At 41.3% G+C, this 127,848-nt stretch overlaps 2 protein-coding genes across 6 annotated transcripts; one reads left to right on the plus strand and one right to left on the minus strand.

Moving 5' to 3' along the window:
* Window positions 1–12,102: 12,102 nt before the first annotated feature.
* Peg10 (paternally expressed 10) lies at window positions 12,103–24,984 on the minus strand. The gene is given in 3 exon segments (XM_021165033.3): window positions 12,103–17,341; window positions 17,344–18,543; window positions 24,793–24,984. Coding segments are annotated over 2 exon segments (3,081 nt in total). The 5' UTR covers window positions 18,446–18,543; window positions 24,793–24,984; the 3' UTR covers window positions 12,103–15,362.
* Window positions 24,985–25,174: 190 nt separating this feature from the next.
* Window positions 25,175–98,094, plus strand: Sgce (sarcoglycan epsilon). 5 transcript variants are annotated; one of them, XM_029478941.2, is made up of 13 exons: window positions 25,208–25,391; window positions 42,015–42,122; window positions 52,941–53,063; window positions 54,348–54,505; window positions 60,657–60,729; window positions 64,840–65,038; window positions 77,821–77,983; window positions 80,355–80,566; window positions 81,501–81,527; window positions 82,225–82,413; window positions 94,074–94,117; window positions 94,985–95,019; window positions 97,822–98,094. In XM_029478941.2, exons 1-13 carry the CDS (start codon window positions 25,283–25,285, stop codon window positions 97,870–97,872), a joined length of 1,491 nt encoding a protein of 496 aa, XP_029334801.1. In that variant the 5' UTR covers window positions 25,208–25,282; the 3' UTR covers window positions 97,873–98,094. The 5 variants fall into 5 exon arrangements, with proteins under 5 accessions (XP_029334803.1, XP_021020082.1, XP_029334801.1 ...); XM_029478943.2 differs by lacking the exon at window positions 42,015–42,122 and having other exon boundaries at window positions 25,175–25,391; XM_021164421.2 differs by lacking the exon at window positions 94,985–95,019.
* Window positions 98,095–127,848: the final 29,754 nt, after the last annotated feature.

The raw sequence follows: 127,848 nt of genomic DNA on the forward strand, positions 1-127,848 counted from the left end.
TGTTATGAATCATATTGTAAATACCTGATACACAGGATCAGATCTGAGAGGTAACCCCAGAGAGGTTGTGACCCACAGGTTGAGAACCATTGCTCTTAATCCAGACCCACATGGACAATGTACCAAGTTTCCCTGGCTGCTTGAGGTGGGGTCTGCCCTGCTCCTTGAATCACATTTGCATAAGCTTTCCTTCCTTGTGGCTCTTTGGTAGCATACAATCTCTTAGGCATTTCCTTTTTACTAGTTAGAAGCTGTGCTGATTTGGGGTCTTGCCTTGGGGCCACCCTTCTAAGTCCATTTCACAGCAGGTATCTCTTTATCTCTTTCAGCTCAAGCCTGAGCTTCAACAGTAAATTTCCATTCCATGTCTAACTGTAAATTCTTTTCCATGTCTAACTGTAAATATTCTTTTCCATGTCTAACTGTAAATTTTGTGTTTCTTTTTGTCCCACTCGACCCTTTTTCTTTGTAGACCTGCATGATAACTAATATTACTAATAACTGTGGGACACACTCAGCGTGTGATTATATTAAAATCTCCTTTAACCAATAAAATAAGTCTAAAACTTTCAATTTGACTTCAGTCAGATTCATATCATGAGGGCAAAAAGCAGCCATACACTAACCAAAGTACCACCAGAATGCTCTCCAGCCCATTTACTAATATCATTCTCAGTGAAACTTCTGAAGTTGGGTTTGGTAGTTTGAAGGAGAATGGCTCCCATATATATGCTCAGTACAGAAATGCTTGGCTTGCAGATGGTGGAACTGTTTGGGAAGGATTAGAAGGTGTGGTCTTGTGGAGGGAGATGTCACTGAGGATGAGCTTTGAGCTTTCCAAAGGCCATGCCAGACCCAGTCTTGCTCTCTGCCTCCTGCTTATGGATCTGATGTAAGGTCTTCTCAACTACTAGTGCAGTGTCATGCCTACCTGCCAGCTGCCATGCTCCCCATCATGAGCAAAAATCATGATGTGAATGACAGTGAAAAGTTGTTTTAAAAGAAAACTCTTAAAGTTATTGACTGGCATAAATTAGTTTCCTTGTCACTCTGCCATACCTCCACTGCATTAGTGTACTGGACCTCACTAAATTTTTTTTTGTAACTTTTGTTAATAAATTACAAATTTCCAGGTAAAATTGATACCAAAGACAAAAGTTGTAACAGAGAAGTGACTATTAGTTGGTGGCTACTTTCTGTGTTTAAGTGTTGCAGCTGCAACTATGTTCATAGCAGTGTTATTCATAATAGCCAGAAATTAGAAACAAACCATATGTCCCTCAATGGAAGAAGGAATAAAGACAATGTAGCTTATTCACCCAATGCAATATACTATTCAGCTGGTAAAAACAAGAATATCTTGACTTTTTCAGGCAAATGAATGGAACTAGAAAACATCATCCTGAGTGAGGTAACCTAGATTCAAAAGAACAGGCATGGAATATACTCCCTCATAAGTGGATATTAGCCATAAAGTACAGGATATGCACATTAAATGCTACAGACCCAAAGAAGCTAAATAACAAGGAGGGCTCAAGGGAAGATGCTTGAATCTTTCTCAGAAGGGAATATAGAGTAAATATTGGAGATGGAGGGAGGGAGGAAACTGGGTTGAAGAGGGGATGGGGGAGGGGATCAGGGCAGGGGTATCAGGTGTGGGAAGATCAGGGGTAGGCAGGGGAAGCATCTCTAGGAAGTGCTAGACACCTGGAACAGAAGGAGGCCCCAGGGTGTCTATGGGGATGACTCTAGCTGAGACTTCTATCAGTGGGGGATATGGTGCCTGAAGTGGCCACTTCCTGTACCCAGACAGGACTCCCAGTGGAGAGATAAGGACAGCAACCCACTCACAAAACTTTCCACCTAAAATGTGTCCTACCTACAAGATGTGCAAGGACAAAGATGAATCAGAAACAGGGAATAGCCCAAATTGAGACCCATCCCATGGGCAAGAACCAATCCCTGACACTATTATAATATGTCACTATATGATAATCTGTTATGCTTGCAGACAAGAACCTGGCATAACTATCCTCTAAGAGGTTCCACCCAGGAGCCAATAGAAAGGGATGCAGAGACCCACAGCTACACTTTAAATGGAGTTCAGGGGGTCTTGTGGAAGAGTTGGGGGAAAGATTGAGGGACCCAAAGAGGATTGGGACTCCAGAGGAAGACCAACAGAATCACTTAACCCTGGATCCTTGGGGGCTCCCAGAGACTGAACCACCAACCAAAGAACAAACATTAACTGGATTTAGGCCCCCTGCACATACATTGCAGATGTGCAGCTTGGTCTTCATATGGGTCTCCCAACAACTGGAGTGGGGATGACCCTATGCATGTTGCTGGCCTGTGGATTCTATACCCCTAACTGAGCCACCTTGTCTGGCCTCAGTGGTAGAGAATGTGCCTAATTTTGCAGTGTCTTGATGTGAGAGAGAATGTACCAGTTCCTCAGTGACCTGATGTGCTAGGATGGGGTGATACCCCAGGAGCAGGGCTCCCTCTTTTCAAAGGAGATGGAGATAGGAAATGGGGGGAAGAGGTGTGTGCATGGGGGATTGGGAGGAGAAGGAGGGCTGATATTGGGCAGTAAAGTGAATAAGTAGATAAACAAACAAACTGCTGCAGATGATTTTTTGGGGGGATGTTTTGGGAGCCCACCTCTGGTATAGTGATGGGTATTTGTGGTGGTTTGAATGAAAATAGCCCCATAGGCCCATAAGGAGTGGAACTATTAGGAGGTGTGGCTTTGTTGAACTAGGTGTGGTCATGTTGGAGGAACTGTGTCACTGGGGACAGGCTTTGAGGTTTCAGGCCTAGTGGCTCAGTGCTTCTTCCTGTTGCCTGCAGATCCAGATGTAGAACTCTCAGCATCCTCTCCATCACCATGTCTGCCTGCATGCCACCAGGCATTCCACCATGATAATGAACTAAACCACTGAACTATAAGCCAGTGCCAATTAAATGTTATCCTTTATAAGAGTTGCCATGGTCATGGTGTCTCTTCATGGCAATAGAGACCCTAAGACAGGAGTCCTCATTAAAATACCCCATCTATCTTCTTACCCACTGATTCACCCGACATGGAGTGCTACTATCTCCCTGTCTCTCACTTTCTCTTCATTGCCTCACTGTGTTGATTGTAGTTCACAAATTTGAAGTATTCTAAGTAAAATTCATATTAAAAACAAAGCCCGGTATATGGCTAGACTCACTACTCCTTGATGACTTACTTTAAATGAGGACATTCTGAAGCTTGGATAAATCCGTGTGGGGATGGTATCTATATTGGGTTGTACCTGACCCAGTCCAAGGTCACCTCAATCCCGGACCCTGCTCGCTCTGCCTGTCTCTGTACATCCTTTTTTGCCTATGTTTCCTACAGTCCATGAACCTTGTACTTATTGTACCATCTTCTAGTAATTAAATCTTAAAAATTTCATCCAAAATTGGCATTGTGAAACGAATTTTGTTTAATTATGTCATTAGAGTCACATGGGACCTTAACTTTTGCATTAAAATTCTGACTGCTAGAATAGGCTGTATGATTGGCGTATTTATAAATCAACCCCATTTCAAATTCTCCCCACCCACCCACTATCTTTAACCATTCCTTCTTCCCCAAGTTCTTGCCCCTCACCTTCTACACTTCCCACTGCCCTTCCTTCTCAACTTGTTACTAAACCTCCAAGAAATAGTTATATATTAAATATTTATATTAAAAATTTTATGTCACTTCCTGAAGTCAGTGTTAATAAATTTTATGTTAAATTTATTTTTAAAACTCTAGGGTGTGTCTCTGAGAGAAGTGTTTGTGTGTGAGTTTTGGCACAGACATTCTGGGGATCAGAACTTAGGGTCTCACGCTTGCAGCACAAGATCTTTACCCTCTACACCATCTCCCTAGTCGCTGTGTTTATTAGCTTTGGAATATATTAGCTATCATGTGGTATCCTGAGTGTTTTGCTCTGTATCGCTGATGTGCCCTTTGTACATTACCCTACCCCAAATTTACCCCACTACCACTCTCGTGTTTTGTATTGCCCACCACTTCTTGTCTCTCTAGTGAAAAGAAGGTGAATAATTCTATGTAATACTTATATTAATTGTTCCCTTTACTTACATCACTGATGTTTATTGTTAGCTTAATTATTCTGTGTTTATGTTTTGCAGTTGGACTATGTTAATTGATTTCTGGTGCATTCTGTGTACATAATTGATACTGACTTGTGTGTGTGATATCTTCTTTATATGCAGCCCTTCATCTCAGAGTCATCTGCTACAATTCTCAACCCCCTACTGTGTGTCTTGACCCTGCCCACCACATTCTCCAATCTCTTGCTTTCCTTTACTCCTATTGAGAAATCTGAAGGATTAAAAAAAAATGGATATTAAAAGTAATTTAATATTTTATTATTTCCTATTAATGATAGATTTATTTATTTTTATTGGATATTTTATTTATTACATTTCAAATGTTATTCCCTTTCCCAGTTTCCCCTCTGCAATCCCTTATCCCATTTTCCCCTCCCCCTGCTTCTATGAGGTTGTTCCCCCCACCCACTCCTGCCTCCCCACCCTGGCACTGGGACATTAAGCCTTCAGAGAACGAAGAGCCTCCCCTCTCACTGATGCCCTACAAGGCCATCGTCTGCTACTTATACAGCTGTAGCCATGGGTCCCTCCATGTTACTCTTTGGTTGGTGGTTTAGTCCTTGTGATTTCTGGGGACGTCCGGTTGGTTGATATTGTTGTTCTTCCTATGGGGTTGCAAACCCCTTCAGCTCCTACAGACCTTTCCCTAACTCCTCCATTGGGGTCCCATGCTCAGTCCAATTGTTGGCTGCGAGCATCTGTAGATAAATAGATTTATTATTGTGTGTTGTTTTTCAGATGTAGTATATTGATCCTAGGGGGTTTCTTTGTATGTCACTGGTCCTTGGTTGTATGAATGACATATTCTTTTATGCATCTCCATCCCCTTGCCATAGCCCACCTTTCTAATTCTCTTTCTTCCTAACCTACACTCCCTCCTCTCTTTCACTCTTCCACTTACTAATAATTTAAAAGTGTCTTAGTAATATAAAATATAGTAATGAAGTTATCAGTGATGGCTTTACCATTAAATAAGTTAATATTTTGCTAGTGCGAAATACTTATTTTCTTGGAGGTTGTGAATATATAACTGAGCCTAGACTGTGATTGCTGTGTTCTTTCTATCCACTCCCATCACTTCCAACCAGTCGCCTCCCTTAGTTTCTCCATTCTCTTCTTTCTTCCCCTCCCCCTTCTCTCCTCCCTTCTCCCAATTATATTGCCTTCTTCACTCTAATCAATAAGCCTTAGTGATTCCAAAAAAATACTTCTAGTAAAAATAAGCCTTTATTATCTCACAGGAGACACTGAGTCTTTGCTATTCATGGCATTGATTGATGTTTGATGTGTGTAATTCTAATCAGTTAATACCTTAGTATGTATATGTGTATATGTGTGTGTGAGTGTGTGTGTATGGAGAGGGGTGGAATAGAAAGGAAGGGGTGGTGTATAAGGAGAGGGGTGGTGTATAAAGGGGAGGGGTGGTGTATAATAATGTACAGTGTAGGGGAATGCCTGGGTGGGGAGACAGGAGTGGGTGGGGGACACCCTCATAGAAACAGGGGGAGGGGGAATGGGATAGGGGGTTACAGAGGGGAAACTGACAAAGGGAATAACATTTAAAATGTTTTATAATCTCATCACTCTCCCCGATTCTCCTTAGTTCCCTCCATCTGCAATCTAATTAGTCTTGAATACTCCATGTAGTAGTGTATTATGGCTATTGAAGTCACTATTGATTGCTGCGTTTATTTTATTTGCAAGTATTTTGCATCTGGAATACAGTTGATCCCCATGGGTGTTCTGGGCATACGGCTGATAGTTGATATGTGATTGAAATCCTTTACGGACCATCCCATTCAAAGCCACACCTAACTACCACCTCTCCTCTTGCCCTTCAATCTCCCTATTCGCTCTGCTTCCTGCCCCTCAAAATGTTCCCTTACTCCCCGCTCCCCCTTATTTTGTGTGTGGGGAGAGGAACACACTGTGGTACCATTGTGGGTTTATGGCGGTCAAAGGTCAACTTGTAGGCAGGGGACTTCACCTCCCACCAGGTGGGTTCCAGAGATGAACTCACTTTGTCAGCAAACACTTTATCTGCTGAGTCATCTTGCTGGCCCCCAACTCCATGTAAATTAGTAATCCTAATTATCTCAAGTAGTGTTGGTGTTGGGATTTATGATTTCTGTGGGGTTCCTATTTTTTGGTAACCTTATTACTATAGATAGTAAAGTTTTCCATCTGGAATGTATTAGAAGATTTCCTGGGATAGTCTGAGCATATTATTGCTACAAGAGTGTATGATTAATTTGTTCCATATACACCACCCCTCCCCTTATACACCACCCCTCTCCTTATACACCACCCCTCTCTATACACCACCCCTCCCCTGATATACCACCCCTCTTCTTATATAGCACCCCTCTCCTTATACACCACCCCTCTTCTTATATACCAACCCTCCCCTTATAAACCACCCCTCTTCTTATACACCACCCCTCCCGTTATACACCACCTCTCCCCTTATACACCACCCCTCCCCTTATACACCACCCCTCCCCTGACAAACCAGCCCTCCCCTTATACACCACCCCTCTTCTTACACACCACCCCCTTCTTATACACCACCCCTCTTCTTATACACCACTACTCTTCTTATACACCACCCCTACCCTTATAGACCACCCCTCCCCTGATACACCACCTCCTCCCCTTATACACGCCCCTCTTCTTATACATGTCTCTCCTTATACACCACCCCTCCCCTGACACACCACCCCTCCCCTTATACACCACCCCTCTCCTTATACACCACCCCTCTTCTTATACACCACCCCTCCCCTTATACACCACCCCTCTTCTTATACACCACCCCTCCCCTTATACACAAGCCCTCTTCTTATACACCACCCTTCTCCTTATACACCACACTTCTCCTTATAAAACACCCCTCTTCTTATACACCACCCCTCTCCTTATACACCACCCCTCTTCTTATACACCACCCCTCTTCTTATACACTACCCCTCCCCTTATACACCAACCCTCCCCTTATACACCACCTCTCCCCTGATACACCACCCCTCTTCTTATACACCACACCTCCCCTTATACATCACCCCTTTCTTATACACCACTCCTCTCCTTATACACCACCCTTCTCTATACACCACCGCTCCCCTGATACACCACCCCTCTCCTTATACACCACCCCTCTCTATACACCACCCCTCCCCTGATACACCACCCCCTCTCCTTATACACCACCCCTCATCTTATACACCACCCCTCCCCTTATACACCACCCCTCTTCTTATAAACCACCTCTCGCCTTATACACCACACTGCCCCTTATACACCACCCCTCCCCTGATACACCACCTCCTCCCCTTATACACACCCCTCTTCTTATACACGTCTCTCCTTATACACCACCCCTCCCCTTATACAACACCCCACCCCTTATACACCACCCCTCCCCTTATACACCACCCCTCTTCTTACACACCACCCCTCTTCTTATACACCACCCCCTTTCCTTATACATAACCCCTCCCCTGATACACCACCCCTCCCCTGATACACCACCCCTCCCCTGACACACCACCCCTCCCCTTATACACCACCCCTCTCCTTATACACCACCCCTCTTCTTATACACCACCCCTCCCCTTATACACCACCCCTCTTCTTATACACCACCCCTCCCCTTATACACCACCCCTCTTCTTATACACCACCCCTCTCCTTATACACACCTCTCCTTATACACCACCCCTCTTCTTATACACCACGTCTCCCCTGATACACCACCCCTCTTCTTATACACCACGTCTACCCTGATACACCACCCCTCTTCTTATACACAACGTCTCCGCTGATACACCTCCCCTCTTCTTATACACCACCCCTCTTCATATACACCACCCCTCTTCTTATACACCACCCGTCTTCTTGTACACCACCCCTCCCCTTATACAACAACCCTCCCCTTATACACCACCTCTCCCCTGATACACCACCCCCTCTCTTTATACACCACCCCTCTCTATACACCACCCCTCCCCTGATACACCACCCCCTCTCCTTATACACGACCCCTCTTCTTATACACCACCCCCTTTTCTTATACACCACCCCTCCCCTGATACACCACACCTCCCCTTATACACCACCCCTCTTCTTATACACCACCCCTTCCCTTATACACCACCCCTCTTCTTATACAACACCCACTCTTCTTATACACCACCCCTCTTATTATACACCACCCCTCTTCTTATACACCACCCCTCTTCTTATACACCACCCCTCGCCTTATACACCACCCCTCTTCTTATATACCACCCCTCCCCTTATACACCACCCCCTCTTCTTATACACCACCCCTCCCCTTATACACCAACCCTCCCCTTATACACCAAATCTCCCCTGATACACGACCCCCTCTCTTTGTACAGCACCCCTCTCTATACACAACCCCTCCTCTGATACACCACCCCCTCCCCTTATACACCACACCTCTCCTTATACACCACCCCTCTTCTTATACACCACCCCTCCCCTTATACACCACACCTTTCCTTATACACCACGCCTCTCCTTATACACCATGCCTCTCCTTATACACCATCCCTCTCTATACACCACACCTCCCCTGATACACTACCCCTCCCCTGATACACCACCCCCTCTTCTTATACACCACTCCTCCCCTTGTACACCACCCCTCTTCTTTTACACCACCCCTCTTCTTATACACCACCCCCTCTCTATATATACCAACCCTCCCCTGATACAACAACTCTCCCCTGATACACCAACCCCTCTCTTTGTACAGCACCCCTCTCTATACACAACCCCTCCTCTGATACACCACCACCTCCCCTTATACACCACCCCTCTCCTTATACACCACCCCTCTTCTTATACACCACCCCTCCCCTTATACACCACACCTCTCCTTATACACCACCCCTCTCCTTATACACCATGCCTCTCCTTATACACCATCCCTCTCTATACACCACCCCTCCCCTGATACACTACCCCTCCCCTGATACACCACCCCCTCTTCTTATATACCACCCCTCCCCTGATACACCACCTCCTCCCCTTATACACACCCCTCTTCTTATACACGTCTCTCCTTATACAACACCCCTCCCCTGACACACCACCCCTCCCCTGAAACACCACCCCTCTCCTTATACACCACCCCTCTTCTTATACACCACCCCTCCCCTTATACACCACCCCTCCCCTTATACACCACCCCTCCCCTTATACACCACCCCTCCCCTTATATAACACCCCTCCCCTGATACACCACCTCCTTCCCTTATACACACCCCTCTTCTTATACACGTCTCTCCTTATACACCACCCCTCCCCTTATACACCACCCCTCCCCTTATACACCACCCCTCCCCTTATATAACACCCCTCCCCTGATACACCACCCCTCCCCTTATACATCACCCCTCTTCTTATACACCACCCCTCCCCTTATACACCACCCCCTCTTCTTATATACCACCCCTCCCTTTATACACCAACCCTCCCCTTATACACCAACTCTCCCCTGATACACCACCCCCTTTCTTTGTACAGCACCCCTCTCTATACACAACCCCTCCTCTGATACACCACCCCCTCCCCTTATACACCACCCCCTTCTTATACACCACCCCTCCCCTTATACACCACACCTCTCCTTATACACCACCCCTCTCCTTATACACCATGCCTCTCCTTATACACCATCCCTCTCTATACACCACCCCTCCCCTGATACACTACCCCTCCCCTGATACACCACCCCCTCTTCTTATACACCACCCCTCTTCTTATACACCACCCCTCTTCTTATACACCACCCCTCGCCTGATACACCACCCCTCTTCTTATACACCACCCCTCGCCTGATACACCACCCCTCTTCTTATACACCACCCCTCTTCTTATACACCACCCCCTCTCTTTATACACCACCCCTCCCCTTATACACCAACTCTCCCCTGATACACCACCCCTCTCCTTATACACCACCCCTCTTCGTATACACCACCCCTCCCCTTATACACCACCCCCTCTTCTTATACACCACCCCTCCCTTTATACACCACCCCTCCCCTTATACCCCACTTCTCCCTTATATCCCACCCCTCCTTATACACCACCCTTCCACTTATACCTTACCCCTCCTCTTATACCTCACCTCTCCCTTTAAACACTTTCCCTCACTTTCTATACCACCCTCTCCTTGTACACCACCCCTCCTCTTATACTCCACCTCTCCCTTTATACACCACCCCTCTCCTTATATACCCCCTTCTTCTTATACACCACCCTTCCCTTTAAACCCCTCCCTTCCACTTATACCTTACCCCTCCCCTTATACACCACCCCTCCTTTTCTACACCACCCCTCTCATTTTATAGCACCTCTCACCTTACATTTTACCCCTCTCCTTATACACCACCCCTCTCTTTCTATACTACCCCTCTTATACACCACCCTTTCCTTTATACCTTACCACTCCCCTTATACACCACCCCTCTCCATATACTCCACCTCTCCCTTTCTGCACTACCCCTCTCCTTATAGAGTACCCCTCCTCTTATACCCCACCCCTCTCCTTGTACAGCACCCCTCCCCTTAAACCCCACCTTTCCGTTTATACACCACCTCTTTCTTATACACTACCTTTCCCTTTATACACCACCCTGCCACTTATACCTTACCCCTCCCCTTATACATCATCCTCCTTTTCTACCCCACCCTCTTCTTATAAAGCACCCCTCCCCTTACATTCCACCCCTCCCCTTATACACCACCTCTCCCTTTATACACAACCCCTCTCCTTAGACACTACCCTTCCCTTTATGCTCCCCCCTCCCCTTATACACCACCCCTCCTTTTCTACACCACCCCTCCTGTTCTATACATCCCTCCCTTTCTTTACCACCCCTCCCTTCATATACTCTTCCTTCCTTTTTTACCAGTCCTCCCTTTATATACCACTCTCCCCTTATACACCACCCCTTCATTTATATACCACCCCTTCCCACTGGACTCCTAACCCCACAACGTTACTGTCTCTGTCTTCTTCCCCCATCTCAACTCATATCAAGAATTCCAATTGTATTGAATTATACCCAGTGTGATGTCAATGTTTTTGCCATTAGTTGGTGGATTTGAATGTTAGTCTTCTGTGGCTACAATATACTTATTTTCTTGGGTATTGTGTATTGTTATTTGATTATATGATATAAAACTCCATTCCAAACTTACTCAACTCATACCTTTCTTGCCACTACTTCCCATCTCCCACTCTGCCCTATTGCCAGCCTTCCCCATCGCCCATTTGTCTCAGCATTTCCAAGAAATCCTGATATTAAGACCGTTGTGTCACTAATCACTATTAATTGGTGGCTTTCTTACACATGAGTTTTATAAATTGGTGTCATGGGTTATTCTAGTCTGGGATGTCATTGATATAAGAATCTATGTGAGTGGTATGTTTCATACCACTATGCCGACCACACTCCTGATCTCATCTCAGCCTCCGGCCCCATCTCCCAGGCTTCTACCGTTGCTCTTCCTTTTCATTCTCTTATGCCCCTCTCCAATATATTAATGAATTTCAAGTGTTCCAAATAATAATGGGATTAATAATCTTTGTCATTGGATTTGTTGTGAGGTGATGACTTTTGTTAACTTCAAAACTTCAACGAGTTAGTCCATTTCCTGGGGGATTATCATTGATGATGTACTGTGGGACTGATGTGTTGTTTATATACCACCCCCAGGCCAAACTTGTTCCCATACCTACCCTTCCCCACCATCTTTTTTTCCATTTGGCCCCTCCCCAACCCCTTATCTTCCTAGCTCCCACCCCTTGTCACTCCAGACCCATCCCACCTCTCCTCCCTCCATTCTTGATGCCAGTGGGCGCTGAAATGATCAGGACACAATTTGCCTTAACCACTAAGTCTTTATTTATTGAATTTTTATTGTAACATCAATACAGTTTTAGTAATACAAAGAAATATAATAAAGAGAATACAGTAATATAGTTTGAAGGGTGGGGTTGGAGGGGGGAAGGAAGAAGGGGTGTGTTAGGGAGGGGGAAGAAAGGGGTGGGTTCTGGAGGGGGGGAGGGAAGAAGGGGTGGGTTAGGGAGTGGAAGGGGAGAAGTGGTGAGTTAGGAAAGGGAGAAGTGTGTTTGGGAGAAGGGAAGAAGGGGTAGGTTATGGAGGGGGGGAGGAAAGAAAGACTGGGTTAAGGGAGGGAGGGGTATGGAAAGAACTTTTATTCATTTTCGTACAATTTCCATTAACATTTACCATTCAACATTCTAAACTTTATTCCAGCAACAGTTTTATCAAATGATGACTGTCATCTGGCATTCCTAAAATCCCTTGAGTTAATTCCCAGAGCCTGTATTAGATTACTCTAATCGTCCTAACCTTCACTAGAATGCCATCCATGTCCAATTCACTCCTAACACTGATTTCCCTGTAGTTCCCTCTGAGCTCGGCCTTAAAGGTAAAGTTGGTAGGGTAGGGGACAAATAAGTACACTCGTCCACTTGTTGAGGTATTTGATCTAACTTATCCTATGTAATCTAACTTATCCTATGTGATCTAACTTATCCTATGTGAACTAACTTATCCTATCTTATGGAACTTATCCTAACTTATCTAACTTATCCTAACTTATCTAACTTATCCTAACTTATCTAACTTATCCTAGCTTATCTTATCTTATCCTAACTTAATTTCCTAAATTACCCACCCACCTAAGATTACTTAACTATCCCTCCCAGCCCACAATACTTATGATTATCTATCCCTTATTCTTAATTGACTATAGGAAAAAAAAAAAGAAAGAAAAACAATGCAATGTTTAACAACAACTCAACAGCAAAATTCTGAAACAAGCAAAAACAATCCATTCCCATCAGATGCGTGTTCCCTCTCCAGCTGAATATGTAGCATGGTCCCTGCAGAAGAGTCTGCAGGCGGTCCTTCGTGACTGGTCAGGTCTCTCCAACAGGATGCTCTCTGTCGCCAATCTTGGAACTGTGTGGGATGCGGGATGTCGATGATGTGTGACATCAAGATCAATTCAGGAGTCCAAGAGGTACCTGTAAACTTAAACACAAGTCTGGACTGCATCGTAAAGATGCCCAACTCAAATCACTCTCAGCTAAATGCCTCCTGGTACAAACTAAACTGACTCTTCGTGGTGAACTTCATGACCAGCGATAGAAACTCTCACACCTCCTTCACTTTGAATTAATAAGGAATTCAAATTTGAGCCCACAGCCAATTAGTTAATTTTGTTAGTTTGTGTTCACCACTCCAATTTCTTCCTAATAAATGAATAAAGGCATTTTTGTTGGAAGTGCCAAAATAACAAAATAAAAGAAAAAACACAATATAAACAATTAATGTAAAATTGATCAACTTAACAAAATTTCAGTAAATTTAAGATCACTTATCCTTAATGCCTAACATCTATAGAGTATATATAGGGGTAGAGCATAGTACACACTGCCAAAGTCAATGTCAAGCTTTACTGTCCCTTGTGAGCTGTGAACTCACACCAGCACCATCTCCTTGACTCAGGTGGCCAACTTCTCCAACTATTTGCTTTCAGTGGTGGCAAATGTCCGTGTGTACATGCCAGGGCTGCAGGTGATGACCCATTGCTAGGCCCTCTGCAGCTTGAAGATCAAATGAGTTAAAAAAAAAAAAGCATGAAGGATGGAATTGAGATCTGAGGTAAACTGATGTGGTGCTTCATAAAAAAAAAAAATCAGAAGCAAATGCACCATTTAAAAGTAATTACTGTAAAACACTAAAACACGCAGTGATCCAAAATCAAAATGATTACCACAAAAAAAACAAAAAAACAACAACAACAAAAAAACAACCAAAAAGAAACCCACCACCAATAGAAAAAAAAACCCACTAAACTAATTAAAACATGTCAGGATAACAAAGAGATAAATGCTGACGAAAAAGGAAACTTCACCATTAAGATTCATGACAGGTAGAAATAAAAACCATGTTATGTCCTACTGCTCCTTTAGGTCTGCCTCTTTCATCTCCTTGCATAGCAACAAAATGGAGTCTCAGCAGTCAGGCAGAATGGTGACAAATCCTGCAGCAGGGTTAATGGTAGTTGTAGAGAATCAAACAGAAAGAGAGGTTAGACAAATGTTTCAAGGTAGTAGCAAGAGACTCCATTCTTAGAAGTCTGTATCTTCAAGACGATGCCCGGTGCTCTCATTCCAAATATCTGACATGAGAGGAGTGTGGATCTGGGTGCAAAATCATTTCCCCGCTCTAAACATCCAGATGTCCAGATGCATAACGGCAGACAAATGGGTGGATGATTGCAAAACTTTGCTGGTGTTTCTCCAGCCAATTAACAACATTCATGGAAATTCTTGCTGAAGTCCCTGACAAGTTGGTTACAATGAACTAACTCACAGGCTCCTGTCAAAGTTTGGGCACCAAATTTAGAAGTCCTTTTGATGTGCCCTCTTGCATGACTAAGAGGTGATTACAACTTTTTACAAACCCCTAACGCACCTGAAGCCACCAGAAGCTTCTGCTTGCCAAGTGTCACATTTTAGGGGAACCAATTTCTGGCATGATGATGGTAGGATGTTATGTCAGAGTTCTTGGGTCCACGTGATTTGCACCAGAACGTGAAGGCACACTCACAAGTCAGTCTGAGAGAGCACTTCCTTTTCAAGCTGGGGCGTTTCATGTTGCAGAGAACCAGTCGAGTTGCTGCTCCTTGAAAATTAACGGAACCGTGAAAATGGAGTTTGAAGGTGGTGAAGTTTCATGGGGTGCAGCAAGAGAATCACGGAAGCCTTTCCATACTGCACCGAAAAGTCTGGCTTCCTTTATAAGGTGCCCAGCATACGGGCAAGTCATGTCTTCCTGCTCCTCTTTCTTCTTCTCTTCCTCTTCTCTCCCTCTGTAAGAAGTCAGCATGGCCTGTGTTTGTATCAGCTTCTTTATAAAGTCATTTGGCAGCCTGTGATTGAGATGGTGAAAGGTTTTAACAAGTAAAACCCAGGCCTGTCAACTTATAAACTGGCAGTCAAGATGAAAACTGACTTTAGCCCTGCATGCCTCCATGCCTCAGAAGGTCCAGTAGCACACAGTCATTGATTGAGAAGCTGCACAGGATCAAGTTGAGGGCAGAGACTACAAAGGACATGACAGGTTCTATGCGGCACTGCAGGATGATGCTGGTGGAGGTGGCGGTGGCGGTGGAGGTGGTGGTGGTGGTGGAGGTGGCTGCGGAGGAGGATACTGGGGCACCGGAGGCTGGCGGTGCGTATTTTGAGACCAGGTGATTACAACAGGCACAACGATTATTCTTCCATGTACATCTCGTCCTACTGGGTACCACGCAGTCATCATTTGCGGACCTGTATAGTAAACATAGGCTGGATATGGGTAGCCAGGAACTTGGACAAATTCACCATAGCTTGCCAGGTGTGCAGGGTCTCCCATATTTGGAAGAGACATGCGAAGGTACTGATTTTGGATGGTGCCACTCTGTGGAGCTCGGCAATTGTAAGTAACTTGGAGTTTCCACCCTCTTTTCACTTGCAGGACTTGGGCTCCATTGGGCGCCACAGTGGGAGTCATGAGCCCATCTTTCACATTCCTGTCCACGAAATTTCGCAGAGCATTCATTTCAGACTCAGACATTGAGTACAAATGTCCACTTGGAAGGCTATGAGCTCCAGGAATCATCTCAATGTTAGGGTCAACCACCCGGTGACCCGGATAGACATGCTCATCAACAGGTGTATACACATTCTGAATATAGTAATACCTTACAGGGTGGTAAATTCTGAATCCAGCCATGTGGTAGAAGAATGGTGGCTGCTGAGGAGCGTTAGGATGCCCGTGAGGATGCATCTGCGGATGCTGGTGTGGATGCTGGTGCTGATGCAGGTGTGGATCCTGATGGGGATCCTGATGGGCATCCTGATGGGGATCCTGATGGGGATCCTGATGCTGAGGTGGATCCTGATGTGGAGGATCCTGATGCTGAGGTGGATCCTGATGCTGAGGTGGATCCTGATGTGGAGGATCCTGATGCTGAGGTGGATCCTGATGTGGAGGATCCTGATGTGGAGGATCCTGATGTGGAGGATCCTGATGTGGAGGATCCTGATGTGGAGGATCCTGAGGTGGAGGATCCTGATGTGGAGGATCCTGAGGGGGAGGATCCTGAGGGGGATCCTGATTAGGATGGTGATGTGGATCCTGATGGGGATCTGGATGAGGATGGTGATGCGGATCCGGATTCATATGGTTATGCATATACTGATACAGATACTGATGCAGATCCGGATGCAGATGGTGATGCAGAAACTGATGCAGATACTGATGCAGATATTGATGCAGATACTCATGCAGATGCTCATGCTGATCTGGAGGCAGATGGTGGTGCATAACCGGATACAGATGGTAATACAAATACTGATATAGATACTGCTGCAGTTGGTGCTGCATATCCACCTGCTGATGATGATGATAATGCGGATCCGGATGCGGATACTGATGCGGATCTGGATGCAGAAACTGATGCAGATGCTGATGCAGATGCTGATGCAGATGCGGATGCACATGCGGATGCACATGATGAAGTAGATACGGATGCAAATTCACTTGTGGCACTGTAAACAGTAAGTTAGAAGGTATCTGTGCAAACATCCGGCAGCGAAGTCGGCAGTAATCAGAGTTGAAGACAATGGAGCGGGTACTCCAGGTAATGTGAGGGTCATGTGTGCTCAGCCAACGAATTCCTAGGACAATAGGAAAGAATGGAGACTGAGTCACATCAAATGACAGTATCTCACGGTGGTCTCCCAGATCAACTATCAGGTGGTGGGTTTCCAGAATGATTGGGCCCGAGGCAATTGGATGCCCATCAATAGCTTCCACCATCACTGGCCAGTCTTTGATTCTGAGAGGAATTGCATTTTGTATGACAAAGTCTTGATCAATGAAATTGCCAGATGCACCAGAATCAATCATAGCTCGGACAAACAGGGTGGGTCTGCCCGGCATATGAATCTGGAGCATCACTTGTAGGTGCGGAGTCGAAGCCTCGGAGGGTGGGGACCTTATTCGTTCTGGCCCTGTCGCTGAAGGTCCCCCTACAGCGGGGCCGGGGAGTTTCCCGGCGGCGAATTTTTGGAGGCTTTCGCTGGACACGTGTCGGCGAAATGGCCTCCGTTGCCGCAGTAGAGACATAAGTTCATTTTGCGGCGTCTCTCTTTTTCTTCCTTGGACAGGCGCATGCGGGCACCTCCCACAGGCTCGGTGGGATCGGTCTGGCTGTTTGGAGGCATCACCAAGGCTCTGGGTGAAGGATCAGGCTTTGCAGCAGCATCACGGGCCAGCCTTCTCTCGATGTGAATACAGGCAGTAATCAGAGCAGCCAGGGTCTTGGGGGCCTCCTGGCGAGACAGCTCTGCGCGAATGTCTGGGTTGAGACCTTCCTGGAATTGATCCATCAGGGCAGGCTCAGTCCAATCCAGGTCCTGGGCAATCATCTGGAATGCATTGGAGTAGTCCACAACAGGTCCAGGGCCCTGGCGCAGACGTCTGATCTTGCGTTTGGCAGCTTCACGTCTCTGAGGGTCTTCAAAGACATGCTTCAGCTCCATCATAAAGGCAGTGTAGTTGTGCATCAGGTAAGTACATCTTTGCAGCTTGGCAGTAGCCCAGCGGGCGGCACGGCCGATCAGCATGCTTGTCACGAAGCATACACGGATGCGGTCAACTGAGAAATCTCTGGTGCTCTTTTCCATGAAGAGCTGGCACTGATACATGAAAGGACCCAGCATGTCAGGGTTGCCATCGAACTTCTCAGGAAGGTCTTCAAGGCAGTCATCATCGGAGAAAAAGTTTGGGATAGGGGCTGCTGCAGCACCCTGAAGCTCCAGGTCATCTTCGTCACTGTACTCAGGGAGCTCATCCTGGTCAGGCTCTGGATCAAAGTCATCGTCCTCATCATCATCATCAAAGTCATCTAAATGATCCAGCAAACTGTAGCTCTGTGCAAGTAACTCGACCTGATCCAGCAGGTTCATATTCTCAAACTGCCTGTTCATATCGTCAAAGTTGTTGATGTCTTCAGGGAGCTCTTCGTGTCTGCGTTCATCATCATCTTCGGCGTCAGGCACGCCCGGGCTCTTCGGGGTGTTGTTGTTGTTGTTGTTGTTGTTGGGAGGAGGGGGAGGGGGAGGGGGCGGGCAGTTGGAGGAACCACCCGCAGCAGCCATGGCTGCGGTGGGAGGGGCTTCACTCCCCTGGGGAGGGAGCCCTGGATCCTGGGACCCTCGTGGTTGGCAGTCTTTTGGTTCTTAAAACCCGCCTGTTCCTGTAAATGACAACAGAGGCATACATTCAACATACTCATTCAGAGCAGTCGCTATTAGCAGGGATTTAGGTGTTCAAATATGCCCTGATAATTAATTATCAGTTGATAATTAGTCAACAGAATACACACCCTCAATATGATGAGATAATCAGTCACAAAATAATGAGAAACATACTACTTCACTTGCTCTTTATAATTAGTAACATATACCCATCAGCAGCAGTACACCTTTATGCTGCCTTGAAGACCTTCCTGAGAAGTTCGATGGCAACCCTGACATGCTGGGTCCTTTCATGTATCAGTGCCAGCTCTTCATGGAAAAGAGCAGAGATTTCTCAGATTTCATACACCTTTAAAAACTGAAAGGTTTGGGTTTTATTTGTTTGTTTGGGTATAGAGGTCACACAGCAAGAAACTTCCAAGGCAGATAAATAGAAAACAAATTATGCAAAATAACTTCAAAATCATGCAAATTGATTCCAGCATCATACCTTTTACTAATAAGAACCACAGGAGAAAATAACACCCTAATCAATAAGAAGCCACACACATGAGAGGTAGGTATGAAAACCACAATGCCTGTACTCATCAGCTCTGAAAAATCCAAGTAGTTGGCCAAATGCCACATCAGAGGCACACCCTTAACAATGAAGCCTGAATATTAAGTCATGACAACCACTATCACAAAAACCACAAGATTATCTAATTGCTTTTATGACCACAAATTAACTTCCTCAGGAGAATTCTCTATGGGATAGAAAAGCATTGAACAGCTCATGGGGATGTCAGTTTACTTTATTAGGAAATTATTAAAACAAATATTAATTGATGCCTACTAGGAAGAAATGGGCTATACACTAGGACATCTTTTTTTTAAAAATGCCCGATAATAGCACAATTTAAATTCTTCATGTTTTAATTACATAACATAGGTAAGGGGGGTGGGAGGGTAGGGAATGAGAGAAAAGGGTAGGGGGTGGTGGGTGGGAGGGTGGGGGGAGCACCTTCTCAGAGGCAAAGGGGAAGGGGGATGGGGTGAAGAACTCTGGGGTTGGGGAACAGGAAGTGGGGGGAAACATTTGGAATGTAAACAAATAAAATAATTTAATAAAGAAAAAAAGAACCCTAAAAAAGATAACAGGTAGAAATTACTCAATAACAACTGTTAACTGACTAATAAGGTTACTACCTATGTACTTCCTGAGAAACAGGGCTAAGTGCAATTAGAGTGATTAATACTTATGTATTTGTAAGGATCGCAAAATGGCAAAATTTAAATAATTATAGTAAAGAACAAAAAGTTTAAAATCTTTGTAATTAGACAGCCCAAACTTTTTTAAAAGTTTAACAAAGTTTATTAAATTTTAAAAAGTAAGTTCGTACTTAAAGCTTAAAACTTGAAAGTTTTAAAAACTTTGTAATTGGTCAGTCTAGCAAACTTTTTAAAAAGTTTAACAAAGTTTATTGAAGGTTTTAAAAAACTTTTAAGAAGTTTGAACTTACAAACAACTTCTAAGTTTAAAGCTTAAATCTTTAGAAAGTATAGAAACTTTGTAATTGGACAGTCTAGAAACATTTTAAAGAATTTCAAAGTTTATTGAACTTACAACTTTTAAGTTTAAAGCTTAAAGTTTTAGAAACTTTTAAAAGTTGTTTTTGAAAGTTTTAAAACCTTCAAAAAGTTTATAACTTTTTAATAGTTACAAACTTTTAATTAAAAAAGCTCAATAAAAGTTTAAGGACATGAAGTTTTAAACTTTTGAACAAACATAAGTTTAAAAATAATTTTTTTTCTTTTACCAATCAAGGCAAAAATGGGCACTAGTTAAATTCCATGAAACAAAAAGATAAAAAATTGTTAATTAGCAAAGTTAGCTAATATTTTAACCTGTTGAATATTTTAAAAAAGAGGAAAACTGACATCCCACATGACACCTGTTCATCATCTTTGTCCCATCCCCCTGCTTTCTTAACAAGCACACGCCCCCTCCCACTACCCCCCCCCCCAGGGGAGGGGGTATATCTTTTAGGCCCCTCCCCTGTCATAACCATCTGCAGACATTTCCTTTTGTCCTAAGTTGTCCCTATGGCCTTTCCAATAAGCAGAACACACAGGTGACTAAAGTATGACTTCTGTAATCTAGAAAAGAAAGACAATTTCAAAATAAAAATTAAAACCTTCCTTAAGACGGTCTCAGCATGGCCTGGTACAGCCTGACTCAGGTCAGGAAGGTCTACGCCCTACTGGGGTGGGCTTTATTGAAGCCAGGTCTGGTGGACATTATCACCTATAAAAGACACCTAACTAACTATAGGTCCGAAACTGCAATAGGAGGAAAGCTATCACTCTGCTCAGTAAGATCATTTAAGGTGAGCTTGGAGTTAAGGTGATGTGGGGGGCTATACTCACATCACTCAGGCTGTGCCCCTCCCACCAAGCTATTCAAGGGGTTTGCTTTTGGTTTTTAATAATATAATGCTGGTTAAACAAATTAAGTGCCTTATTTATCTTGTGAGGTCACCAGTTGAATATCTGTGACCTTCACCACTCCTAGGCCTCAGGCTTAGGCCTGTGGGGGTGGGCTTGAAATTTTGGGGTAGGACTCTACTCCAAAGCTGAGTAGTTTAACCAGTGAGAAGTTATAAGGTATTGGGCAAACTGGTTAACAGTAACCATAAACAAGTAATGACAATGTTTACTGTAGGGCAGGACAGGTTGATGACAGGCAAGAAGCACTTTGCCTTCATTTTAATTTGACTTAAAAATTGTGGCTCCTCAAAAGGCCCTCTTAAAGGGCTGGACTGGGTGTGGGGATGAGGCTGCTGAGAGGACTCATTCCTGAGAACTGAAAGTTCACACTGTATAAGCCAGCTGCTTGAGAGAGGACCATCTTCATATATGATCATTAATCAATTAAGAATAATAAATAAATACATCTGATTAATTATTAACCCTTTACAATGTCTTCTTCAAAGTACTTTTACTTTGAAGAAACACAAAGAGCAACAACAGTAAATAAAAATATGTAAATGTCTCATTATGAAATGAAACACCGTTAAGGAACTTTTAGTTGCTTTAAAATTTTATATATCTCATTTTCTTAATGTTACGTGAATTATCTGTGAAATGTAATTTGCATATATTTTCCAATGTTTTGAATCTCTTTAATATGCAGATAAAATTCCCAAAGCAAAGCATGCATTTCAAGCTGTAATTATAAGCATATATTTCCCACAGATAGTTATACACTAGGGAGGGGCACTAGGAAGGCAGGAGATTGGGGGGAGCAAAAGCCCCCTATTTCTCTCTTTAACAAAATTCTGGCTCATAGTATATAATATGGAACCAGATTTTTAAAAAAATTTCTTCATTAATTTAGAAACATTTTTATTTGGCTTCTCTGTAAATTACACAGATGTTTAATTAAGCCAGTTGTAACCATTTCTGTCCTGCAATGTAACCACCCTGTTATATCACACAAATTTGAAATGTCAATATGTAGCATTAATAACCCACTTGCCCCAATTTAAATTAGCTTTTTATGAAAAAAGCTAATTACTTGGGACACCAAATAATTAGCTTTTTATGAAAAAAGCTAATTACTTGGAATAACAAATAATTAGCTTTTTATGAAAAAAGCTAGTTATTTGGAATATAATTTAGTTGGTTCACATTATAATTACAGCTTACAATACTGGAGTTCAAAACCATACTTTTTTAAAAAGAAACTTTTAAATGTGTTTTCAAAAGGGCCAGCAACTCAACTCAGGACAGCAAAGTGCCTTGAGAAAAAGGAACAAAATTTCAAAAAACTTGAAGTCCAGCAGCAAGACAATGAATAATTAATTTATTCTGGCCATTTAACACACATTTAATGAATCCTTATTATGTGCCAAGCACACTTTACTATAGCCAGGGCTAATCACCTAGAATGTTTAAGAAACAACAAAAACAAAAACAACAATGACAAACCTTTTCTATGCTAACAAACATCTCTCTCAGAAGCCAAGCCATAACACTAGAGCCCCTGAAAACGCCTAAGAAACACAGTGCTAGTCACCTCTGGCTTTGTATTTCCCAAAGCATTTAATTCCAGGAAGTCCAATGGTGTCTTGATCAAATAATTAAATATGAAAATATTTTTAAATTTAATTTTTAATTTAAAATAAGTAATTGCCTTCATTGCTTCAAGGCATCAGTTAGGCCTTTTTAAAAGTTCCCATATCCCACTATCAGGAGTTTTAATTGTGGGATCTTTATTTAATAATGCAATGCACTTATTAAAAGTGTTTATGCATGTTAGGTATACTTATTATTATTGTTGTTAATTATTCTTATTATTCTTTTATTTACTAGACACCTGTGGACAAAAAATAAAACCGCACAACAGAGAAACCGCAGGGAGGCGGGGCTGTGCAGCCAGGCTCAGACAGGCAGAGGCGCACATGCGCACTGGAGGCAAACCTGAAGGGAGGGGTTGCAGCCCGCATTGCGCAGGCGCAAGCAGGCTGGGGGAAGGCGGGGCTCTGGGCCACCTTGGAGGAGCTCTGGGAGGAGCTGAACAGTAAGGTAGGCGGGGCCTTGGGGGCGGGGGCTAGGCAGGCCACCTCAGAGGAGGCGGGCCTTGGGGGTGGGAACCAGGTAGGCTGGCTCTAAGGCATCAGCACTTGGGAGGTTGGGCCTGTGGAAGCATGTTCTGGAAAAGCGCGCGACAGGCGAGGCGCGCGGCCTCTCTGCAGATGAGGCAAGGCTAGGATGGGCGGGGCAGGTCTGAGCCTGGCTACAACAGGGCTGCAGAATGACTGCATGCCTCCCCCCGCCCCTACCTCCCCAGACCCCTCCCAGCAGCTCCCAACCACCAGATCCCTTCCATGCAGCAAGAGTGAACCCCCACCTCCCACCTCCCATCATCTCCCACCTCCCATCATCTCCCACCTCCCATCATCTCCCACCTCCCACCTCGGCCTCGTGCCCACCCAGCAAACCGGACAGTTTCCACAAACTGTTGCTGGACACCCATTCGTGTCCCTAAGTCCATTGCACCGTCACCTCAATCAATCACCACTAGACAAGGCAGGCCGTTCCGCCATCTCCAAAATCCAGCACCCCTCCACTCCACTGCCATAAGCAGGAGTTACGTGGACAGAATGTTAAAACCAATTTTGGCCTCCCAGGGCTCCATTTTGTCTACCACCAGCACCACCACCATCATGCAGATAGCCGTCCGACAGAAAAACGGAGCCAGTTTTGACCCGAACGGGGAACCTGTGTTGTCCTCTCACCAACGAGAGATACGTTCTCTCGTCTTCCCAACACTACTTTCTGTGTCACTTAAGAGGCTGCAGGTCTTATGCCTGTGCCGCAGTTTGTAGCGCATCTTCTAAATTCACTCTTGTTGCGCTTTTGCGTTTGGTTATTCTCCTGCAGCTTTCCGAATTGAATGCGTGAAGCACAAATCGGTTTTGGGTATCGCCGTAGTTCGGGCTGGTTTGTGGCGCATGAAGCGCCCCGTTCGCCCGGTTCACAGGTTCGCCTGTTCGCCCGTTTTATTTGCTCGTTCGTACACTGAAGCGCATGAAGCACCCATTAGTACAGTGAAGCGCATGACGCGCCCATTAGTACAGCGAAGCGCATTAAGCGCTCATTAGTACATCGTAGCGCATGAAGCGCCCATTAGTACAGCGAAGCGCATGAAGCGCCTTGTTAGGTGACCGAAGCGCATGAAGCACCCATCAGTTCGTAGCGTGTGAAGCGCCTATGAATATTTTGTAGCGCATGAAGCGCCTATGAGTATTTTGTAGCGCATGAAGCGCCTATTAGGATTTTGTAGCGCACGAAGCGCCCGTTAGTTCATCACAGCACAAGACGCGGCCGTCTGCAGTGCAATCCGTTTGTAGCGCGGCATTTAAGAGTAGCAGAGCCGGTCACTTTGCAGCGTATTTGGGGAGCTCATCACAATTCGGTCAGTAGCTCATGTGCGTCTGCAGCTCATCGCTGTCCGCAGCTCATGTGTCTACTGACCAATTCTGGACGCGAGTCGTGGAAACTGAATTCGCGGACCCGAAGCCGTGAAGACTTGCTTTCCACGCTCTCGTCTCAGGATCCGGCCACTGAAGGCTTGACAAAATTTGCGAGGAGATATTCTGGGGGGCGCTACTTTTATCTCCCGCAGCTCCCGGTGTAAAACGGGGATTGCGTGTGACCGTTTTCTGGGAGTAAAAAAAAAAAAATCCTAACCACATACTCACCTCACGAGGATTCCTCTGCGATGACACGAAGGATGAGGGGTCCCGCGACGACCCGGTCCACTGGGTGACCGCGGTCCGGAGAAGGCTCCGGACCGCAGCCCGCGCAGCAGACCTAGGCGAGGCTCGGTGGACCTTCTCGGTTGGCTGCTCTCCCCAGGTCGTAGTTGGTCAGGATTCTTCGACACACACCAACTCAAGTTGGAAACGCGTGTATCGGGAGCCCGGACTGCTCGCCTTATATAGAGAGATCCTAGGAGGGGGGGCGCCAAATCCCAGCGTGCTTCGCGAGCAGCGGGGGCGGAGGGGGGCGCGTGGGCGGGCGCCTTGGGGGATGGGGTGGGGGCGCGGCATGCACTGCTTTGGCCCGCCGCTAGGGGCAGCATGGGCTCAGGAAGGGGGGGTGCGCGATGCTGAACTGGCCAAGCTGGGAGGAAAAAAAGAAAGGGAGGGGAGGGGAGGATCGAGGACGGTTGGCTTAGGCAGGCCAAGAATGCTATTATTCTGGTGGTGGGAGCTGGGAGACCCTTGTGCTTGGACGGGAAAGGGTCGGGGGACACTCAAGATGAGCCCCGCGACCACTGGCACATTCTTACTGACAGGTTAGTGGCCTGCGCGCGACATGGAGGTTCAGGGGCCCACAGGCCGCCGCCTCACACTCCCCCACTCGGGTTCCGGGGTACCAGGGCGTGCCCAAAGGGTGCTAGTCCCGCTCTATGCCTAATGCCTCCCCCCACAGCACCCCTCTTTCAGGACACCCTGCAGCCCACCTCTTGGGCCAAGTGGGTCCCTCCCCAGGCTTGACCCCTGGCCTTCTCTTTCTCTCTGCACCCCCACTGCCCCTCCCTGTCCAGTAGGGCAGGAATTCGGCTCCAGTTTCCATTAAGAAGGGCACCCCTCCTCGCCCCCCAGCCTAGTGGTGGACATCTTCTGCTCCCTGAAACAGACTTGGGGGTTGTTGCCCCTCGGGGTGGGGATGGGGGTTTTACCCCACAATTGAGACTCCCTGGCCTAGATGTGAACCAAAGGACTAGGCTGGCCAGTTGCTTTCTCTCTCTTACACAAAGATGTACATCTTTTCTCATTTTCTGGGATCTGGTTGAGAGAAAAAGACCACCAAAATGTGACATTTAAAAGACCGAATCCCCCCCCCACCCCCGCCGCGCTTTTTTTTTTTTTTTAAGCATATTTCCTGGTGGCGCGAACCTGATTTTTTCTTAGGTTTTACCGAACACGGAAGCAGGATCATGAAATTCTGGGAGCCAAACAGCGGTGTGCAGGTCAGGGTCAACCATGGCTGGGGGCCAGAGATGCTGCAAACAGCACCCATTGCCCTACTAAATACGTTACGAAGGGAAAGCAAGAACAATTGAAAACAGCTGTGGATGCTTCCAATGTTCTTGGCGGGCTTTGGAAGCCTTCAGCTACGGACTTTGTGAGGTTTACACGGAGACCTCAGCTTTCCCCCCACCCCGCGACGTTTTGTGTTTCTAAATCTTGTGGGTGAATGAATGTTTTGGGGAGCAGTAACTGTAGGTTCAAACCTTTGAAACAGGTCACCGAGACTCAGCTCCAAGCGTTTCCTTGGCTTGAAACATAAGCCTGTAAAAAAATTTTTTTTTTATTGTTAGAGAAATTTGCAAAGGAACAAGGCATTCAAATACTGACTGGGAAAGGATGTTAAATAAAACCTTAATGCGGATTCCCACCTAAGCTGCTCAAAGTCTTAGGTGCTGAGAAAATTAACAATCTGTTGCTAATCTTTGTCAAAAAAGTTAAGGTTAAAAGGAAAATCAAATTGTCTACAACTGAGTTAGATTTATAAATCACAGATGAAACATATTTGTTTTTTAAAGACTAAAACTGAGCATATTTCAGCAATATTTCTGCAGCAGCTTTTTTTTCCTTCAAGGAAAAACAAGACTTTGACCCATTGTGTACAACAAGGTAGAAGGGACCCTGCGCTGTACAAAGCATTAAGCTTTTTAGCACTAAGCAAAACTCATTCATTTCCTGGGAATCTACTTATTAGAAATTAAATGTTGACCTCCAGAAATAAATAAGTGCAGATTTCCAAGAGCAAAGGATATTTATCTAGGAAATTGGGCGAACATAATCATTACTTTTAATTTAAAAGTGTTTATCCTTTTCTGCAAGACAGACTGATTCCAGGATTTTAAATGTTTATTTAACAGTCCCTGTTCCGGTGACTGCGGGACTCTCATATGCTTACGAGCAATTTCTTTCACCCTCAAAGTTAATTCACCAAGCTGTTCACTGAGAGCATTTTAAGAGTTCACTTTTTAAAAACTGACACTTACAGAAAACATGGATCTAAAAAGTAAGGAAAATTCAAGTTTTAAAAACCACCCATCTTTCAGAGTTTAAACTTATTTGACTTTTTCATTTCAAAATGTTAGCCAGTATTTTTATTTTTTGATTGATTGACGGCCTAAAAAATAGATATGGCTTTGTTGGTACTTGTGTAATAATAGCAATTCTCTCTCATGGTCCGAATTCCAGAAGGTGGCTTACTAAGGCAACCAAGATCACCTGTGACATCCTTGGCTTACTCTGGTGCCGGCAAAGTGCGGTTTGCCCTTTCAGACTTCCCTCTATGCTTACAGAGGTATCTAAAGAATATGTTTTTTTCATAGGGTTGTATATACTTTTTAATCTCAAAATTAAATATTGAATCAAATTAATTTCTTCCCGTTTTCTTTCCAAGTAGTAGATTTTGAGCATCAAATAATACTAATTTTACAATTTTCTTTAAAAATAAGCAACATTAAATTAATATTTCCTGATTGAGGTATATGAACAGCAACAACACCTAAGTATTTCAAACCAATGAGCTGAGCCGTGGCTCCCCGCCTCAGGATTATCACATGGAGATATAATTCTGATCAATATCCTTGATGTTTTTTAATGCTTGATACACTTTTTTTTTTTTTTTACTTTTTTCAAATTATAATTTTCCTAGGGAAAAGGCAATACCAGCTGTTTAGGTAAAACTTTCTTGCTAGCTGAAAGAACAAACAATATTTAAGTGAATAGACAAAATTAATAAACACTTGAGCATTTAACTAATGTTAAATACCAATATGTCCTAATACTGATAGATTAATAGATAAGATCTTAAGCACTTATGGTATTTACTATCCAGGTGATTTTTAAGATTTTTCCCCCGTGTGGATTATTTTGTGCCGGCTTTTCACAAGGGTGAGTGTAAAGCACACGCAGCGTTACTATGCATCATTCACTTCACTAGGTTACTAGCTGCTCTTTGTATTGGAACATTTTATTCATTTTTGAAAAGTGCTCAGGAGCTATCATCTCTTGCTTTACCACCATTTTTAGTTCAGAGTGGAGTGACAGAACTCTGTATTAACACTAAGCAGGATTTTGACATCGCACATCTTCTGTTTGTACATTTTACCTATTTTGTGGCAATTTGCCCTGTATCTATGAAGCTGTTGATTTATCTCTTACATTTAGGATAAGTTCTAGAGGAGTAAGAAGGTTTATAGTTCAAAGCTAAGGTAGAGATTTCACAAGACAAATAATAGACTACCTATTTGGGCATTTTATCCTTTTTAATGAGAAGTTGATACAGATATGAATGTGCTTATTTTCTGCCTGTAGTTGGCTTAGCTTCTAGGGTACTAGGAGTAAATTATTTCTAAAAAGATAAAGATTTCACTTTCAAAGGGTAACTAAGGTTTGATTGTTAGCTTTTTTATCTGTTATTATAACAGCTTGCCATAAATCTAGCAGCTATTGGTTTACCCTGTGTATATATAGCATAACTTCATTTCTGGGGAGTAAATTATGTCTCTCAGCCAGCTGGAATTTTCACTTGTCTCACAGACTTTACAGACAGCAATGAACACACCATAAAACCGGGCTAGAGATAACCTGAGTGAGACAGATAGCCCGAGTTCAGCTTCAAACACTAGTTTCCCATGGATGAAAATCACCGTTAAAGAAAAGGCTAAAGCAGCAAAGACATGCTTTTTGAAAGTGTTTCAAGTTAAATACACAGATTGTTTGTGGATCTGATAAGCACAGTGCTTACACATGATGTTTCTTTCCCTCCACAATTAGTCCACACTCCGTTTCTTTTCTATTTTTCCTATTTATCCACACAGTCTATCCTACCTGACCTTTTTTTTTCATGTTTACTTTTTCGTAGTCTCTATTCTAAACATCTAAATATACATCCTGTTTATTATTTATTTTATTTCCTAGTCTCAGTGTGAAAAAGGACCCCAGCTAATCAGATGACACGGGTTGGGTTTGTCTGTTCTGTACTTGGGCTAGAAGGGAACCTTTGTACTTTGCTCTGTTTTTGGTTCCTATCCCGTGTTTTCCATATGTTCCTAACCTGTCAAACAGAGAAAGGCAGACAGATAGAGAGATGAACTGCACACACACACACACACACACACACACACACACACACACACGCGCGCGCGCTCACGCACATCATCCAGACTTTTTTTCTTAACTGCTGTATCTCGTTTTCTAGTCTACTCTTTACAATATTATCAGCTTATTAAGTCTAAATAGCAATTTAACGTTGAAAAAAAGGAAAGAGTGGGGAAAGAGAAAGAAGACAACACTAATGGAAAGAAAGCAAGGCTGATGCTTCCAGTGATCAACAAGTCCTATCAGAGACTATTTTTCTGCTTAGAGTTTTCTGGCTGGAAAGAGATTCTCAATGCTCTAAAGCCATTTGACATCAACTGTGTCCAAGCCAAATTCTCTGTACATGGTTTTCATTGTTAAGTTTTTTTTTTTTTTAAAGATATGTAACTGTAGTAAAGATAGCAATGAATTAAACAATGGTAACAGCAAAACCCAAACAGTCTCACAGTCTGCCGCAGACATTTCCACTGCTGTTCTTGCTTTCCTGGGTTTTGCTCTGTGTATATGTATATTTCCATAGACTTGTACCTCTAAGCCGTGTGGGTCCTTTACGCCTTATTTTGAAAGATAAGTGAGTCTTGCTTTCAGGGAAGCAGTTGTTGGGCTGTAGGCGGATGATGTTCAGAGGGTCTGCAAATTAATTAGCAGGATTGTTGCATAAGCCGGAGACTGGCTGGGACCAGTGCTGGCCAGGTGTGTATAGGTTACTGGGTTTGAAGAAGGGAGACATCTGGGTAAGGTCACAGATCTTTACCCTGGGTCACTTCTTGTTTAATATTGGCACACATGATTTTTGACAAAGATCTAGAGGGCTTGCTTTACAATTCATGGGTGACTGGAAAAAGAGATAGCTGTTACAAACAGATAACAGAATTTAGAATTAAATACCATTTGAGTTTAGTGCTTAGCTGCAAGTACAAAATATAGCAATCAGTGAACTATTCACTGACATGAAGAGAAGCAGAGTGACTTGTGTGCTGTTCTTGTTCTTTAGGAAGATCAGGGAGAAGTTATGGCAAATGTGCCTTATAAAAATAAACATGCAGGTTAGACTGTGATGTTAACATAAAAATGATGGACCTTGCTCTGTTCAACCCCATCTGTAGCATCGTGCTCATTTCTGGCCGTCAGTTTGGAGAGAGTAGTTGACAAACTAGACAACTTGCAAAACAGTCTGTGGGGTTGGTGAGTGTCTAGCAACTCTATCACAGTGGATATTCTCAAAGGTCTGGAAATGTTTAGTTTGAAGTAAACTCTCTTTTGTTTGCTTCAGAGGGCAGAACCAGCGTTAGTGGGCAAACGTGCAGATAGACTCAGCTTGAGACCTTTCTACCAGTTCAGGCCAACAGGAAAATCAACTTCAGCTATTCTTCTAGACCACCAGAAACATTCACCTCTTTTGCAGTGGAGGATTTGAAGACCATTGGAACATATAAGTGTAACCGATATACAAAACATGTCATGGTTTTTTTTTTCCTCTCTCTCTCCTTTGATAAACTCTCTAAAATGAATGGTCCTATGAATTGTAAGTTTATATTTTTCTCTTCTGCACTGCAAACTTGAAAATCTGAGAAAAAGGCAAGATCATTTCCTCCCTGACATGCACCCTAGTCTTAACTGTCTTCCCAGAGCCACCTTCTTGTCAATGGTGTCTTGCAGGTTTCTCCTGCCTAGTGGGGGTGAAGGCTGGGGACTCCAGGGTTACCTGGCAGGCAAGATGCCTGTCCCTGGTCCCCAAGATAGCTTGGTGCTTGCCTTCCTCTTCCTCAGAGGAATGTGAGACAGATTTCATCTCACTGCAGTAGCCCCTCTTCCCCCCCCCCCCCGCCCCCCGGAATCTATCACTTTATAATACAGTTGAAGACTTTTGTCTTTTCACTAACCCCTAAAACCTTAACCAACAAAGTAGCTTCCAGCCTGTGCACTTTGGCAGCTTGTTAGGATGAGCCTGGTCTCTGCCTGCCTTGGGTACACATTCTTACTATGGCAAACATGTCCTGGGGGGAGATTTTTCTTTTTATCTGTGCACCTGCCCATTGATCGTTTATTTTGATAGCCATATCTAACTTGGGAGACACATTTGTTCAAAATGAATCCAGGACCTCTTTTTCTGAGCAGCACTTCTGACTTCATAGAATTTGCATCAAATAATTGGGAACCTTGCAAACTATTGAGGGACTCCATCAGAGATGTGAAGAAAAGGGAGGCAAGTCTGTTGTCTTTGCTAACCCACTCTGGCCTACTGCTTTCCTCCTGCCAAAGACCTGCAACTTTCTTCTCTACTCCAGTGGTTAGAAGTCAGCAGGAGAGCCACAGTCTCTGACTACAAGAAGTGGATTTTTACTGTTAAATAACTTTCTTCTCTCTCTCTCACTCACTGTTTTTATTCGTTTTGTAACAGTGCCATCCACTTCTGTGAGGTTGTAATAATACACACAGCCGCTCGCCGTGGCTCTCTTCCCAGTTGCTGGGGATGCCACAGACATTCTTTGGCTCAGCTCCTATTTTCGGGAGAGAAACTCTCCAAAGTGAGGTTCTGGCTTGTCAAAGCTCACCTGATCCGCAGGCGGCTACTCGCAATTCCTTGAGTGCAGGGCTTACTCATGTCCCTAAACCACAAAGTAATTATCCCAATGTTTAAGCTTTAAAACCTGGTTATCTTGGGAAATGACCGTGCAGCTTCTGAATGAATATTTGTTGCTGGCATGACTACTGTTATGCTCTGAGACATTAATGTATTAGTAAAGGCTATACCATTTTCTTCTTTGGTCACTCTGGTCAAATTTTTGTCGTTGTTGTTGATTTGTTTTTGTCTTTTAAATCTTCACTTAGGAATTTTAATATAACATTTATGTCAGTGGCTTAAATGTATTTCATTATTTAAGAATCATCTTTAACACGGCTCACTTTCTACCTAATTACCTTAGGCTAATCAGACATTTAGAATAGCTCTTTGGCAGCCTGTACCACGGGAATCACCCAGCATCTGTTGTGACAAGGAAGGACAGACTTTCTTTTCAGATAAATGGAACGGCTGGTTTCCAAACTGTTTGGGAGATAGGCAGCTTTGGCTGAATTCCTTCCCATTCTTTGCCTTTTTACTCATTCATCTGGTCACCACTTTGATTATTATGGAGATTGGGGTTCACTCTGAATTTGAAAGAGATCACAGTTAATTTTCCTAGGGCAGTTATATCTGGGGTGTTTCCCTTCCCTGATTTTTTCAGCAGTATGCAAAGAAATAAAGCTTCTCTTTTACCTCTGAATGCAAAAGCAAAGGAAACATGGGCTCTAAGGATTTTTGTTTTCTCTCTTTAACAAATCGGTGTTTCTCACTAGGCGGTAAAATGATACCGGCGGCTTTTTTCTCCCATGCAACAGTTAATCAATGTAGCACCTCTGACATCTTTTATTTTCAGTAGTTACACAGTTGATTCTAATCAAAGGCCAGTGCCACAGTAGGCTGTTGGATATCTTATCAGAATTTGAATTATACTTTTCTTTCTTTCTTTCTTTCTTTTTTTTTTTTTTTTTGTCTAGCAGTTTTTCTTCTGAATGTTTAGCCTACGTGAAAATTGGTGGAAGTGTTCAAAGATACAGACATGGATGTTTACTGTGTTGTTGATAATAATAATGAAAAACCAGAAGAAAAAAAACCTGGTAACTTTAAGAATGAAGAATTACTTTATACTTTTAGGGGCCTCTTAGGTGTTTTTGAGACACTAACAGATGCTGGGTAATAAGTGGTCTGAGCTATCTCACTTTTTTTTTTTAACCATATTGAGTTGACAAAGATGAATCAAGTTTTTTCTCTTTTCAGGACTATGCGGTGTGAAGATTAATCAAATAATTACACATAAGATTGTACTCTCCGGGAACCAAGCTAAATACTGCAAATACTAGTAGAGGATTTGTCTAGACTTGAAAAAAGGTGGAAGTTTCTCCCGAGGAAGCACGGAGGAGGGAAGGGGAATAAAGGTCAGGGAGGTGAATCAGGAAAGGTGCTTGTGACCCTGAAGGTCTGTGGAGATCCCAGAGCAGCCAGAGCTTGCTAAATAAAAAGTGCTGAGAGAAGAAAGAGACAAGGAAGGAAGCTGCCAGCAGGGTCAAGGAGCCAATCTTCCCAGACCTAGTAGACCACCTTAAAGAGGTTCATCTTTGTACTAACACCAATGGGAACTCTCAGAGGGGGGTTAAGCCGGACAAGACCCGATTTGCATTTCAAAAAGAGTACTCTAACTGCTGTGTGAAGAAAAGGTCTGAATGGTTTGCTACTGCAGGGGTTTAAATCCAGGTTGGAGATAGTGACCTTGTAGGCTAATGGAGCCGAGGTAGGAGAAAGAGAAGAGAAGGAACTTTTTGAGGGGTGAAATCAGACCGAGGCTATTGGATTGAATTTGAGGCTGTTAGCCAGGAGGTTATGTTTGCTACACTTCTGTCCTCTGCCTCATAGCCTCTGTAACGCTGGAAGGGGATCAGATCGGAAAGGCAAGATCTCCAGTCTGAGTGTGGTGCGGTTGAATGCATGGAGATGGTCAATAAATTATGACTGAGTCACAGGACTGAAAGCGGTGCAGTTTTAACATGTAATCATGTGCAAGTGCGCCCTAAATGAGAAGTGGAGAGAATCACTTGTATGGTAGAGCATGGCGCATGTATGTCTGTGTACAATTATATGTTCCACGTGAATAAAATATGGAAAGATGCCAAGACAATTAAGAGTCCAAGCTGTAGCCAGTGAGTGGCTTTGATAAGGTGACAATAGGGATGTGAGAAGGTACTTTGTAAAATACAGCTTCCTGATTAAAGTGTTAGGGTGCATTCCACTTAGAAAGCATGGCACCTATAACATAGACAATGAATGGCCGGTTTAAGGCAAGCATGTGATGTGAGACTCCTTTAGACACTTCCTAATGGGAACGAGTGTAGCATTATTGAATTTTCGAATTTGCATAGGAATCTCTCCTGCTGCTTCATGCCCCTACCCCAGTGGCTCACAGGGACCCTCTGTTTTTTAATCCCTTTCCACTAGATCGCACTAGCACTCTGGATTTCACTCAGTGCACGGTGTTTTGTGGTCTGCTTTTCACCCACCACCGTCTTCATTGGGAAACAATCCTCCCTCTTTCAGATGAGAACACTAGACAGTAAGGATGTTTATAGCCACTGTGGATGCCTTTGGTTGGAGGTCCCCGTGTTTCACTTTTTCACCCACGATTTCACCCACAGAAGACAGAACTGTGTAGCAAAAGAACAATTCTCCTTCTAAGTTATTTGAGCAAACAAGAAACCTTAGCTGGAGAAAAAAGTAATCTCTGGTCTCTCTTACTCCTTCAAAAAAAAAAAATCGCAATTTACTTTTCACCTAGTCTTGAAACTGTGCTTAGTGCAAAATGGAGCCGTGTGCACACCGGCAGACGTTGCCCCTTTGGTTGCATTCTTTCCTGAGGATAAATACCTAAGAGTTCATGAGATCCCAGGGAAGATGAATCTAAATGGAATTCACATTGCAGCTGGTCTCTTCAAAGAGGTAAAAGGCGACTCCCAGTCGCCAGCAAGTCGCCAGAAGTCCCTGACCCTGAGTCATGCTGGAGGACCTGCCCAGATACCTTCTTAGCCCCAGGAGGCAATGGGGCGGGGTTTGACAGGACTAGAGGCACTGGGTTTTAAGTCTGTTTTCGAGATGTCTCCAGAATGTTCTATAGCCCGCCATAGAAATGTGATTTTATTTTGTCCATCATGGTTGTAGAAAAAAAATCAGAACAATGTTATTTTTTTTTACTGAAGGTAAAAGATAAAACAAACAAACAAAGAACAACAACAACAACAAAAACATTTAAAGACGCCCAAATGTTTCTTCACATTAGTTGAAAATGAACACTAGATCTATCCTGTGCGGATTATTATTTTGTGCTAACTTTCATTGTAAAGCTTTTGAGTGCATTCTCTCAATCAGGGCTCGCTGTGCCTCTGTGATGTGAATTCTGCTCTGTTTCTGCCTCTAGAAGAGGAAGGAGCTGAGGCACAGATATACGTGGGTTCAACTAACCTCCCTTCTCCCTGCTCTCACACCGAGCAGCGCCTTTCTTTAGGCCCATTTTATTTGATTTTATTCTATTTTGTTTCATTATGTCTTATAATCTGCTTTGCTTAAAAATGATACAATTCAAATCAACTTAAATTATATTAAATATCTGCTCATATTCTGCTAGGTTTTTGTTTGTTTGTCTTTGAAGTTTGAAGTTTGAAAGCTCTGCCCCATCAAGCACTTCTCTGAGGAGCACGCCCTCTGGCACCTGTTAGAGCCTTAGGAGACAGTCTCAGAAAAGCCTTCCCACTCCTAGAGTCTCAGGGACACGGGGATTTTCTTCTGGCAATGACTTGTTTTGTGTCATGCATTGATTCTGATGCAAATGCACAGCACCAGCTCTTCTACCGCAGAGCTGAGGCGTTACTTGTTGCTGTTCCTCATGCAGGGATCCAGCAATGCATTCCCCCAGAAGTAAAATAAAATAAAATATAAAGTAGTCGCTATGCTAGAAATAAGGGTGTCCGAGAAGAGGCCATACCGCTTACGCATCACATTCTTTTAAAAACTGTTTGGAGTTAGGGCTGTTGAGTTGGGAACAGTGACATTGCAGTGACATTGCAGTCAGCCACGGAGTGGGTTCAAAATCCAATCCTGCGACTTCAGAAGCATGTGACTGGTGGCAAGTGACACTGTTTCCTAAGATGTCTTATCCTTATTGTGAAATCGAGCTACCTATTTCACATCGTTTGTGTAAGGATCAAACCAGTTAATATGTGTAAACATATTAACAGTTCAGGATCTGACTAGCATTGCTCTGAAAACTTGGGTGCTAATGAGTTAGTATTTTGTACCAAGGGAGACCAAAATAAATAAATAAATAAATAAATAATAGTAATAATAACAAAAAACTAGCTTAATACGTAGTTTTATAAGTAGTAAAGAAAGTGGCATTAGGAAAGGAGAGGGAAGATGGCCCGGTGGATGGCCCAGTGGGTAAAGTTGATTGTTGCCAGATAATGAAAGCCTAATGTTCAATCCCGGGAACCCATGTCCAGGTGAGAAGAGAAAACTGATTCCACAAGATTTTCTGTTGATCTCCAGACATACACTGTGGCATGGGCATGCACCCACAGACGTCAGACACACTCATGCCTGCACACACACACACAGACACACACACAGACACACACTCACACACACACACACACACAGAGGCAAACACAGACACACACATAGACACACACTCACACAGACACACAGACACACACACACACTTGCACACACAAAGACACACACAGAGAGACTCACATACACAGAGACACACACACACACAGACACATACCCACACAGACACACACACACAGAGACACACATTCACACAGACACGATGCTAATTTTTAAAAAAGCTTTAAAAAGGGAAAAGAGAAAGGTTTTGAAGGGTGTCCTAGAAGGGAAGAGCTATGGAAGATGTGAGCTCTACAGACAACTTCAGCAAAGCCTTAGAGGAGAATAATATGTAAAGAAATAAGGGAAGCAGGGCCCAGAGAGGAGTGTGATAAAGCTTGAGAGCTCACTTGTAAGGTGAGTGTGCTAATCAGATTAAATTTCACTTGGCACATCCTGCTGTTTACTTGGACAGTGATGTCTGAGCAAGTTATTATTTATTATTTCTGTTTCTTGTCATTCTGATTAGCCCATCAGCAATCAGTCACTATTCATAGCTCTTCAATTGCTTGTATTAAACAGCAACTCCCTCCTCCCCTAGTCTGCAAATTACCCAGGTTGGGAAAGAGCAATATTCTCTCTTCAGAGACTGCTTGCTCCAGACTAGAGGAAAACTCCTTATGCTGCTACAAGCCTCCAAATGATTCAGAAAATCTTAAGACAAACTTTTAAGCCTTGTACAGTTTCTAGGGAACTGGAGGACAAGCCAGCCACCTTCAGATTCATTCAGCTTTGACGCTTGGAGGGGACGCATTGAAGACTTGGCTATGCTGTGGACATGGAGGGTCCAGCAAATTATGCGAACAGGTTCTGACTGTACACGCATAACTGCAGGACTCATGGCGCTCTCTGCCTTTGTGTTTTCCCATTAGAGAAAGCAGCCTTGTAGGTGTAATTGTGACAAATGATCAGGAACCGCTTCCTTTAATGATTTCTGAAGACGGTGTCTTACCTCTGGAGTTCGTCCAATAACCTGTCTATAGAGGTTGACATTATTTTACCCATTAGGTTTAGTCTTGAAAAGTGGTGTGCAGGAAAGGTATTTGTTAAACAGAATGATAGTTTTTTTTTAAAAAAAATTCTTTCTTCTCACAGGGAAAAATAATTCACTGGTCTTCTAATGAAAATAAAGCTACCAAACGTTAGCTCCCCCACATCCCCAGCAGAGAGTAACCTTTTTTTTTTTCCAGTGTGTGGTTTACAGTGAATTTTAACACTAGAAACTAGTTAAGAGCTTCCACGATGTCAAGCATGAAACAAATACTGATTTCCACACTCGTGAGATTTCTCTTTAAGGTGTGGGTAGGACTTGAATGTCCAAGCGGCCACATGTGCTGAGGCGCTCTGTCTCGCCTTCTGTAACTCTTGTCTGGGGAACTGAGCCACCGTACTTTGTCCTTTTACTTAGAGTCGTCAGGCTTCAGTTTTCTGGTATCAGTCAGCTATTATATGAATTAATATGAACTTGATTAAAGTGAGTGTGCATGGATCAGTGAAGTAGCCCCACGGAAGGGCGCTGTTCCATGAAGTCCAAAGACCTGAGTCATGTCCCTAGGGCTGATATAAAGTGGAAGGGACTGACTGACTTAATAAACTTGTCCTCTGACCCCTCTGTATGGGTAACATGACATGCCCAGTCCCATGCACATATCACAGATACACACACACACACACATACACGCACACACATACACTTTAAAAGAAAAGCTGGGTTTCCTCTTACATCAAAAAAAAATTGTCTCCAAGCACTGGGGTCTCTAAGATACAGAAGCACCTCTGAGATGTATGCAACTGTTCTATCCTGCCGTAATCCTTGACAATTAGGACACTGATTAGATTTTTTAAAAAATGCTATGAAAGAAGCCGAGCGTGGTGGCACATGCCTTTAATCCCAGCACTCGGAAGGCAGAGGCAGAGGCAGAGGCAGGTGGATTTCTAAGTTCGAGGCCAGCCTGGTCTACAAAGTGAGTTCCAGGACAGCCAGGGCTACACAGAGAAACCCTGCCTTGAAAAACCAAAAAAAAAAAAAAAAAAAAAAAAATGCTATGAAAGACATCCAGGCTATCTCTGTAGAGGACCCGGGAAGTATAGAGCTGATGCATTTGTTTACTAGCCAAGAACCCAAAGTGACTGGCAACGCTTATGCCAGGTTGGTCACCTGAAAAAGTGTGTATGGACGACAATCTCAGACTTAAAGGTCTGCACACTAATCCATCAGAGCACTCACTCCTAAAGTACAACCGTGTGATTTTGTGTAAACCCTCGGCTGTGATTCTTATGTGCAGTACAGTCCGAAGACTGCTTCACTAGAACGGGGGCAGGGGTCAGGCCAGCGCTATCTGGTCTCCCAGCCCAGGCTTCCCTTGCGATGACTCACCTCCCAGGCAGCAGAGAAGCTCCTGGGCGGCTGCTTGCTGGATTTACTACCTTGGGCCTTAACATTAAGCCTCTGTAATCTTCAAACACATTGATAGATTCACCTGGGTTTGTAAGGATTGGGAGAAACAATATGTGAAAGCTCTTTGCTGGAGTCTGCCAGTAACATCTAAATGCTGCTGCCCGTGCTGCAAAGGAAAGCAGCTTTGTCATGTGCTTCCCGAGCCATTCTGTCAGGGTGGGCTTCTCTATCCCCCGTCAGCCCAGCGGTGACTCAGATGTCTTGATTGTTCCATGAGATAACCTGGAAGTACGAAGGCAGGGGTTTTCAGTGCTGGGTCTCTCCTGTTTTGCTGCATCCGAAGCAATAGGACTACTCTCTCCTACCCCTTTGGATTTGTCAGACTTGGAGACTTTGTAATTATTTATGAGAACCACACGTTGAAGTAGTGTGCCCCATCTGCCTGGACTTTCTTTGATAGAGTCATGGATATGTGTGGTGTGTCTATTTGTTATAAACCTTTTGGCAGCCATGGGCATTTATTCTGAAGGGGCTGCCTAGGTGCGTAAGCAGCCCTGTTGCCTTTCAAAGTAATAATGAAGAGTCTCCTGGAGGGGAGCCGACTGGGCCATAAGGCAGTCTTACTGTTTTGGATTTTGTTTTAAATTTAAGTTATTGGGAACACCTACCATTTGTTTCATCTAGTTTTAGAAATTCATAATTTCATAAGGTCATAGCACAACTCAACCACTTATTAGGAAAATCACTCGTAAGACTGGTCATTTAGTAGATAAAGCTGGTCTGCTTAATTCTACAGAGTTTAAAACCGATGCCAGCCAAGTAGTTCGTTAGAGTCCTTCACTTACACTTCCCATAAGACTTGGTTTGTTTGAATGTTGCTTTTTGTTTTTTAATGGCCTAGGTTTCTGTGGGTTTTGTTTGTTGGTTTTGAAGCAGGGAAGCTTCCTTGATTCCCTTATCCAGCTGCCTTCCCCAGCACACACAGGGATCAAAGGCATGAGCTACCACACCCAGCTAGAACCTAGATTTTGAATCCCTTTTTTTTTTAATATGGGGAACTTAGTATTTTCAAAATTTAGTTTGTTAAATATTTTGCTCAAGAGTTAATGTGAAAAGAAAATCCGTACATAATTCCTGGCATGATGGAGACACAAGCGTTGTCACAGGACGCTTCTCTTTCCCTTCTCATTCAGGACGTATTTTCTTTATTCATATCCTCTATTTCTGGCCCTATATGTTCTACTTTTCTTGGATTTGTGTCTCGTTTTCTTTATCTTTGCTCTCTTGCTCTCTCCCCATATCTTTCCTAGAACCTGTGGATAGACCCCCTCCCTTTCCTCACCCTGCCCCCAGTCGCTCCCTTTGCTTCCTTGTCCTGGCTGATCTCACCTCCCTGGCAGCTTCTGCATCTTGACCTTTGCCATTTGGTTCTTCCCTTCCCCAGTCTCCTAGAACTCTGTTTTCAAGGAGTCTACACGTACATTTTCTGCTTTTGAAAGCTAGGAGTCCTTGATCTCGCTCTCATCCTCTGGTCATTTTGTAGCAAGGGGTCATACCCTCTTCCTTGACATTTCCCTTCATCGGAGGATGTGGCATTTCTGACTTGGTTGTCCAACCTGTGATTGCCCCTGTCTTTTCTTGATAAAGATGTTCTCTGATTTTGCAATTTAAGTATGTGTATTAATACATTCTATATTTATTATCCCTGCTGATTTATGCATCCTTTCTTATTCCTTATTTTATGGGTATGCACGAACTCTTGGGTTTATGTATGTGCACCATCTATATTCGGGTGCCTGAGGAGACCAGAAGACATCAGATTCCCTGGCTGTATATGTCACAATCTACATGAGTTGGGTACTAAGAGCCAAACCAGTGTCTTTTTAAAGAGCAACGTGTGCTCTTAAGCATGTGTCATGTCTCCCAGCCTCTTATGTGTTCTTTCTTAAATGTGTTTCAGGCTTAGAAGAAAGGACAGATGTATGGGGTAAGCACTAGGGGATTTGCAGCTGTGCTGAACCCAGAGTGGGACTTCTCTGAGGGAGAGTAGAGAACCAGTGTCAGAAAAATGGAGGCAAAATCCATGAGCTCTGAAGGGTAAGGGTGGATGAAGAGAAACAGATCAAGCACATGGGGTCTGTGCTCCAGACCACCACATATTTTAGGGTCTCTAATGTGTTCCCTGAGGGCACACTGTTGTCAGCACTGGAACTTTGGCTTCTCTTGTCAGTTCTGTAAGAGAAATGTCTTCAAATCTGTACCTGAAACCCCTTTATATTTGTTTATAACTGGACCTGGAACCCTGCCTTCTTAGGTGGGTTCACCTGCATGTCCATTTGGGACCCTAAATTTCACATATCCCAAACTTGAGTCTCCTCTCTTTCCTGAAGTTAACCTTTCTTCTGGGCTTACTATCTCTGGCCAGTATCATTCTAGATCAAACCCTCAAAGCCATCTTGGGCTCTCCTTTATCTATGCACTCTGAGGTTTGAGAAATAGTCAACATTATCTCCTTTGTGTCTTGCACCTGGCGCCTCCGTGTCTCTCCTTTACCTTTGAGCTGGCGGTTTTGATAGACTACGTGCATCTCAGGACCTTACCTAATCCTCATGTTCGTCACTGCCGCTTTCAAGTTTCCAGACCCAACTCTGAGTTGAGGTAATGCGAAATTCCTAGCGAGTGATAATTGTCTCCCCTCCAGTCTTCCTGTATATCTCTGGACCCTATCTAAGCCTGCTCACCGCTGCCACTGTAGTATTTCCAAACTCAACCCTGAGTTGATGTAATGGAAAATTCCCCAGCGAGAGTTAATTGTCTCCCCTCCAGCCGTGCTGTGGCCCTCGTGATTTTGACCATTCTTTGGACATCATTAGAGTCATTTCATAACCAACATCTGTGTATAGAAACTTCTATTCAATCCTCACAGCCTGTAAGCCCCTTGTGGGGCAGACCGACGATGTCTTGCTTGTTTGTTACTCCTATAGATTCCCCATATTGACATGTACTAAGCATTTGCTAGTTGAAATTCAGCTCCTAGTCTGAGAAGATGTAGTCTGAGCCAAGTTAACAGTAACTGTGATAGTAATTTTTAATTTGACATTAATTTCATGTCTCTGTGTGCATTTGTTTTATTCTGAAAAGCTTTTTTATTAAGCTGTGCCGATGGCATAAATGGAACAGTTAACTGGAAGACCAAACAAGCCAGCAGTTTTAGTATCAGCAGGAAACTGGCTGCTGGGAAGAAAGATGGTGAGTTAGGCTCTAAATGTATATCCTCAATTGGCTGTCAGTGTTTGCTTCCGGTGCTCTTTTGTTACGTTTTAGTCTTGTGTCAGTGAGTGTTTAATAAATCAGTCTGAAAAAAATTTGTTTTCCTAATCTTCTAAAAAAACTCCTGATCCTCTTGTGTTGTTAGTGCATTATTTCTGTTTTTTTATAAACTAAGAAAAAAAATCCTCTCGTTTTTAACCTTCTCCCCTTATCCAGTCTCTATCATGACACTTACAGAACTGTTCACGTGTGCTTACTATTCCAATTTATTTAAAACATTGAAAAACACTAAGAAGTACAATTAATGATATCGTTTTAAAGCAGTCTTTGTAATCTTAGAAAAAAATGGCCATAAATATTTTGTCTAATTTTGGGTGATTTGATTGTAAGTCAAATTGATGTTTTGCTATTAAATAATTGTTTTCTATTAGAAAGGTGGGTCTGTCTGTCTGCATTTTTCCATCTATAAATGTATCCATTAGCAACATTATATGACCTCTGAAACAGTGCACTTATTCAGGGGGAAAAGCCTACCTTAGGATTAGCTTCTCTCAGAATATCAGTTACCATCGTAAACTTTCACTTATATAATTTTTATTTATTCATCTTTAACATCTTTCTCCTTCCCTATGTATTAGCTGTATGTGGTTATAAAGCTTAATCAAGTAGTAGCCTGGCTTCTATAACTTTGAGGCCACCGACATGGTTGCATAATAATGCCAGTGTTAAAATAATTTTGAAAAGAAAAATTTTATATAATAAAATGTTCTTACTGTGAGATTAAGAACTTTACAGTAAGGGATTTCTTTCCTTCACGTTGGGTCACTAACTGTTTTTACTTTTTCTTTCTTTCTTTCTTTCTTTCTTTCTTTCTTTCTTTCTTCCTTCCTTCCCTTCCCTTCCCTTCCCTTCCCTTCCCTTCCCTTCCCTTCCCTTCCCTTCCCTTCCCTTTCCCTTTCCCTTTCCCTTTCCCTTTCCCTTTCCCTTTCCCTTTCCCTTTCCCTTTCCCTTTCCCTTTCCCTTTCCCTTTCCCTTTCCCTTTCCCTTTCTCTCTCTCTCTCTCTCCCTTCCTTCCTTCCTTCCTTCCTTCCTTCCTTTCTTTCTTTCTTTCTTTCTTTCTTTCTTTCTTTCTTTCTTTCTTTCTTTCTTTCTTTCTTTCTTTCTTCCTTCCTTCCTTCCTCCCTTCCCTTGCCTTCCCTTCCCTTCCCTTCCCTTCCCTTCCCTTCCCTTCCCTTCCCTTCCCTTCCCTTCCCTTCCCTTCCCTTCCTTTCCCTTTCCCTTTCCCTTTCCCTTTCTCTCTCTCTCTCTCCCTTCCTTCCTTCCTTCCTTCCTTCCTTCCTTCCTTGCTTCCTTCCTTCCTTCCTTCCTTCCTTTCTTTCTTTCTTTCTTTCTTTCTTTCTTTCTTTCTTTCTTTCTTTCTTTCTTTCTTTCTTTCTTTCTTTCTTTCTTTTCTGAGACAGGGTTCTCTGTATAGCCCTGGCTGTCCTGGAACTTACTCTGTAGACCAGGCTGGCCTCGAACTCAGAAATTCGCCTGCCTCTGCCTCCCAGGTCACTAACATTTTTATACGTGGTACCAAATTATTCAGCAGCTGGAGTCTTCATCTTCCACATCTGTTTTATGGTAGGGCAAGATTTCCTAGTATCACATCTGTCTTTGAAGCACACATCTGTGTACCTAGGCATTTCATTGCTCATATCTATGTAAAGATAATAGTTTTATAATAGTAACTTCCCATGAAAAGATGCCAGGCATGTGTTTTACAGAGCACCAGAGTACTCATTCTAGGGCCGCTCCTCATGCTTCCTCCTCCCACACCCTCCTTAGCTATTTCTAGTGGAGTCTCCCACAGGACCTTCAAAAGACTCAGTCTGGTAATCCTTGTGGTTTTGTTGGTTTGTTTGACACAGCCACTCTTCCTGTTTCTTTCTAGTTATGGGTCTGATGTATGTATACTTTGTTGTTCTGCTCAGCTCTGAACTCTCTATCCCTTCCAAAGGAACGGAGCCATCTCTGGCTCCTCATGCACCCATGGGATTCCCAAAGATTCTCCCTCTAGGCTTCCCAGCATTTGTGCACCAGATTATACTCATCCTTTACTGCTTCATGCTGCCTCTTGTTTTAAACTATGGTCCTCAGCGGTTCTGCCTTTCCTAGCATTCCCCCCTGGTCCCTGTTTGATTTACCAAAAGGATATTGCCTAACTAGCTCATAGATCTAGCTGAGTTACTAAGCTGGAGCTGTTTGTAATCAAGTGCAGCACAGACAGACAGACAGACAGACAGACAGACAGACTGACTGACTCCACCAGGATCTCCAAATGGTAACCATCACATTTTGTTTTGAATGCCATGCTTCTGATCGGACCTAATGTTCTGTGTATAACTTGACAGACACTATCTCCTGAACTAGAAGTAAAAAACCCCTCTCAAATCTGTCAAACCAGTTTGGGAAGTAATGCTCTTATTTCCACGTGTTTCCAAATTTTCTTTTTTCCTGGATTCCTCAGCACATTTAAGGCTTAGCATTTTCCTGAGGGAGTGGAGTGACTTGTAGAAAAAGGTTTCAGTTTCATTAACCATATGAAGATAACGAATCATCACTTTATAACTTACAACGAGTACTCGTAGCCTCTGTAGCGACGATGTTTAAAGTGCTAGACTTCGCACTCACTGCTTGCCAGAGGATTTGCTCTATGCCACCATATTTCACATTATTCTCTGATATATATTAAGTGATTATAAAAGTAATAAAAAGCACTCCAAATACGGATTCTCTCCTTGTATCTTGGGATGAGAGTAGAGAAATAGTAGCTATAATGTGTATCCTTAGGGTAATTTATTTGAAAAGAAGTATATTTTCATATTTATATACTTAAAAGTAACTTTTCTTGTTATCTTATCATGTGTTAATTATAGAAAATACATTTCCTTTACTTGACACTTCTGAATATTCATAGAATGAAGTTTGATTATATTCGTGTATTCACTCCCTCTTGTTATCCCTTTTTCACATGCCCCTTCCCCCCTCCACTTAGAAAAACCACATTCTAAAATTTGTCAACCTTAGGTTTACTGATTGACACTATAGATTTTTTCCTAAGAAATTAAGAAAAAAAAAAGTCAAAATGAGTGTGCTTAGATTCCCTAATCTTCAACTTAAAGGCTATAGTTTAACTGAATATTCATGGGACTAAAATAATATGTACATTAGATAGCTAGCTTCCATCTTAAAGGCAGGTACATTATTGATCATCAGATGAGAGCTGGGAATGGAAGGGTGGTGCAGTGGTTAGGAGCACTTGCTGCTTTTGCGGAGGGCCCTGGTCTGGTTCCCAGCAACCCCAGTGAGTGGCTCACAAGCCGCTGTAATTCCAGTTCCAGAGCACATATGCACACTAAGGTATTCACATACATACAAGATACAAATAAACCGGAGAGGGGTGCATGTAGGGGAGACTTGAAGATAGAGGATGATTCTTGTTGATCTCTTTGCTTCCATGAATGTAGAGGACCAGGAAGTGCCCTTAGGCTGGTAAAGTCAGGAGAGAAAAATCTCGAAATTTTAAGCCTCTAAAGGACAGTGTACAAGAGAGGCAAGGCTTTCCTCCTAAGTCCTGGCTATGAGGCTGCGGTGCCTCCTCTTCTTAGCACTAAGGAGACTTCTTCCTCCTTGAATTTGTGAGTTTATGCTTATAACCTTGTCTTTTCTAGTTCTGTAGAAAGATAACCCTCTGAAATCAGAAGCTTAGCTTATCTGATCAAGTTCTGATTTTTTTTTATAAACCAATAGGAAATTATTAAGCAAGTTAAGCAGTCACACGACTGCTTACTGCAATCTTACTGTAGCAGAGTGATTAACTACCAAATGCGTTAACTTGTGTTTTGTATTGTCAAATTGATAAGGTCCGTGGATACTCTGTTAGTCCTATGCTCGGGAAACCATCATCTGGTTCCTCTGGGGTTAATTTTGTCATCTATACAGTAAAGTGGAAGCTTAACTTCTCCAGGAAAGCAAGTGCACGGCCGTCCTGGCTGCAGTGGGAAGCTAAGGGCGTATCTTGGCCAGAACCAGTACTTTGATCTGTCCTTTAATAAAGATATTTGCATGCCTAGCATGACATCTAAAACCCCTTTCAACTTTTTGGCGTTCTGAGTCCTGTGTTTTATTGATCACCCATTAACAATAGTTTGCACCCCTTTCCTATCAACATTTAAGACACATAGGCACACAAACATACAAAGGGGAAAACATATTTGATTAGATAATAACCAAGATAATTCCAATTTGGAAAAATTAATAAGTGACTTAGGAGGGAAATTTTTCATGAAGAAATTCTGCTGCCTTTTTGTAGAAAAAGATCCCAGCTTTGATTTCTGCCTTGCATGAACAGAAGTGCTTGTATTCTTAGCAAGGAGGTGATTTTAGTGCTGTCCTTAGGATGAATCCTGCACTTTAGGCATGGGCTATCTGTGACTGTAAGAAAAACAATAGCTGCCTACCTCCAAATGAATGACTGGCCAGCCTTTGATGCCCCAAAGTGAAGGGCTGACAGCAGCGACACACTTTCAATTGAAAGCCAACATTTATTAGGTTGGATCGATCAAATCTCACATAAATGTGAATGAGAGGAGAAAAAAAGAAAAAAAAATCTGAAAACAGGTTGTGTACCTGGTTGGGTATTAAGATTTCTTATACACTAATTGTCTGGTTTAATAATTTCATTTCTATTTGAATGTTGTAATAACTTGTTAAAAATGAATTAGGAATCCATAAATTTATTAAGCTCTGGAAATCCCAAGGTGAGTTATCTTGATTCAGAGAGCCAAAGAGATTCATCTCTCAGTCTGTTCTAATACATTGGGTATCGTGCTATGCACATAGGGACTCCGAGTTTCAGAAAGATGGTTAAGCCTGTTAAAGTTGTAATATGAAGGAAAAAAGAAAAGAGGAAATCTCACCCACCTCACCCCCATTAGCACTTAAAGTGCTTGATTTTCAGAATATTTATACCTATTTGCTTAGGTCAAATTTTGTGTTTTAAGGTTGTTTTAAGACAGGTGGCAGATCAGCACTCTCTTTATAGGTTGAGCATCTTTGAAAAATCCTACTCATAATCTTTATTTAATTCCTCCCAGGTAGTACTTTCCAGTAAGATAATGCTGTGCACAGCTGTAAATATCTATCTAGTTATCTAGTCATACCATAGTCTTGTTTAAATAATTTGTCTCCAAGTACCTTTGTGATATTCCCCAATGAATGAGTAACTTCACATCTTAAAATTGGACATTGATAAAATTGAGATGCTTTTAAAAACAAACGTTTAGGTTGTCATAGAAAGGTATTCATTATAGTATCTTGGTATTTTTAAAACTGGTTAGGTTACTACTGCTAAGAGTAATACTTTATCCACAAATCTGTGTTTAAATTATGCAGTCTGTTTCCCACATAGCAAACATGAAGTTATTTCACATAACACCGTATGTTCATTTTGATTCAAAAATTCATGTATACATAGCATCTGGATTGAATTAAGATTTTCAAATGTGCACTTATTTATTTCTGACTCTGTTATGTTGCACGGAGTTTATACTGCTTTTGCCTCAAGTAATGACCCTATCCTGGGGATATTAAGCGTCTATTCACGGGTGTGCGGCTTCAACTGGAAACCAGGAAACGCACCACAAAGGGGTCCTTGGGCAGCTAATGCTTCAAATGCTGTCTTCTGCTTTTTTCACATCTGGCAGAGCACGGTACACACGGAAACAGCACGTTATCTCCTCTTAATTTATCACACAGTCCTACCTTATTTGCTAGTCTGGCTTTTAAACCTGCAGCAGGTTAATAATTGCAAGCGTAAAAGGCGAGAGAAGCCACTATAGAAAACATACTGATAGCAGTGAGAAATGACAGCTGACAACTTGTCTACTGGGGGGAGAAAACAAAAAAATCTATAAAACACACAACCTTAAAATGCATTAGCCTACTGGGACCCACTCATGTGATTTGTAAATGACAGGCAGCCAAACAGTCCATACGGCCCCCTGTATAATAGAGCCACGTGTGGTAACTGGTGTGCGAAATGATGGTCTTAGAGCATCACGAAAGAGGACCAACTGCTGCTACGTCAGGAACATTAGGCTTCTCCATGCTCCACTCTCTGGGTTTTTGGTAAACTGAGGTTTTACCCAATCCTCCTAAACCTCAAAAAGCAGAAAAAGACCACATAAGTGGATCTTTTAAAGTCATCAGTTTGTTGGTGAAGAACCTATAAAAGACACATGCACATAATTGCTACCTTGCAAGGGCTAGTTGGACACGCTTATTGACAATAATTCATGACATTCTTTCCAAAGATTGCAAAAGGAGACAGGTTTAAGATTAAACGTAGCTGGAACTTTCCGGCCTGACACTCAGTGTCTGTTTTATCTTTATGGCTGTGTCCTTGTTCTTAATGACGCAGAAAAAGGTCCAAGAAGTGTTCTCTGGCCCCTTTGTAAAGATGGGGTGGCATGTGTGTCTGTTTACATTTCAGCGACAATCTACACAGCAATCGAGAAGCTCTGTCAGAGGTTCTTCAGCAACGCAGAGCTTTCCAAATGTCAGTGTTTGTGAAGTATCGGTGTTTGCTTCTGTTTTCAATGTAAATGTGTGTAAAGTGCACACCGATGCAGAAGCTTATCTCTCCCTTCACGCAGAGAAAACATTTCTAACAGATTCTTAGCAGAGGAAGACAGGCACAATTTAGGGAGTGTGAAGTCCCACTTTATTGCCATTGCTGTCAAGATCTATTATTTGATTCTCTGCTCACTACTGTCACATAATATAGAGTTGTTGAAATACCCTGACCTTTCTATATACCCTGTGACTACAACATGCAATGAATAGTTCTGTGAATAAGATTATGGCCATATGGCACAGAGAAACATAGGTGCTTAGGGAGGGGAAACATTAAAATCATTGTTTTCCAATACTATTTTCCTTTTGGCTCTTCTTGATTCAGACACTAGATTTCCATGTTTGCTCGCTTCTTTTTACAAATAAATTCTATTGTTTATGGTAGTGCATTTTCAGAAGTCTTAATCTGTACCACCATATCCACCTTTCCTATTCGAAGGTGATGGTTTTGATGTGCGATGTTTCGAACTCTTGCTTTAATTGTTTTGCCCACTTATGTTGCTAGATTGGAAGGGATTTAGCTACACATTGGCTCCAAGTTTCATTTGTATCCAGCGGCGTGTTTGCCGAGGTAATGGATTTGTAGCTGTATAAGATCATAGAACGATGCAAGACAGGGAGAGGCCAGCCCCTGTGACCTCGGCTGGATTAGCACAGTGCTGTACACATGTGCGTTGTAAAGAACTCAGGCCTTAGGGCTGTGGCTTCTCAGGGTGTTTACATGTCATTTTCTAGGCTCGTTATTAAGAAAAATCGTGTGTATCAAGTTTACAGTTTGTGGGTCCCACCTAGGCACCTGTGAATGCAGCGTGTGTCAGCTTCAGGTAGCAGTCTCCGTGGGTAGTTTGTGCAGGCCTTATGAGTATTATTGTCATAGCTCATGTTTAGAAGAACAGCAACCCAGGGCTTCAAATTCTCTATGCCATTTTGCTTCTGAAAAGAAGCACAGGTGTAAATACTGCCCAAATAGCCCTTCTTGAGGAGCTATTTGTTTTGCAAATAACAAAGGGACAGGAAACGGGCTCTTCTCTAAAATGTTGTGTGGGTGCCCATAATTTAAACCTACCATACCAAAAGGAAGTATTATTTTCACAAACAAAACATAGTGGCTTAGTCATTTTCCATTTCTGGATGATGAGTGTGTCATACATCTGTATCATGTTTTTCTCAAGTGAATGGCATATATACTTAAAGTGAAACAGGCTTTACTGTGGAGTTGCCAAGGTAACTGACCAGCAAGGATGCAGTTCGGCAGATTGCAGAACGGCAATTGAGTACACATGAATAAAAACAATGTGCATGCCATCTTAAAGCCCGAGAGGGCGATGGTGGATTGTGGATTAACTCTGTACATTGAAGAAATGGTTTTTGTTTGTTTGTTTTGTTCTGTGAGAATCTGAGGTGCTCTATACTAGTCACGGTGCGGTGGTATGGAATGATAGGTGCCCTTTAATGGGTTCATGTTAGGCTTTATGAGGGCTATGTAGAAAATAGAATTATTTCACAGTATTATTTAGTGTGAGAAACATTTCTTTTTGCTTCGCAAGCTGACATATATCACTTTGCCATAGCAAACACTAAAAGAGGCTATTACTTTATGATGGAAATAGAGGAGAGTAATCTACAGAATACTATACCTTAAATTAAGTGTCATATATATTTAGCTCCCTCACATGAGACCCGTGTCTGTCTCTGCACCGTCTTTGTGCTACAGTGTATTCATTCATTCTGCAGGCGTCAATAAACCTATTTAAATATGTTCAACACTCCTCAAGGTATTAAAAAAATGACAAGAAAAATGAAGCTTACTGTTGCACCACACAGGGTTTTTTTTTTTTTGTCTCTAGGGAGATTAATAAACCTGATAAGTTCAGAAGAGATTCATTTACATTATTCTAAGTATGCCAGTGCTTTGGATAAAGCTGCGATCTGAAATTTTAACATTTTTAATATAGAAAAAAATAACTTCTCAGCAGGAGTTTGAAACTCTCCACGATTTGATTCTTTCCTTCCCAGCTGTTTTCTTCTGACATGAGCCCGGGGATTGTGCACCACTGGCTTACTGTATTCCTTTAAAGGGTCCCCACATTACCCCAGTATGTTTTCATTGCTGAATGACCGAATCCCTAGTGCCTGTCTCTGGGTTGTAAGCACCTACTATTAAGAAAAACATTAAATCTATTAATTTTTTCCAGATCTTTCTAAAGTCAGCCCATCCTTCAAGTGGGCTGACTTTAGTCGTTCTTGTCACCAGAACGACTAAAGCTCTGGGGTAATACCTAGTTCAGAAGATGTTGGTCTCTTAAACTGGATGGTAATCTTGTAGGAAGCAGGGATCTGGTCTCTTTAAAGGGTTCTCACATTTCTGAAACCAGCTGATATTTTAGACACATTGTGATATTGAACTGGGGCAAAAAAAAAATCATATTACCATCCTTTTTTCATCTTGATGGTTTTTCTTCAATTCGGTGATCATTATTTGCAATGTGATCCTCACTGCCCAACATGAACAAATCGTCCTCGAGTAGAACCTGGCAATAAGAAACAGCAAGGGAAGCCTTTACACAGTTCAGTGCCAAACACATCAGTCTCTCTCTGCAAACCTTGTTAAACTATCTTGCAGCTTCGATTGATTGATTGATTGATTGATTGATTTGGTTGCATGGCATTTTTGTTATCGTTACTTTGTCTTGAGACAGGATCTTGCTCTGTAATCCAGGCTACACTGAACTTGTTCTGTAAGCCAGGCTTGTCTTAAACTCAAAGCTATCTTCCTACCAGTCTCCTCCTGAGTGATAGAATTGCAGGCGTGAGCCACCACATCTGCCTGGCTATTCCACAGGCTGTGAAATTGTGTTTTTAGTCGTCAAGTTATGAATACATAAAACTGCAAGCCAAATGTTTTAGCTCATTTTCTTTGGTGTGTGTGTGTTGGGGGGGGGGTGCAGTTATCCACAGAACACAGGGACAAGTTTTCTCATGGGGAGAAACATTTTGTGGGAGTTTTTTTGTTTGTTTGTTTGGTTGGTTGTTTTGGTTATTTATTTACTTATTTACTTAATACTAAAAACTTTACTATAAGTGAAGTGATTTGGCTACCTGGGGCTCTCAGCGAGGTTTTGAGCTTGGTGTGCGTAGTCTTAGGGTTCCTGGGGTTAATTACCACATTTACAAATCCATCAGTGACTAAAGGAAAGAAGTGGGCTGATAAGGTTTATCGGTCTAAAAATTACATCGACTGGCCAATCCTGAAGGTGGAATCCCAGAAGACATTGCAGAGGTGGCAAAGGGTTATGACAGTAATGTGTTGGTGGAAATGATGATATCAGAGGAAAAACAAGAGGTAGAAACTAATCAAACCAATTTGGCTATTTCTGGGCACTCACGTCTTACGTCCGAAGTCACAGGGAATCATAAATGGGTCCCATTTCACCTAAAGAAGTGATTCACGCAACGCAGAACTGTATTGCGTAGATGTCGCTGCTCACTTAGGGGGTAGAAGAGTGGGATAGATTACACCATTTTAAATTATTGGATGCCAAAATTGGGAGACAGGAAATAAAGTTAAAGTTTCTAGGAAAGGTTTTGCTAACGCACGGAGAAAGTAGCACATCTCCCTAAGTATAACGTGAGTTACTGCATATTTCCGGATGAGAGCTGTATCGGCCGACTCGCTTCTGTTTGGAAAGCTGTAGTACTTATTATTTTTAAAGTACTCTATGTATTTGCTTTTTAAAAAAGGGAAAAGAGAAAGCTGCAGTATTATGAAATTTGTCAGTTCTTATTCAATGTATATTGTTGGTGATAGTTTTGAACAAAAAAATACATCATCAAAGTGATATTTATGTCTTCATGCTTAATGGCAATTAAAAATACTAAATGTAATATATGTCATTTTATTTGTGTAGTATCTTAACAGTTTCTAAAACAACAAGTCGGTGAGTTTTCTCATGCTTTGTCCTAAAACTGTGTCCATTTCCAGCAAATACGCACTAACGGTTCTCTGGTGTGTTAGTTTGGTTTTCTCGGCAATTTCTGCACGGCGAGATGCATCTCTGTAGTCTGTTCTCAGGACAGTTCTCATTATCATCTGTGTCTTCTCTTCCCCCTTGCTTTCAGTGTACACTCTTTTCTCCAAGGTGCACTCTGACCGGAACGTGTACCCATCTGCAGGTGTCCTCTTTGTTCATGTGTTGGAGAGAGAGTATTTTAAGGGTGAATTTCCACCTTATCCAAAGCCTGGTAGGTTCTCTGCCGGAATGGAGGAGGGTTCAATATCTCTTTTTGTGCGATGTGCAGACCTGGATGATAGGAAATCAAATATGATTAACACTGTTTCAAATGATGTGGATACATGAAAAATTGGTTGTGGAAATCTTTCTCATTTTAAGATTAGAAATTTACGTATGAAAGATTTTTTTTTTTTTGCATTTTAGAATGCATATTTTTTTAGAGTTTAGTGTTGACTGTTAACATTGCTGCCTGGCAAATGATGTAGCTCCTAGTCACACAAAAATATTATAGCTTCACCCAATTCTATACTATTTCCTAAATAGCACACTGATTTATTTTTCTAGAAAAGTATACATTTGTTGTGTAAGAGAATGAAGTAAGGGATTAATTAACGGTGTTTTTAAAAGCTTTTATTATATGAAACAATTTGGTAAAACTTCATAATATAATGATTAATTTTTATTCAAAGTAATAGCAGTTTTTAAGACATATTTAATTCACTATTGATTTAAATGTGTTAATTTTGAATCATCACCGCATTGTCACATCAGTGAAGATATAGAAAGAATAGTAAGGGAAAACAGTAAGCTATAATTCTGAAGTAAAAAAATGACTTCTGAAAATTAAATCTTGGAAGAATAGGTGTTTGATATTAGAATTCATATAAATTTTTTTTGGTTACATGAGGAATAACAGCTTATCTGACAACATTAATAAAATGAAGGGAGACCTGTTTTTAATAGTAAAAAGGGTCTTTTTATCAATTAATTTAAAATTATTTTTAAAGAGATTTACAATTTTTATAAAACTATATGGCTAAGCTTTTTGAACAGCAATTGTTATGTGTAATAAAGGTATGTGCTTATGACAAATGATTATACATTTATAATTATTTGACCACTCCTTAATATTCGAGTGATGTTCTTTGGAGCTCTATGGAGGGGATGCCTCTCGTTGGCGGGTGAGTGAGCTTTGGGAAAGATTTGCAAATGATAGTTGTTGTCTCACTGGTGAAACGATCCTGATGTGTTCTTCCCAAGAAACTCATTTGAATCTACAATATTTATTAGATCTCTAGACAATTTCAGCAACCAAAAGGATTTCTTTTTCATTGTGTGGATTCCTAAGTCAAATTTTCAGATGATTTTGTTTGAGTTTGTGTATTTAGTTTGTTACAAATATGGAAAAGGGAAACCCCCTTTTCCCCCCCAGTAGACTGTTTTGATTGAAACCACCAAAGCAACATGTATGGAAATAACTGTTTTATGTCTTAATTCTGTGTTTCTTATCTAGGGGAGGTTAGTAATGATCCCATAACATTTAACACAAATTTAATGGGCTACCCAGATAGACCTGGATGGCTTCGATATATCCAAAGGACCCCATACAGTGATGGAGTCTTGTATGGGTCTCCAACAGCTGAAAATGTGGGGAAACCAACTATTATTGAGGTAAGTTATTTTGAACAAGTGACACTATGGTTTTGTAGCATTTGTTTTAAATGTTGACATTAGAGTTACATAGCAGTGATTTTTAAGGTTATTTTTAAATATAGAAATGTACTTATTAATGTTTAGACATGATATTCCTTTCTGTAAAGTTTGCTACTTCAACTTTTATATTAATAATGATAAGCTAAATTAGTGAAAAATTGAATGACACTTAAAAGAAATAGGTTAATATAAATTGTATTTAATAAAATTTATTTGTTCTCTATATAAAAAATTATTCCAGTTCTTTATGTCTGTGTGCATGGGTGTGGGTGCACATGTTCATGGTGCATTTGTGGCAGCCAGAGGTCAACTTTCAGGAGTCTGTCTTTCCACTGCATATGTCCCGAGGATCGTGTCTTCAGACTTGGCAGTAAGTGCAATTTACTCACTGAGCCAAATTGCCAAGTCAGCTCTACATTTTTTTTTTTAAATTCAAAGTTCATGCTTATTGAAATAAAGTCACTCACTAGAAATCTTAATTACTGAACATTGTGGAAGGAGATAAAGGTACGAAAGATGAAAGACAAGTGCAGTCAGCCATGTTTGAGGGTCTTGTCCCTGAAGATCTGAGAAAGGCATGCTTTCCCAATGCTGTAGTAACTGCTGGAATCAGAAGCTGCTGAGGAGACCAGTTCACACAATCAGGGAAGCCTACCTGGGGGAGGAAGCAGCCCTTCCCGATTTTGGAAATATGGTTTGAGGCTCTAGCTTAGTGGGAAAGAAGATGACGAGCACATGCAAATTCATCCCCAGCACTGAAAACCAAAACACAGCAATCACTCAGACAGAAAACTAACATGCACAGACGTACATACATACACACATACACTAACATACATATAGACACAACGCACACACATAGACGCACACACATACATCCAATATGCACACCAACTCACCCCATATACACACACACAGACACCACACACACAACACATACATGATCACACACATACATATAGACACCACACACACACACAAAAACACACACAGACACATACACAGACACACCCAACATACACACTGACTCACCCCATATACATACACACAGACACCACACACATACATGAACACACACATACATATAGACACACACACATACTATACACACACACAGATACATACACACATATATACACACATACACATCTGCCCACACACAGATAGACCCCATATATACACATACACACACAGACACCACACACACACAACACATACACAAATTCACACATACAGACAGACACAAAAACACATAACACACACACACACACACACATACACAAAGATATACACCGAATACATGCACACCAAATACACACCCGTATACACACATACCACACACACATTACACATACCACACATACATAGACACATACATAGAGATACACAGAGATACATACATACACACATACACACACACATTCAAACACATCAGGGTGTTGGGGAAAAGATATGCTCTCAAAAAGTTAAACATGTGGCTAGAAGTTAGGGTGTCTTCCAGCTGACAAATGAAAAGCATTATCAGAGCTGCTAGGTAAATCCCCAAGAGCCTGGAAGCAGGAATGGTTGAGTTAGCTTGTAGTCTAAAGCCATTGTGATGTTCGAATACACCAGTGTTTTCTAGTATCAAAACCATGACGGTAGCAAATAAGTGGTAATTTAAATTAAATTAATACTTTTTAAAAAAAGTTATACTTAAAAGATAACAGTGTCTCACTGTTGATCTGGGAGAGGGAAATGGAGCTCATTTCCTCTGCTAGAGCAGAGTTCTCTTAACTGCTGAGTCATTCCTCTAGGCCCTCCGCTGAGCGCTTTAAAACCAGGAATTGAAGAGACCTCCCTTAACCTGACAGGCTTTCCCCCAAAGAATAGCAAACATCATTTTCAGTGGGGAACATTAGAGAGATGTCACTTAAATTCAGGAATAAAACAAGAATGGCAACCTCTATGTTTTATTATAGGATATACTGAAAGTCATAGCTGGTGAAGGGAAGTACGTGGAACCGAATTCCTTATGATCTGAAAGAATGAAATTGAGCAGTCAGTAGTAGAAAGCCTATGGACTATTAAAATATTATGAAAGGCTAGCAATCAACTGTAGGATAAATACAAATGTGGTTATATTTCTGTACATGGATAAAAAGTACTGAAAAAATAGATGTTTCAGAGGAGCATGTATTTTCAAAAGAGACAAAAATTATAAGGTACCAGGAATAAATATAACACCGAGTATGTAAATTTGCATAAATAGATGGTAATTTCAATAATAAGAAGATAGTATCATGGCATAATTTCCCCCTAATCTATGGATTCTGTGCAATGTCGATAAGTTTCCAATAGATTTTTAAAAATAGAACGTGACTGTTTCTAACATGTATGGGGAAGGTTATAAGCTAGACATAGCTAAGCCTTAATGAAGAGGAACAAAGGAGAAGTCTCTTCTCACGTGGGCGTCAGATGTCCATAAACCCATGCTCACTATCATAGAACGTCAGTGGTGTAGGAATGGACCAACGGGCTGAAGAATTGAAAGCAGGGCCAGAAACAAAGACCATACAACGAGTAATGATAGATAATTGAAGAGTTAGTGCCAGGGGTCATTGGGAAAGGAATGTCTATTTCTTAACTAATGCTCAGAAAAATTGTTAGCTATTTGAACATGATCCTTCATACTAGCCGTAGGTCCTTCATACCAAACTCCAAGCACAAATCTAGGTAGGTGAGGGATGAAATGTGAAAAACAAAATGTTGAGCTATTATATAAAAATATGGAAGCCTCTCTTGTTGACTTGGGGGTTGAATTGGTTTCTTAAGTATCACCTGAATATTTTTATTGGAGAGAAAAATATCGAATTTTCACTAATTTTCTTGAAGAGACAGACTGTAAAATTGGAGAAAATATTTTTGTTGCATGTGCCTGACAATAAGGTATCTGAAATAGAAAAAGAACTCCTCAGTTCAATAAGAAAAAAGATGTTTTACTGAAAAAAATCCACAAAGACCCATAAATCTAAGTAAGATGTCTGTTCTTACCAGTAATGAGGAGCAGCCTTAATCAGGCCATAATGTGAATTTTACCATCAGTGAAATACACTGTAGGTGAATATGGGGGTTAACATAACCACTGTGGGGACCAACATCAAATATGAGTCCTGAGTGAGTTTTGGCATACCTTGTCACTAAGCAGTCCCACTTCTAAGGAGATACACAAACTAGCAGCTTGCTAAAACTCACCTGAAGACTTGGATGGACACACTCTATATACACTGTTCACAAAGCAGAACACTGGAAGTCCACAAAACAGCAGACTTGAAAGGCTCTCAGCAAGAACCAGGTGAATAGGTTGTGTACTGTGTTTATGTGGTTAATATTGGGAGCAAATATAAACTGAGGCTTTCCCAGCAACATGGCTAGATGCTTTCAACAAAATGGGGAATTGGGAGATAGGGGATGGGCCAGGAGACTCAATGTGGATGGCATGTAGATTATCAGCTTTATAGTGTTTCAAAGCAACCAAACTAAGCAATGTATTTTAAGTCTACATATATATGAAATAAAAGTCAATGAGATTTTAAACACCAATTTCACAATTTCAATGCCTGGAAGCAGCCTAATGTTAAGTCTGGCAAGCAGGCAAGTGTGTCCAGGTGAATTCAATGATCAAGATGCTCTTGTAAGTCACCTCAGACAGGAAGTGTTAGCATCTGTAGCAAATAGTATTCTAAAAAAATACTGAAAGAAATGTAACACTACCTTGTGTAGACTACCAATATATCTACATAGTGTATTAAGCATACTGATTTAATTTATTCTTCTATTAATTTGGCCAAGTTTTATATGTTTTAAGTTATATTTAATTTTAGAAATTTATGAATTAACCCATTCAGTACCTCTATAGCTGAAATATTTAGAGTTTAAACATCTGAAACTGATTAGGCATTAGTTTAGAAACAAGGATAAAAAAGAAAGCCTCCTCCCTCATGTTCTGAAGCCCTTCACATTTTTGCAGTAGGTAAAATTTGATTGAGGTCATTACAGTACTTAAATATCGTACTAGAAGAAAGAAAAGGCACACTACATTCTGATATAGCTGTAAAAATTAAGCATTAGATATACATTCAGATATTAAAATTCTTCCTCGCTTAGCAGTGGTGGTGCATGCCTTTAATCCCAGTACTTGGGAGGCACAGGCAGGTGGATTTCTGAGTTCAAGGCCAGCCTGGTCTACAGTTTCCAGGATAGCCTAGTCTATACAGAGAAACCCTGTCTAGAAAAAAAACAAACAAAGAAATTCTTCCTCTTAATATGAAAATATTTTTCACTTCTCCCAGTATGCCGTGATTAAAAAAAAAGCAAAATAAATAAAACAACAAAAACAAAAACAAAACAAAACACAGAGAAAGACAGACAGACACATACAAAAGCCAACTTACTAGAGTTTACAAAACTTACAATAATGAAATTTGTGACAACTAGGGAAGATTAACCAAAAATATTGTTATTAATTTAAAATACCTATTATTGCTGGGCGGTGGTGGCACACGCCTTTAATTCCAGCACTTGGGAGGCAGAGGCAGAGGCAGAGGCAGAGGCAGGTGGATTTCTGAGTTCGAGGCCAGCCTGGTCTACAAAGTGAGTTCCAGGACAGCCACGGCTACACAGAGAAACCCTGTCTCGAAAAAACCAAAAAAAAAAAAAAAAAAAAACCACCTATTATCTTGTCTGAGTCAAAATCTCACTGTAACAACACATTGGAGTAGACTAGTCATCTTTTCTTCCACTGAAAATATGATTATGATGATTTGGAGGAGTAATTCAAATTAACTAATTAGCATGTAATAATTATGTATGTTACTAGGAGAAGGCTAAACTTTAATCATAAAAATTCCCAAGAACAACTTATTATTTTTTTCTATTTGTTTTCTTAGAAAAATAACTCCTACTTATGTTTGGTAGCTAATCTTAAGGTTACTGTTTGATATGAGCCTCACTGATCATGTGTCTATAAGGAAGGAGGTGGCAAATCGCATGGAATTTTGACAAGTTGGAGAGAGAGAAACTCCCTTAACTGTGGGTTGGTGTGCTGTTCAGAATAAATATTGCCAAAGGTTTGGCATTATTCATCCCCCTCATTCTGATTCTTCCTGTTGGAACTCAGTTCGTTATCTCTTATGATTGTAAACCGCTTCTCTAGATGGTCCGATTGCTATGTCAGCATCTTTGGGGCTTGTTCAGTGCACAGGGGGCTCGTAGTAGGTGGAGCCAGTTTTCCTCTACTCTCCTGTTTGATGTCACCTACAGCTGTGGTCACGCCAGAAACCTAACACTGGGACTCTTAAGCCTCTGACACAGCCGCTGGGTTTTGCTGAGGTACAATGGATGGGTCTGTACCATTTAATGCCTGTTCCGAAGTTAATCGTGCCTTCCTTGAGTTCTGAGGCTGTGGCTTTTGCTTGGTCCGTCTGGTAGTTCTTTCTCAGTTGACTTGGATATAAGCCCCTGCCCCTGCAAATGTTTACTAACATTTGACTGTATGAAAATACCGAATGGTGGTTTTGAGCATGTGCCCGAGTTTTATAGACTATGGTCCTTGCTGCTTTCCTCGCTCTGAGGTCTGTTTTCATGTGATGAAGGGGCTACTTACATCTTTTGACTGGTTGTTGTGCAGTTTAGCACTAAATGCAACATAGGTCTGCTTGGTTTAAAGTATATGTTTGCGATGATTCTTAAATCAAATTTACCAGTACAACCATAGCATGTATAGTTTTTTGGTTTTTGTTTTTTTCAATCTTAGTACAACCAATAAGTCACTTCGTCCATTTTCTGGTGACATGTGCACATTGTCCCCTGTGCCTAATGGCTTTCTACTAAAGAGTATTTTTTTATTTAACTTTTTGTTTTGGCATGTTGAATAGACCTGGTTAACTAATTATTTTCCTATAATATTACTAAAAGTCTTAGGTCCCTATTGCTCAGCAAAGGAAATTTTCTAAGCATATCAACAAATAAGAAAAACAGAAAAGACAATAATTTATTTCTATTTTGTCTTTAGTGAGTTGCATTTTACAAAACACTTCACACTTTAAATATGCCTTTTCTTTTCTATTAGATAACTGCCTACAATAGACGTACCTTTGAGACTGCAAGGCATAACTTGATAATTAATATAATGTCAGCAGAAGGTAAGTATGCAAAATATGTTGGTAATCATTTCTTACTTATAAAAAGGGTTTCATTGTGCTTATAAACATGCAGTATAATTATGGATTGTAGAGTTGGTATTCCAGTTGTAATTGATGACGTAGTAAAATGTTGGAAAGACATATAAGCCATTGGAGCTTTCTATAAAAATGGTGGGCTGTGGTGAAAACCAGCAAAGTCCTTCAGCAGATGCCCTGCTGACTTCTTTACGCCTTGTGGCATCAGTGGGTGACGTAATATTGAGAGCTTGCCCTGGATCAGTTCTCAAGCCTGAGAGTTAACTCTAAGTTATTAGGTAGCTCCATGTTTAAATTTAGAGTTGCTCTAAGTAGTGGCTTCGCTTCAGGTAAAGATGAACTGAGATCTGGGGACTTGAGGTAGATAATTTGCTAATTAGCTAAATTTACTTATTATGTCAGTAAATGTCAGAGTCTATCAACTACTAAGAGGAACATGCTCACTCTAGATGATTTCTTGAGGACGTTGAAGGCCAGGGACACAGGAAATATTCTTAAAAGTTATGCTCTCAAATATTTTGACCTCATTTTGACATAGAATAGGAAACATTAGTGAGGGGAGAAGTTCATGGGAAGACAGCTGGGAGGTACTAGAGGAGGCAAGGGGAAAATATTACCATTCCATATCCAAAACTTGAGGCTTAAATAGTTTTTTTCAAGACAGGATTTCTCTGGCTGTTCTGGAACTTGCTCTTGCCAACCAGGCTGGCCTCAAACTCATAGAGATCCACTTGTTGAGGCTTAAATATTAAGAAAGAGAAAATTAGAAAATCATGGGCTAATAATGTTTTCTATACTTCTGCCAGTGAAGGCATTGGCAGGAAGGGAATGGTTACAGATCTATCTTTTCCCCTGAAAAAAAAGCAGAGTATATTCTCTATCGGGACTTGCTTCTTCTGTTTATTGGTAGAAAACAAACAGGCAAACAAAAGGATTTTGCCAGAACCTAATACTTTGAAATTCATGATAACTCAGTAAATCTGGGTTAAAACTTGCCCTTTGACTGTATAGAAGAAAGCACTATCTAGGAATTTGACAGTATGTACCTGGAGAAGACTGCTTGAAGACTTGAACCACCTTCTATGGGTCTTTCCCTACATGTTTTAACAGTTCCAACTGTAGACAACTATGACAGGTTAAAATGCAAAGTGCCCTTTACAGGGGACTAAGTGCAAAGGCTGGCTTTATGGGCCTACCCCACATGCTTTATTAGGTACCCATAGCTTAGGGCGACTGGTTCTGAGCTCCATTAGGATTGAATAGTTCTGTCTCATTTAAGATATTCCTTTAGAGTTGGAAACTCTAAGTGGGTAGAGTCATTGGTCTTTTCCTTCCCATTTGTGGGTTCATGGTTAAAGTCACATATTTAAAATATGGTGACTTTGGGCCCTTGAACCTTATAATTACAGGCTCAAGAGACCAAGTCTTGGTCAGATAGGGCAGACTGGAAGAGATCTTAGTCTACAGTTGGACCTTCTTCTCTCTAGCAGAGACTGTAGAAAGTGAGTGTTTAGAACCTATTCTAGGTGTTATTGTAACATGGAGATCCATAGTCATGCAGTTCCTGATGTAAGAATGAGTACTACACAGCTGGAGGGTTGCACACACTAGCAATTGTTTCCCTGAACAAAGTAGTTCAAAGCTGTGTTCGTAAGGGAGCAAGAGAAGAGTTATTTGAACTTCAGGCAGATCTGTTCCACTTCTTTCTACTTAAGGTTAAGCGACCCCAAACAGTATGAAAACCACAAAACTAAAAAGGTCATGAATCTGTCCTTGTCAGTCTAGACAAGATTCATATGCATTTGAGAATGAACATCTTTGAACATGGCCTTCACTCATGCTATTTGTCCTGGATAAGGTTTAGAAAAAGGGACAACAAAGTTGTAAATCAGAATAATCATACTCAGCAGCCAGCTCTTCAGGCCAGGCCAGCTCTCTTCTACTCTGAGTGACCTAATGGGAAATTAGTCATCTAGCCTCACACAGCATGGTGCTCAAGGAGAGTACAGAAAGGGAATCCCTAAATTGGGTTTAGCACCTCAGAGGTCTGCCACCAATCCACTGGCCTACTCTTCTCTTGGCCTCTTTGATTTCCAAATATAGCAAGTATGGGATTTCCCCAGAGTTAGAAAGCTCCTGTGACTCACTCTGGAGAGACCTGGCAATAGTTCTTGGCCCAGTAGATAGCAGGCAAGCCCCACAGCCTAGAGCCCCAGAGGGGTTGCAACCAGAGGCCTTGTAGTAGATTGCAGAAAGGGATCACTAAGTGTGACTGACTGCACAACCACAGAGTGGCTATGTTCAGTGATAGCATTGAATAAGATGGGTTGGGTGGGGTGGAGGCTTTCTGTGTTCTTCTGGAACCTTGATCGTAAAAACATTTAGGAAAAAAAAATTACATAACATGTCATATATCCCAAACTATATATTCTATAATTTATAAATATTATTTCATTTGCCACTGAGAAACTCTTGTTCCTCATGATTCATTTCTGTGACTACTTCTAGGCATGGGAAAGGTGTCACATCATTAAGGTACCATAGTATATAAAAAGGAAATGTGTTTGTATAAACTGTAAATTTATCTGCAAGAATGAGGATGAAGAGTCCATATTTTAGAAGCCTACAGATGGGCTGTGTGTTGAATAAATTTATAAAACCTTGAGCCAAATCAGTGCCTGCCGGAGAAGAGGGAAGGGGTTCGTGAGTAGGACCTCACAGAGCTGTATCTTTAGCAGTGGTCACCACCTGCTACTGGGCTCTGGAGAAAACCCTACAGCCAGAGTTGGCTTCCTCACCAAATCTCTGGTATCTAGTGTCCATTAATATCAAAAATGCTTCCAAGAAGGGAGGTCATGAAGATGTCAGGTGCTTATGTATTTTTACCTTCCATGTATGAAGCAAGAGTAGATTAATTTACAGATTCATGAGTTTTGTTGAAATAAATTAGAGGATGTACATAAGATAATTGTACTAGAGACATGAAGTCTGCTTAGAACTCACAAGCATTCATATAACCAACCTTTTCATGTTAGAATTCAGGCTAACATTTTAAAATTTCATAAGTTTTTGCCATATGTTTGTAGTCTGATAACCATGTTATAGACAAGGTTTTCTAGAGAAAAGTTAGATGAAATAAATTCAAATTACTGTGTGTTTCTGAATGTCTCCAAAGATAATTTTCCACTGAAAGTATAAGCCCCCAGTGACTTTCCTGCTGTTATAATCCACATGAATCTCTTCATTGGTTCTATTTCATAGATAGCTATTAAAGTAACTCATAATTGCAGAAATAGTATTGTATAAGAAGAAAACATTTTTAATTAAAAAAATAACAGTCATAAGAAAAATTGTTAGTAACCCAAGATTAACACCTGAGAAAACTGAATTTTATATTAGGTTTATTTAAAATATACATTTAAAAAAATTTAAGGAGATTTTTAGTGAAATTTTTTGGGAAGGAAACCCACCAGGAATTGGCTCCTAGATCACTTTGGCTACTCAAATCTGAAAACCCTCAAATCCCCTAGATGAAATGGCATCATATTTACATATTACCTGCATACATCCTCCTATATGTGCATCATCTAGGCATAGGTGATGATGACGTACCTATTGAGTATACACACACACATATGTATGTATATATGTATATATGTGTATATATATATATATATATATATATAGAGAGAGAGAGAGAGAGAGAGAGAGAGTGAGAGAGAGAGAGAGAGAGAGAGAGGTGTCACACTATGTACCTCTCTAGCTGTCCTGGAACTCATTGTGTAGACTAGGCTGGCTTTCAAGCTCTTGCGGAGATCTTCCTGCCTCTGCCTCCTGAGTACCAGGATTGGGGTGTGCACCAATGCACCCCCACTCAGGCAAAAATTTTTAAGGATGATTTGGGGGTCACAGTTTGTTTAATCCATGCACCTGGACCCATGTGGCTGGAGATCTGGTTGTTCTGTATTGCTGTGTCCTGCTAGGACCATGAAAGCATTCAACACATCTCAAAGTGTTCTCTTTAAGAGAGACTGCTTCATTAAAGATCTGTGTATCTCTTTTCATCAACACTAGAATTCCCGTTGCCATATCAAGCAGAATTCTTCATCAAAAATATGAATGTGGAAGAAATGTTGGCCAGCGAGGTTCTTGGAGACTTTCTCGGGGCTGTAAAAAATGTGTGGCAGCCAGAGCGTCTCAACGCCATAAACATCACGTCAGCCCTGGACAGGGGCGGTAGAGTGCCGCTTCCTATTAATGACATGAAGGAGGGGTAAGACAGCCTTCATCTCGCGCCTTAAATGGGGGTTCTTAAGTATGGTGACTTCATCAAACTTATTATAGATGGAAGATAGCCTATTGAATCTTTCTTTTTAATAAGAAATAGATATTGTGGAGATAGGAACTTATAAGCAAGTTTCCATATTGACAAAGAGATAGTATCAACAGTTCCTTCAGTCACCGTACTAGGGTCCTGTGAATCTAATTGTAGATCAGAACCGACACCATAAATTATAGCACTAAGCCTTTTGTACCTTTGGAGACAAGCTGATTATTTAGGGCCATGCATTTCAAAGGAAATTGATGCCCAGTTATCAGCTGGAGGACTCTGCCTGCCCGAGCTTTATTCTAGGAAACTATTTCTTCGCCTTTCACATTCTTTCCACCATGTGTCTGTGGCTGATGGCCGAAGTGCATTTGAAACTCATGCCTGAGACACGGGAGCCAAAAGCTTGGCCTTGTCACTCACAGGCTGGGTGACATTGCACAAATGTAGAAGCCCTCTAGGCCTCAACTTCCTTCTCTGAACCACTGGAGCTGACATTCTCTCTCAGGCTCCTGAAAGTGGTTAAATGAGAAATGGATATGTCAGCCCTCAAGCCAGAGTGTGACCTGTGTAAGTAAAAACACTCCTGTTGGGAGAATTGAAAGCACCAGTGTCACTATCGTACCAAACTTCCATCTCTAATTTCTTATCTGTAGGCTGATGGAGAATTGCTTCTCACTCAATCCTGCAAAAGTGCAGTCTGTGGAATAAATCACTGTTGGCTGCACATACCCCTCCTAACTCTCCCTTCTCCCATAATCCTGGTAACACTTCTTTGCAGGTCATATCTAGAATTAACCAGGATAACTGGATTCGTAAGAATCAGATTTCAGGGCAGCTTAATGGAGAACTTGTTTGGAAATAACGTAAAAGATCCCAAATACACATAAATGAAAGTCTGAGAGGGTAGGCAGAAGAGGGGCGGAGGAAGGCAGTGGACTGTGAAGTTCAACTTAACATTGCAGAATTAAGTTTTATCTTGAATGGTATAGCGATGGATTTTGAAGTCAGCCAAGCACACGTACGAGAGCTTTGAGGAAAGTGGCGGGCTTATCTGTTGTCTAAGTGCTGTTTGGCTCTCTGTATGAAACTTAACTCTAGAGCTTAAATTTTCACTGTGAAGTTACACTGTGGAGCTCTTTCTCACCAAGTAAATTAAAAAGCATAACCGTGGAAAAGATGAGCAGGAGGGTCCCCTGAAAACACTCTCCAATTATACACCCCCTTTTCAACAGTTTTCTTAACACGTTCCAAGATGATTGTTAAAACAACGGCCAGCGAGCATTTAGAAGCAACAGTGTGAGCACCGATGGCTGGGTCTCGCCCCTTCTCCAGTCAGTAGAGCACACCCTCATGTTAAGCTGTGAGCTCAACTTAATTCTATTAAGCATCTCTGTCACCCAAACACTAACCTGACACAGAACTTTTCAACTATGCCCATTCTGAGAATGACTGGTAAAGTATCATTTAAAATGTGCACGATAGATAGGTTTCTGGCCTTGGATAGCCTCTAGAGATTTTCAGTATTTGAGCTGGGCCTGAGCATGTGACTCTAAATTAAGAAGAGAATCTTGGCCCTCTAAGTCCTTGATGAGAGTTCAGTCATTAGCTAGCTGTCTGCAGCACCTGTCAGCTCTTTGAGAGAGCCCTCCCCGTGGCATTTATTTAGACTCTTGTCTCAGATCCCTGCCCAACTTGAAACACTTTCCATGAGCTTTAATTTAACGTTAAGCCTTAACCTTTGCAAAGTATGCATAGGAGAAGTCTTTTTAAAATAGTGTTTCTATAAATTGTACCTAATGCCAGCTCTGTTCTTCCAGTATCTCCATGCACACCCCAGGGAAATCAGTCCCATTTGAGTTATAATTGCAGGAGAAAAGTGTGTCCCTAGGAATGGTTTCGTATATTTTTCTTAGTTGTCATATAAAGTTGTGATAACCAAGTCTCTTTACCCATGTTGCCTTATTACAAGTAAATACCACAGTTTTCACAGTGCTATGGCTTTCTTTTTAATGATATATAGTGAATCTATGTAATGCATTTAATACTCTTTTTAAATGATGTATACTGTGCATGCGTAATGCACTTATTACATTTTAAATGATATATAGTGTATATATGTAATTCTCTTAATATGCTTTTTGCTTTCACCTTAAAAAATCATGAGCTCTAAATATACTCAAAATGAAATATGGAAAATATAAACAGGGAAAGACTGATTTAGCCAAGGAATTTCAGATATTGCTTTTCTATAATCTTATTTAAAAAAAATAATGTGTATGCTTCGGTAATAGTAATTAAGAAACTAATGAATGTTTTCTCCTAATACTTAACATAAATCGTGCTCCAAGATTTAAAGGAAAAAAATAAAAATCTTTGTGAATATATATATATATATATAAATATATATATATATATATATATATTTGCTCATGGCAGCCACAATCTACTGATGACATATTACTTTTCTGCGTTTGGTATGTGTAGTGACATAGCCAACAGGTGGCTTAGAGTCGTTCATAGGAGAAGACTCTTTTATGCCAATCTACAGCCCAAAGTGCCATTAAATGCCAGGCAGTAGAGCCCACTGGGCAGCTCCTTCTTCGTGATGAGTATTTTCGCATCTCTACAGCACTCGCTGACAGCTTTCAAACCTCTTCTAAATCGAACAGAAAACAATTATAAAGATTTACTTCAAAGTGAGTAAGCTTCTGCAAAGGAAGGCTGTACCCTCCAAAAAGATTACTTTTCACTTGCCAGACTCGCGACCCCAAGGCAACTGTGCATGGGCCCGGTGCTGCTTTTGCTCCTGACATAGAGCCAAGAGCTAAGGACGCATAGATGTATTTAGCGTGGGATAAAGCTGGTGGAAAGAAGAGCAGGGTCATATTTCATGCTAGTTTCATATTGTAACTGCCAACCACAGCTGAGTGATGTGGTGTAAATGGCGACTATGAAGGGAATGATGGGGTGTGAGGATTAAAGACAATGCTCGCTTTTCACAGGAGATTATCAAACCTATTTCCTCTGGTGACCAAAGCGTGCAGGTCTAGCCTCAGTCAGTGGCAGAAAAGCTGTTCTCATTTATTCTCTGAGCCATTTCATACAATTCTAACAGGCTGAGGTTTGCCTGTGTCAAAAGGCTCAGTGAGCAGTTGAGGAAGAGAATGTAAGTTGATGCTGGCACATACTGTGGTGATGGAAAGTCATGATGCTGGGCCAAGGTGCTCAGCTCTGAAATTGTCCTCATCTTTTCCCTTCTCCGTGAGAGCATGTGTGCGTGCATGCGTGAGTGCGCGCGCCCGGACATAGAGCCCTAGGATTCATGGGTCTCTGCTTCCCTAACATTGAGATCAGTTATGTTAGAAGCAGCCAACAGCTGAACCATATTCTCTGAAAGTTGGGTGGGTATTGTCCTGAAACAAAGGGATCACTGGAGGAAATGGTTGACAGGAAAGTTTCTGTGTTAGGCTTATCACATGTAGTGTGCAGGGAAGCGAGGTGGAGTTTAGGAGTAGAGAGAGCTGTGCAGAGTTTAGGTGGCTCAGGAACATCAGATGTGGAACGTGGGCCATCTGAAATCCACCCAGCATGGCTGCTCCTTCCCTCCTTCCCTCGATCTTCTTTTACTCCGTACCAATTCTCAGAGAATTCAGAGCTAGTGAACTGTCAGGGTCTAAGAGCCTGTAGTGAGAAAGTTATATATTTTGACTGCTGTTGTTTTTGTTGTTTTCTATGTTTAATTGATATGAAGAAATTCACTGCAAACTCAGAGCTCAAGGTTAAATGGAATTTTTAATCCCATTGTTTTTTGTTTTTAAATTCTGGGCTTGTCTTAGTTATTTGGTTTATATCTTATAAGTTGTTTATATATCTTTAATTTTATATCTTATCTTAAAATTAATTACAATTGTTTACAGAGGAGAAAAGTGGGATAAGGGACAAGACCAGAGTGGTTACTACATCTCCCAGAATCCCATAGTCCTCAGTGGATATATGCTCAAGTTGGTTGGAATCTCTTCTGGGCATAAGCTCAAGAGTCAGACATATCCCATGAGTAGGACAACTGGATAAATATGTTCATTATAATCACTGTCTTGCTGTTGCTGGGAAAAACCACGTTGACTACAGTTATTTTTGTTGTTTGATGACTCCTTACATTAAATGTTTAGATGCCTCAACAAACCTATCCTATCTCAAAGGAAAAACAAAATAAAACTGTACATAAAGAGTTTTCTGCAGTGTACAGGAGCTCCTGGCATGTTGAAGCACTATACTTTCTAGGCCTGCAGAGCAGTGGTTCTCAACCCGTAGGTCGAGACCTCCTTGGAGGTCACTCATCAGATATCCTGCATCTCAAATATTTACATTACAATTCATAGCGATACCAAAATTACAGTTATGAGGAAGCAACGAAATAATCTTATGGTTGGGGGTCAGCACAGCACGGGGAATATGATTAAAGGGTCACAGCATTAGGAAGGTTGGGAGCCATGATCCAGAGCTTTCTCGTGGATAATATGTGCCCATCTCAACTTTTTAGGCCCATTGGGGTTAAAGATAACAACTCTCTTCATTTTACTTGATAAGAGTTTTGTTTTAATTGTATGTCCAAAAGATATCTAGAAGGAAACCATGGTGAGAGACGTAGACTTTTCATATGCAGTGTCCAGTTGCTATTGTTAGCTATGCTCTCATACAGTATTATATATTAAGAAGAGCCAGTGGGCCAGAGGTGCTTCTGCTACAGAAGAATCAGCAAGTCCACCTGTTGACCTTTGAGACAGGCCCACTGTCTTCCATCGTCTTCGCATGGCATTTGCAGCCTGTGTTTTTAACTGGTAAATGCTGTTCATGGGTCCATCTGCTCCCTTACTCACTCAGCACTTGAGCTGCCAGGGGACAATGGCAGAGTCTAGGTTTGAGAGCAATTGCAAGACTGTTTGCTGCCTTGTACCCTACATGGGGTCGACTGTTGGTGACTCAAACTCAAGTGGTGGCAGTGAGATGGGACCGAGTGACACATGTGTTTGCAAGTTATTTCAGGGCAACTGTCAGCAACTGATGACAGATTGAGCTGTGAGAGAAGAAGGAGAGTCAAAGATATGGCGCCGGAGTTCAAGGCTTGAGCATCTGGGGTTGCCAATCACCAGGAGAAGGAGGTGGAAGGCACAACAGGTGGAGGTGGGGAGGGGTGAAGATGAGCTCAGCTCAGAACATATCAAGTTTGAAGAGTTTATGGCTCATCCTTGTAGGGATGAAAGTAACTTGGCAGGGTGGTAACGGCCATAAAAATGTTTTCACTTCTAGGCAGCTCTTTTTAGACAGCAACAGTAAGGAATATACACAGAGATAGACTTTACGGTCTTATTTATAACATCAAAAAATTAGAAGCAACTGCATGTCCAACTCTGAAATAATTGCAGAATAAATCATATGCACTTAAAAAATTATATTGCCATAAAACCATAATTGCAAAGAGTACAATGTGGAAAGTGCTTATGACGCATTAAGTGGAGAAGCAGGATGCAAAATTAAATTTTAGAGATGATTGCAATTACGTTAAAACATATGCATTTGAAAAATATTCTGCAAGGTACATTGGAAAATGAAAATGGTTATCTTGGTAATATAAATGAATTCTGTTTTTATACTCCAAGTTTCCTATATTGCTTTTATAATTTAAGAGAAAAACACATTTCAAAGTACCAAAACTTATGCTTGTTTATTAACTTTAGCTGAATTAATCTAAAAACTTACTAATTATAAATGCAAATCACTGTCATGTTTGAGCAAAAGGGCTCTTAGCAGTGGTGAGGAACACATTCATTCGTCTCTGTTTATGAAAATACTTTGCAGCTATCAAGAAACAAAATGTATGGTGTTGGGCAGGCAGTTAATAAGGAGATGGAAATTGGTTTTGTGAAGGTGAAGTGACTTTTAAAAACAGAATATATGTGGAACACTCGCCTTTCCCAGAGATTTCTTACAGCTCCTGTTCTGAATCTTTTACTTTGATCTTTAATTTACTGCATCGCTCCCTCCTTACTTTCCCTAAGGTATAGAGTTGTTGCTGTTTAAATTGTTCCCGACATGAAACTTAAGACCTAATGTAATAAACAAAGTTCTGGAACAGTTGTCATCTCAAATGTGGCCGGGACATCATGTTTACATTGACAGTTTTGAATTTTTACATTACATTTTTCATTTATTTCGCTTTAAAATACAGTAGCACTGAGTGATCTTTGATCTTGGCACTTGGGTGGTTGAGGCTAGAGGATTGCCATGAGTTTGAGCCACACAGTGAGTTTATCGCCAGTCCAGACTGTAAGAATACGATCCTGTCTCAAAAAACTAAGCAAATAGCATCTTTATTAAGGTAGAATTCATATAAGACCCATTTCACCCATTCAGAACAGATGATCATTATACTACAGGCCAGGCCATTTTAGTATCACAGAGCTCTGCACCCGCACCCCATACACATCAGTAGCCACTTACTACCAACGACCGAACTTCTTGGCAAACTCTAGCTTATTTGGCTGCTTCTTCACCTTAATTTTTCTTTCAGGAGTTCCACATAAATAAAACGGTTATTGCGACTGGCTTTTTCATCATTTAACATAATGGTTTCAAGTTGCATCCATATTGTAGAAAAAATACTTCATTTTGTCTTATTAGGTTAGTGAATGATACAATGTTTTATGGCCTTTGGGTTATCTTCACTTTTTTACTATGAGAAAGGCTACTGCTTTAAACATCAGCTATACATTTTGCGTAGAGATCTATTTTCACTTCTCCTAGGCATATCTATGGGAATAGAATTTCCAGATCATCTGGTGTCCCTGTATGTAACCTCTTGAGGAACTGTTAAGCTGCCTCCCCAAAGCCATGGGCTGTTTCACATTCCCAGCAGCAGATTCTTCTCCATTCTCTCCAGCACCAGCTTTTGGCTTCCTTTCTGATTCCTAGCAGGAATTAAGTGGTATCTCCTTGTGGATTTGACATCTCTCTCACCAGTGGTCAAGGGTGCTGAGAATCTTTTCATACACTTCCTGTGTGCAATGCAAAAGAAAAGTTCTCTTGCAGCTCTTCTTTGGAGATATGTCTGTTCAGATCCTTGGTCATTCTTTAAACTGGGCTGTTTGTCTTTTTACGATGTGAGAGTCCTTTACATATTCCAGATGCGAGTCACTTAACAGATACGTGATTTGTAAATAACCCCTTTGTAACTTATCTTTACTTTCTTGCTGTTGCTCTTTGAAGCATGAAATGTTTTAATTTTGAGAAAGCTCAGCTTATCTAGTTTTTTTTTCCTGTCACTGCTGGAGCTTTTGATGTCAAAGCTAAAAGAACCATTGGCTAACCCAAGGCCACAAGGATTTATGCCTATTTTTCTTCTTAGACTTAACAGTTTGAACTCTTGCATTTAAGTCACAGTATGCATTTTTAAATAAACTGATTGTAGAGGAATTTTAACTCCATAACAACATTAACGAGAAAGATGCTGAGTATGCCACTGTCCCCACATTTGCAGCTCCCCCAATTCCCATTACCTTTTGCCAGAGTGGACAGGACAGGACATCCTCACCCACAGTCCATAGCTTACATAGGGTCATAGGTTTGGACAAATGCGCATTCTAGTGTATCAGACAGAGTAGTCTCTGTGCCCCGAGAACCATCTGTGTTGCATCTCTTCATCTGTCCTTTCCTCTGCCCCTAGCAGCCGTCTCTTTACCCTCTCCCCAGTGAGCTTTCTCTGGGATGTCATGTGGCTCAGACAGTTGGTATTACACTGCATGTAGCCTTTCTGGATTCTTTCATTTAGTAACGTGCACTTCAATGTCTTTTTCTTGGTAGCTCCTTCCATTTCATGTGTGTGCTGAATAATATTTCCTTTTCTGGATATACCACAGTTACCTGTTCACCCATTGAAAGATGTACACATTGCACTTAGAAATTATAGAGAGACTGCGTTCTTTCTTCACATATGTGCAAGTTTTATGTAGATCTAAGTGCTGGCTTCTTTTGCTAAGAGCTGGGCCATAGGGTAAAATGTGTTTAACTCTGGAAGAAAAACTCAAGCTGTCTTTGAATTGGCTGTGCCATAGTTTGTTACTCCAGCTAATCACAAAAGTTCTGGCTGCTGCTTGTATTTCAGTGCTTGTTCATTATGATCCCCCAGTGATGCTTCAGTCAATTTTCCCCCTAATAATATGTGATGTGGGACACCTTTTCATCTTCATTTACTCACTGTATCTTGGTCAGTTCTCAATTAAGGTTTTTCTCTTTTAAAAAAATATGTCTTTAAAAAAATATTCGTTGTTTCTTTCTTCCTTTCTTTTTTTGTTCTCTTCCTTCTATCTTTCCTTCCTCCCTTTCTTCCTTAATTTGAGACAGTCTCAAACTGGTCTTGAACTCACTAGCTGGGAATGCTTTGGAGTCCTATCCCCTTGTTCCTACTTCCCAGATGCTGAGCTTACAGATGTCTCTTGCCAAGCCAGGTTTATGAGGTGCTAGAGATGGAACCCAGCCTTGGGCATGCCAGGCACATACTCTACCAAATGAGCTATGTCCCCCAGCCCTGAGACACCTTTAAATCAGTTTTGTTTTATTATTGGTTTATGTTTGATAACAGCTTTTTATGATATAGGGGATTTGCAAATATTTTCACCCAGGCTCTGGAAAATTTGCTTGACAATCTGTTTAGTGTGGGAGAAAATTTAAGCTCCTCCCCTCTTTTTTAAAATCAATTCCTTTATTTCATGAATTAGACCGTTAATGCTTTGTTTTAGAAAATCATTTTGTACTTCTCTGCCTTACCTTCTTGTGATTTGAACTTTGCTCTGTCATTCCTTCTGAGGTCACCCTTGTACATACGGCTCAGTTGTAGAACTTTTTAATAAATGTATACATTCATTTGTTCCATCACCATCTGTTGAAAAGATGAATTTACATGAGTCTATTTGTCCCCGTGTTACATGAGTTAATGGTGCTTCTGTAGGGCTGTCCCTACACACTCTAAAGCTGCCGTAACTCCTACAGCTTTGTTGCAAGTGCGATAGTTTCAGGTCTCTGAGTTTGTGTGCTTCTGTTTCAGTATGATGTCTGATATTCAGAGTCTTCTGTCTCTCTCCCTGAGCTTAAGAACCATTTGTCAAGACCCACAGAACAGATCACCAGGCTTTGATCTGGCATTTCATTGAGATTACGGATGAATTTGGAAAAAGCTATCACTTTTACAATACTGAGTCTTCTTCTTGATAAAGAAAACATTTCTCCCCTTTAGTTTTGTTTTCTTATTTCTTTCATCGATTTTTTCTCATATATAGTTTGAATGCACTTTTAAAAACTTTATATTTAGTTTATTTTTGTTATATCTGATCTCAATGGGATCCCACTTTTGTTTCAAGATTTGTCTATATTGCTATATAGAAAAATGGTTTTCAGTGTATTAACCTTGGTGTTCTGTGAACTTACTAGAAGGAATCATTGGCTCAGAGAGGCAGTTTGTCCACTATTTTGGATCTTACCATTCTTGAACAAAGATATTTTTATTTATTTCATCTCAGCATGCACTGAAATTCTTTTTACTCTCTGACTTCATTGAGCAGAACTTTCCACTATAGTGTTGAAATGGGGAATGTCTGGGGTTATTTTTGTTTTGTTTTGTTTTTACTGTTTTACAGTAGTTATTGGATTCTAACAGAAGGTTCTTATTGAGATTCGGAAGCTCCCTCCACTTTTAATTTATAAGTGATTTTATTACTTCTGAATGTTTGATCTTGTCAAATGATATTTCTTAATCTATTAATAACATCATTCCTTGGGTAATTCACTACTGTGATAATTTTAGTTTTATTTTCATAAATGGGAAAGATTGTACATGGTCACCTTTTATAATTTTCTTTAAACATTTTTGGATTCAGTTTGCTGGCTGTTAGTCAGTTTGTTTTTCATTTTGTTTGGATTTCAAATATACTCAAAATTTACAACCTAGTGGGTGCAGTTGTGGTTCACCTGCCTTGGCCTGGCAAGTTTAGATTATAGGCAGCATCTAGAAAATGCTCCCTCGCTTCCGTATTCTGTATTGCAGCAAACTGGCTTTATTTTATCAATTGTGTAGGGAAGCCCGGTGTGTGACTCTGCTGTTTGCCACTGAGGGCTGATTGCTGGTTAGCTTTCTTTCTGGATTGTAAGTCTATAACAGGTTCATTCTCTCTCTCTCTCTCTCTCTCTCTCTCTCTCTCTCTCTCTCTCTCTCTCTCTCCCTCCCTCCCTCCCTCCCTCCCTCCCTCCCTTCCTTCCTTCCTTCCTTCCTTCCTTTTCTAGTATGGGAGATGGATCTCTTTTGTAATTGTTCAGTTTCATCTGTGCAGTCAAATTTTGGGTATGGAGTTGATTTTAGTATTCTCTGATTATCTGTTTGTCTCCATGAAATCTCCTAAAGTGAAAGTTTATGTGATTGATTCTATATCCTTCTCTTTTCTAATATACACTTTCAGCACTATAAATTTTCCTCGAAGAACTGCCTTGGCCGTTGTCCTAAACTTTTGAAAATTTACAGAATTCTTTTTATTTATCTCAAAATATTTTAAGAAGTATTCTTGAAGATTTGTTTTAGAACTTGGGTTGCGTTGGCAAGTGCAGCTGTCTTGTTCAGAGAGTGCTCTGTGTTTCTCACGCTGTGATGTCTGCCTCCATTTATTTATTTATTTATTTTTCATTGGACTGACAATGAGTAAAAGGAACTGCAGAAGAGTTCAAATGTGGGACTGGGGGGGTTTCTCCAGCTCTGGGTGTAGATCTCAGGTTTAAGTGAGCCTGTGCCTTGGGCCTGAGAGTCTCATCGTCTAGGTAATTGACAGCTGGCAATAATTAGCAGTTGACCACTAAGTCGGGAATGTAATTGTCTCTCTCCCAGGTCTGCTGGACTTTTACACTAATCCCAGCATTGAAGCTCTGCTTAGTTTCTCCTGTAGGTAAGCCTTTTTAAGACCAGAATTGTTTGTGTCCCTTTTCTCCTGCCAACAACAGGAAATCCTCCTGTTTCCCAAAGAAGCCTAGCCAGGTCTGCCCATGAGAGCACGTAAGTTCAGGATCCTCAGTGACCAGACTGCTCTGGAGTGTGTGACTCTCAGGCTTGTCCACGTGGACCTTCCAGCAATATCGTAACTGTAGCTAAGCTTTCCTGCACCAGAATCTCAAGGGTTCCCTCGGAGACTCTGGCATGCAAACTCCTCCTCCAGGACTTGTGATTCTCCATTTCCCACTGCCCAGTCTGTCTGCCCCGTTCCTGGGCCATCGTTTGTTCTAAGGCTTATTTGTCTTGAGTGCCTCAATTGTTCCTTTTACAGTTGACTCTGCTTGCTTGGTTTGTTTCATTAGGCTATGGTGATGACTGCCAATCTTCTACTGTGTTAGCTAGGTACAAAAGTAGATTCTGTCTTTGAGCAGTTTTAACATTGATTTTGTATTTATGACATGAGATGTTGGTAGTGGGCTTTAAATTTTTTTTAGTGGGGTTTAATTTTTTTTTTTACGTTTTCATGTGGATACCTCATTGTTCTAAGACCATTAATTATAAATACTATTTATCTTCATCAGACTCCCTTGTGACAATAATCCACTTAGAAAATATTAGAGTTGACTTCTAGATTTTTGGCTCGATTTCACTGATTTCTATGTCTCACTCCTTGCAGCACTCGCTAGCTTTATGTTGTAGCTTTGAGTCCATTTGTAACCTTCCATCGTGCTTCTTCCAACGTTGTTTCCTTTACTGGAATTTTTCTTTTTCGGCCTTTTGTTTTTCTTAACCGTTTATGAGTGTTTGGATTGGCATCTGAAGTATTTCTCAAAGACAGCTAGATCCTTAGTAGGCTGGCCACACGTGATAAGTAGCTAATTCTTATCGTTTAAGGGCAGAAATTATAGTAATTTAGATTTTTTTTTTGTTTTCTCCTTTTCTCTGGAAGGCTCCCTATCTTCCCTGAGACTGCCCCTGTCAGCTGCCACTGTGCTCTGTCCAATTGTGAAATCTTGTTTCTCAACTCAGGAGAATTCTTTCCCTACAATGCTCAGGGTACTCTTTAAGAAAACATGTTTTGCTTCATTCTTGGTGAACAAATAATAGTTTTTTTCTTGTGTTAACGTATTAGCTGAAGAGAAGAGATCTGAAAGAAAACCAAACACAGAGGGGTCTGTGTGCTCGGGACCCTGACAGAAATGCCCAGTGAAATAGTGAAGTTGGCAGAGAGCTTGGCTCCTCAGGGTGTAATGTCATAATTGCATTATGCGAAAATCAAATAAGAGCCATTACTTACAGCTATTATTTTAGGGTTAGGCTTATTTTCTTAACAAATTTATCTGAAGAAGAATCTTATTGTAAGTAGTCTAATATAATGATCAGGACATATAGCACTTAGCTGGTTTGAATTCAAGGAATGCATGAAATATAAGTTCCAGACCTTCATATAGAATGGAAAGAGTGCCTGGGACACCTAAGCACTCAGTAAATACCGGTAGAATACAAGAATGGACAACAGAAGGCCCCTACATGAATCACTGCTTTGAAAGCCCAGGCTCCTATCTCAGAGATGACTCTAGTTAATCCCTCAATTCAAAAGGATAAATCCTGCTTTCAGGGGTAAATTGTTTTTTGTATTTTTTTTCCCTCCAGTGTTTTCAATTTTCCTAAAGGATAACTTGAGAGTTTCATATTTTTGCAGTGTTTATGTCATGGTTGGTGCCGATGTTGCATTTTCTTCTTGTTTACGAGAAGTTGAAAATCCACAGAATCAGTTAAGATGCAGTCAAGAAATGGAGCCTGTGATAACATGCGACAAAAAGTTCCGAACTCAGTTTCATATCGACTGGTGCAAGATTTCACTGGTGAGTTTTTTGTTTGCTTGTTTTTTTAACTTTGCTTTTGCAAATTTAATTAGCAGTAATGTGTCTGGACATACCATTTGACTGAAACCTGAATTGCTGTTGGAAATAAATCCTAGGTTTTCTTTGTCAACTGTGTGGACTTCCTTGATTTGATGGATTTGACAAATTAGATGATGGTCCATCCATGGAAGGGAGCGTCTCGCCGACTTTGTACCCTGCACTTGATTAGTTGCTGAGGCTGGATTAGCTTGGCGGGTGGTCCAAGGAAGCTTTAGGATGTCCAGGATGTTGTTAATGCAGCAGACACTAGGGAGCCAGGGTGGTGTGTGCAGAAGGTCTCCTTAAATGTGCAGCCATCAGCTTACTTTTGGAGGGAAAGAACAGAGCACAATGATAGTACAGATAAAGCTGTGTTCTGCTGTGACCCCAGTACTCTACAAACCCAAATGACAGAGCTCTTCAGACATGGGACAACTCTATGGGAAAATATTTTGCCTACAACCTTAAAAGTAAATGTATCAACTCTATAAGTTTCTTCTAAACAAACTTAAAATTGTTTTATTGATTAAATTTATTCTTTTATAAACATGCAAACACATCTTGAATTTGAATACTAAAAAAATGCAAGTGGTTTCACACACACATACCTAGAGGAGACATATAATATTTCGATTTTTCTATCGTGTATGCCTTCTTTGTCTTTCTGTACAGTATTTTGATCTTATTTGGATTCTTTAATACTTTTATGACCTTTAATGGTTTAATGACCTTTAGATACACACACACACACACACACACACACACACACACACATACACACACATACACGCACACACACACACACTGTGGTTTATGTACAATCTTGAGTAAGTATTAATGTTACAAAGCTCAATATTTCAGTCACAGTGCTAGTCGCTAAGGCTGCGAGGGAGCAATTAGGATCATGACTTACACACATTCCTCTCAGCAACCAGGAGACATCGGGGCTTGCCATCAGCACTCTGCTCATGGCTGTGCCATTACTTGAATTTATGTTTAGCAACACTGTGTAACTTCTAAAAGTAAAAAATTGTTTGGTGTTTGAAAGTTTCAATGGCAAGGCTTTTAGAACTGAAAAGCTTGAGAATTTTCATTTTAATTTTATATGTTACATATTTATTTAGATGCCACATTATTCCACAAGGATATTTCTTAAATAGTGTTTGTTGTTTGTTTGTTTGTATATTTAAGGAGGCTTAAATAAAAGAGTCATTGGGTTGGGGCTGAGCACAGTGGTACATGCCTCTAACCCCTGCACTCTATCAGTTAGAGGCCGGCCTATTCTACCAAGGGACTTCCAGGCCCTCCAAGGCTACATTTTATCTAAAAAAGAAAATAAAGATAAATAACACTCGTATAACAAGCATAATAAAATATTTTTAAATGAAAACAATCAGGACTGAAATTTTAAAAAACATAAGCATGTTGGACAACCAGTTTCCTAATTCTACGAAAGGAAAAACAAAACAAAACAAAACAAAACAAAACAAAACAACTGTAGGAATTGCAGTTATTTAGCTATTCGGAAGGAGGCAGAGGGCTGATTTTTCTCTGGGCACTAAAGGTTTGACTAGCAGGGCAGAGTGGCCAAAGGGACTTTTCCAGCAGAGAACGTTGAATAAAGCCAAAACTAATCCTCTCAACATTTTTTTTTTAAATCATCAAACGAAACAAACTTCACATGACTACATTTTTGGTACCCTTCAATAAAACCCTCTGTAGAATTGAATGTAGCACAGTGAAGGCAGAGGGGATACATATGGGGTGAGGGAGGGATGCACAGTGCATATAACATACAGTAAAATGTGGAACAGCCACACTGTCCGGTGGAGGGCTGTGCTCTGCTCTTCTTCCTAAAGTTAATGTCGGCCACTTTGAAGAAAGCTGGACACCGGAAGTTGTCTTTCTGTATTTCCTTTTTTCTTGTTTACTAACCTGACAAACCATCCCTGTGCACAGACTTCCCACCCAGTTTGTTAAACATTTGAACTACCTGCTCACAAGAAATGCACATACCGATATCAACAACCTCTATTTTGCAACCAACAAGCACAGACACACACACACACACACACATTGAATACATGCAGGTATGTTTGTGCTTTTTTAAGCAATAAGGATAGGGAAGATAGGCCAAGAGAAAGTATTTACTACTTTCATTTGTACTTGGCCCAGCTCTAATAAAGAATAACAAGTCAGAATGATAAAGTAATTGGAAAATGAATCGGCTTTTGAAGGTAATTTGTCAAAGACTATTTTGGTATATCTAGGTGTTCAAATCTAATGTTGGTAGTGATTAATTTGATGTGCAATTTTCTTTTTTTTATATCAGGTTGACAAAACAAAGCAAGTGTCCACCTATCAGGAAGTAGTTCGTGGTGAGGGCATTTTGCCCGACGGCGGGGAGTACAAGCCCCCTTCGGATTCTTTGAAAAGCCGAGACTATTACACGGATTTCCTCGTTACCCTGGCTGTACCCTCGGCGGTAGCACTGGTGCTTTTCCTAATACTCGCTTATATCATGTGCTGCCGACGGGAAGGAGTGTGAGTACTTTCAAACACTAATAAAGAATTGGCAAGCCCGCTAAGACGATGATGTAGACACGTCCATTAAAAACAAAGTTGCATCCAGTTCATAAAACACACTGTAAATGAATTGAAATTTTGTTCAGATCAAACAGCAGTACTTTATTCCCTTAAAAATGAATTAAAGTAGTCGTGAGTCTAGCAAACCAAATTAGGGGCCAAAATGACTTTATTCAGAAATGATTAAGGCTAGATATAAATTCATGATGTAAAAACAGTCCCAAGAATAATTGAGGCTAGACACTGTGGTTATGCAAGCCATCTTGTGTGAGCAGAGACAGGAGTCTATTGACATGGTAATTGCATTTAAATAAATAAATTGTCTTAGTCAGTGTGATGAAAACTGAGGGTCAGAATTCTTCCTGAAGTCATTCTGCTGTCAAACAGGGTGACACAATCTAAATGTTTAAAATATATTAAAAAGAATAACCCAGGAGTAAATTAATGAAAATAAGGTATCATTTGAGTAATGAGTCTTCCCTTCATGAATAGTTAGTACTTTCAGGACATCTCTGTCAATTAAGATAATCTCCCGAGAGTACTTGGAAGTCAGGGCAACAAAGCAAAGGCTCAAAACCTCATAAAGCAGCAAGGAACACACTCTCCATTCTCCATGTAGCCCGATTTCATTATGTCATAGAGTTTATTTCAATCAGGAGCTTCATTCTTAATCTCCATTGTTTTCCATTTTTCTGTGTGTTTCTCATCAGTATTCCATTACTGTACGTGTACTCATCCAAGTCATCTATAACCCTGGTGGCAAGGGCTGCCTGGTGGCGTTTTGAGTCCGACATCAGCATTGCCACATCCCACAGGGTCCCATGAGCATAGAGTCTTAATGTTCCGAATGTCAATGCTATTATTTAATTCATAAATTTTGTTTTGTTTCTAGGGAAAAGAGAGACATGCAAACCCCAGAGTAAGTGTCTTCTTTTCTGTTCTTTTCTTTCTCATTGTGTGTCGCTTCTCGGTTACCCATCATGCTCCGCACATGTGTCTCATGCTCTCCTTTCCTTTGCCATCCCTCACAGTTGACTTAACAAACTTGAAAAGCTGCTTTCTAAATAGAGATGCTTAGGCTGGGTAGACACTAAAAAATAAAAAGGGCTCAAAAGCTAAGGTAACCTAGATAAACATTAAACCTAAACCATTTCAGATTCAGAATATTAACACGTCATTTATAGTATTTGATCTCCCAACCTGCATTTCTATAAACCAGAGGACAGATGACAAGGCCCTTTCATACATGTTTGCCCTGACTCTGCAGTAATAACCTGCCATAGAATGAAACTTCCGTGAGTATTTATAAATGCCCCCAACAGAAGCAATAATATAAAAAGCTATCCTAGTTTTCACTTAATCATAGAAAATAAATAGATAACTAGTTTATGACTTGGGCTTTAATATTAAAATAGTGCTTCCTAGCTGAGTTTTAACTTGAGATTTTCATAAAGGCATATGCGATGTATGTTTTCTGAGCTAGTTTATAGAACAGCCCCCCCCCAAAGCAATAATGTCTTATCTTTAAAGAAAAAAATGACCTTTTCAAATAGGCAACTCATTAGGGGTAGTGCGTCATTTTAAATATATGTTGTTTTATTTCTTATTTTATGTAGTATCCAGCTTGTCCATCACAGCTCGATCCAGAAATCTACCAAGGAGCTTCGAGACATGTCCAAAAACAGAGAGATTGCATGGCCCCTGTCTACCCTGCCCGTGTTCCACCCTGTGACTGGGGAGGTCATACCTCCCACGCACACAGACAACTATGACAGCACCAACATGCCGTTGATGCAGGCACAGCAGTGAGTACCCATGTGGGAACACAGGCGCCAGCCAGCGTGCATGGAGATTTTACCAATATCCCTCCAAACCGTAGCATTTAGCTGTTACTGGTTTTGTTTGTTCATTATTAGAGAACATTGTATCAGAATATCATCACTTGGCTTGACAGAAATGTAATCGAATCAGTTCAAGGTCTTTTTTTTTTCTTCCTTTAGTCATAAAAACACATCAACATCAATATGTGAGAAATTGACACTGATAAGGATCCAAATGTTTGTCCTAAGATGAGTCATTTTGAAAAGACAGGCAGAGGCTAAAGTATGACAATCCTATTGTTTTTAAGAGATGATGGATTTTGTTTAGTTAGCTTTTTTCTTCTTCTTCTTCTTTAACCACCACAGACCTATATAATCTAAACGATTTTTGTTTCTTTAGTATAAATGATTTTTAAGTTCCCTTTTTCTTTCTCTATGACCTGTTTGTATATAAAATAAGCAACTCTGTTTGGGCTCTGGACATATGATTATTTTTTGTTTGGTTTTGTCCTTTTTAGGCAGGGTTTCCTGTAGCCCAGGCTAGCCTTGAGCTTCTGGTTCTACTCCAGCTTCCAAGTGCTAGAAACACAGGCGTGTGCCACCATGTCCAGATGAACATACATACAATTATAGCCAATCTTTCCTGCTTTAGAGACAATGGTAAGAAAGGCAGGAAGGGGACTTTCTTGAACAGCTATGGGGAAGGATGATGAGAGATTGTGTATGCTTAGAAACTAGATTTTCAATATATAAAGTGGTAGGAGAAACTAACATGTATTCCCTTAGAATGTAGCTCTTTCTTTTTTCGTTTTTACTTTAAATTGGAGTGGGCTAAATTGTGTTACCCCAAGAAAAAGAAGTCACAATCATATTTTTCGGTCACTTCCTGTTATTAAAGTAAATAGAGTGGATATGCAGAAAAATTTCTGTTCTTCTGTCTCTTACTCCTTCAAGTACACACACATACACACACACACACACACACACACACACACACACACACACACACACACACACACACAGAGGAAACTTTGTCCGAGAACCATGTTGGACATATATTTTTCTATTGAGGGTGCTTATTTATCATTATGTTAAATATATATGCTAAATCAGATTAAACAATAATTATGTATGACAGTGTAAACAGTCAGCCTCCGTGCATTTACCTAAAACACTTTTGAAAACATAACATAATTGTGAATGCTTTCTTAAATTTCTAACATCATCTACTTAGGGTTTTGTAGGCCAAGGCTGTATGTGTGCCCTTCAATGGTGGTGAAACTTTGCATGCATTTGAATTCAGGATTTTGGAAATAAGTATTATACTAGTGATATGTAAATGCAAGTTTCACAATATTTAATTTTAATACAGAGAAAGTATGTTCATGTATATTCTCTTTATACAGGTTAGTGGTCCATTGTTACAGGCTAATCTAAGACCCCATTTATTAGAATTAGGAACTGACAAGAAACTTCAGTAGTTTTAAGAATATTATAATAATATCCAGATTATCCATCTGTCCAATTTTTAGAACATATACAAATTTCAGAATCATACTTGATACTTAAGTACTGTTTCCAACATTGTGTAGTGTTCCAAAGAAGTGTTCATAGTCTACAAAACTTGAAGTTAGTAAGTGTACTTGGAAATCAGATTTCGTTTGTTTTAATTTTTGTGCACTTATTATTCTGGGAGGGCTACATGCTATAGTGCTTACACAGTGGTCAGGGACAAAGTATAGAAGTTGTTTTTCTCGTTCTGTCATGTGGGCCCTAGGAATCTAACTTAGGACATTAGTCTCTGAGGCAAGTGTCTATCCTCTGAGCTATGTCATGGGATTCGTCTGGAATCTGTGGGTAAGGGTGAGAAGGGCTAATTTTTCCGAGACCACAGGTCTGGGAATGTTTCTGTTGTTGACATCAGACTGCTTTAAAGCTTTAGAATACAGCAGTAGTTACTCTGGTGAGTGGAGGAACTTGGATGTGTGTAGGTTATTAAAATCTAAATGAAAATTGAAAGGCTGCGACCACTTTTAAAGACACCCTTTCTGGTCATGTATGTTGAGAATATCTCCTTAAAATTTTTGATTTTTCTTGGGTCCAGGATTTTATGCTGCTGTTATTGATATATAAACAAAACAAAATTTTCTGTCTAGTTTCTGTGTCTGCCTTTCTCAGGCCTTTCCAGAGCCCATCAAGACCGCCATTATGCAGATCAGCTCTTTGCAAATACAATAGCTTATTACACTGAACTTGCAACAATTTCAACATATATGTGTTTTGAAGTCTGGAAAACCTTTCTATTATTCCTATTTCTGCTAATGGAAAAGCGCCATTAACTAACACTTCTGAATAAATAGGGTCCATAGATAATTGATGATGTTCACAGTGATTGTTCTGAGGCACCGTGGGAGCATCAAGTGTGCCTGCCTCATCTGAGGAAAATTAAATTACATTCGGTGTCGTTTCAGTGTTGAGTGTATATTATCTTTCTTTTATTCTTAGAAATGGATAATATGTGCATGGTCTCTATGGTAACTCCCTATAAGCCAGAATATGTGATTAACCTCATTTTCTAACTATGCCAGATAATAGGTAATTTATTGTGTCAGATTCATCAACACATTTTTTTTTATTATAAAATTTCAACTTTTACACTTTAACTGAAAATGATTGGGTTTTTTTAAAAGTTTTATTTTAGTATCAAGCAGATACATAAATATTTTGGTCATTTGGATGGAGCAGAATTTTCAAGGTGAAAATTAGATATTTATTTGAGCAAGCTTGTGGTCCTTGTGGCCAGGTATATGCTTGGATAATATTGCTTTGTGTTTTCTCATTAGGCCTTTGTGAAAGGGCTAGCTAGCGTTTTAGCCTCACACATAGATTTGTGCTAAACCTATCTTTCATGAAGAGTTTGATCAACAACAGCATTTCCTGTTTCTTCCTCAGATTTGAAAGCAGAAATATTCAGCCAAAGCAATATGTCCAAACACTTACATGAACTGATAAGTAAGACTTAGGACCATTCAAAGCTTTCCTTCAAATCCGCATAAAAAATTATTTGATCTTTTAACAAAGTCAGTGCACTTGAGAGGATAGAAAGCTCACACGTCAGTATAACTAAGGGCAGGTACAGCTTTCTCATAGGTTTACTTCACTGGGCTCCAGACTAACACCATAGGTGCTAAATTTAAGACACTAACAATAAACAAAGATACATGAGGTCAGTGTGAGATCAGAGTATTTACCATTTCTGATGGTTACTTTGGATAGTGTATGACCATTGACCTCAACGGTATATCTGAGCCACTTTTCAGGCACAGGGACATTGAAAGAGGAAGGGAAGCGGGATAGGGCAGGGAGACATGTCACATGCTCAGAAAAAGGGGCATGTAGAACATGGCTCCTTTTACTTTTCTTTCTTTCTTTCTTTCTTTTTTTTTTTTTTTTTTCTGAGACAGGGTTTCTCTGTATAGCCCTGGCTGTCCTGGAACTCACTTTGTAGACCACGCTGGCCTCCAACTCAGAAATCTGCCTGCCTCTGCCTCCCGAGTGCTGGGATTAAAGGCGTCTGCCACCAAGCCCGGCTCCTTTTACTTTTCAAAAGGCAGAGACAATACAGACAACACATGGCGATATTTCTACCTGGTGAAGGGAGAGAAGATCAGTTTAATTTGATCTTTGCTTAGAATGATCTTGGAGATGCTGCAAAGATAGCGGAGTATCTGAAGTTCTTTCAGTCTCTCTTCTTAAGACCTCACGGCACTGTTTTCACTCGTGGCCACCGTGTGGCTCTTAATGATGGTGCTTTGCTGTTACCTACACGGCAGACATTTTTTAGATTTCACTAGTTTTCCAGTCAAGTCCTTTCTCTCTTCCAACATTACATTAAGGGCACTGTACTAAGGTCACCATGTTTCCTTGGCCTCTTCTGCTCTGGGCTGTTTCTTAGGCTTTCCAGAGTCTGACTGATTGCCATGATAGTGTGGAGAAGTCAGAGCCAAGTGTCCAAGGGAGTGGTTCCTATTCTAGTCAGGCTCACAGTTTCCTTCCTTCCTTCCTTCCTTCCTTCCTTCCTTCCTTCCTTCCTTCCTTCCTTCCTTCCTTCCTTCATTGTCTGTGTCTCTCAATGAATACTCCTCCCACTCCCATCAGTAGCCCCTTTAATACTTTTAGTTTTGGCAATCCCATTTGCAGTAATCCTTAAATTTAAATTGCCTTGACCCAAAGAATCGTGGCAATTGGGGTGATGCTTTTAACTAGAGGCTTCGCCCAACCCCTAGAAGGTATACTCTTTATACAAGGTTGAGGTCTGAGTCACAGAATTTTATGTCCTTGAATTGAAAGACAACCTAAAGCCATCTCCAAACGACAGGGAGTCTCGGTAGGGGTTTTACAATGCAGAGCTCTGGGCTTTGGAGGCAGGTGAAAGTGCAGGTCCCATGACTGGGAATTGCAAAGCCCCCAGGCCTCTCTGACTGGGTGCAGCCAGTTCAGAGGGCCCCTGCAATCTCCCACCTGGTGTTTTAAAGGCAGCTGTTTTTCCTAGTCCCCCAAGGGGCTTGGGTGGGATCGTAAAATGGGAGGCCTGGTCGATTTTATCTGTAAAGTATGGGCTGTTTGTGACTCTGCAGCCAGCCAGTTGGACTCTTCAGCTGCTTGAAAGAAATGCCGTGGGGGAAGTGAGTCATTGGTGCTGACTTGAAAATAGTGGCCAAATAAGAGAGAAAAACGTTGAACCTTGAAAAACTAAAAAAAATAAAGGGATAAAAATTCCTTAGGAAATGTAGTCGAAATATATAGTTTTATGCCTTGAGAAGCAAGTAGTGACTGGAGGATCCCAAGTATTGAATTTACTAGAAACATACCGACCCGATGTCTTTTGAAACGTCTCAGAGCTGTGTCACCTTCCAGGGGGTGATGTACTTCCTCATTCATTTGGTGATGACCTCCAGAGCCACTGAGTTTTCCCAGGTGGGAGCAACTTCCTGGAGGACCTTATGTGGTGTAGAACATGGGCAGATGCCCCAGACATTTTCCTGTAACATTTTTAATTGACTAGGCAGAAACTTGTTGTATTCATCATATTAAACCTAACATCTAATCCAGGATAATTGAGTGTCCCTCAAACAGGAGGTAGGCCGTTCCTAAATCTTTTCGCAAATCAACTGTAAAAGTGCAATTAAGTCTTATAATTACAGCTAGTAAACTAATTTTAGGGGTTTTTGTGACTATTTTCCATTTGTCTTCTCTTCAGTAATTATGAAAACCATGTTCAAGGTAAAATTCTACATACATAAAAAGTGAGTTTTAATGAAAGTGACTGTCAGTTGAAAATGACTGTTTCAGTCGACCAAGACGATCGTGTTCCTGTTGACGAGGACTATCAGCCTCCAAGGATACTGCAGAGACATTTACTTGATCTTATTTCATTTTAGCTTTGAAAGTATAGACCCAGAGTGGTGGGTTCGTTCCTTGGTGGATATGGGTTCTGTAGGTCTCTACTGCATCAAGTTACCAACCAGCACCCCCAGAGCTCCCAGGGACTAAACCACCAACCAAAGAGTACACATGGAGGGACCCATGGCTCCAGCCGCATATGTAGCAGAGGATAGCCTTGTTGGTCATCAATGGGAGGAGAGGCGCATTGAATGAAGGCTCTTTGCCCCAGTGTAGGGGAATACCAGGGCGGGAAGGAGGGAGTGGGTGGGGTGGGTGAGCAGGGTGAGGGTATGGGGGTTTTTGGAGTGGAAACCAGGAAAGGGGATAACATTTGAAATGTAAATAAAGAAAATATCCAATAATAAAAAAGAAATTTAATCTGGATATAGAAGAGACATCTGTTCTCATATGCTTACTCAAAAGTATTCACAATCAATCGGTAGCAGCTTAGAGGACTTCTGATGGTTGAATGAATAAAGAAAATATGGTTTTCATAAAAAAAAAAGAAAGAAAGCTGTGATGGTTTGCCCTGACCTTTCACAAGCAAAGGGGTAAAACTAAAGAAAAGGAAAAGAATTCAGATGGAGAACTCTTCTTCTTCCTCCTTTATGTATCATATAGAATATAGTGTTGATTTTAATTAAAATTATGGTTTTCATTTAAATCCTCACCAGTGTTTCCAGGCTCTGTGTGACCCTCCCTTACTCTCCTCTTCCAATTTCCTGATTTCTCAGCAAAAAGAGTTGTAGGTCCAAGCCCTCATTTTAAAATGAAAAAAATAAAATGAAGGTTTTGGCAATATCAACTTTGCTAAAATACTTGGCAAATTTCCCAAATAATGGAACTACTGCTTGCTGATAAATGTCACCATATTTTAAAAGGCATTTCACATACTGAAGGCCTTCTCCACCCCCACAGCTCTGGCGTAGATTCTGTGTCTGTATGCAAATCATTTTGTTTTCTAAGTCTTCAAGCGAGCAGCAAAATACTCAGTTGATAATCATCCACCCTACCCATAGACTTCCTCTAAGGGGGGGCCAGTGATGTGACAGTTGTATAAATAGTGAATAACTGTGTAGCCCTCCAAACACTTACTTACTAATGTGCCTTTGCTTTCTTAAAGAATGAAGCTTGTGAAATGACTAATTTGCACAATTTTCTATTTAGATGCAGGTAATGGCGATAAAATTGGGAAATAATTAATGCTAATAATTCAGAGAATTACAGTTCTCTCGGCTTTCTATATAATGCAGCAGTTTACATATTGTAACCTTTCCATAAGTCCATTAATAACTTAATTACTTTAAATAGTCTTATGCTTTTCTAAAGGGTCTTTCTTTGAAGGAGTGTAGGTGCTCTGTTTGAAGTTAGCCCCACTCTCCTGTCCAGTTGCATTCAGTGGCCTGTTTTCCTCACACATGGACATGTTCCCACATCCCCCACTGTTCTCTCCTCGCCACAGCCCGAGTATTGTAGGTTGGAGGCATGTGATTCGGTATTCCAGCAACAGGATGCTAATGAGCACCTTTCTTCTGTAGGCAGCACACGTGACCTTACATAGACCAGGTGGACTGGAAACTGCTGAACATTCCAGGCTGGCATCTAACCCACGATCCCCCCACTTCAGCTTCCCACCTGTTCACACAGATATGCACCCCCACAAAGTAGCTCAACATTTTGTTGTTCTTCAACCTCTTTGAACATGTGAGCTCTTTCTAGATAACTCATCGCACGGATCATTTGCAGGCTTATCATTTGCACCACCACTGCCCGGCATGTTCGTTGTTTTAAACCCTCAGACTGACTCAAGTGTACAAATGGCTTTCTCTTTTTTTTTTTTAATACTTTATTATTTATTTATTTTTTTATGTATTTATTATATATAAGTACACTGTAGCTGTCTTCAGACACTCCAGAAGAGGGTGCCAGATCTCGTTACGGATGGTTGTGAGCCACCATGTGGTTGCTGGGATTTGAACTCTGGACCTTCGGAAAAGCAGTCGGGTGCTCTTACCCACTGAGCCATCTCACCAGCCCCCACAAATGGCCTCATGCACCTTTTCCAGATGTCTTGGAAGTGTATCTATTCATCAACCAACAATTGCTCATCACCCATCCAAGACCACTGTGACTGTCAACATTTGACAGTATAGCCAAAGAAAAGTTCCAGGAAACGGCAGGCATGGATTGACTTTGACCACTGATTTTTTTGTTTGTTTGTTTGTTTTTTGAGACAGGGTTTCTCTGTGTAGCCCTGGCTGTCCTGGAACTCACTCTGTAGACCAGGCTGGCCTCGAACTCAGAAATCCGCCTGCCTCTGCCTCCCAAGTGCTGGGATTAAAGGCATGTGTCACCACCGCCCGGCCTGACCACTGATTTTTAAAGAATATTTTATTAAAGACTGTGCTGTGGGGTTCCAGAGGCCTTATCCAACGCTGATTTTGAGTTTAGGGTACCCTTTGTGTACAGCTTTTGAAAATTTGGTGTTTTTGACTAAGCCCTGCCTGGGCCACAGCCCTTCAATTCTGACTTTTCCCCTCTTTTCCTTGCAAATTTTGCTGACGTGTGTTGGGTTAAGTATTTGTTTTTTAGGTGTCTGTGTGCCTGGAGCTAATGGAGAAGGAGGAAGTGGGCTTCAGAATGTAGGGAAAGTATTAGAGCAGCCTCCTCTGTGGTCTGGAACCACCACTGTCAGTTATGCCCCAGGAGCTGAAAGGTGGCTCCTCCCCGCCCTCCTCCTCCCGGGGCGGCCGCGTATAATTGCATTTTGGCTTGTGTAATAAAGGTCTTGGGCTTTTGCATTGTTAAATGCACAGCTGGTCTCTTTATGGCTTTTGAATCAATTCTTTTACCTTCAAGTAGAAAACCAACATAAATACAGTCTGTAAACTTCAGAACAAACAAAAACAGCCAAAAGAAACATTCCCTAGAACACATAAGCATCGCTAAAACCTAAGAGCAGAAGAGGGTGTAACCATTGTGGTAAATTATTAAATAATTGTCTTAACTTGGGTGAGAATGAATTTTGTTATTCCTTAACAATATTTTAAGTGGATTTTAAGTGGGACTTATTTTCTTTTTTTAATCATTCAGAGGCATTTATAAGGATTATGAGTTCAGGCTAGGCCTACTTCTTTAATCCTAGAAGACAGCTGATCCAGGTGGCTCTCTATGATTTGGGGGCTAGCCTGATCTACATAGTTAGAAAGAACCTGTTCAAACAAATAAACAAAACCCCTGAGACTTAAACACTATTTAGGTAGCAAGTGCTATTTTCCACTTCTTTCATTATGTAATTTTTTTCTTTTCTTTCTTTATTGTGTATGGTGTGTGCATGTAGGTGGACCTGTGTATGTGTCTGTGTGTGTGTGTGGAGGGTGCATGTTCAGGCCCATGGCTGACATGGGACATCTTTTTAAATTGCTCTCTATCTTAGGTAGAGGCAGGGTGTTTCTTGGAATCTGGCACTCAGTGTGGGGTAGGCCAATCTCCTTCACACATTCCTAGTCTCCATCCCCCTGCCTCCACGCCTTGAGTCTTAGGAAGACTGACATACCCAGCCAGCATATTACGTAAATTCAGAGGACCTGAACTCTGCTCTGCAGACTCCCATGACAAGCGCCTGACTCACTAAGTCATCTCCCCAGCCGCTGTATTTGGAACATAAGAATTTTGCCTTGTGGGAGTAATTTAAATGAGGGGTTTTAAAACTGTGTGTCTTGGAGGGGTCCTTGACACATTTTAGGACTCCATGTGAGGCAAAGAATTCAGAGGAGGCAAGATTCCTAGCTCCTTTGTTCCTTTTTGGTATATCAGAGTTCTCTGTATGATTTCAGCTAAGGAATCGCAGTACTTAAGAGAAACAAAACGCGTGGATGGACACTCCTTACTGCATTGAAAAGGGTGACTCTGGGCTTTATGCCACCTACAATCTAAATTGTTTATTTTCATAAGCTAATAACAATATAAAAATTTCATATAGAATTTATACATCTACATGTTAATCAATGTGTGCCTGTTACCTGAGTCTTTGCAAGTATCTAATTTCTGCATATATTCATTAAAAAATGATTCCATGTTTCTTTTCTCTTAGAGTTATTAACAAACTAGGATGGTTCTTACTAATAAGGCAATTTGGAGCAACAAAATACCATATGCAGAAAAATATAATGGCAGTGAGCACAATTGAATGCATAATAAGTAGCCTAGTTATCACCTCATTTGGAAGTGCTTAGAGACTGAAAACATGTAGAAGAGGTCCTGTTTATTTTTATTTTCTGCACCGTATCTGTGTGTGGAACATGTACATGCATGTTCCCATATGTGGGCACATGAAGAATGCATGTGTGTATGTGGAAGACTCAAAGGTAGTACAAGGAATCTTCCTTGGAAACGCCCTGCCTTGTTCAGGGAGGCAGAGTCGCAGTCAAAGCCAGAAGGAGCTGATTCCTAAACTAATCACATTCACCTCTCCAGGGAACCCTTGTCTCTGCCTCCCTAGGACTGGAATTATGGGCAGACTGACACCCAGCAGGCACTGAAGTGAGTGCTGGGAATCTGACTTCTGATGCTGTGCTTGTCCAGCAAGTGACTGATCCACTGAGCCATCTCCCCAGACCCCAAAGACCTGGTTCCTAAGGTGTCATTTTTTAAATTAAAATATTTCAGTACTGAATACATTCATATGGAAACTTTTACTCCTGAGAGTAATAAGGATCCACTCTATACAATTTTAAAAAAGGGCCAGCGAGATGACTTATGGGTAAAAGTACCTGCTGCCAAGCATAAATAACCTTTGTCCAATCCTTAGGATGCACATGCTGGTAGGAGATTGGCACCTGCAGGCTGACTTCTGAGTACACCCATGCGATAGCATACGTGTAGGCCCACAAATACACACAGACACACTTTTTGTAAATAATGTATATCTGCTGTAGCGAAGACAACTGCAGGTTCATCGAGTTGTTCTCCCCCACCCCCCACAACAGGTTTTTTTGTTTGTTTGTTTGTTTTTTGTTTTGTTTTGTTTTGTTTTCGAGGCAGGGTTTATCTGTATAGCCCTGGCTGTCCTGGAACTCACTTTGTAGACCAGGCTGGCCTCGAACTCAGAAATCTGCCTGCCTCTGCCTCCCAGGTGCTGGGATTAAAGGCGTGCGCCACCACCACCTGGCCAGGTTTTGTTTGGGGTTCTCATATAAGGAGAAGATCCCTCTCTCTCTCTCTCTTTCTGTCTCTGTTTCTCTGTCTGTCTGTCTCTCTCTTTCTCTGTCTCTCTCTCTCTCTGTCTCTGTCTCTCTCTCTCTCTCTCTCTCTGTCTCTGTCTCTCTGTATGTGTGTGTGTGAGGCTACAGATAGTTTTCCGACTGCTTAAGACATACTAAGAAGCCAGAAATTGAATTTGCTGATAGATAGAAAGAAATATTGAGGTGTGTGTTACAGATCTGTGTCTTGGGAGGTCACTGGTCAGCAGTGGGTTGTAAGGGATGAAGAAATACATCAGACCTGTCAGAGGCTCCAAGGGAGACATGAAGGTGTAAACGAATGGAACAGATTTAAAGAAAGCTGAGAAACGTCCCAGTGATTGCCTTTGGGAACAGAAAGAAAGGTCAAGGGAGACTCGAAACTCTTCCTAGTACAGGCAGGGAAATGGCCTTTTTTTGGTATGAAGATAGCATGTTTAGTGACTAAAGGTAGTGATATGCCTTCAAAGCTGTTATAACATACCAGTGATGATTGTACGATACGATGATGTATATAGACATATATGTGTATGCACAGATACATATCGGTTTTATGATCTAGACCTAGTTTGAGATTGTACACATCAGTAATTTAATTGCTGGCATCACTGTGTTTATATCTTTATCCACTGTTATTAGCTGTGTGATTTTCAAACTTTAAGGCTATTTTCACATATAAGAAAATAGAAAAAACTAACAAGACCTATGTTTTAGAATCATGAGGGAGTTTTGTTATGGCATATGGTAAGAATTTCATGGACATTATCAGAGATTGCTATTTGTCTTCCTTGGTCTTCAGTTCTCTCATGTATGTGCATAGCTCAATGCCCCACAGGGTGCAAAACCTGAGCCCATTATCTGAGTGATACCTCTCCCAGCAGATTTCCATCTTAATGTGTTTTGGTCTCTGATTACCAGTGTGCAAACACATTTTTACTCAATAATGTTAATCATTTCTAGGAACTTGCCACACCAGACTCAGATCCCTCAACAGCAGACTACAGGTGAGTCCTAAGATGCTAATTCAGTGTTTATGGCTGAGCTAATATAGTAAAAGATCATCATAGCACTCTACAATTGATGACGCCTTTGTCTTCAACACGGGAGGCAAAACAGTTGTATCCTTCCTTAATTAGACTGAGGAGCTCAGAAGAGTGGCTTAGACTATTGCATCAATGGGCCTCAGAACAACAAACAAATGGTCAATGATCTTAAAGCAGCAGCGTCCGTCCGTGGAGGTCTTGTCTAATTAAGAAAGATGCATTCAACTCCCTTTCTACATGGGAACTCCCTATTCTTCCCCTTGGTATAAAAGATTTTTAGCTTGGATGGGTCCAGGATTTGTCTCAGTAAGTGATCAGGTTGAAACTGACTCTCACAAAGGGCAACCATTGTGACTAATTGCTGAGCCTTCAGGGCGATCAATGAGAAATGGTTGGCCTGTTTTAAAGCTGCTTGAAAAAGCCATTAGAATATGACCAGTGAGGACAAGATGATGGGCAAGTCTCCCTGGCTGTTCTGTTTCCCCAAGACATGCTTTCTTTAAGTTCATTTCTTTCAAGTGTCCCTAAAAAATCTCCACAGCCAATTATTTCATTCATTCTTAACTTATTCACAATTGTCTACTAATTAGTGGTTGGTTCCTAGTTCTAATTGCCAGGCAACCAGTAATGCCTTTGTTCCTCTTTTGGAAAGCAAGAGAAGTTCTAAAAATGTAAGTTGAGTGTGGAATTCTAAGTATGAATAGTGGCTTTGTGGTGGGAAAAGCCATTAAGTGAGTCTCAAAAAAAAAAAATGCCAGCCACGTTAGAAATGTATTGGATGTTTTCATTCAGAATTATCTCCTCTATTACTGCTCTCGGGAATTTAAGGAGATTTTCGTTTGACAACTTTTCAAAGATTTGAGGCAAGTATAATAAAGTTTTTCATCAGATTTTAATTATAAGATGATGTTTATCAGAATTGTTCCTAGGGTTTTGATTGCTTCATTTAATTAAATGCTAATGTGATTCAAGTAGACCATTCAATATATTGATGGGTGGTGTGCGTCTGTAAACATCCAGGGGATTGATGACGAAACAAACTTAGTTATAAATATTCGTCTCTGAAAGAGGAAAACATTCAAGTTCTTACCTCTAATTCCATGGCTATCTTTTTAAAGAGAAAAAAAAAAATTGAAGGGACACGACTGTAACCAAACTGATAGAGCACCTTTGTCTCTAACCAAGGAAGTCTGTCTCTCCTGAAATATCAGTTTTCTGATTCTTGTTCACTTGTGCTGTGCAATAAGTAGAAGTCACAAAATTTCTAGGAAAATTGTAAACATTTTTTTGAGACTTGTGAAAAGCTAGATTTTTCCACTCTCTGCCTCCTAGGAAAATAGAGATCTTGAATAGGTGCTGTTGGAAATAGTATCAGTAGATGATGGGACTTGTTTGATATGTTTGGGTGCTGTGCTCAGCACTGGGCAGCTTTCCTTGTTGGGAGCAGCACATGGGCAGAGCTGGGTACACTGATGAAGAAGGGCTTCCTTCCCCTTGGAGGTCTTTTGGCTGCTCAACCTCATTTTTTTTTTTTGATTTTTAATATTTTTATTACATATTTTCCTCAATTACATTTCCAATGCTATCCCAAAAGTCCCCCATAGCGCCCCCCCCACTTCCCTACCCACCCATTCCCATTCTTTTGGCCCTGGCATTCCCCTATATTGGGGCATATAAAGTTTGCAAGTCCAATGGGCCTCTCTTTCCAGTGATGGTCGACTAGGCCATCCTTCGATACATATGCAGCTAGAGACAAGAGCTCCGGGGTTCTGGTTAGTACATCATTCAACCTCATTTTTTCCAGTACTTTTCTAAAAAGATTTTTGGGAAACTGGCATTTCGATGGAAATATTTCCTCCTTCTGGTTAAGGCTGCCCTCGTGCTCTCTTGTTTTCTGCACGTTGATGCGTTACAGACCAGAGAGGGTAGGATCTTCTCGTGGGTGCTTTGCTGTTACTGTTTTCTCAGTGAGCCTCTCAAGGACCTGTGTGCAGAAGGGAGAGAGACCACCTTAGCATTGGGTGTTAACTATGAGAGATGGTTCTTTCTGCCTCCCAAACATTTAAAACATTAAAGGTGTTAGGCCTCCTGGGCAGGGAGCTGAGGGACAGTTGCAGCCTTTATTCCCCCTCTATTCATTTACATTAAGATATTGTTTTTTTAATTAATTCATTTTTTATTAGATATTTTCTTTATATACATTTCAAATGCTATCCCAAAAGTTCCCTAGACCACCCGCCCCACCCCCTGCTCTCCTACCCACCCACTCCCACTTCTTGGCCCTGGCATTCCCCCTTACTGAGGCATATAAAGTTTGCAAGAACAAGGGGCCTCTCTTCCCAGTGATGGCCGACTAGGCCATCTTCTGCTACATATGCAACTAGAGATAACAAGCTCTGGGGGTACTGATTAGTTCATATTGTTGTTCCACCTATAGGGTTGCAGACCCTTCAGCTCCTTGGGTGCTTTTTCTAGCTTCTCCATTGGGGGCCCTGTGTTCCATCTTATAGATGACTGTGAGCATCTACTTCTCTATTTGCCAGGCACTGGCATAGCCTCATATGAGACAGCTATACCAGGGTCCCTTCAGCAAAATCTTCTGAGCTTCCAGTTTATTCTGTTGCATCTGCAAGGCCCATTGTGTGTTTTTAAGAGTACCTTTGAGCTGTCCTGCTTGTCCCCCTCTTCATCTCAGCTCGGGGTGGAGGGGCTGATCTGTGCATGATTGTTGCGAAACAGCAACGGGCTTTTTCTTTAGAAGGGGCATGGGGGCCCACAGGTCATCTCTTGGAGAGCAAGTCATTCTATTCTTAGCTGCCTATATGGACTTTATCAGCTGAAAGTTGATTTGCAGCCTGTTTTGCGGAGTTAGCTATTTTCTTTTAAATTTCCATCGAAAGTTTAGCAAGTGAACTAGCTGGTGATGCTGTATTGCTGGGTCTGAGCACTGGCTGGGATAATAGAGCAGTTAAGGGCAGATAATAGCACTACCTTCTGTACTAGGTCCAAGGCTTGATGCTCTTTCAGGGTCTCCATCCTCTCTGTCCTTCCAACGCATGTGGTAGTTTTGAAGCCACCGTTAAAAGGTACAGTCATACATCCCGCAGTCAACCTCATTCTGCTTGTTTATTGTGAGAGAAGTTTGCAGGCTTGAGAAAATAAAGCACGGTTCAGGAAAAGGAGTACTAATTTAGTATTAATCCCTTCCTTTCTTTCTCCTTTTAAAACCAAGCACAGAAAATAATGCAGAATAATTATTTTAAATTAAGATGGTAGAAAAGTTCTCCTTGCAATCTAAATTTCATATATGAGTGTATGACATACATATATATGTATGTGTTCTATATGATACATATGATATGATACATACATGTACATGTCCTATGTACAACATAAAGCAGAAGTGAGTCTGTTTAGGACCAAACCAAAGGAAAGGAGAATTAAAATAAAGGTGATAAATACAAATATGAGCAAAATCCAAGATATACATGTGTTGAGACATACCACCCCCTTTTTGTATGGTAACTAGAAAATTTAGTAATAATACAATATAAACATTGTATACATTTTAAAAAGAGAGTCTGTCTTATAACAAATCTTATCTTCAAGAGCTAAACATGCCATAGCCTGCCTAACTCACGTTCATGTTCTCATCCTGGTTACAGGTAAATGGTATCCCTGAAGAAAGAAAGCTGACAGAAGCAATGAGTTTATAATCAGCAGCGCTGCAGCCACGTCTCACCCCTTTCCCTTCCAATAATGCACGAGCTTTCCTGACATCAGTTATGCATGCCCACTGTGTTGAGAACCAAATACCATGACGCATCTCTCACTTACTAATGCATTTTTTTTGTACTTAAAGCATTTTTGAAAATTTATAAGACATCAATGACTTTATATTTGTTACAATAAAAAGTGAAATTTAAAATAAATATTAATGGAGCCTAATGTGTGGTAAAATTTCTTTCAGAAATGTATTTGATTGCTTCCTGTGTGGTAGAAATCTGTTAGTCGCTAGGAGTGGGGTCATTCAACAGGATTTTTTATTAAGTGTTTCTTATGAATTGTGTTCCAAGTGAGCAACCCATTTAAATAATGCTTTAACTCCTGCAGACTGTAGAGCCTCTTGTTTCATTGTATTTTATAGAGTGCTTTAGAGTGAGCATAGTGGTTGGTTTTGTTTGTTTGTTTGTTTGTTTTGGGGTTTTTTTTTTTTTTGACAGAGAATAGAACATGCCCAGTTTATGTAGGGCAGCCCAGGGTGTATACTTGGCTTTATAATGGGATGTTTGCAAGCCAGGGTCTGTTCCACAGAGAGAGAACAGTTACTAATAGGGCTGTAAACCAGCCCTGCAGTGTCTTACCATGGGAAAGTTCAAGGTCCAGGCTTGGTGTCTTCTTCATCCAATGTTCTTCTGTTTTATGACTCCGACACTGTTGGGTCATTGTGGATACCAGCTCCTAGCCCTTTCAAAGAAGGCATTCTTACAGAAGACCATTAGAAAATTAACATTAGTAAGTGAGCTAAGTCATATAAAGATGAGGTAAGCTCATGTAATATTTTCAAATAATTCCTTGTTACTTTGAACCATTAATTTCCAGATCCTGCATCTTTAGGCATTAAGACAGTTGCTATAGTTGTTAATGTTAGCTGTTTAGTTGGCATGTAGTGTTTAGTCTGACAACCAGATTTAGCTGCCTTCAAAGAAATATACCTGGTCATTTGGGGAAACATTTCTCCTCAGTGGCAGATATCCCACATTGACTCTTACTTGTTTCCAGGGATTGGCCAGGAATGAATGGCTGATCTGACCAAATCATAGTATTTTGTTCTTCTGAAGCCATGTGTCATGAGACACAAGTCAATCCGAGCCCTCTGAGATTTTTGAGGTGTATCTTTTTAAGGTGATAAGCCAGGAAGCTATGGGTCAAGAGCCAGTATGGTTGTGGTCACAGACGCCTACAGCTTTACCTGAGGATTGACCAGCTGTAAACCATTTTGTTTCTCTATTCTGTGCAAATTTCTGGTTGATCTGGTAGTTAGTCAGATGTCATACAAAATATTTACATTTAAATGGCATTTCAAAATCCAAAGTATTCTTCTGTTTATTGCATACAACACATTATCTCCCAGTAGAGGGAATGCTCCATCATGTCATTGGGACACCTCCTTGAGCTCATCAGGATTTCCTAGGACTTACTGTATAGGTGTATGCTGGTTTGTATTTCTTTAATTTCATTTTTTTTAATTGGATAAAACATCTTCCTGTATGGATCTCACAATCCTCCTGCCTCAGCCTGTGAAGGACCAGGATTACAGTAATATGCCATATACAGTAATATGCCAAGGTGCTTTAGATCACCTCTCCCCCTCCTCCTTCTTCTTCAAGATTTTATTTTCTGTTAGTATACTGTCATTGTCTTCAGACACACCAGAAGAGGGCATCTGATCACATTACAGCCACCATGTGGTTGCTGGGACCTCTGGAAGAGCAGTCAGTGCTCTTAGCATCTGAGCCATCTCTCCAGCTCCTCTTTTTCTTCTAAGACAACCAGTGCATTGCCACTCGCTCTTCCTTGGCAGTGACCAGCTGGCAATTGTAAGCATATTACATTAGGCCCATGTCCTAAGGAAAGAATGCCTGTTCAGACTCTAGAGGTTGGGGCTATGGGCCAGAGACAGGCTTAAACTGCTAGTCCTGTTGGTAAAATCCAAGTGTTCTGCTCACTAAGTGAGCAGGAGTAGGCTAATTGACAAAGAATTGTGGATCAGGAGTCAGTAAAATGACTCATTTGTAAAGAATTATGGAGGGATTTGGAAAATGCAGCTGGAGATAACATTGATTTTCATGCTGACCATTGTCCAGAGCCTTACACATTGTCAACAGCCTTCATCTCTAAAGATCCATCTGCAAAAGCAATCATCCCTCTGATGTAAAACTCTGAGAGGTAAAGCCCAGAAGTTTCCCTTTGGTTGCTAATACCCTAATGACCCTTGATTTGAGTTTTTTTTTTTTAATGGGTATCCTTCCATAAACTGAAGATCTCTATGTATCCTTGTAGTGAGGAAATAAACTTAAAATAAATACCTTTTCAGTTGGCTACAATAAAGCCTTGTCCTAAAACTGGTGTCCTATATGTGGAGATTTAAACTTGGACTTAGAGCCCAGATATTCCAAGACAATTTATATCCTCTATCCTACCACGTATAGTCATCGTATAAGAGATTAATTCTTTTTAAGGAATGCTCTTGGTTCAGTGATGTACCTGTGGTTATGAGATTTCCCATCAATCCTCAGATCTCATGTCCATGGTTCTCTAAGACTGGCCAAAGGAACATGGTCCTTGAACACACTGACTGTCCTAACACGGGTTCCCACCAAACCTCTGATACTGTTTTTGAACCTATCACCTCTGTATGCACACTGGTCATAGGACTTGACAGTGAACAACAAAGAATTATTAACAGTGGTTAGAGGGACCATATGTACTAAGACAACTAGAAGCTACAAAACAGCTAGGTTAGAATGTTCATTAAAAATGTCACATCTTGCCGGGTGTGGTGGCGCACACCTTTAAACCCAGCACTTGGGAGGCAGAGGCAGGCGGATTTCTGAGTTTGAGGCCATCCTGGTCTACAGAGTGAGTTCCAGGACAGCCAGGGCTATACAGAGAAACCCTGTCTTGAAAAACCAAAAAAAAACCAAAAAACAAAAAAAAAACAAAATCACACCTTGCCAGGGTGGGAAATACCCAGGGGACCCCCACCCACCCACTCAGAGGAGAAGGGAATGGGGGATGAGGGAGGGTCTGAGAGAGGGAATGACTGGGAGGGGGACAGTGATCTGGATGTAAAATGAATAAATAAAAAAAAATTTTTTTAAAGAATTTAAAACACACACACACACACACACACACACACAGAGGCAAATTTCACATCTGCAAGTCTGCCCTGATGATAAATGAAGGATTGAGTCTGGGTTTAGAGCTAAGAGAATACTTAGAAAATTAGAAACTATTTAAGCCAATACCTTCAAGTACAGCTAAAGCAAGTGAAGCCATGTGACCCTGGGCATACCCACCCCAGGATTTAAACTAACATTTTGCATGTTTGACCATCCCAATGGAGAGGATGGATAACACTAATGAAAACATCCCAAGATGGGTATGTGTGTATGCTTCTCTAGAACACACTTACTTTTTGCTTATTATTGGTTTTTAATGGCCAATAAATTAATTGGAGTCAGTCAGTGTTCTAGAGATCCAGTGGTGATCCTGACTGGACACCAACACTCCTCGTGTGGCTGTACATTCTCGTAGGAAAGGCAGATACTAATTGAGTAGCCATACGCATAAAGGCCAAAGTGCAGCCATGATGAGCCCATATGTGGGAAAGTAATTGGTTCTGTGGAACATGGTTGTCTCAGGAGCTCCCCATCTGCTGTGCAAGGAAGGAGTGGCTTCTGTGAAGAAGTTCCTGGCGCCATGAATAGGCCTTCAGAGCCTCTTGATGAAGAGAGGCATTGGGTTCTATCAGAGACTCCAGTGTTGCTAGTGTGAAGAACAAGCAAGGGATGCTGGCGAGGTGTAGGGCAGACCCATGAGGTCTCTGGGACTGAGTTTTGTGTGAACTTAGGGGCAGAAACATAAAGCCTGAAGGGTTTTAAAGGTGTTGATATCATATTTTGCATCCCTGTCCAAGCAATCTAACAATAATATGGAGAGCAGTGGGGAGAGTGGGAGTGAATAGAACAGTTGGATCTATTAGACATACATGGAGAAATAATAGCATCATCTATGTCCAAGAGTGTTGGGGGACTCAAGAGCTACTTAGGAAGTACAGGGCAGCAGCACTGGTACACATGGAGTTTGGAAAATACGGTATGGAACAGGAAAGGTCCAGTTCTGACAGATGACACAGGGCAGTGAACAGGGCTGAGGGAATAAATGTGAGTTCTATCTTCTGCATTGTGAACCTGAGGTTCTTCTCAGAAAACCAAGAACAGCAGGCAAGTGGGGATTTGAATGTTAAGTTCAGAGCAGAGAGGAGGTGCCTTGCTGAGGATAGGGCCTGATGGCCGAGGAGGTCATTGACTCAGGGGGAGCCTATCGACACCCTGCTCTCTGTGTGCCTATTTCAGGGTGTTGTTTAGCCAAATAGTGCTATTCTAGTTCTCCAAGAAAATAGGATGCACGTGCCTGGTGAATGTTTTCCAAAAGGTAACAACACAGCTGCCAGGAAAGGCCAGTTAAAGGAAAACTAACTGTTTCTTAAGAGGATGAAATCTCTGTCTGGGGTGGGAGAGATTTAACATTCCAAGCTATCCAAATACTAAAAAGCTGACACAGTAGGTAGGGCCCATCTGACAGTCACCTGAGCACCACCTCATAGAAAAGCTGACTGTCCTTAAGTCATGTTGAGGAGATAAGGTGGAAAAATTATCCTTTTAGTCATTACAGGGATCATTATTAAGTGATTTTAAATTGGAATAGTTTTAAAAATTAAAATACTTTCAATTAAAATACTTAAAGTTTGATGAGATCACGTTCTTTTTCTTCTCCAAATTTCCACTCCTAGCACAGCCCTGAGCCAATTCCATGTGGTTTGCCTGGGTCTGTCCACCTCTCAGAGCCCTGGCTTAGCCACCTTCTTCTCCTTTGTGGTCTATTTTTTTCTGATGATGGCCAGAACCTAAGTATTTGGGGGGGGGATTGGGGGTACAGCGGACAGGTGTGGCTTTAGAGGTAAAGTCACTATGTGGCTTTTCGTCCTGTAAGTGGCTGACCTCTATGCTACCTTAACCCAAACAGCAATACCTTTCTCCTATTCTTCTCTGCTCTCCTCCTCCTCCTCTGGCAACCTCAGAGACTTACAGCTTCCCTGCCCTGGGGCCTGTCTTTTAAACTTGATTTTTGTTTCCTCTCAGAATATACTTAAGCTTTGCTTGACTTTCAAAAAATTTTTTCTGTCTTTTAATTCTTTAATCAATGGAGAAAATTAACCCATTTCTGAGCCCCCAGATAATACAAATAATACTGTTTTACATTCTAAATCACATAGAGATGGACTGATAAAAATTATGTTCATTGTTGGTACTTGTTCTAATGAGTCAGTCTTTCTTCCTTTTCCTTTCTTTCTCTTCCTTCTTCTAATTGTAAATATGTGGCTTGCTTTCCTGTTTTGGGTATTATGAATGTGAACCACTATTTTCTTTTTTTTTTTTTTTTTTTTTTTTTTTTGGTTTTTCGAGACAGGGTTTCTCTGTGTAGCCCTGGCTGTCCTGGAACTCATTTTGTAGACCAGGCTGGCCTCGAACTCGGAAATCCGCCTGCCTCTGCCTCCCGAGTGCTGGGATTAAAGGCGTGCGCCACCACGCCCGGCTCACTATTTTCAACATGCCCCATCAAGAGGCGAATGTATCATGCCCACTATTATTCATGCTAACTTTAAACAGTTGATTAAAAATCAGTGTCTCACAGACTGCTGTACAGTGAAGGTACTGTGGTTTGTATGGCCAAATGCCTGCCTGAGACTAAACTAGAGGAAATATGATACTATTAAACTTAAAGACATATAATACGATAACCAGTCCCGTCCTTCCCAACTTCTGAGCTCATCGCTGCCAAGACAGGAATTCCAGATTAATGAAGACAGTAGAGACATGGTCCTTGTGATTGTAATCTCTAACTGAATTCTGAATCAGAAGAAGGACCTGACCGGGACAATTTATAAAATAAAAATAAGGCCTACCTGTCAGATAATAAAATTCAGTCATCATAAATCCCTGGTTTTGATGACTAAACAGATAATGTGTTAACTTCTTAAAAATAACACTCTTAGGGGCTGGCAACATGACTCAGCAACTGAAGGATCCTGCTCTTGGGCCTGGAGGGCTGTTTGGTTTCTGGCATCACGAAGAGCAGGAGGAGAGAGCCATTTACTGAGAGTCTTCCTCTGGCTTCCCTCGGGTACACTGTGGCACACATGAATATACCAAGTTATTTTTAAAAAATAGCAAAAATAACACTGTGACCAAAATGTCAAGGCTGGGTGAAAGGACAAGAAGCTGATGTCAGGGCAGAGGAGCAGCTCGCTTTTGTGCTGAGGATGTTGAAGGAATAGACATGTTTGTTATTGAAAAAATAGTTTGAACATAGAACTGCTGGAATTTTCTGATGAATTATAATCATGTGAATTAGGGAATGGAGGACTCAAGAGAACTTCCAAAATCATGGTCTTAGTGTGTGAGTGTATTTTTTTGATTCTTTTTCTGTGTTAGTGAAGACATCAAGGATACATGCAAGACTTTTTTTAAAAATTTTGAGCATTTTTATTTCTTATCAGAAATATTAAATCTTTCTAGGGACAAGAAAAGTAAATGTGCCATCTTGGGAGTTTTCAATGCCACCTGTAAAAATAAAATTTTTTTTGTCAGTCTTCTGAAACTAACCTCATGTGCTATAGCAGATGGCTAAATATTAGCTAGCCATCACGTTGCCTAGGTCAAAGGTTCTGGCATGGATATAGATAGGGAAGTCCAGGGGTCTTCTTCAGGTGAATGTATAACACAGCCTGTCTCAAGCAGACCTCCGGAGCAATAAACACATGGAAAAATAAACACGAGTTATAACCCCGCTGACCTCTGGTAATCTCTCGTTGTGATGTTCGCTGACAATTCTGCCCTTTTTTGTGTGTTCAGATATCTGAATGTTGAGACCAAGAACTTACAGACCGTTATGGCCATTAAGAGAGAGAAGTCTCCACTTATTGTGCATGCAACTCCTACTGAGACATAACAACGCCCACTGGTGCTTCATCTTGATAGATGAGAGCCATGGATTAGACTCTTAAGAGCTTTCCGAGTGAGAAAGAAAATCAATCATGTCCACTCATTGCATCAGAATGACTCACAAGCTTGTCAAGTCTACTCTGTGAGAAATTCCGAATACTTTAAATTTAAAATGAAGCAGAGGATATACTGCGTAGCTTCTTTCTTCACAGATACATGGTTATCTGCTGCTATCATTGAGATGTGAAAAAAGCCATTCTGAATCTTAGTTGATTTAAAGAACTTTTTGAAGGTCTTTGTGCGTCATCCATTTTATTGGGAGATGCTTCTAATATCAGCTGGATATTATTCCTCTTCTGCTTTGTATTGGATGACAAATCCATACATTGGCACATGTATGACAGCCTCATCTTAGATGGGGGCAATGCCTAATTTCTTCCCTGTCTGGATTAGGCTGGCAGGATGTGTTCTCATGGTATGGCAGAGATGAGAGTAACTAAAATGTTCAACGTGTAAATCTCTCAAGTCACTCCTTGTGACACATTTGCTAGTATCTGACTTAGTAGCAAGTCAATTAGCTGAGCCCTAAATCAGAGTGGGCAAACCATATAAAACTATGGGACAGACTATAAAATTAGGGATGATATTTAATGACACTACTAATACAGTCAAGTCACTTTACCAGTCAGTGCATTGATCCTAAATATTTAGTTCTTGCAAATACACAAAGGTGCTCTTAAGGCCCTGAATTCTTTCACAAACATGGTGTACAATCTCCATCTACCGAGTACTCTCATACTTTATACTAAGTTCAGACGGGTCCCCTTGGTTGTCTCCTTTTAAAGAGGTATCTGAATCTTTGAATACTCTGCCCTCTCTCACACCCCAGCGTCAAAGGCACAGAAGGAGAAAAGGCTTGTAGTGAGGACACTTCTCACCTCAATAGGTGAGATTGTCACTAAAATTCAGATCCAAACAATGGAGGTCCTCTCTGTCATTTTCTTCTTAACTATCCCAACTTGAAAACAAAAAGCTGTCGATTCAAAGTCTGTATCTAACAAAACTATCCATTAGACAATGCAGAGAAATTAAGACAGTCTCAGAAAAATAAAAGCCGAGGGAGTTTCCATATCATTAGGCCTGACTGCCAAGAGATGCTGAAGAGTGGTAAAGACAGACAACAGGATCCAAATCCCCTCGACACATTGTCTTCAATGAGGGTGAGAATCTAGGTTAATAGAAAAGCCACTTCTGTCGTGATGGGTAAATATGAAAGCCAGTGCTTTGTAGTTTTGATTTGTACTCAAAGATTTAAAGGTAAATGAGTTAAAAGATAAATAACTAATCCATACTATTGAGAACTGTATCAGTGACTTTACTCATTGCTCAGAAAATACCCGACAGAAGCTCTTTTGAGAAGGCAGGTTAAGTCTGGCTCAGGGTTTGAGGATAAGGTTCATCAGGGTGGGGTGGGGGAGAGGGTGTTGGTGGCAGGGGTACAAGGTAGCTAGCCATGTGGCAGCCACAGTCAGGAAAAGAGGTGACTGCTGGTTCCCCAATGAGTTTGTCTTTATTATCCAGTCCAGGACCTCCAATAGCATAAAGTGAACCACATTCAAGGTGGGTGTCCCCTCCTCTGTTAAACCTCTCTTGTGTGTGATCTCACAGACACACCTTAGAGTGTGTCCTTTGGTTTATTCCAAATGCCACCAACTTGACAATGAAAATTTTCATCACGTGTTCATAGTGCATAAAAACGTAAGCAATGACATCAGTAAGTCAAAAGAAGACAGAGACATTTGTCAGTTTGGTATCAGTGTGAATTTAGAAGCAGGGTGCTATCGGGAGATTGCTCAGAAGCACCTGGGAAAACATGGGTTCAACCTCCAGCACAGAGAAATGCACATAGAAAGGAGAGAGGAGTGTCTGCATGTGTGTGGGTTTTGTGAGTTTGTGTGTGTGTTTTGTATGTGTTTGTGTGTCTATGTTGCCTGTGTTGTGTGTGTGTTTGTGTCTTTGTGCAGTCTGTGTATGTGGTGTGTGTGTACATGTGTGTGTTGTCTCTGAGTGTGAGGGGTATGAGTACAGGTGTGTGTGTGATGTCTCTGTGTATGCATTGTGTATGTGTAGAATGTACAGAAAAGGAAGTAACTTAAACTGTTCACTGAAAAAAAAAATGCAAAAGGCAAGAATGAGGAAACAGGGAACCGAAAAACTTTGACATGTATAACAGTTAGCAAATGGTCGAAGTGACGTCTGTCTTACCAGAAATGACGCTCAAGGTAAATGGGTTAAAGAATGACAGTCACAAACCGAACTTTGCAGATTGATTTCCTTCTTAAGAGCAATCTTATGTACTACAGGCTGGTCTCAAGCTTGCCTTGTAGCCAAGTATGACCTTCGTCTTCTCATTCCCAGCCGCCAGTTTCCTAGTGCTAGGATCACGGGTGTGTACCACCACGCCTGGTTTTATGTGGCACTTGGAATTGAACCCGGAGCTTTGTGTGTGCTAGGCAAGCAATATGTCAACTAAGCTTCCCTAGTTCTGGAAGGTTGATGGTTTTTTGTTTGTTTGTTTTTTGGTTTTTTTGCACTGATTTATTTTTATTTTTTTATTTTTTTATTTTTTTTTTGGTTTATTTCGAGACAGGGTTTCTCTGTGTAGCCCTGGCTGTCCTGGAACTCACTCTGTAGACCAGGCTGGCCTCAAACTCAGAAATTCGCCTGCCTCTGCCTCCCAAGTGCTGGGATTAAAGGTGTGCGCCACCACACCGGGTCCGGAAGGTTGATGTTTTAAAATGATCCAGATATACCTAAAGATATAAATTCATATTTAAATACACTGTAGGTGATCAACTGATTTTCTTAGTACTGTGTATTTGTTATATAAAATAATGGGCTTCATTATGATTCTTGCTCAGTTTGTATAGTGTACCTTGACCAGACCCCTCCACACACAAACACATTATCTTTCCTTACCCTCTGCACAGGCCCTTACCCTCTAGTCAACTGACTGGTTTTGAAAGATCCCAGAAGCCATTTGGCGGTGAAAGAAAGCCCCCATCAAGTGATGCTGAGAAGATAAGATAGCCACATGCAAACAATGTGGTTAGAGGCTACTGTGGTGCAATCATAGATGCAGTTCTAGGCACCTGGAAGTCTGAGGCAAGGAGAGGGCAGCTGGCGAATTAAGCAAGACTTAATGAAAAAAAAAAAAAAGTAAAAGAGGTAGGAGTTTAGTTCCGTGGTAGAGAACTTGTCTCATCTGTGAGGGTACGGAATTAATCTGAGTTGAAAAAGAGAACAAAGAATGGGATTATTCTTTGTACCACATTTGAAAAAATCACAGATGAGTGAATAGAGAAACTGTGATACTCGCACATGACGGGATTTTTCTTCTCAGCCATAAGGAATAAAATTATGACATTTACAAGAACGTGGAGGTAAATGGAGACCATCATATTAAGCAGAATAAGAAGAGAAATACTGCATGTTCTCACTTGTAGGCTCTAGATTTTATACATAAACTTTAAGTCATGAGGCTAGGACATAAGGCTGGATATGAGTCTGGGGGGAATAATGGGAGTGGAAGGGCAAGCAAGGAAAGAGTGGGGGATGAATCCAGCCAACAGACGTGATACAGCTGAGGGAAAATGACTTCCTGATACAGGTCCCATATATGCCAGTAAAATTATATAAAAACAATAATTCAAGAGGTCTCAAAGCATCAACTTATAAACCATAAGCTCGGGAATATGGGAGAAACTGACTCTGTTAAGGTTCACGTATCAAACACCACCATCAAGGAAGTGAGCAGAAATTCTGAAGAGCGGGGAAAATGTCTGCTGCTCCTTCATCTGATAAGGGATGTGCACTTTGTACAAAGAACTGCTCCAAGTCAGCAGCAGGAGGGCCCAGTCACGTCACCGGCAGGATGAGTCAGCTGAACAGATACAAAGCCAGCCAGAAATCTGGACAAAGGTGCACATCTAATTCAATGCTGTGTAAATCCTATATATTTTTTAACTTACAATTTTTCATTTTTTATTGGTTATTTTATTTATTTACATTTCAAATGTTATCCGCCTTTCCTAGTTTCCCCTCCCCAAGCACCTGATCTGCTCTTCCCTCACCCCTGCCTCTATGAGGGTGCTCTCCCACCCACCCACCTACTCCTGCCTCAGTGGCCTAGCGTTCCCCTATCGTGGGTTAATCAAGCCACAGGACCAAAGGGCTCCCTTCCCAGTGATGCCAGATAAAGCAATCCTCCTCTACATATCCAGATGGAGCCACGGGTACTCCCTGTGTACTCTTTGGTTGGTGGTTTAGTCTGAGGAAGCTCTGGGGGTATCTGGTTGATTGATATTGTTGTTTTTCCTATGGGGTTGCAAACCCCTTCAGCCCCTAAAGTCCTTGCCCTAACTTCCCCATTGGGGTTCCCTTGTTCAATCTTATGGTTGGCTGTGAGCATCTACATCTGTATTGGTCCGGTCCTGACAGAGCCTCTCAGGGGACAGCTATACCAGCCTCCTGTCAGTAAGCACTTCTTGGCATCAGTAATAGTGTCTGGGCTTGGTGTCAGCAAATGGGATGGATCCCTAGGTGGGGCAGTCTCTGGATGGCCTTTCCTTCAGTCTCTGCTCCACTCTTTGTCCCTGTATTTCCTTTTGACAGGAGGAATTCTGGATTAATATTTTTGAGGTGCATGGGTGGCCCCATCCTTCTACTGGGGGCCATGCCTAGCCACTGGATATGGTCTCTACAGGTTCTATCTCCCCTTTGTTCAATATATTAATTAACCAATAGTTTAAAATGAAATGGTCATCTCTATTGTCTCCAAAAAGTAGTAGCAATGTCCACTCTCCTTTCAACAAATGGAACCCGGTGTTTGAAACCGAGCCCAGACCGGTGTTTGCTTGACAGGGTCCATCCTGAGAGAGGGAAGAACAGAGGTGTTAGGACCCAAGCAGCTTACGCATGAGTCACCAAGACAAGACCACAAAAGTGACGTGACAATCTGATAATGCAGAGTCATCAGAAGCAGAAAATAAAAGCACGAGTAGGCTGAACTATAAATATAAGGCCGAGGAAAAATATAAGCATTCAGGAGACCAGATAAACAATCATAAACAAGTAAAAAAAATCACTTTTTAAAATACTAGGGAGATGTTCCTCACTTAAAATGGCAGCCAAACAATAACCAAACGTCGGCAACTAAACCTTCGAGTAATGAATCGGCCTGGGGAAATTTTATGTAACTGGAATTTCAAAATGCCACCATAATGACCACAAAAAGACTTGCATAAGTGAAAAAGTCCACCATCTCTGAACTTAAGAACCAAAGAATATCATTTATCCTGCAGTTAGTAAAGCGTGTTTTATTTGTGAGACTAGGATATTTTTGGAAGTAGAGAAGTTAACTTTGAATATAATTGAGAAAAGTAAGCATAACAATTGTTAATCGGCAGGCTGGAGAGATGGCTCAGGGGCTAAGAGCACTGACTGCTCTTCCATAGGTCCTGAGTTCAATTCCCAGCAACCAAATGGTGGCATACTGTAATGGTGACCCAATACCCTGTTCTGGTGTGTCTGAAGACAGCTATGGTGTACTCATGTAAATAAAATAAATAAATCTTATAAAAATTGTTAGTAGGCTTCTTATTAAAAAAATAGAAGGATTCTTTCACCAGTAATAAGTAAATTTTATAGTATATTGTGAGGTAAAGAAACTGGAATCCTCTGCAATTAACACTGTGGGAAGTTGCTGCATAAACGTCAGTGACACTATGAAAATATTGTTTCATATATACCTAGTGGTCTAGGGACATGCTATAATCAACAAGAAGTCACTTATGGAAAAGACAGACTACTTGAAAATTGGTTCTGGCAACAGAGTGGTCATCTGAAACCAAACTAAATTGGATTCTAGCATACACCACTCAGGTCTAAACGACTGTCAGCTTTTCTTTATTGCTTCCTTTGTTAAAGAAGAATGGGAAATCCTATTTATTCAAAAAGTATTCAAATGCAAAAGTCCTAAGATGGCAGATTGACACAATCTATTCTCTGAAAAAAAATCTTTTCTTGTAGAACAAAACAATAAACAAAAGGCACAGTGAGACAATGTATTTATATTTTACATCATTGACAATGAGCTAATCTCCCAATTATATAAAGAATTATTAACAGTTTGTAAGAAGGGGAAAAAAAGCAACGCATAAGCATTGCTTAGGTCTAGACACCTGTACAGCCCACACATGTATTTATATACTGAAATTAACACTGCAAAGCATTGGTATGAGAGGGTGGGGTCTTTGTGGAGTAATGAGGGCAACCAGATGAATTCCCCCACACATGACATCAGCAGTGTGACAACAGGGGCTTCAGAGACCTACATGCCTTACCCCTCCACCTTGGGGATATGGAGAGAAGGCTGCTGCTGTCTCTGATACTGGCACGAGGACCTCACAGACAGGGTCTGCTGACATCTCCATCTAGGTCTTCCCAGACTTCAGGAGTGAGAGGAATACATTTCTAGCTTCTTGGCCACTCTACTGCTAGCCTTTTTGTTAAGGCAGCCTCATAGACTGAGAGGGCAAGCAATCGCACCAAATTGTTCGAAGGAGAGAAACATGAATGCCTTTTTAACTTGTGACAGAGTCTGCAGTGATACTGCAGTATTAAGAGAGAGCTACGGTGTTGGGAGAGACCAATGAGGGTTGCTATTGGAGGTGTACAGGCACCAGGGCCCCAAGGAGGGCAGGCTCCCTGAATAACATTAATAGTGCACGCTCCCCACGACATCTGATGATGTCTCTCACACAGGCACCCTTATAAGTGCAAAATGACATATAAGCAAGGCTATTTGTGCTGTAGCATTTTTAATATGATTTGAATGGAGTTAACAGTATCAGTACTTAAACATTATGGTGGCATGCTCCCCATGCCAATGACTTAGAGCCACACTATGCAATGGTTAAAAAAAAAAGAAGATACAGAGGGCCACACTGATAATAAAGTATCTGTCAATTGTGAGGATTTGAGTTCAATCCTGAGTTGGATAGTGACACATGGAGGGGACAGACGCAGGCTGAGCTCTAGATGACTGGCCAGCTGCTCTAACCTGGCCACTTCCAGGCACAGAGAGATCTCATCTCAGAAAACCAAGGTGGATGGCACCGGAAAGTTGTCCTTTCACAGACACACAGACACACAGGCACACAGACACAGACCCACACATACACACACTCACACATATTCTGTTTTTCTTGCTCACTTTCTTCCCCCCCTCCCCCCTTACAATGGAAAGGTAGTATCTTAATAGAGAAAGACACTAAGGAATATTTTTAGGTGAGAAAAAGCTCAAAACTCTGGTATGTTTTATGTTAGGAGGGGAAAAAAATAGCAATTTTCTTTGCTGTCTTTGAAACAAAATTTCAAGAACACAAGAAGCTAAGAGACAGGATACCTTGTAGTTGGGTGGTAAAAACCGCAAGAACTGGGCAGACCAGGAAAACCTGAAAGTTTGTGCTACTTCTCCTTAGGACTTTTTACATTTTCAACTACCAAAATCTATTTCCATATAACAATAAATACATAACCAAACATTCTGTCCTTGGAAGAAGTTAGTGACAGGTGCTGGTAACTACACAGCCAAGTGTCTTGATCTTGGGAGAGAGGTTGGTGGCAGGTGGTGGCTCCCGCATACCTTCCCAACTCGGCAGACTTTCTGTCTCCTCTGGCTTTTAAAGATAACCAGAACCCTGGAGACTCCGCGAGGAATGCCGATCCTCTGGAACCTTCTTTCTGATCTCACCGAGTGATAGACCAATCTCTCCACTGATTTTTTTTTTTTTTTTTTTTAATGGCTAGATTCTTCTCGTAAATGAAGCTTGCCCTCGCTTCATGGCGGGATCACTGCAATTTAAGTTTCTGTCTCCTAAAATGTCCGCTCTTACTCACAGTCCTGCTTGGATTAGAACTGTGGAAAACTATGGAACCCCGGGCCTGGTAGTAGCAACGCACGGAAGACTCAAGGCTGTAGAAAAGAATTAAAAACTAGACGATTACAACACAGAAGAGAAAAATAGATCACAATTACTAAGTAAGACTCAAAAGCAAGCTATCAGCACACCCGTGAAAGTGTAAAACTCCCGGCCAGTGTCAGCCATATGGCTTTTGGTTCACTGACTTAGCAATTCTAGGCATGAGCTGCTAGGGGGACACAGGGTGACAGAAAGCTTTTGTCTGCACGCTAAAACCCTCTCCAGAACGGCCATCTTTCTTGCTATCACACCGTGATAGCACAGCGTGATTGAGCTGCGGGAAGCACTAAGGGCTGGTAGTTTTTACAGAACGACCTTAGAATTTGCTCTCAGTCACGGACAGTCAGTCGGGGCTCTGGACATTCATACCTACATTGCGGGGTCCCACACAACACAGATAGTGTCATAGAAAGCCCACAGTAGCACATTTCAAAAGAAAAAAAAGTGACATAAGCACAAAGTCTCAGTAGGCTACTGAGGACGACTAGCTTTGCTGTGATCCAAGTTCTTTCACTTGTAGCCTCTGAGTTAGCTAGTTATGAAATGAAAACCAATGCGCTGAAATGAACTGTTCTATGGTGCTGTACACACTGGAAAGCAGCAGCCAACAAGTTAGACAATACCTTGATTAAAATAATTTAAAAATCCTTATATAAGGATATTAAAAGTAAGCACATTAAACTTTTTTCTACTTTGCTTTTTAATTTTGTTTTTTTTTTTTTGACTAAGAGAAATTATGATTGTGTGAATTTTATTTTATTTTGTTTGTATGACTAAGCCATTCTTTCTGCATCGGAGATTAAAATTAAATTATATTTTGTCTCCCTCCATTCTTTGCTTATTAAAATACTGTGTTCTCTGTATTATTAATTTTCACATACATATGACTATCCCGCTTTTTTTTCCTTATTTTTTATGTTTGTTTTCAGGCTTTAGCAACTTGTATGTTAGCTCCAGAGATCTTTAAGTACTCAGCCAAGGTAGGTTTTGTGATTGTCCTGGAAGTGTTGCTCAGAGATGCCGGCTTTAAATGCACTATATAGGATGCCAGTGGACAGATAACCCCCACTTTAAACCTTGGGATCAGCCTTAGTGTTATTAGAAGTTCGACTGGCTGTGACTACTGATCCCAGCCACGGCCAGGCACGACAAAGGTATTAACTGACCATACACCTGTTCAATACTTGGCATCTCTGATGGACAGTCTTAGTTTTTGGGTCCCCACCACCCTCACCATGATTTCTTGACACTGTTGTGACACATCTTCTTAAGGATCCTGGCACACACACTGTTCTGTGTGTAAATGTCACAGCCTGCAAGGGGGCTTCGTCTGTTGACCCCTGCTATGTCATTTCTCCCTTCTCTTTCACAAGTATTTCCCATAGCCGATCTTTTAGACATCTAATTCCTTTTGCTTTCTGGGTACACAGCAGGCAGCTGGAGAAGTCTGAGAAGATAGAGGGTAAAAATGAAGTTACGTTAGGAGGCCAGAGTACTCTGTTCAATTGGCAATGAAGAGCCATTATTAAGTAGAACATGAATCATGGCTGCTTAGCATAAGATGCTAATATAATTGCCAAAGCTTTCACTGAGGTTGATTTGATCAAATGTCCTAGAGGAGGAAAGAGCTTTTACAAGTGTGATAATTGGGACTTTTGAAAGTTTCAAGAAGAATAAGGACAGTGAAGAGAGTTCTGTAGATGATGTAGAGAAATTCTGGGCAGTTAACAGCCATAGACTAGGTTTTAAAGCTGCAGTGTCTATTTGGGAACTTCCAAAGAGGACCTCAGATCCTGAGATGCAAAAGCAACACAGCTGAGCAGTAATTTCAGGATTTAGTGACCTGAATGTTAGCTCCAGAGATCTTTAAGTACTTAGATCGGGAACCCACTGAATGTAAAAATATCTTGTCTTTTCCCCATACAGTTCTATGGACATTAAACATGCATGCAGTTGCTTCAGTGAAAGAAAGAAATGACCAGGCGTTTGAAGAAAATTTGGCTTTGATACCTAGAGACCCAAAGTATCACTACAGCTGTGGAGGTGGAGGTGGGCCACCCAGGGATGAAATAATAAGGTTCTGGCTAGAATGAGTTTATCAGTTTCAGGGATCCACTCAAAGCTTATCCTGTGAGTAGTAGCAGTAGAATTCACCTGGATTCTGGGTTACCCTCAGTTGGATCCTTTGGCCATGTGGCAAGAACTATCATAGAGATAGATAAGTGTGCGTGGAAGACAGTGTATAGTCCTTTTCAGTGGCTATGATGGTAGGTTACACACAATTCTTATATTTAGGGTAATGGCAGATAAGACTTTAGCCATCTTCCAGTGCCCCAAAATGTGGTTTTGTGTTATCTTCATTTGTCATGTTTCCACATTATTAAAGATAATATCCAATCAACTTGGTTAAATGGAAGAGAGATTTGTTCTGGCTCACAGCTGTAGAGTCCAAGAACAGCTGGATCCATCCTCCAATGTTTCACTTCACCCGGTTTTAATACTGAAAGTTTCCATGACCTCCTAATAATGCTGTTAAATTATGAATTTTTCTTTAATTAGGTCAGAGATCTTGTGATCCAATAAGCTCTCAATGATTGGCTGTACCAACAGGTTGCACTTTCACACATGAGACTTTTGTAGACAATGTATAAATAAACCATAATAGTGTATTATTATAACTCTAACATTATGGCACTGTATACATTCCATAGATCTTGAGGAGTATCAATCCATTCATCAAACTCAGCCCTGTAACAACCAAGCTCATCTGTGCTGTGCTAGGCAGGGTTTCATTATTAGAACAAACTGCTAAAGATCCATGTACATGGCCACTGATTTAGTAAATGCTTTTCTATTTGGCTGGAAATATTATGTAGACACGCACGCACTCGTTCTCGTGCACGTGCGCACGCGCACGCGCACACACACACACACACACACACACACACACACTCACACCCCCCCACACACACATACACACACACTCACATATACACACACTCACACACCCCCACATACACACACACTCACACACACACACACACACACACACACACACACACACACACTCACCCCCCCCACACACACACACTCACAAACACAAACACCAGTATTCATTTGACAGAACAGCCTGGAGCATTCTGGGTGGTCTATACATTGCAGGCACGTAGTCTAACAGTAGTATACTATATTGAGGACAGAACCCCGCTCAGACTTTGGTAAGATACACATGCTCTGGGCTATGGGTAATGCCCTTTAAAAACAGGCCCGGTTATTCAGTGAAACTTAGAAGTCCAGCAACGATGTATTCATTGAAATAAAGAACACAGCAGTGCACCCAACCTCTCCTACTGCAAGTGAGGAAGACAAGCTTGCTTAAGCTCTTTTCTTTTTAAGCTCTAGAGACGACATATTCCTCTCCAAAGAATACTTCTCTGGCCAAGTGAGAAAAGAGGCAGCCAGCTTTTAGAGGAGCCCTCGTGACAAAAGGCTTTGCAGAACAGAATACTTAAAATATGGATTTTCCTTTTTTTCATGACTTTTTATGTTTTCCTTTTATTGAAAAATAGACTGATACACTTTCCAGGTCCTCCGCCCCACCCCGGCCATCCAGACTCGCTTCCGTTCTGTCTCTCAGTAGAGAAGAACAGGCTTCTAAGTGATAAGAATGAAGCGTAGCAAAATAAAACATAATAAGACAAAACAGAATTGCCACACCGAAGTTGGACAAGGCAAACCTACATAATGAAAAGAGCCTAAGAGACGCTCAAGAACTGCGTATGTACTTGAGTGAATTTTATTTTTTAAATTAAAATTTATTTAAGAAATCAAAGGTCAAAATAGAAGGAAAGTAGAAACTGGGGATAGAATTTTCAAAATCAGAAAAGGGTCACCATTCCTATTACACAAAAAAATGCTTATAGATGTCTAAGAGAACTATAAACCTTTACGTCACATAGGAAGGAAGGAAGGAAGGAAGGAAGGAAGGAAGGAAGGAAGGAAGGGAGGGAGGGAGGGAGGGAGGAAGGAAGGGAGGAAGGAAGTGAACCAGAATTTTACTATGAGAAATGCAAATTGATAAGCGTAGTTTAATATGCCCAATGACCCCCGCTACTAAAATGTCATTTTCCTTTAAAGAATTCTTTAAGTAGAAGAGGGTTTCCCAGGGCTTGTTTCATCTTCTAGAAAGTTCTTTCCTGATCCTTGTGAGGAAGCAGCTGCTTTTCTGGTTATTGGACACTTGGCTAGTTGACCACTAGTATACCTTTATGTCCTGAGTGGACATTCAGCACCTTGAACTCTGTCTTCACTACCATCCTCTCTGTTCTCACCTGCTGACTACTTTGTCGTAGGTGACACATTCCACATGCACACGTTCAATGTCGTCTAAGGGCAATAATGTTGGGTCACCAAAGGAAGAAGCTATTCCTTCCAGAGGCAAGAGAACTAAGCCACAAGCAAGAGAAACGCCCTGATTCTTTGAGGATACACTGGTGTACAGGAGTGAGGGAAGAGCTGGCAGCGAGGTGAGGACATGGCAGGGAGACGGGAAGTGAGCACACAGGAGGGCCCCTGTCTGCTGTGAGGGCAAGTGTGTGCCACTGTCTGTGCTCTCACTGTGACTTCGCATTTGGTCTTCAGGACTACAATCTCCTAAGGGAAACAGTATTGGCAGTTGGGATTGGTAGGTGGGGAGAGCCAGAAGAAACACTATTAGAATTGATGGTAACTTAAAGAGAAAAGGAAAGAAGGGAAATTGAAGTTGATTGGGAAAGAGGTCACACGTACAAGGAGGAGGGAGAGCTGGAGAGCGCCCAGCACTGTTTTTGTTAGGAGACTGGGAGTCTTGCTACAGAGGCAGGCTCTGAGGGCTTGCGGTCCACGCATGGCCGCTAAGGTAAAGAGCGCTTGTTGTCTACAGATGGCAGAAGATGAGGGCAAGGCAAAACGACCTCATCTGAAATCTGCAAGAAAGAACAAGCAGTCAAGCGTGAGGATGGGGTTAATAACAAGCACCAAATTCCCCTGTCCTATGGGACAGACAGCGTTCCTTCAAGTTCTTTTAAAGATCTATTTATTTATTTACTTACTTATTTAATATATATGAGTACACTATTGCTCTCTTCAGACACCAGAAGGAGTGGCATCGGATCCCCATTACAGGTGCTTGTGAGCCACCATGTGGTTGCTAGGAATTGAACTCAGGACTTCTGGAAGAACTGTCAGTGCTCTTAGCCGCTGAGCCATCTCTCCAGCACTCCTAGTTTTTAGAAAGTAAAACTTGAAAGCCAAGTTAGGGTGTCCACGAGACGTCAGCAAAGAAACCAGAGTAAGCACGCCACGTGGCCAGAGTGGAGTAGTTTAAAAGTACACAAAAAGAGCTCACTGAGGCCAGGCATGGTGGCGCACGCCTTTAATCCCAGCACTCAGGAGGCAGAGGCAGGCGGATTTCCGAGTTCAAGGCCATCCTGGTCTACAAAGTGAGTTCCAGGACAGGACAGCCAGGGCTATACAGAGAACCGCCCCTCCCCTCCACCCCCCCCCCCAAAAAAAAAAAAAAAAAAGCTCACTGAGACAGAATCAAGTTTCTTGGCGATGCAGCAGCGACTTTCATAGAGTCGTTCTGTAGAGTCGTTCTGTAGGAAGAAATGCAAATGTGACAGAGATTCTGGATAATAAGGAGTTTTTTATTCAGGCGATCTTTCTAGGTGCTTGACTAATTCTGATGTACAGTACCTTTGGGTGTGTCTGTAGGTGCTGTTTTGGGAGATTACCTGGGTGGGAAAGACCACCTATTGTTTGCTTGTATTTGATTGTTTGTCAAATATGCACTGGGTAGCCCTGAACTCACTTTGTTGATCAGTCTGGCCTCAGACTCATGGAGATCTTCCTGTCTCTGCCCGCTTAGTGCTGGGAATAAAGTTATACACAGTCACACTCCGCAAAAACCCTCATTTGAACGTGGGAGGCACCTTCCCTTGGACCACTGCCCTAGATTGAATGACGAGCAGGGGTCTGGGGTGGGGGAGAAAGCCAGTTGAGTGTTAGCAGCAGTCTGGGTCCTGCCGCCATGCTTACTGTATCCCGTGAACTGCACCAAAACCGCGAGCCAAAACAAGTCCCTCCTTCCATAAGGCGCTTTCTGTTAGATACAGATAAATTTTAAAGACTTGGAAGAAGTAACGAAATGGACGTTTTAGACATTCCATCACAAAGCACAAATTCCAGCCAAACCCATAAATGTTTCGTATTACTATGTGGAATTCACTCCTGACAGTCCTTACCTGGAGTTCAGCTACCCCAGGGTCCCAGAGGGAAACATCGTAACATACGTGGCAGGAGCGACCTCTTTTGGAGAAGCTTAGACTCTAACACTCTAGAGGTAGGCCAAGATTCTCTTTAGGAAGAAAAATAATATTGAGTCTGTGTTCTCACACAGACAGATGGACCATTTAGTTTCCAAATTTCCGCTTAATATAATCTAGTCTTAATTAATTTTAGTTTGGAAAAGGTTGGAGGAGGCATAAGAAAATACAGTGGCTATTAAGAAACAATCCCCCTGCTTGCCAGTTCCCAGAAGGATCCACGAAAGACTCATTTATTATGCTGCTTGCCTGACTTTCTTCCAAGTTAAATTCTTTGTGCGATATACATTAAGGCGTGGGAATGAAGTAGCCTTCTGTACAGAAGTAGCAACCAACTAGAATCTGGAGACAGCTTGGCATTTCTACACCACAAGAACTTTCTATATGCCCAGGGCATTACATTTCTGTCAAACAGTTATGATCTGCAAATTTCCACGCTGTATTTTTTTCTAATTATGACTTTTGGCATGTTTAAGTTTTGATTTTTCATATAATAGAACTTGGAATTAAGTTTTAAATTTTCATGTACTGGAATGTCATGATTCTGTTTTTAACTTTTGATTTTCCTTCCTGAGCTGTTTCTTCTTTGAAAGAAGATAGACATATTCATACTTTTCTTGTGTGTGTCTGTGTGTGTGTTCAAGTCCATCAGTCAGTTTATTTGAGTTGGTACAAGAATGGCTATTTAACACTTTTATCCTCAAAGTTTTATCCTCAAGTAATTGTTCCAGGACTATGCATAGTCTCTGGCTGTCTTTCCCCAATAATAGTGAATAAAATCTGAAGTTAATTTCATCACCAAGTGGACCAGCTTTAGAATCACTGTGGAATATATCTCTGCATGTATTGATGAGGTTGTTCCCAGAAAAACTTAATGAAGGTGGCAAACCCACCTTAATGTAAGCGATGCAATCTCATGGGCTAGGGTCTTCAACAGAATAAAAAGGAGAAAGTTAGCGGAGTCCCAGCATGCATCTCTCTCTCTGCTTCCTGCCTGCAGATGCAGTGTGACCAGCTGCCCTGTGAGACTATCACTATGCCTTCTCACTATGGTGCACAGTGCCCTCCAACTGAAAGTCACAATAAACAGCCCCTTGATGATGGAGCTGCTGTCAGGTTTTCTGTTATAGCAAGTAGAAAAATATCTAATATAAAGCCGCCTAATTTGACATAAATACATAATTGAAAAGGCTTTATTTATTTTACAAGGTTCCTTGTAGTGAAGTCAATGTTTTTTGTTTTTTGTTTGGGGAGGGGGGGTGAGGCAGGATTTCTCTGTTTAGCCCTGGCTGTACTGGAACTCACTTTGTAGACCAGGCTGGCCTCGAACTCAGAAATCTGCCTGCCTCTGCCTCCCAAGTGCTGGGATTAAAGGCGTGCATCACCACTGCCCGGCTAATAAAGTCAGTTTTAACATTGATCTATACATTTTTTATTTTTGCCATACTGGCATGATTGTTATTTAATAATGTGCTTAAATATCCAATTATGGAAGTCTTATCCTTCATCATTATTCTAATTAAAGATATTCATTGACCATTTTGGTCCATGTACAACCTCTTTATTTCAACTTTAAATTGTGCTATCTGAGGAAGGCCTCCTGGCCTAGTTTCCATGCATAGGTGGGCTATTTGTAACTGCTGGACTCAAGATTTTAAGTAAAGATTTCTCCATGGCTGATTCTCTGCAACTGAATGGAACCTAACTAAGATGGAGAGGAGAAGGAAAAAGGCCAAAAGAAGTGGTGGGTGCTTAGTTCTAGTTCCCTACACCAAAAATGCTCGCCAGAGCTCTACCCTGAGTTACTTCCCCCACACAAGGGAGGAAAGTGTCACCCCGTATTAACAGGAAATCATCAAATCACAATGGATTTCAATTCTACATTTTTTGCATAACACCGTTCACTTCAAACTCACTTCATAAGTCCACACACTATATAATCATACTGACTAGTTGGTGACTTTGGCAATATTCACCTATATGAAACTTTTAAGATTCTGTTAACCCCAGAGACTACCCCACCCGGGGATCCATCCCATCATCAGCCACCAAACCCAGACACTGTTGCATATGCCAGCAAGATTTTGCTGAAGGGACCCTGTTATAGGTGTCTCATATGAAGCTATGCCAGTGCCTGGCAAATATAGAAGTGGATGCTCACAGTCATGTATAGGATGGAACACAGGGCCTCCAATGGAGAAGCTAGAGAAAGTACCCAAGGAGATGAAGGGGTCTGTAACCCTATAGGTGGAACAACAATATGAACTAATCAGTACCCCCAGAGCTCGTGTCTCTAGCTGCATATGTAGCAGAAGATGGCCTAGTCAGCCATCACTGGGAAGAGAGGTCCCTTGTTCTTGCAAACTTTATATGCCTCAGTACAGGGGAACGCCAGGCCCAAGAAGTGGGAGTGGGTGGGTAGGGGAGCAGGGGGAGGTGGTCTAGGGAACTTTTGGGATAGCATTTGAAATGTAAATATAGAAAATATCTAATAAAAAATAGATTCTGTTAACCCAGCTCATTAACGAGCAATTGCCTTATAAGCAACCTGATACTAGTAGAATTTTGGACCACTTGATGACATGAAAAAGCCCCTTGAGTACATGAACAGATAAAATGAACTATCTCATGCTGTTGATGTCTGGACTTGGATGAATTACCAAAGAAAATGGCACAAATTTTTATCCTTAAAAAAGCTTTCCCATAAGGTATCATCCAATCATAGCATGTTGAGGGATAAACAGTGTTTTGGGTTAACTTTATATTTTCAAAAGTTCATTTTTTTTGCATGTAGTTTTTGTTAAAATTAACGTGTAAAATGTTTAGATGCTTCTCATTTGTTATATTTGCACATATAAATTTCACAGTGTTGCTATATATCTTTAAATATTTTTTATTTAAAATCAAGATTTGTTTTTGTCTTTTTAAAAAATTCAGTCCATGGATCAGTTCGACCTTCCTGGCATTTGCATATGCATTTCTCTGCTTCGCCACCCGTTTTAGTATCACTTACTTCACAGTGGTCTTTTACATACTATTTTTCTGATTAACAATGATTAATAATTTTGGCTTTCACAAAAATTCAATCTTTTAAAAAATAGATGATTTTTGTTGTTTATTTATTTATTTTCTTACTTTCCATAGAGATTTAAATTCAAAGAAATGATTTACTACTGTAAGAAGCAATGATAAGCAAGGACCAAATAGGGACTAGTAGTAACCATGGTGGGAAGGCAGACTGTACTCTGCAGGGAGGCCGTGTTCAGTTCTGGTTGGAGTTACCTTTGTGGACAGGAAGAACCCATCTGAATGCAGCTGTTTGTCTATTTAAAACACTTGAGTACTGTAATTAACATTGCAGAAAACAACTAATGGATCACTTTAGCCCCCTGTCCCTGTCCCTTAGGGAAGAATCCTCTGAACTGTCTCATGATTTGCAAGTCTGCTTCCTTCCCTCAAAAATAGGGTCAGTACTTGGTGTCATGTCGCAGCATTGGTTGAGCTATGACATCAGCAAATGGTGGGCCGAGAGAAACAATGTCACAGCAGCTGGACAAGTAACAGCAAATGAGAAGATGACTTCCTGTCTTCAGAAACATGTTCTAAGGGAGTCAAGACATGAAGTTCCATGAAGACCCAGGACATGAGTTCAATTCCCAGAACTTAACATCAAAAAGCTCAGGTGGTGGTACATGCCTGGAACCCCAAAACAGGGAGGTGCAGACAGGCTTGTCTAGCCTTGTCAGTAAACCCCAGGTCAGTCAGAACCCTTCTCTCAAAACAGAGGACAAAGGGCTCTTGAGAAATGAGATCAGACATATGCACCTCCCCACACACTCACACACAAGAAACTAAAACAAGCAAAACCCAAACAAGTTATAGACCCAAAAGAATTCAGGAGATGATTGAAGCTATTTTGGCACAGTGGTCACCCTGGAGCTGATGACAGGTAGCTGAATTATGAATGTACTCTGAGAGAAGCTGATGAGATTTCCTGAGAGCTTGCATTTTTGTTGTCCTTGGAGGGATGCAGTAGGTATTTGCCAAGATGGGGGACAACTGGAAGGTTTGATTGGTCTGTTTTTATGTGGTCAGTACTAGGGATGCTTTGCCTGCTAGTTTAATGATCAGATGTCTTTAAAAACAGTCAGAGAGAACAGATGTATATAGGAGTTCTTGTTAATGTAGTCCATAAACATACATCAGCATACAGATGATATGTCAAGTCCAAGTCCTGCAATTAGGTAAGGTGTATTAAGAACGAGTTTAGAAGTCAGAGGGTTTGAGGAAATATAGTTTAGATGTTGAAGGTGTGAAGAGGCCGGGCAGTAGTAGTGCATGCCTTTAATCCCAGCACTTGGGAGGTAGAGGCAGGCGGATTTCTGAATTCGAGGCTAGCCTGGTCTACAAAGTGAGTTCCAGTACAGCTACAGCCAGGGCTACACAGAGAAACCCTGACTTGAAAAAAAAAAGAAGAAGAAGAAGAAGAAGAAGAAGAAGAAGAAGAAGAAGAAGAAGAAGAAGAAGAAGAAGAAGAAGAAGAAGAAGAAGAAGAAGAAGAAGAAGAAGGTGTGACGAGGACCCATATAAAAACAGTCTGGGTTTCCAGACTGGAAGAAAAACAAACAAGAAGAGACAGAAAGAAATGGCACACAGGTAATAGGAAGATGGCTGCCTGCGGTCCAGTATAAGGACAGCAGTGACTGTGGGATTCAGCAGGATGGAGGGTTTCCATTATCCCAACAAGAGCAGGTTAGGCTGTGAGAAGTGAAGTGATGCCTGGCTTTGCATGTACAAGACTACAAGGGAATCTTGTTTAAAGATAGGAGAAATGAAGCCTAGACTTCTGAGCTGGTGGCCATGGCTTTCTGTATCTATTTTGCTCACTGCACCCCATGTTCAGAAGAGGTGACATCTTCACTGTGGGGTTGCAAGGTTTACTGAAGTACTGGGGTCTGATAAGATAATGGGGACTAATGATTGATATTTGCATAGTATAAAAAAGAGGGAAGTGTGTGGTTTCACAGAGATGTTTAAATTTCACTTTTTATGAGAACTGGAGGTAGGCAAGTGAGAAGAAGCAGACAGAGCAACAGAAGGAGAAAGAAGGTGGCTGCTCACGGCCTGGAATTCAGACTTTAGAGACAGTGGTAATTCGGAGAGCTTTGACCATCAGCTGAAAGAAAGTGTTCAGTTTGTCCATGGGAGGGAAAATGCTTCTATTCTAGAAGAAGAAAAAACAACGATGTGCTTTTAATAGTATTTTTGAGATTAAACTTTAAAACAATTATCATTATTAGATAATACTCTGAACTATAAGTACCAGTAGAAATCCCAATATAGATGAGTTTTTAACAAAATTACTCTCAAAGATTTTTGTCTGAAATGATGTACTTTTAAATAACTATAAAGTTCATATTTTGAAACATTTAGTGTGTGTGTGTGCATGTGTGTGTGTGTGTAGGTATGTGCCTATTCGTGTGTACACACACACACACACTTTTTAGCACATATATAGGGGTCAGAGAACAACTTGTGGGAGTTCTATTATTGTACAGTCCCAGGCATCCAACTCACGTCCATAGGCACAGCAGCAAGCTCCTTCCCCCGAACCATGTTGCAAGCCCCAAGCTTCCTTTTAAAATATTGATTGGTCTCATTTTTATTCTCCAAGATTTAAGTAGGTAACTTCTAATTAATCTGCTAGGGATTTTATAATAAATAGCCTCAAACTTCTTGAAAAATAGCTTATTGTCTGTACTGTTTCATGAATCTGCTAGGGAATTTAATAGTATTTTTAATTCATTTGACACAACCCTAGAACAAATTTTATTGAATAAAAATGTTTACCAGTGCTTTTAAAAATGAATGCCTAAAGTTTTCATCAATCCTTCTAGAACTGCTCTAAATATGACCAGGCTTAGTATTTGTAACTTTTATAATAATTATCAGTATATTTGTGTAATTAGCAACTCATCAGGATCTTTTTGTTTTATAAAATTAAAGGAAGCCCTCCCATTGATGCCAGATAAGACCACCCTCTGCTACATATGCAGCTGGGGCCATGGGTCCCTTCATGTGTACTCTTTGGTTGTTGGTTTAGTCCTTGGGAGCTCTGGGGGGTCTGGTTGGTTAATATGGTTGTTCTTCCTATGGGGTTGCAAACCCCTTCAGCACCTTCAGTCCTTTGCCTAACTTCTCCATTGGGATCTCCATGCTCAGTCTGATGGTGGGCTACAAGCATCCACCTCTGTATTTGTCAGGCTCTGGCAGAACCTCTCAGGAGGCAGCTATATCAGGCTCCTGTCAGCAAGCACATGGCATCAGCAATAGTGTCTGGGTTTGGTGTCTGCACATGAGATGGATCTCCAGGTGAGGCAGTCTCTGGATGGCCTTTCCTTCAGTCTCTGCTCCACTCTTTGTCCCTGCATTTCCTTTAGACAGGAGCAACTCTGGGTTAAAATTTTTGAGATGGTTAAGTGGCCTCACCCCTCAACCAAGGGCTGTGCCTACCCTCTAGATATGGTTTCTACAGGTTCTCTCTCCCCCTTGTTGGGTATTTCAGCTAATGTCATCCCCACTTGGTCCTGGGAGCCTCTTGCTTTCCTGGAATCTGGAACTTTCTTGTGGCTACCCTCAGTTAACCATCTCCCACTGCTACACACCTCTATTCAAGTTCCTGGCCCTCTGTACATCTCTCCCATCTTGTCCCACATCTGATCCTGTCCTCCTTTCTCCTCCCCCTTCTGTCTCCCTTCCAATTACCTCCCTTCCTCTACCTCCCTTGATTATTTTGTTTCCCCTTCTGAATAGGACTGAATCTTCCACATTTTGGTCTTCCTTCTTCTTGAGTTTCATATGGTCTGTGAGTTGTATGGTGGGTATTCTGAGCTTTTGCCTACTTATCTACTTATCAGTGAGTACATACTATGTGTGTGTTTTTTGGGGGGGGGGCTGGGTTACCTTACTCAGGATGACATTTTAAAGTTCCATCCATTTGCCTGAGAATTTCACGAATTCATTGTTTTTAATAGCTGAGTAGTACTTCAGGAGGCCCTTGGTCTTGTGAAGGCGCTTTGCCCAATGTAGGGGAATGCTGGGGCAGTGAGGCAGGAGTGGGTGAGCACCCTCAGAGAAGCAGTGGGGAGGGGGGTGGTATGGGGGTTTTGTGGAGGGGAAACCAGGAAGGGGGATAACATTTGAACTGTAAATAAATAAAATAACAGAGAGAGAGAGAGAGAGAGAGAGAGAGAGAGAGAGAGAGAGAGAGAGAGAGAGCGAGCTGTTAGGTTAGACAATGTGAAACTTTCTGTATGTCAAAAATACTAGCATATTAGCAATTTAATATTGTTCAACATAAAAAATGCCAATTTGGTTCTTCTAACATTTGCTAGATTGATAAAAATCCCAAGTTTTAGAGATTGGATTCTCTCTGAGGAATTGCAAACACTTTCTGATAGTATTACCCTCATTTAGTGTCTACAACATGAAGTGTTGCCCTTGGTTCTGTGGAATGTATTTATCTTCTGTCTGTCTGTCTATCTGTCTATCTATCTATCTATCTATCTATCTATCTATCTATCTATCTATCTATCTATCATCTATCTATCAATCATCTATCTATCTATCATCTATCATCACCCATCAATCCATCTACCCATAAAAGTATCTGTAAAAAAAGTAAAAAGCAATATTGATATGCTATTATAAACTTTAAGTTTATTAAGTTTAAAAGCTTCTTAGCCTTGAGATAATAAAGGATTTGTGAAGGGAAAGAATGCATCCATTAGAGAAGCTAGCGTCATCTTATGATGGAGAAGTGGCATCCCAACATCATCTACTTCCATCACACAAAGCACCAATATGACCCGGCACAGGTAGATAGAGAAGGGTAGAAGGCAGGCTGAAATTTCCATGATTCTTTCTCAAGAAACACACAGGGAAGATTTGACACAAGAAGCAGGAAGGATGTGGGAAAATTGAGCAGCAATGTAGCTTGAAGGCGGAGGATGGGGTCCTGAATGTGATTCCTACTAGGGAACATCTGAGTTTCATCTTCATGTTCTGTCCTCACTAGCACACAGAAGCAGCTTCTTACAGAGAATCGTGTGCCTGACAACAACCAGTATCTACATCGTGGCAGAAATAACAGTTCATTTGCCAAACACAAATGCTATCCTTCCGGGAACTTGTGCAATACCCTCTTATCCAGGGGATAGGCTAAACCAAATTAAATATAATGAATTTCTACATTATTATGTATAGTTCTATCTAAAAAAACCTTACAACTTAATAAGACATGCCATGAAGAAACAGGGCTTCTCACTCTAGTTTTTAGCTTGAGTTCATACAGAATAAAAAAACCTTAGCATTTTCTTGGACATCATTACTGAAAGAGAGTTGCCTCCAAACCACAGCGAGACAGTCATCCCTCTCAATGTCCCACCAGGAAGAGCCTTCTTCAGATGATAAAACTTACAAGCTAAATTAAA

Source organism: Mus caroli, unplaced genomic scaffold (genome assembly GCF_978045245.1).
Source record: "Mus caroli unplaced genomic scaffold, Mus_caroli_1 scaffold_7, whole genome shotgun sequence".
Lineage (NCBI taxonomy): Eukaryota > Metazoa > Chordata > Mammalia > Rodentia > Muridae > Mus > Mus caroli.

Bases quoted from the DNA above. Each gene is read 5' to 3' on its own strand.
- Sgce (XM_029478941.2), top strand. From the start codon at position 25,283: ATGCTATTATTCTGGTGGTGGGAGCTGGGAGACCCTTGTGCTTGGACG. The intron at 25,392-42,014 runs GTTAGTGGCCTG...TATTCTGAAAAG, and splicing joins TGGCACATTCTTACTGACAG to CTTTTTTATTAAGCTGTGCC. The intron at 42,123-52,940 runs GTGAGTTAGGCT...CCTTGCTTTCAG, and splicing joins GGCTGCTGGGAAGAAAGATG to TGTACACTCTTTTCTCCAAG.